We start from the raw sequence: 115,708 nt of genomic DNA, 5'->3' as shown, positions 1-115,708 counted from the left end.
TAATTCAGACATGGTGTTATGTTTCCTGTGTGTGGTAATTCAGCCATGGTGCTATGTTTCCTGTGTGTGGTAATTCAGCCATGGTCCTATGTTTCCTGTGGGTGGTAATTCAGCCATAGTATTATGTTTCCTGTGTGTGGTAATTCAGCCATGGTGTTATGTTTCCTGTGTGTGGTAATTCAGCCATAGTGTTATGTTTCCTGTGTGTGGTAATTCAGCCATGGTGTTTTGCTTCCTGTGTGTGGTAATTCAGCCATGGTATTATGTTTCCTGTGTGTGGTAATTCAGCCATGGTATTATGCTTCCTGTGTGTGGTAATTAAGCCATGGTGTTATGTTTCCTGTGTGTGGTAATTCAGCCATGGTGTTATGTTTCCTGTGTGTGTGGTAATTAAGCCATGGTGTTATGTTTCCTGTGTGTGGTAATTCAGCCATAGTGTTATGTTTCCTGTGTGTGGTAATTCAGCCATGGTGTTATGTTTCCTGTGTGTGGTAATTCAGACATAGTGTTATGTTTCCTGTGTGTGGTAATTCAGCCATGGTGTTATGTTTCCTGTGTGTGGTAATTCAGCCATGGTCCTATGTTTCCTGTGTGTGTGGTAATTCAGCCATAGTATTATGTTTTCTGTGTGTGGTAATTCAGCCATGGTGTTATGTTTCCTGTGTGTGGTAATTCAGACATAGTGTTATGTTTCCTGTGTGTGGTAATTGAGCCATGGTGTTATGTTTCCTGTGTGTGGTAATTAAGCCATGGTCCTATGTTTCCTGTGTGTGGTAATTCAGCCATAGTATTATGTTTCCTGTGTGTGGTAATTCAGCCATGGTGTTATGTTTCCTGTGTGTGGTAATTCAGACATAGTGTTATGTTTCCTGTGTGTGGTAATTCAGCCATGGTGTTTTGCTTCCTGTGTGTGGTAATTTAGCCATGGTGTTATGTTTCCTGTGTGGTGGTAATTCAGCCATGGTGTTATGCTTCCTGTGTAAGTGTAATTCAGCCATGGTGTTATGTTTCCTGTGTGTGGTAATTCAGCCATGGTGTTATGTTTCCTGTGTGTGGTAATTAAGCCATGGTGTTATGTTTCCTGTGTGTGGTAATTCAGCCATAGTGTTATGTTTCCTGTGTGTGGTAATTCAGACATGGTGTTATGTTTCCTGTGTGTGGTAATTCAGCCATAGTGCTATGTTTCCTGTGTGTGGTAATTCAGACATGGTGCTTTTTCCTATTATTGGTAATTCAGCCATGGTGCTATGTTTCCTGTGTGTGGTAATTCAGACATGGTGCTTTTTTCCCTGTGTGTGGTAATTCAGCCATGGTGCTATGTTTCCTGTGTGTGGTAATTCAGCCATGGTGCTATGTTTCCTGTGTGTGGTAATTAAGCCATGGTGTTATGTTTCCTGTGTGTGGTAATTCAGCCATGGTGCTATGTTTCCTGTGTTTGGTAATTCAGACATAGTGTTATGTTTCCTGTGTGTGGTAATTCAGCCATGGTGCTATGTTTCCTGTGTGTGGTAATTCAGCCATGGTGCTATGTTTCCTGTGTGTGGTAATTAAGCCATGGTGTTATGTTTCCTGTGTGTGGTAATTCAGCCATGGTATTATGTTTCCTGTGTTTGGTAATTCAGACATAGTGTTATGTTTCCTGTGTGTGGTAATTCAGCCATGGTGCTATGTTTCCTGTGTGTGGTAATTCAGCCATGGTCCTATGTTTCCTGTGGGTGGTAATTCAGCCATAGTATTATGTTTCCTGTGTGTGGTAATTCAGCCATGGTGTTATGTTTCCTGTGTGTGGTAATTCAGCCATAGTGTTATGTTTCCTGTGTGTGGTAATTCAGCCATGGTGTTTTGCTTCCTGTGTGTGGTAATTCAGCCATGGTATTATGTTTCCTGTGTGTGGTAATTCAGCCATGGTATTATGCTTCCTGTGTGTGGTAATTAAGCCATGGTGTTATGTTTCCTGTGTGTGGTAATTCAGCCATGGTGTTATGTTTCCTGTGTGTGTGGTAATTAAGCCATGGTGTTATGTTTCCTGTGTGTGGTAATTCAGCCATAGTGTTATGTTTCCTGTGTGTGGTAATTCAGACATGGTGTTATGTTTCCTGTGTGTGGTAATTCAGCCATAGTGCTATGTTTCCTGTGAGTGGTAATTCAGACATGGTGCTTTTTTCCCTGTGTGTGGTAATTCAGCCATGGTGCTATGTTTCCTGTGTGTGGTAATTCAGCCATGGTGCTATGTTTCCTGTGTGTGGTAATTAAGCCATGGTGTTATGTTTCCTGTGTGTGGTAATTCAGCCATAGTGCTATGTTTCCTGTGTGTGGTAATTCAGACTTGGTGCTATGTTTCCTGTGTGTGGTAATTCAGCCATGGTGCTATGTTTCCTGTGTGTGACCTTCCCAGTGCTGTGTTGACCTGTCTACTTTCGTTATGTACAGGGAACCGACTACCCTCATCTCACACAAGTTCGTGTGTGGACTTACCGATGCACTGACGTCAGTAAATTACTATGCCTATCATATCTACACATAATACAGTTTTGAGAAAGTATGGGTGTATAGTGTCAAGTGGCACTGCATTTGTTGGGCAATCTCTTACAGCCTACTTTCGTTATAGAAATGAGTTTTGCAATCTAGGTTAGTCCATTGTATACGCGATAATAAACGGAAATGCACCTGTTGATAGCGCCTCTGGTGATACATGAAAGACCTTTATGAGAGACTAACTAGAAATCTAAGCTTGCTTCAATTCTGGCTTTAGCACTGCAGGGAAGGCTAGGCTGTAGGGAAAATAATGTGGTTCAGGGACTGTGAGACAGACTAGAAAAAATATATGTCAAATTAGTTTCAAAAGTCGTACATTGGGAGGAAATGACTGAGCGATAAATGCACGTAAGCAATGGCAGAAGTATATGTGCTTTATCGTGTTGTATACTTGACACGCGAACCCTGACCCCCTCATGTCTTCTCGGAGGGTGTATTTACGTCGTGTTGTGTGTCGTTGCTGACCAGTAGCCGTTTATTATGGGGCTCAACCTCACCCTTCACCGACTGGCTGGAACGAGGAAATGAAGTTGAGTAAACGTGCAGACGGTATTTGCCAGACTTCACGTACACTACAGTTCTAACAATGACCAGGTATAGCGACGTAATTACGCGGTGATCAAACGACAAGGTGTGAAGAAATATGGTGATAATGGTCTTAGAATTCAAGTCCTTCCCTCTGTGCTCCGTGGTCTACTCTCACTATATACAGATATATCGATATGTACAGCCTAATCTCAGGTGACTCGGTCTGTGGACATAACGGTACATTGACTCAAGATGGAAAACTATTAGGGCTGTCATTTCTACATTTAATAAAATATTTAGACAGTAAATATTCACAGCTGGAGTCGCGTTTGTTGGCGCAAGCAGTTGACACCAGCCTAGCTACTTTCGTTATGGAAATGAGCGCTGATATCGACGTCAGCGCTTTATGTGCCAAGTGCACGAGTCATTGTTGCTTCTAGGTGTAGATGGCGGGTGTGTTGTCGTCTTCATTAACGTTTTGCATCAAACGAAAGCTGGACGTCCACGTAGTTGGCCGAAGCAGTGTGATTGTTTGGACGCCAAGTTTACACATTGGCAGAAACAAATGTGTTTCATCTTCGTCACTTCATCACAGTACCGAGATCAAACAAGCTGAAAACAAACCTGTCAACCATCCAAGGACTCTCTGTGTACAACATTGCTTAACTGGTGTCCCGTATAATACCTTATTCATTCGTTAAATATTCATTTATTACCCATCCAACATTAGCACAAAAATATATCAGAATTCAACTTACAGAACGAGTGCATTACGCCGTCATAACAGGGGTCAAGGGTATGAATACATTTCATAAATGATTGTCAACAATAGTCTGTTTAATTTGATTTTTTTAAATGAACAAGGGCTTATGAAAAAGGGTTCAAATAACTTCAACCACATTTATTTTGTATAAATGCTATTACACGCAACCGTTACTTTGGCCATATTGCCTAGTGCAAATAGTCCCGTTAGCATGCAATGCGTAATAACATTGTAGATTTAATGCATCTTCATTTTGCAGATGGCGACGTCTCAGAAACTGCAAGAATATTTTCTCACATGCACCATATGTACAGAAGTTTTTGACAATCCATGCACCCTTGTCTGTTATCACACATTCTGTCGGAAATGTGTCGTCAACTACACCAAAACCAAACCGGAAGCCATCAGTGCCAAGTCTCTGCTGTGTCCTTTCTGCAGCAAGATGACGAAAGTGACCTCCCCTGAGAGACCAATAGATGTGTGGGCGGATGACGTCAAACCGAGCTTTGTCATCCAGGGACTGCTAGACTCATTTGGTCCCGGATGTAAAGGTAAGGATCAATGGTAAACCGGTACTGCAGTGCACGATGGTCTTTTGGATGTGTCTTGCATCACTCTCAAAAGAAAGAAAGGATAGACACGTGTAAAATCTGTGAAATATTCGTCTGTGGTCATCGTATAAAGTTTGTAGCCGCCCCATGTTCGACTCTTAACCTTTGCGAAGGCAACACACTCCCTTACTCAATGTGAAAATGACTGATCTAAATCTACATGTAATTGTAAATACATTCATTATGTACTGATACAAATTTCAATTTTCATTATGTCAAACTAGTCATTCAAGTTCCCGAAATCTGAAGTCAGTCTTGCGGATATCTTTGTTTAATATATCGTGTTGTGAGGTAGCTTACACTAAAATTACTAGTAACAATAATTCATAAACCACAACAAATTGTGCAATTACGTATACAGATAGAGTGAGTGAGTTTAGTTCTATGCCGCCTTTGGCAATATTACAGCAATATCATGGCGGGGAAACCAGAAATAGGTGTCACACATTGTGCCCATCTGGGAAATCGAACCCGGATTTTTGGCATGACGATCGAACGCTTTGACTACAAGGCTAGCCTACCGCCCTTAAATAGCTACACGTGAGAACAAACACTCGATGATACGATGCTGAATGATTTTCATTCAACCTTGTTTTTTTTGTCCAGATACAAAGAACTGCACGTTCTGTCATCGCGAAGGGGGGACAACTCCAGCGACTGTGTGGTGCTCTGTTTGTGATGACGCTCTGTGTGATGAATGTGCTAGGGCGCACAGTCGCATCTCATCCACTCGTCATCACGATACAACTGACCTGACTAGTGAGGCCATTATCCCCAGGAAACGAAACATTAAGTGTAAAGAACACAAGGATGAAAACATCAAATTCCTGTGCAAAGATTGCAAGAAAGTCACCTGTCACACCTGTTGTGTTATCTATCACAGGAAATGTGAGTCAGTTGTCACACTGGAGTCGGAGTTACCTGCATTAAAGTCCCAGCTGTTGAATAAGAAGGAAACCATTGCGAAGAAGCAAATCCAAATGGAAGCAAAAGTTGATGCTGTTAAAGTGAACGTCGTTTCTGAGAAAGATCGATATGCAAGAATGGAACATGACATCAAGTCTTTTGGTAACAACGCGAGAGAAAAGATAACTCTCATGGAAAATAAACTTCTAGATGAACTGAAAGAAGTTTCTGAAATGCACATTGAACAACTGACAGCCAACCTAAAGTCGAGTGAAATATCAGTACACATGTACCGACAACAGACTGAGCTGATAGACCAGATTCTACAATCTGAGTGTGACATGGACGTGTATGAGATGTATCAGGGGTGTGAGGCCGGTAATGTGGAGGCTGTCGAAGACGTAGACGTGAAGAAGAGGGGTAGAATAGCCAGGATCATGTTCAGACAGAACGAAGACATGCTGAGTAGAGCTCTGGACGATCTACAGCTGGGGGAGATAGATGTCCAGTATGACGGTATGGTGAACTTGGAGGCAACACCTGTATCTCAAGACACCAGTAACGTGCTGGACCTGAAGGCTGCTCCTGTGTTACAGAACATCATTAGCGTTAAGGTAGCTGGAGATAAGAATAATGTATACCTTGGTGACTTAACAGAATTGCCGGTGAATGGTACAGACACAGTGGTTGTAACAGACTACAACAACCACAGTGTGAAGTCCTTCTACACCAGGAACAAACAACGACGTCACAGCAAGCTCAGCCTGGGAGGTAAACCGTGGGGTATAACAAGGCTGAAAGATAACCAGGTGGCTGTCACTGTGATGCTTAGGAGGCAGATTGTAACAGTTGAAGTCAACCCTGACCTGGTGCTGCTGTCGACCATCACAACCAGCAAACAGTACAGGGGTATAACGTCTGTGACACCGTCAACACTAGCAGCAGGTTCTAATAGTGATAACTGTGTGGATATTCTGGACATGAGAGGAAACGTCCTGAAGTCAATTAAACCTATAGTTCGTGGGAAGGAAATTATACATATTCCTGAGTTTCTTTGTACAACAAGAACAGGAAACATCCTTGTGTCGGATAGCGGTTCGAAGCGTGTCCTGTGCCTGCCAGCTGAAGGGGACGTTGTGTTCACCTACCCTACACCAGGACACACAACACTAGGATGTCCACGTGGTATCACAAGTACCAGCACTGGTGACATCCTGGTTGCTGACAGGTATCAACACACTGTTGTTCATCTGACTGAGTCAGGACAGTTTGTCAGAAACATTCTCACTAAAGATGATGGCGTCTTGTGGCCGCTCGGAGTTTGTGTAGATGGACGTGGCCGTGTGTATGTTTGTAATTATATGTCAGGTGAAATCAGAGTATTCAGTTTCTGTAAAAACAGTACAGACCTTTGATTCATTGTCATTTGATCATTACATCTGAACATACTATAATCAACCACGTTTACCACGACCTCCTGACTGCAGATTGACAGAGCTGGTAATGTACAGTGTTACAAGGTTTAACTACTGAATAGTGTGATTGGGTGTGAGTAAGATACAGTGTGACTGGGTACAATTACTGTACAGTGCAACTGGGTACAATTACTGTACAGTGCGACTGGGTACAATTACTGTACAGTGCGACTGGGTACAATTACTGTACAGTGTGACTGGGTACAATTACTGTACAGTGTGACTGGGTACAATTACTGTACAGTGTGACTGGGTACAATTACTGTACAGTGTGACTGGGTACAATTACTGTACAGTGTGACTGGGGAAAATTACTGTACAGTGTGACTGGGGACAATTACTGTACAGTGTGACTGGGTACAATTACTGTACAGTGCGACTGGGTACAATTACTGTACAGTGTGACTGAGTACAATTACTGTACAGTGCGACTTGTGTGAATGGTGACAATCACTGAATTGTAAGGTCCAGACTCAGTTTGTTTGCCATCAACATCGTGCATCTGTTATACTGCTCAAAGAAATATATGCTTGTGATATAGTCACAATTGTACACTCGACTCAGCGTTTAACAGAGATTTCCTATGAATGGGGAAACGGTTTTGTCGCTTTTGTTAGTATGTCAAACAAAATGTGTGACTGAGGTAATCTGTCAGTGAGCATCTCCTGAATGTCCTTTGAACTTCTTGTAACGTATGCAAGTCAGAATAAGTTTAATGTTGTATTGTCTACGCAGCACGGCTAAACCAATGAAGACACGATTATTGGTATGGCATTACATTACATACTGAATAGTGCGGCGGTACACAACAAACCAAACATCCAAGCGTTTGGTGTGACATCACTATTTCTATAGCATTAAAGAACCACTAAACTTTGTTTTTTGTTACTCTTTTAACCATTGCATATGAAAGATTTGTGGTAAGTCTTATGCGGAACACCAAATTTATTCTTTAAAAACTTGTGGTTAATTAATACCGAGCGATTAAAAGTGGCCAAAAAGTCGCCTGCTTCCCTCTCGCCCGCCAACCAAACCACAGACATGTTACGTAACTCTGTCGCCAGAGCACTGCAGTGACGTCATATGAGGAACGATTTTCAGTTAGTTGTATAGAAAGTGTGTAGCACGCTCATCATTTTGATGATTTCTCGACATCAACGACGACATGCCGAATCGTTGCTTTGTCGTCAATTGCTCCTAGGGGTCGGGTGATGGTGTCACCATGCACAGATTTCCACAGGACCCCGCAGTTCGTGCTAAATGGGTTATGTTTGTGAGTGCGAAGCGAGCGTTGTGGAAGCCTGAAATGATATCTTACTTGTGTTCAGATCGCTTCACGGAAGTTAAAGAATCAAAACTACTTACTAGTTATAGTAAAATATGTATATGATTGATGACCATAAAGATTTTCCATGACACAACTTGTAACATAACGATTTCTTCCTCGGAAGTGAGGTTGTGGTCGAAGTAACAATAATATTGTAAGTAGTATTATATTGACACCCACCTCGCTGCCAGGAGAGAAATTGTTATGTTATACGCTATGTCATGCAAAATCCTATTGGCCATCTATAAAATACATATTTTACTACCAGTAGAAAGTAGTTTTGATTTTGTAACTCGGTGAAAACAAACCTAAATAGCATTTATCCACAGACTGGCGGATGTTCCCGACAGGGCGCCGCCATTTTTGAAAATCGTAAAGTCTGTTAGAATTAATGAGATTATAGTTTGTTTTCATCAAGTTAGAAAAATCAAAACTACTTTCTACTCGTAGTTAAATATGTATTGGAATCATAACCAAAAGGATTTTGCATGACACAACTTATAACATAACGATTTCTTCCACGGAAGCGAGGTGGGGGTCGAAGTCACAATACTGCGCGTTAAATTTCTTGCTACATTCACATGGTTAATGTCCACTCACCAGTATGTAGATACTAGTCAATGTGCGTCTTTATATTTGGTCTTATAATCCTAATTAGTTTATTATCATACTTTTATGCATTTTGAAACTAAATAAAAAGCTGACGATCTGCTGATACTTATAGTGAATTTATAACAGAACTGTAATATCTAGACATTTTATAGTTTGCCAATGTGAATCATAATTCGCACACACACACCCTAGTGCATGTTGTCTGTCTCATTACACTTCACGGCGAAAACAATGATTCTGTTGAATGCTACGACAAATGAATAAAAACAAAATGCAAATATTAAAATTAAAACAGATTAAAGTTATAGGAACAATATCAGGCCATTACCTTGTTTGAGGAATGTATCCATCAATATCCACAAAACTGTTCCAAATGATGTGTCTTTTAACAGTTTAATATACGAAAAAGTGATAAATCTTTTCAGGTATTGGTGTATAGTCTCATTGGTCACCCAAGATAGCACACCTGGCAACTAATTGCATAATGTCCGCCTTTCATTAAAAACAGTAATTAAGTTAGCCAATAATGGGCAATCAATCAATGTATTGCCGGTTAATCCTTTGAAAGAAGGACGTTGTTTTTACGCAGACACCGACACGGCAGAGTGTATTCAGTATAGATTAGTAAATCTACATACATAAACACTACCTTTTGACAATTCCGCTGTGTAAGATAAAAGTAATTAATCAATCAGCGTGTTATCGGTTAATCCTTTGATCGATGTTTATAATGTTGAATATTTACTCCAGACGCAAGAAATGCCAAATGGGAACCTTTGTCGGGTAATCTAAGTGTGTTACCACTAATTATACCTGTTAAAAATTCATTAACTGACCATCAAGTGAATGATGACAAATAACATGTGTAGGTTTATACCACTTAACACGGGTTACAACAAGGGAGTATTAATTGCTGTATTGCATGTGAAAACTTATGGGCCGACACTGTTTTGAGAATACAAACAGATTTTTAAATGACATGATTAAATATCGAGGTAAAAAAACACAGAAATGGGATCAATTTGGATCAGTCATTATACAAATAGGGCCTAACGACACCAATCAATTGTGACAGAAGCGTCTATGAAAACAAGTTGTAACTCGGAAACTAGGCAAGGCAGGAGACAAAATTAAATGCCAGTAGATTGTGAGAACATATAACTTTCATTTTCCACAACAATTGTCACAATTTCAGGTTTATACAAGCCTGTAAACAAGATAATTTACCCCCCTAAAATGTAGATGAATTCTACATCAGCCCTCAAAGCTATTCCTCATATGACGTCAAAGAGTCGCGCCGCTCTGATTGGTTGAAATTTCGTTCGCGGGTGAGAATTGTGCACTGTTGTCAAAAAGGTCGATTTAAGTCAATTAAAGGTCGAAATGAGTAGTTTTAATGACGGGGTTTCATTTATAACGATGCCAGTTAGTGATTTATGTATTTTTTACCCCCTAGGGTTTATGTGACCTTTAACAGTTTCTGTTTATTAGATAAATGTCTTTCCAATAAACAGAGATTACGTATGACCTGTTATGTTGTAAATAGCCAATACCAGACACTGCTGGCATTTCCTGAGTGCAGATATTACTGTAGAGAGTATAAGGTAAACTCTAAAGCACATGAGATGAACCTCCTTTCTTTCACACCTGTGAGTGAGAAGTCCTTGTTACTGTTATCAAACAGGTGACTACTCCAAGATGATGATCTGAGATGTTTTATTCTAATTCCTTTTATAGTTTGCTGCCATAGCAATGAATTCCAAGCGGCTCGAGCAATTACTAGTACCCGTGTAAACAATTATGGAGATATCGCAGGTAAGGTCAAGGAGCTAGTTATCTCCATTGTGGATCCTATTGGAACATACGATGTGTGCAACATTTGTATTTTTACTGGAGAGATGCGTTAAATTTCATGCATCGTATTGCAAATGTACTGATCCATTAACGTCAGGGTCTGTTCATGGTGAGATGGATTTGGCGAGTGGTTAGAGTTTACACGTTATATTTGGGACTATGCTTTCTCAGTAAAGTAGAGATTCTAGTAATTTTGTTGTGTTGAGTCCCTTCCGGAATTCGAACCTGCATTCTCAGAGTCAGGCACCTAATCATCAGCACACACAGTCAGCCATCTAACCCACTCAGCCATCGCAGCTTTCACAAACATGGAAGTCGGACAACTGGTAGTCTAAATCACGGACTTTGTGTGCCCCTCTGACAAGTGTAAATTGGCTCGGCTCAAACGGCCGGAAGCTATGACTACACAATGCCATTTAGAAAGTGGTCAAATTTAACACATGTTATATGTGGGATTACACTTTTTCAGTAAAGTGCAGATTGTAGTCATTTTGTTGGGTTGAGTCCCATCTGGGACTGCAACTGTAACATATATATACATGTATTGAAAATATTGCCGAACATAACAAATTATTGTAATCAGTCATGGCAAGCCTTTTTCACATGTAGCATGAATTAATTTATTTAAATATATCAAACACGTTTAAACATAATTATTTTAAGTAATTGAAGATGTCCTTGATTAATTTCTAATGTTCAAAATACAATTTATATGACATCTTAAACTGTACACTTCTGTGATATGTCTGAGAGTGTGACGTTATAAAAAAAAACAATTTCTACCACACTGTAAATATTCATATAAATCCAGATATCTCGAAAGGTTTTATCCACAAATTCATCACAGATATTATTGCATTTCAGGCGTCTTTAATTGAGTCCATGATTTCATATCAAAAGTGAAATTAAAGATATAATTATTCTGAGGATTATTTGCATCAATTGTTGAAATAAATTAGAGCTTACACTCGAGGTGACTTCAACACATCTTGAAATGCTATCTCAAATACAAATGATTTCAGATATCTGCAATTTCATTCGTGATATCACAAATGATTTTAGGATATGGTGAAGCAAATTATTATTTTTTCCATATTTACATTGGTACATAGACTCCAGTGATGTTTAAATACATATTGTAAATTTTAATTAGAAAACATTTTACCGAATACATCATGCAGAAGTTAAAACATCATTCAGAAAGCAGAATGTGGCAGATCGACCAGAATTTGAAATTGAATGATTTATTCTTGAACATACCATAGCAGAAGATTTTGTCAGTTCATAATATTTTTTTAAGCTCCTGTTGTAACAACTGAAAGGTTGGCATATGTTTAGATATTTTACAGTTAAAGATGATATTTTTGAAAAGGATAAGAATCATGTTCATTGGATCATTATTTTTATGGCCGATTCAGAGTAAACTTTGTTCTTTCGTGAACTTTAAATTTACATCCAGAATTCAAGATTTTGCCAAATAGGAGTAACCTTGCTACAATCATAAAATAGGTGTGTTATGGTCTCTAAAGAACCAGAAGAATAGCTGCACAAGTCATTATCGATTGCATCTTAAAAAGTCTACTATTTGTTGGCAAAAGATAGAGTTTGTAATGAAACCATTGCAGATTGGTGTCTTTGGAACAACGGAACGGGATATGGTTATATTGTTGCCAATAGCTTGTATCGATTTCATTCTCTAGTATCCTATTCCATTTTTCACAATGCTGATTTTATATTGATTTTGTTTCAAGTAAAGCCCTGTAAAATATTTGACTTTCGTGCTTTTGTCTAGTCAACAAGTTTAACATATATGGTTGCTAAGTTGACATTACTTCTTTTGAGGGATGCTCTAACTGAGTTAATGACTCCTGAATATATTAGAAAGTTTGTTTTAACATACACGTAAAATAGTTTTCCTATCGATTAAGATGTTTTGATTATGCCAGATAAATTGAGAGGTGATATTTTGTGAATCTGCTTCCCCATGTCTTGATGGCAAGTCCCACCAGGCATTCAGAGGATCACAGTAGAAATTGTTGCGAACAAGTGGAATGATAACTTTTCTTAGATTGGACAATTATATTCACACATAGTGAAGGAAATAATGATATCTTGAAAATATTTGTCTATTTCTTAAATTGGATTAATGACATAGTAAGAGAATTTTAAAATGTTGAATCATGTTTTTCTAGTGATATCCGTAATTTAATTCCTGATATCCTGTCATTAAATATAGATATGAAACATTTATACCCGACATCTTGAATTGATACGTTTCTTATAGGCATCTTCAAATAATGAAGTACTCTGGGTAATGTTTTAAATCATGGCGTTAAGCAGACACGCCATGATATAACTTGGCGGTGGGGTAGCCAGGTGGTTAAAGCGTTGGCTCGTCACGCCGAAGATCACTGATTCGACTCCCCACATGGGTGCAATGTGTGGATCCCATTTCTGGTGTAATCAGCAGCGATATTGCTGGAATATTGCTAAAAGCGGCGTAAAACGATACTCACTCACTCATGAAATAACTGGACAGGGGGGTTGCTACCATTGTAAAAAAAAGCCAGGCCTTTCACATAATTGTTGCTAAAAGGTTGCGCAAGCCCTCAATACTATCTAATATAAAGTTTTGCAACCTATCGGGCTTGCACGAAAAAATTGGCTTGCAACGCGCCTGATGGAATACTGTTTGAAGCGGTGTTAAGCCACAATTACTCACTCATTCTCCCTTATCCGGAGGCGTATGCCTTCACTTCGGTGATAATCATAATGATCTGGCCAAGATGGGGTCTGCCCTTGCCATGCTGCAGTCTGAAATTTCTAACTATGATTCTATGAAGTGGAAGACAAAATATCGTTAGCACATAGCTGGGCAGTCAAATGTCCAACCACGATGACCAAGTCAGTTTGCCTGTCATGTGTGATACCTACCCCAACGATGGCACAATGACACTGGCATAAGGCTCCGTTGCAAAAAACATTTTCTGCCATTTGTCAATTGGAGACAAAGTTTTGATTCGTCTGTAAACATGACATAAAGCAATTGAGCCATTGACCGTTCCTGGTGTTGCCAGCCTGGCCCCAAAATTTGCCGCCTGTGGTAAGCCGTTAGGGGCACATCCTTTACAGAACGCCGTGCTTTCCTATCCTTGTGTCATGTAAGTTCGATCACTTAAGAACTGTCGCTGAAGTTTCAAAGTTTTATTCATATAATCTTATTTTCAAATCTCTTACCTCTAAACTTGTTTATTTATGTCAAACATTTCCAAAATCCAGGTATTTTTACTGCTTTTCACAATCGCGGCATGGCCGCCCTCTCACTGTCAACACAAGTGACCCAGAAAGCTACGTCACATAAGTTCGATCATATGATTGGCTGGCTTGTCGCGTAAACAGGATGACTTGTATGGACGATCTCTTGTGTCAAATTCAGAGTTAGAGCAGTTCCAAGTAATTTTATGGTATTTATGTCCATGAAACGTTCATTTTATGTTTCAATACTTCTAAAACGATGAAAAGTCACAAATATTCAGCTTATATACACGTATTATGCAGGGAATTATTCTTCAGGCACATCGTGACGGGCATCAAACCTCAGAATGTCGACAAACACCACGAACTGGCTTGCAGAGACGTAAATGTGCTCTGTGCTGACATATAGGGTGGGTACATTGTGCCCAGGTTGCATTTATCAATGAGGCCATAGCTCGAACTTTATCAGGTACAAATTCACGGAAATTCTCAAAAAGCATTAGGTTTTCTATAAGAAATGGCCCTTACTTGTTTCCAAAGTTTTAAATTTTGACAAGGTTATCACGTGTCTGGACATGTCACAATTAGACCAGCAACGTAAACAAACAGAAGACAGGTGTGCTGTCAATTTACAACGTGTGAAAATTATACTGTTTACATCTTATTTGAGCTGATAAAGTTACATTATTGATCTAGGGTTAAAAGTAGTTGTTTGCTGAAAATGAGCTATAACGAACATTTGGTAACTTGACACGAAACATTTTCCGGTCCAAACGAATGAAAGTGGTATCACCAGAAGATCAAAGCTGCAGATATCGTAAGTTATCGCTACATATTGCGACAATTACCTTTCAAAATGGGCGATCGAAGTTACATGACGATCGAACTTGTGTGACTTGACGATACTTAGAGACGCATTTAGGATGGTGTTGAAGTTCGCCTTCCTGTTATATCGTACGGAATTATCTACTGATATGTCTGAATCTGTTTTCTCTTGAGTAGTCACTTAATGTAGTGAGAGGACGTTTGAACGAGCCCGTCCCAAAATTACACTTTTGATTTGCCCAACATACAGTGGTGACATTACACCCGGAATTCGCCATTTTGTCTGTCCACCGCCATTTTGTCTGTCATGGAGGTGTTATCAAGTGTATGATAAACTCAGTTGCACATGTACAAGTGCAGTCAAAATAGTTTTAAAAACTTTGTGATAATCTAGTTGTAATACTGTCCTCCTCCGACTGATCATTGATGTATAGTGTTCTCTCGTCACCCTTCTCCATTACGTGCTGTTGATGTGTACTTTGGAACTGTATTGTGATTAGTTGTTGCACTCAGATAGAACCCGCAGTATTGTAATTTACACCTTAACGAGTGCACGATTCGGATGATTAGTCCCCGCGTTTTAACGACATTACATATACATATTATGTCTTGTATATTTATGACTTATAACCTTATCCAAAGTCAAACCTAATTAATTTCAGTGTTATGATATGAAGGAAAAACCCACTACATTACTGGTCTATTTAGAAAACATCAGGCATGCATTAGACACGCTAATAAAGAAATACCCGACACGGTGAGTCAGAGTTTGTCCTAACAATGCTGTTTATGTACGCTAGGGTAGACTTGTGTTTAGAGCGTTCGCTCATCCTGGTTTGGGGTTGATTATAAGTGTACAATGATGAAGCTCAACTCTGGTGTCCTTCGACGTGATATTGCTTAAAGCGGCGAACTCTTCTCTCAATCACTAACTGGTCCACTTGAATTTACCTCTCCAGGTTGCTTCAAGTTATATGTTCAACATAGAACATGTATATGCCACGCATACTTAATATCATTATGTTTATGTTATCGACTCAGCTGTGTCAGCTATAAGTATTACATCAACAACATGTAATCTGAAATTTATAGCCATCATCAAAGGGGCGGTTATGTGCGGTGACGCTTTGTTGATGACCAGCGAATAAAGAATAGGACTGAGGCCACTGCCTTGTTGAACACCGACAATAAGTTTCCAAGAAGTTCACTTGATACGACAGCTTAATGTGACGTCACTCATGCTCAGATCATGTTCATATTTAGTCATATGTGATATAGTCAAATGAACATTCTTTTGTATCATTCGTTTTTAGTAATTAAACACCTGAGCACAGAATGCTTTTCTCTAAGGGCATTTGATACTAGTCCTATGTAATGTTAGAAAAGATATTGTAATTTTCCTACAATGAACTGCGCATGTGCACCGACATGCGTATTTAGTTTTCCGTGGACATGAGTTGGACGGCTGTCATGGTTGTCCAACGAAATCCACATTCCGAAGTTCCACTCCTCAAGCAACATCCCAGATTATGTAAGTACTACTTTTATAACTGGTCCTGTCATGTATCTTTATTTATCTTTATGGACATTCAAACTAATAGATTATTGTTCAGATTTTGAATCTTGTTATATATGTAACTGTGTGTAAGCAATGTCCACCGGACATATTTTTCTTAATGATAAGTGAATTTATTATAGTGTCGGCTGTACAAGTAGAAAAAAGCGTTCTTAAAGAAGTATTTTCCTCCTTAGTTGAAACGTTTCATGTTTGTTTACAACGTAGTATTCAACGGTGATCTCATCATATAATGGACGCCATTTGCAATCCACATGACATAAAACAACAATGAGCAAAGTATTCCTGTATAGAAAAATCGCAATACAAATGTTACAATACAATAGAAGCAACTATTAAGTACATTGATGTTCTGAAAGATACATATTGTGTTCCTATAGAACACTGCTCTCTCGTATGTATTCCAGTGAACTGTAAATGAACTGCTATACTTGGAAAAATGAAAAAGAAAGTAGGAAACCGGTTTTATAATCTAGGTCAATACATGAACAACAACGGGCGAGGCGTTACATGCAGTTGACAGAGGGTTGTGGTTATCTCACTGAAATGTTTGCGTGACTTAACAACATGTGACTGTTTACATGTATAAACCTGTGTAGATGTATTCCTGACGAAGCTGCTACTTTGTCTTTATTTAGGTCTGAAGGAGCCAGAAAGAAAGGTGCATTCAACGTTAACTGGTACACTAGGTAATCAGCAGATGGTTGATCTACAGCAGCGTGAACTGGAATACAACCGACGAATATGTTATAGAGTAATTCTACCCCGAAAGACACTTGATGTACAGCAACGTGGAATACGAAATTGGCTACAAACCAAACACGGTTTGTGGATTGTATCAGAAGAGTCACTTGATGTACAGCAACGTGGAATACGAAACTGTCTACAAAAACAACACGGTGTGTTGATTGTATCAGAAGAGTCACTTGATGTACAGCAACGTGGAATACGAAACTGTCTACAAAAACAACACGGTGTGTTGATTGTATCAGAAGAGTCACTTGATGTACAGCAACGTGGAATACGAAACTGTCTACAAACCAAACATGGTTTGTTGATTGTATCAGAAGAGTCACTTGATGTACAGCAGCGTGGAATACGAAACTGTCTACAAAAACAACACGATGTGTTGATTGTATCAGAAGAGTCACTTGATGTACAGCAACGTGGAATACGAAACTGTCTACAAAAACAACACGGTGTGTTGATTGTATCAGAAGAGTCACTTGATGTACAGCAACGTGGAATACGAAACTGTCTACAAACCAAACATGGTTTGTGGATTGTATCAGAAGAGTCACTTGATGTACAGCAACGTGGAATACGAAACTGTCTACAAACCAAACATGGTTTGTGGATTGTATCAGAAGAGTCACTTGATGTACAGCAACGTGGAATACGAAACTGTTTACAAAAACAACACGATGTGTTGATTGTATCAGAAGAGTCACTTGATGTACAGCAACGTGGAATACGAAACTGTTTACAAAAACAACACGATGTGTTGATTGTATCAGAAGAGTCACTTGATGTACAGCAACGTGGAATACGAAACTGTTTACAAAAACAACACGATGTGTTGATTGTATCAGAAGAGTCACTTGATGTACAGCAACGTGGAATACGAAACTGTTTACAAAAACAACACGATGTGTTGATTGTATCAGAAGAGTCACTTGATGTACAGCAACGTGGAATACGAAACTGTCTACAAACCAAACATGGTTTGTGGATTGTATCAGAAGAGTCACTTGATGTACAGCAACGTGGAATACGAAACTGTTTACAAAAACAACACGATGTGTTGATTGTATCAGAAGAGTCACTTGATGTACAGCAACGTGGAATACGAAACTGTTTACAAAACAAACATGATGTGTTGATTGTATCAGAAGAGTCACTTGATGTACAGCAACGTGGAATACGAAACTGTTTACAAAAACAACACGATGTGTTGATTGTATCAGAAGAGTCACTTACAGAATGTACAGCAACGTGGAAGAGTCACTTGATGTAATGGAATACGAAACTGTTTACAAAACAACACGATGTGTTGATTGTATCAGAAGAGTCACTTGATGTACAGCAACGTGGAATACGAAACTGTTTACAAAAACAACACGATGTGTTGATTGTATCAGAAGAGTCACTTGATGTACAGCAACGTGGAATACGAAACTGTCTACAAAACCAAACATGGTTTGTGGATTGTATCAGAAGAGTCACTTGATGTACAGCAACGTGGAATACGAAACTGTTTACAAAACAACACGGTTTGTGGATTGTATCAGAAGAGTCACTTGATGTACAGCAACGTGGAATACGAAACTGTCTACAAACCAAACATGGTTTGTGGATTGTATCAGAAGAGTCACTTGATGTACAGCAACGTGGAATACGAAACTGTTTACAAACATGTGTTGACAAAGACGATGTGTTGATTGTATCAGAAGAGTCACTTGATGTACAGCAACGTGGAATACGAAACTGTTTACAAAAACAACACGATGTGTTGATTGTATCAGAAGAGTCACTTGATGTACAGCAACGTGGAATACGAAACTGTCTACAAAAAAAACATGGTTTGTGGATTGTATCAGAAGAGTCACTTGATGTACAGCAACGTGGAATACGAAACTGTTTACAAAAACAACACGATGTGTTGATTGTATCAGAAGAGTCACTTGATGTACAGCAACGTGGAATACGAAACTGTTTACAAAAACAACACGATGTGTTGATTGTATCAGAAGAGTCACTTGATGTACAGCAACGTGGAATACGAAACTGTTTACAAAAACAACACGATGTGTTGATTGTATCAGAAGAGTCACTTGATGTACAGCAACGTGGAATACGAAACTGTTTACAAAAAACAACACGATGTGTTGATTGTATCAGAAGAGTCACTTGATGTACAGCAACGTGGAATACGAAACTGTTTACAAAAACAACACGATGTGTTGATTGTATCAGAAGAGTCACTTGATGTACAGCAACGTGGAATACGAAACTGTTTACAAAAACAACACGATGTGTTGATTGTATCAGAAGAGTCACTTGATGTACAGCAACGTGGAATACGAAACTGTTTACAAAAACAACACGATGTGTTGATTGTATCAGAAGAGTCACTTGATGTACAGCAACGTGGAATACGAAACTGTTTACAAAAACAACACGATGTGTTGATTGTATCAGAAGAGTCACTTGATGTACAGCAACGTGGAATACGAAAACTGTTTACAAAAACAACACGATGTGTTGATTGTATCAGAAGAGTCACTTGATGTACAGCAACGTGGAATACGAAACTGTTTACAAAACAACACGATGTGTTGATTGTATCAGAAGAGTCACTTGATGTACAGCAACGTGGAATACGAAACTGTTTACAAAAACAACACGATGTGTTGATTGTATCAGAAGAGTCACTTGATGTACAGCAACGTGGAATACGAAACTGTTTACAAAAACAACACGATGTGTTGATTGTATCAGAAGAGTCACTTGATGTACAGCAACGTGGAATACGAAACTGTTTACAAAAACAACACGATGTGTTGATTGTATCAGAAGAGTCACTTGATGTACAGCAACGTGGAATACGAAACTGTTTACAAAAACAACACGATGTGTTGATTGTATCAGAAGAGTCACTTGATGTACAGCAACGTGGAATACGAAACTGTCTACAAACCAAACATGGTTTGTGGATTGTATCAGAAGAGTCACTTGATGTACAGCAACGTGGAATACGAAACTGTTTACAAAAAAACATGAACATTGTATCAGAAGAGTCACTTGATTGTATCAGAAGAGTCACTTGATGTACAGCAACGTGGAATACGAAACTGTTTACAAAAACAACACGATGTGTTGATTGTATCAGAAGAGTCACTTGATGTACAGCAACGTGGAATACGAAACTGTTTACAAAAACAACACGATGTGTTGATTGTATCAGAAGAGTCACTTGATGTACAGCAACGTGGAATACGAAACTGTTTACAAAAACAACACGATGTGTTGATTGTATCAGAAGAGTCACTTGATGTACAGCAACGTGGAATACGAAACTGTTTACAAAACAACACGATGTGTTGATTGTATCAGAAGAGTCACTTGATGTACAGCAACGTGGAATACGAAACTGTTTACAAAAACAAACATGGTTTGTTGATTGTATCAGAAGAGTCACTTGATGTACAGCAACGTGGAATACGAAACTGTCTACAAAAACAACATGGTTTGTTGATTGTATCAGAAGAGTCACTTGATGTACAGCAACGTGGAATACGAAACTGTCAAAACAAACCAAACATGGTACAGCAACGTGGAATGTGTCTACAAACCAAACATGGTTGTGGATTGTATCAGAAGAGTCACTTGATGTACAGCAACGTGGAATACGAAAACTGTTTACAAAAACAACACGATGTGTTGATTGTATCAGAAGAGTCACTTGATGTACAGCAACGTGGAATACGAAACTGTCTACAAACCAAACATGGTTTGTGGATTGTATCAGAAGAGTCACTTGATGTACAGCAACGTGGAATACGAAACTGTCTACAAACCAAACATGGTTTGTGGATTGTATCAGAAGAGTCACTTGATGTACAGCAACGTGGAATACGAAACTGTTTACAAAAACAACACGATGTGTTGATTGTATCAGAAGAGTCACTTGATGTACAGCAACGTGGAATACGAAACTGTTTACAAAAACAACACGATGTGTTGATTGTATCAGAAGAGTCACTTGATGTACAGCAACGTGGAATACGAAACTGTTTACAAAAACAACACGATGTGTTGATTGTATCAGAAGAGTCACTTGATGTACAGCAACGTGGAATACGAAACTGTTTACAAAAACAACACGATGTGTTGATTGTATCAGAAGAGTCACTTGATGTACAGCAACGTGGAATACGAAACTGTCTACGAAAACACCACGATGTGTTGATTGTATCAGAAGAGAAACTGAATATGTTAATGACACATGTTATGAAATTAGGTATACGTGTCAGGGTGTATGATGTTACTTTGTCCATTTTTATGCCTTTCAGATGGTATTATGGTACTATACCAATTTTACGTTCATTTTGTAAAGATGAAAAGAAAATTGCTACAGCTGAATATCTGATGCTTATAATACAGGCTGAAACATGTTCACTACCTGTTGATAAACATGTGGAATGTATGCAGTCATATATTCAAGTATGGCCTGCAAAGAAAAAATGTCAAATATTATTTCCTTGGTTTTGTTTCGACCCTTGGCTGTCCACAAAGGGCACAGAGAGGTTCTTTAACACCAACCCACTGGCAAGGGAAGGGTATCTGTCTCTTAACATAGAAACACTGTGTAAATTTCTGTCTAAAATGAAGCAAGTGTGTTTAGTGTTTGACGAAAATTATAAAAATATTGATAAAAATATTATTAGAATTCGTGAATATCTTGAAGTTATTTTAGGTATCACTGTGATAGACATCTATCATTCATTTGATGATTCTAAAACAGAAATTGAAAATATTGATAAGTGTATTTCGACGTCAGAATATTTTATATTTATACCCACAGGAGGTGAGACGTCACACATTTTAAAATATGCATTAAACTTACTTGTGTCGGAATTGTTTCATTCTTCTGGTCAGAACAATATCCTAACTTTAGCAGATTCAACACAAAATAATTGCTGTATACCGCCGCTCTTGTGGCCATTTCCAATATTCATTTGCAATTTTGACCACAATTGGTGTAGGTGTATTTGCCCAGTTGTTAATGAAACTGATCCAGTGATAAATACTAACTGTAAAATGATTTCACGTGCTCATGGCACAGATGTTAAAATGTCAAATTTTACAAACAGAGTTACTGGTAAATTTAAGACATTAAAAGCAGTTCGCATAATTTCAGACGATATTGAAGAAGGTGAATTGATTAAAAAATCCATTTTATTACAATCTCCCACTACCAAGGTCACAGTCAATGACGACGATGTACCTTGCGGGGCGTTGCTATTTTATGAATATGCGTCGAAGTTATATAAAGATCATTTGTTTGTTGTCGTCCCATCTCGCGAGAGGTCGTGCGAGTCAGAATATGCTTTAAGAGTTATTTTTAGCAGGCTTAACCAAGAACTAGACACCTTACGAATACAATGCGCAGAAACCATTACCGCTATTGACTGTTGTACTCAGTCGTACACCAGATAATTTCATTTCAGATAATGTCTATCAAACATATTGATGTGTGGTTGTCCTTTGGACGTGTTTTTGTGTATAAGACATAAAAAAAATATCCTTATAAATTAGGTGTATTTTTTTCAATAAAAATAAAAATAAAATATGTTGTGGCAGTGTGTGGTCCTATGCATAGAGCTCAGGTCACGAATCAGTTCAAGTTAAGCAACGTTGAGCGCGGGCAGTCCTTGGATGGGTGACTCCTTCGACCTTCTAGTGAAGGTAATCAATGATTAACTAATCATAGTTTAATTAACGATTAAAGCTTTATTAAAGTGTGATACAACCGGGTCCAGGTCACAAATCAGTTTAAGTTAAGCAACGTTGAGCGCGGGCAGTCCTTGGATGGGTGAGCGTGTTTGGCAGCTTGACTCCTGAGACTTTCTAGGATTTCAGACCTGCCCCACAACGAAGCACATGTGATACATGTGGTCTCACCTTAGGCAAGTGACTTTGTTCAAAATTGCCTCTGATCACCCAGCAGAAAATGGGTACCCGGTGGGATAAGTCATGTGGCTATTAACCTTCTAGCGCCTCACAGGCAGCTTGGGTTATCCGGGGTAATAATAATCAGATTATGTAGCGCATTATTAATTCACACTTATTATTATTATTAATTCCTTTTGAAAAGGTTCCATTTTCACAAGGAATGAAAGATTTTTTTTGTCAACAGATATATTGTATTATTATGGGCCTGTGGCCTTAAGATAATGAATAAACTTCTGTCTGTTTGTTTGCCTTATGTTCTAGAAGCTACAAGGCAAAGCCCTAGGCCTTGATGATGGATAGCATCTAGCTTTTCTAAATTACTTTTCCTTGCTCAACAATACACGATGAAGCCGAAATCACTTTTAACTGACAAATGACCCGCATAAATGCAAGATGGTTGTGTGATCACCTCTCTACTTTGAATTATGTCTCCCACCGAAGGGTCGGAAGACATATTGTTTTTGGTTGAATTTCGGCGTCGGCGTCCCATTGTTTCCGGAACATAACTCTAAAACTACGTGAACAATCTTCACCAAATTTGGTATACTGTCTCTCCATATCATGTAGATGTGCCTTTTTGGGGGGGATTGATGATTTTTCAGATTTTATTTTTTTCTGTTTTCATGACAAAAATTTGGACTTTTAGAGGGGTAAAGTTCGTTTCCGGAGCATAATTCTGAAACTAATTGACCCATCTTGAGTTCATGCATTTAGCTTTAAGTTAAATGGTTATCATTAATACTGCCCGAACACTTGGCATCCTTTACACTTTGGTTAGTGGTGCCATTACATATCAATTCTGTTGAGGCAGGTTTGTAACTGCCTCTCTATGGTACGTATATCTGAACCTCAAGAAACAAAACAAAAAGCCCCCACGAATACTCTGATCCTGATTGTTATGTTCAGACAGGTTTAAACCCATTCGGACTTGAACTTGCCTGTCTGAGGTAAATGAGGTAAACGACCAAAATCATGCAAATCCTTTAAAATGCTATGCAAAATCAAAAGAAATTGGTACTGCGTGTTTTTTAGTTACTTTAGCATTTGTAACAAGGGGTCACCTGGCATACTGTTAACTGAAAGTGATTCACTACTTGGTAGTGTCAGTATGACCAATGCAGGGTCACCTATTATAACAATGTGTGTTCCCATGAATAATCTCAGACATGTTTATGTGATTCTCATTTTGATATTGCAATATTTGGACACTGACATGGAATACGTTTGACTTTACTCACATAGTTAGAACACTATCTGTTCGTGTGAGTCAGTCAGTCAGTCAGTCAGTCAGTCAGTCAGTCAGCCAGCCAGTCAGTCAGTCAGTCAGTCAGTCAGTCAGTCAGTCAGTCAGTCAGTCAGTCAGTCTCTAATGTAAACATGAAATAACACATAAATCGTTGGTGGTAACAATGTTTCGTTAGTGTTAGTCTTCGGTTTAGAAAATGTAAACCCCTCAGATGAAGAGGCCCCACAATTAAATTTTGAGAAGAGGGTAGTATCTTCAATCCAAACTACTTTCCATAGGAATATGTCTTTTGATAATAACGTTTATCAAATACGTAGATCTTGGAAGAAAACGTTACTAAACAAACAAAGATCCCATCAGTAAAATTAATCGATACAATATCTTTAAGAAAAGCAGGTTGGTTAGTTGGTTTTATAGTTTTAGGGCGACGTGGGCCAATGAGAGGCCTATTTACACCCAACTCACTGACTTGATTTAATGAACAATTTCATTACAATTTCAAAAGGATTCGTTTAGGTACGATACAAGAAACGACAACACTATTAATATTAAGAAAAGCAGTACGTAGCAACGAGTTACCTCCCGTGGAAAGCTCCTACGACTATTGAGAATGATGGTGAGACATTCCCGTTCTCTGATTTTATTGACCAAGAATCTTTCAACACTGACTAATATATATTTTAGAAGAAGAATTTACAGTATTGGTAGTTTACACTGAAACGTCTCGAAGCCAGGTCCTGATCCTGTTGTAAGGAAAATATCCTACCTGCTCGGATGTTATACTGCCTGTGTACGCGAAGACCTTTTTTTAGACAACTTGGTCATTACTGACTTTAAGTGGTCTGTTCAAATTATTTTTCAAAATATACTCATGCCAATAATGGTTGTCACCCCACCCCCACCCCACCCCAACCCACACACACTCCACACACCTAACACCCCAACCCACACCTCTCAATTAAAAATTGAAGGGGGTGACAATCATTATTGGCATGAGTATATTTTGCCGTTTAAAAGAAGTGAAATCTGTTTCTGTGGATAGTCAGGCCTTGGAAGTCGATATTATGATTATGCTTGCTACACTGCAAAATAAGTTTTTGGTCCGAAGCATTAATACTGTGTTGTAAAATTCGACTTGCAAATCGTTTTTTCCGCTTTTAAACTTTGGAATATCTGCTCTTCACAACAGTAGTCGAATTCAGAATGTACTTGATTTCCCTTACCCGATCACTTAATTATATTGTGTATTTACAAGTTGCTGTCGCCAGGCAGTACTACATATGTCTTATTGCAAACCTGACAGGTCTTGGTTTGATATGGTTAAGGACAAATCTAACGTCAGTATCGGGACATGTGATATGGGCGGGTCAGACTCGAACACCTTATCGGTAACACCACAAAAGGTAGGTGTGGGTTTCAAAGTCATCGGATCGTGTCGAACCACGGTTGTTTTCCTTCCCCACCCCGAGACGAGCCTGTTCGAGCCCGACCGAACTACACTGCATTGAAGGGACTGAGGCACAGTGAAGTTATGCGAGTATAGAACGTCAGGGCACAGCAGGGTAATGCCTTGACGAACCCCGGAACCCAGAACCACGGTCTCCTTGGGAACCCAAATCCAAGTTTCTAGGAGATAGTTGGGCCCAAAATCCAAGTTACACTCTGAGGTAGATGGACCTCAAACCCGAGTTACACTCTTTAGGTAGATGGACTCCAAATCCAACTTACTATCAAACGCAGATGAACCCCAAACGCAACTACCACCCTCTTGCTCCATTGTTAGCTCTGCAACAGTTGAAGAGTACCTTGGAACTGCCTTGTTTCCTATACACGCTACACACAGACACACGCAAATGAGAATCCATTTACTTTAAACCTAAGTTCTACTCTTTATGTGAACGAAACTACACGAGTCTATATTTTAGTCCGACAATGTGAGAACGTGTGCTCTGCCACCAAGGTCAATGTCCTAAGAGCGGGGTAGTGAACGGGGATAGGCATTGGATGTCAACACAGGAACATCTACGTCCGTGAGTCAGTTACAGCGGCCGTGTTGCTGCATCCATTTGCCATCTGTACGCCCGTGAGTCAGTTACAGCGGCCGTGTTGCTGCATCCATTTACCATCTGTATATTGGTTTTTGGCTCATATTGATAAACTACAGCGCAGAGTGTTTAATTCGGGAGGAAATAAAATTATATAAAATTTATTATACTCCTTCGTACTTTGAGACTTTGAATGTCTTTGCCACAAGTAACGTAAACGATCAAGACTTGTCCTCGGTCACAATGGTGAGAGTGGGTAGAAGGAAAAACACTCCAATTAACTGCAAATTCAACATATATATATACGTTAATGTATTTGCAAACCTTTGAGCAACAACACTCCGGTGTCCTGCTACAATTAAATGATTCATGATTGAATACAACCATGGGTAACGGGACGTGGCTACGACCCTCTGTCAACAGCCTACGTGGTGTATGTCATATGAACATGAATATAAAGGTGGGTTTGGTTTGGCGACACTAAACATGCAATCTGTTATTGTGTCTGTAGTGTATCAGTGCAGGTACAAATTGTATAGATTTGTGACAAGCCTGCTATACAGGTTTTACTGTATTCACTGTATGTTTTGCATAAATTGTCAGTACATTTGCAGCAGAGCAGGGTAGGTGTCACATACACATACACATACACACATACATACAGACAGACAGACAGACATACAGACAGACACACATACATAAGACAGACAGACACACATACAGACACACATACATCAGACAGACAGACACACATACAGACACACATACATCAGACAGACAGACATACAGACACACATACATCAGACAGACAGACATACAGACATACAGACACACATACATCAGACAGACAGACACACATACAGACACACATACATCAGACAGACAGACACACATACAGACACACATACATCAGGCAGACACACATACAGACATACATACATCAGACAGACAGACACACATACAGACATACATACATCAGACAGACACACATACAGACACACATACAGACATACATACATCAGACAGACAGACACACATACAGACACACATACAGACATACATACATCAGACAGACAGACACACATACAGACATACATACATCAGACTGACTGACACACATACATCAGACAGACAGACACACATACAGACACACATACATCAGATCAGACAGACACACACACATACAGACACACACATACAGACATACATACATCAGACAGACAGACACACACATACAGACACACATACATCAGACACTACAGACATACACACATACATCAGACACAGACAGACACACATACAAACATACATACAGACACACATACATCAGACAGACCGGCACACATACACACACACATACATCAGACAGACAGACACACATCCAGACACACATACATCAGACAGACAACCATACAGACATACATACAAACACACATACATCAGACAGACAGACACACATACAGACACACATACATCAGACAGACAGACACACATACAGACACACATACATCAGACAGACAGACACACATAAACACACATACATCAGACAGACAGACACACATACAGACATACATACATCAGACAGACACACATACAGACATACATACATCAGACAGACAGACACACATACAGACATACATACATCAGACAGACTGACACATACATCAGACAGACAGACACACATACAGACACACATACAGACATACATACATCAGACAGACAGACACACATACAGACACACATACATCAGACAGACAGACACACATACATCAGACAGACATACACACATACAAACATACATACAGACACACATACATCAGACAGACCGGCACACATACAGACACACATACATCAGACAGACACACATACAGACACACATACATCAGACAGACAGACACACATACAAGACACATACATCAGACAGACAGACACACATACATACATACATACATACATCAGACAGTCAGACACACATACAGACACACATACATCAGACAGACAGACACACATACAGACACACATACATCAGACAGACAGACACACATACAGACACACATACAGACATACATACATCAGACAGACAGACACACATACAGACACACATACATCAGACAGACTGACACACATACAGACACACATACATCAGACAGACATACAGACACACATACATCAGACAGACAGACACACATAAAGACACACATACATCAGACAGACAGACACACATACAGACACATACATCAGACAGACAGACACACATACAGACACACATACATCAGACAGACAGACACACATACAGACACACATACATCAGACAGACACACACACTTACAGACACACATACAGACATACATACATCAGACAGATGGACACACATACAGACACACATACATCAGACAGACTGACACACATACAGACACACATACATCAGACAGACATACAGACACACATACATCAGACAGACAGACAGACAGACTGACATACAGACACACATACATCAGACAGACAGACACACGTACAGACACACATACAGACACACATACATCAGACAGACACACATACAGACATACATGCATACATTGGATTATTGTTATGATCCTCTAAATATACCCCTGTAGCTTACGTTTTTTTCTATGTTATGCTATTAAATGTCACTTTACAATTCAGTATTGAATCACACAGCATCAACATTAAGCGTTGCTATTCATCCCAACTTGACATGTAATTCCCAGCAGTGCAGTCAGTCACACACGTGTATGTGCAGTGAGCCCGTGGTTTCCTCATGACTAACTCTATCATGGCGCATACAGAAAACAAAAACAGAGTTGCCAGTGACATGGACACGTTACAGAACTTTCATATGTGAGGCAAGGTGTTTGAGAAAGTTCTATATGCCAGGTTGAAACAGGCCGTGAAATATAGAACAATCTTCCAGAATGTCAGACAGGCTTTTGAAGGGATATTGTACAGTTGGCAACATCTCCCTTAAGTGGCATTTAGAAGCTGGTATGATGAAGAGGAACACTTGTTATTGATAGACAACTTCTTTGTTGTATATAAATATATACAATACTTCTTTGTTGTATATAAATATATACAATACTTCTTTGTTGTATATAAATATATACAATACTTCTTTGTTGTATATAAATATATACAATACTTCTTTGTTGTATATAAATATATACAATACTTCTTTGTTGTATATAAATATATACAATACTTCTTTGTTGTATTTGTTGTATATACTTCCCCTAGTGCATATGTCGTGTATCATTGCTTGATAACGGTGTTAGGATCTACACCCAAACGTCGCATCCACTGCAATAAAGAAGTTGTCTGTCCATAAAAGGTGTTCTTCTTCAGTTGGCAATATGCTTATACTACAATCTCTAGTTCAGAAATGATAGCGAAGATTGACTGCCTGTTTGTAGATTTCCGGATTCAAAGTTCAAAGTTCTCTCTGCGCTAGGGGCTGACAGGAATGCTGTCTGGTACTCGAACATCTAACTATATCAGATGAGCAACAGTCTCTGATGTTTCTACCGCTTCCAGTATATCTGACATGGAACGTAGATTTGAGACGGTCTCTAATTCTGTGATAGCTGATAATCAAGTGATGGCTTCTTCAAGAGGTATGACAACAGCTGATTACAACAGGATGGAACAAGAGAAATGTTTCGGAAACATAAAAATATTCTTACAAAAGCGGATCCAATAGACATGTTCTTAACTTTGATCTACGAACTAGAGTGTCCATCTCAGAGACTAACGAGACTTAGTGAGTTACAAGAATCTGCCCAGGAACAGATTCAGATGATGGGCTATATTTGTCCGACCCTAGGTCCTCACGTAGTGGAGCTAGTACTGTCTGTGTCCATGTTGTTAAGTAATGACAGAATAGTTTTCGGGATCATTGTGACGTTTAATGTACTAGGATCAAGACAGATTACATGCTTATCTCACTTGTCTATGATAGTGATGTACCGCTTACATTTGCTATGTCTAATCCTATGAGCTCTGTGACATATTACTGTACTACGCTTAGATTCATTGACATGCACAAACAGATAATTTATGCATTCAACTAGACAGCTTGACAATGAAGGAATATTGATTGGCACACACTGTAGAAAAACAGTACATGCTGATGAATTTACTAATAAGCATTCATATTCACATTCAGTGGTCGGATCGATGCATTATAGACTACGGTAGACTCGTAATTAAAAGGATGATCACGCTAGCAATTTCAGTCTCACAGAAAACTATGCTGATCAAGAATGTTTTCTTTGGATTTCTTTTAAATACTTCTGAGTTGTTTTCCATCGTTGGTCTTTCATCATACGCTCAGGACTGGAATGATAATGTTCAACACAATATAACACTGTGAAGCTTCAACCTAGGACACCCACAACACAATATAATACTGTTATGCCCCAACCTAGGACACATACAATTTATATTAAACTAGGAAACTCAAGCCACATTATAAACGCTCAATATGTTAGCGCCTAGAAACACAATATAACCAGGCAATGTTAGAGCCTTTGACACGTACAGCACAGTATGACACGTCAATGTCAGAGCCTTGGACACCCACAGTACAGTATGACACGTCAATGTTAGAGCCTTGGACACCCACAATACAGCATGACTCGTTAATGTTAGAGTCTAGACTAACCACAACACAGTATGACACGTCAATGTTAGAGCCTAGACTAAACACAACACAGTATGACACGTCAACGTTAGAGCCTAGACTAACTACAACACAGTATGACATGTCAATGTTAGAGCCTTGGACACGTATAGCAAAGTAAGACACGTCAATGTTAGAGCCTTGGACACCCACAGCACAGTATGACAAGTCGATATTAGAGCCTACGACAACCACAACACAGTATGACACGTCAATGTTAAAGCCTTGGACACCCACAGCTCAGTATAACACGTCGATGCTAGAGCCTTACACACACACAACACAGTATAACACGTCAATGGTAGAGCCTTGGACACCCACAACAAAGTATAACACGTCAATGGTAAAGCCTTGGACACCCACAACACAGTATGACACGTCAATGTTAGAGCCTTGGACACCCACAAGACAGTATAACAGGTAAAAGTTAGAGCCTAGACTAACTAGAACACAGTCTAACACGTCAATGTTAGAGCCTTGGACACGTATAGCAAAGTAAGACACGTCAATGTTAGAACCTTGGACACCCACAGCACAGTATGACAAGTCGATATTAGAGTCTTCGACAACCACAACACAGTATGACACGTCAATGTTAGAACCTACGACAACCACAACACAGTATGACACGTCAATGTTAGAGCCTTGGACACCCACAGCTCAGTATAACACGTCAATGGTAGAGCCTTGGACACCCACAGCACAGTATGACACTTCAATGTTAGAGTCTAGACTAACCACAACACAGTATAACACGTCAATGTTAGAATCTAGGCTAACCACAACACAGTATAACACGTCAATGTTAGAGCCTAAACTAACAACAAAACAGTATGACACGTCAATGTTAGAGCCTTGGACACCCACAGCACAGAATGACACGTCGATATTAGAGCCTTGGACACCAACAAGACAGTATAACACGTCAATGTTAGAGGCTTATACACCCACAACACAGTATGACACGTCAATGTTAGAGCATTGGACACCCACAGCATAGTTTAACAGGCCTTCAATTGTTGTGTTACTGCTTAACCTCCATGTCAGGACAGATGTTCAAAAAGCAAACAAGCATCAACAGGTTTAATTTATTCATCAGGCAGATGAAATGGGTCATATCAGATAGTGGATTTATGCAATGAATGATCTCACACGAGCAGACCTTTTTCTGAGGGGAAAGTGCCGAGCACAGCTGTAAGGTGGAGTGGCGAACTGATGAATATAAACATGTATCAAGGCGCTCTGTCCAGATGTTATTCACTGACAAGAACATGGGTCCCTATATCCACAAACAGGAACCGATCAGTGGAGTGTTGCATGAGGCAGTACAGAGGTCTGAGCAGTGGGACACTTGACAGGAGAACATACAGCACAGGTGTGTCGTCACTACCCCAGCAGGCGAGGGTGGTGGTGTGTGGCGGAGGCGTGGTGGGGGCCTCCGTCGTCTATCACCTGGCAGAGCGGGGTGTGACGGACGTGGTGTTGCTGGAACAGGGAAGGTGGGTCTCACAGTACATATCTCCCGTCTGTGTTGTGTGACCGTGTCTGTCTTTTGTGCAAGGTTACAGTGAACTTGTATGTATTGCGTGCATTTACTGTGGATGCGTCTGTGTTGTGTGGAAGCTCAGTGTCTCTGTATTTATTGTGTACATGATTAGGTGCCTGATAGGTACAAGAATCTGTATTTTACGGACAAAATGTAATCCCAAATATTACATCTGAGCGTTTTCTAAATGGCATTGTGTATTCATAGCTTCGAAGTCATCATATCCCAGTTGCAAAGATCGATGCTGATGCTGCTGATCACTGGATTGTCTGGTTCCAACTCGATCATTTACAGACCGTCGCCATATAGCTGGAATATTGCTGAGGACGGCGTTAAACAACCAACTAACAAATCGTAGCTTCGACCTTGAGAGCCGTGCCAACTTACACTTGTAAGTTATCACAATGGCACGGACTATCCATTTCCGTGAAAGCCGTTGTGAACTCAGTTAGATCACTGACATTGGGCGTGGGCAGTTTAAGATGGTGGGCTCAACCACAACTCAACTAAAATTGGTACATTACTGAGAGAGTCTTTTCTCAAATTCAAGATATGTTACATCAGAATCATTGTCAGAATGTGGGTGCCAAGATTGCCTGACCACCCGATCCCGTTAGTCGCCTCTTACGACAAACATGGGTTACTGAAGGTCAATTCTAACCCGGACCTTCACGGGTCGGATTTACTTGAAGAAGAGTGACAGGGGTGGTGGGATGGCTGTGGCAGGGTTAGGCAGGGTGTGAGTATTTGGGTGTTGAGTTTTACACTTTTTCTATTTCAAAGTGAGGTAATTCTGACAGTCAGCAGAAATGCAATAGTTATAAGTGAATTATATACCTCCTCTATGCGGTACATACATAATGCCTTGCAGAAAGTAGTCATGATTATACTTTCTCCGTAGGGTCCATGTTCTAGTACCTGGGTGTTGTGTCTCATCCCACACTGTCAGTGTAAGGGATCTAACGACCAGCACACAAAGTCACAGATCTAATACACTCGGCCAACATGGCTTCCACCAACATGGATGTCTGGCAACTGATACGCTGGATCGTTTACTGTGTGTACCCTCTGACAAGTGTTAATTGGCACGGCTCCAATTGACGAAGCTATGATTACACAATGGCTTTTAGAAAGTGGTCAAATCCAAAATGTTATTTGGGAACATCCTTTCTCTGTTAAGTACAGATTCATGTACTTTCGATACTTGTGACGATTCCTACAAGCAGGGAACAAGAATCTGACGTGGTTACTTGAAATCAGCTCGCAAATTAAAGGGAGACCGTAAATAGTGTTCCTCTTTCTTACCAGGATACTACAGTGTGTCTGTGTCTCAGTTGTGTGTCTGTGTCTCAGTTGTGTGTCTGTGTCTCAGTTGTGTGTCTGTGTCTCAGTTGTGTGTCTGTGTCTCAGCTGTGTGTCTGTGTCTCAGTTGTGTGTCTGTGTCTCAGTTGTGTGTCTGTGTCTCATTTGTGTGTCTGTGTCTCAGTTAGGTGTCTCAGTTGTGTCTTGTGTGTGTTTCTCAGTCTGTGTCTCAGTTGTGTGTCTGTGTCTTTGTTGTGTGTCTGTTTCTCAGTGGTGCGTCTGTGTCTCAGTTAGGTGTCTGTGTCTGTGTCTCAGTTGTGTGTCTGTCTGTGTCTGTGTGTGTGTGTCTGTGTCTCAGTTGTGTATCTTTGTCTCACTTGTGTCTGTGTTTTGTTGTGTGTCTGTTTCTCAGGTGTGTGTCTGTGTCTCAGTTGTGTGTCTGTGTCTCAGTTGTGTGTCTGTGTCTCAGTTGTGTGTCTGTGTCTCAGTTGTGTGTCTGTGTCTCAGTTGTGTGTCTGTGTCTCAGTTGTGTGTCTGTGTCTCAGTTGTGTGTCTGTGTCTCAGTTGTGTGTCTGTGTCTCAGTTGTGTGTCTGTGTCTCAGTTGTGTGTCTGTGTCTCAGTTGTGTGTCTGTGTCTCAGTTGTGTGTCTGTGTCTCAGTTGTGTGTCATGTATCTGTTTCTCAGTTGTGTGTCTGTTTCTCAGCTGTGTGTCTGTGTCTTTGTTGTGTGTCTGTGTCTTTGTTGTGTGTCTGTTTCTTCGTTCTTCGTTGTGTGTGGCCTATTTGTGTATCTTTGTCTCTTTGTGTCTGTGGTTTTGTCTGTTTATGTTTGTCTGTGTCTGTGTGTGTTGTTGGGTGAACAATAAGAAAATGTAACCTGTTGAGGTATTTCCATGTATGAATTATGATGGTAAACAGTCAAGTAAACATTACTCTGTCAACAGTCTGACATGTGGAACAACGTGGCACTCTGTGGGAATGATCGGCTGTGTTCGGTCCAGTCTGACGGAAATGAAGCTGATGAACTACAGCAGGAATCTGTACAGGAGGCTGGAGGAAGAGGGACACGGCCTGGGTGAGTGGTCAACATGGTCAGCTTCTGGAACACAGTACAGATCAGTGGAGCCAACAACGAGACTCTGGACAGACGAAAACAATTATTGGTTACTAGATAGGGTATTTGGCAGTAAAGTAAAGTTGAGTTTATAGCGGAAAACAGTGGATTCTCTGAAAAAAGAAAGAACCGATATTGGTTACTGAGCAAGGGATTTGGCATCTCATTGTAAACCGCTTGTGTTTTGTACAGGGTGGAAACAGTGTGGCAGTATTTCCTTGGCTCGGACCAAAGACCGCATGATAGACCTCAGACGGAAACAAGCCATCAGCAGGTTAGACTTATCTGAAGGCGTGTGACCCAGATCCCGTAGAGTAACTGACAACTGTACCTATGAATCTGTGTTTTGTTTTTCATGGACACTTCCAAATTTGATGCATCAGTGTAAATATTATGCTAATTTTTCCTGTGACTTGTACCATGTGTTCCTGTGTTTTATCAGGTTAACAATTGCCTTGCCTTTGGATGTGTTTATGACAGGTACCACGAGTGGGACTAGATACGCCAATCCTGTGCGGGCATCTGGTATCCTCACCATTTAATAATCATTCATAACCACATTAGTCCAGTAGCTAAAAGCAATTTTCAGTCCTAACCTTGCATTTTAGGTCCCACAGTATTTTATTGCTGATTTTATAAGTCTAATATGTGTAGATCATAAAACAGCTGGATGCCAACTTGGCACCCTTGAGGGTTTTGAATACTATGGAGTCAGAATTTACACTAGACTGTGCTTCTAGCATTTGTTCAAAGAGAATTCTTTCGATTATGAAAAGAGTTTCATATGAAATATGGTCAATGTGTTTTGGTATATGAAACACTCAAGGTCTCCCTTCATGTAGACTGTTCAGGGAGAGTTCACTAAGGTTTTATTTGTCCCCAACTTCTGTGGAAAGATTATCAGATGTCCATACAGAGAGGTATTGTGTCGGAGGAGAATCAAACAGGTCACAAATGTCACTCTGAGACTCATCTTCTTCCTGTACAGATATGGTGGTGTGGAATCCCACATTGTGAGTCCGTCAGAGATCGCCGACATCAACCCTCTTGTACGCCATGATGACCTAGTGGTGAGATCTACATTGTATTTAATCTGTCCAAGATAAGGGGTGTTCAGCTCAATGTACACCGTGAAGTGTTAGTACTGGACATCAACCCTCTTGTACGCCATGATGACCTAGTGGTGAAATCTATATTGTATGTAATCTGTCCAAGATTAGGGGTGTTCAGCTCAATGTACACCGTGACGTGTTAGTGCTGATGAAGTTTTTGTAGCAATGATGACCCTTTGTGTGAAGCACCACATCCATGCATATATCCCTAGGTTTGTGATACCGAAAAAACGTCCAGAGACCATTCCAATTTCACTGAGGTTTCTTACATAACTAGTGGAACATCACATAGTCCACATGGTATAGAATGTTTGTCGTCTTATCACTGGCTGGTACTGTGCAGGGGAGGCTTGTGGATTCCAGAAGATGGCGTCACAACCGCCCCAGATGTTGCCATGGTGCTGAGTAGACTGGCAAAACAGAAAGGTTCGTGTTCAAATAAGGCACATTTACATGTCAGAAATGCCTGTTTCTTATTACTTTGTTGGCGAGTCCACAAAATGGATGATGCCGTCGGCTTCAGGGTGAAGGTGGTAATAGTCTAAGGAATGTCATTTGTCCTCAGATTCGGTTGTCTCTGAATATCACATTTATTTTAATTTTGAACTCTGTAATTGTCATGTTTCATCTTTGTTTGGTCATTCAGATTTTCTGAAAGTATCGTGTTTCGTACAACGAACAAAGTGTCAGACATTTTGTTCATATCCAGGCATGCATACATACATACATACATACATACACACACACACACACACACACATACATACATACATACTTACATACATACACACACACATACATACATACATGCATACATGCATACATGCATGCATACATACATACATACATACATACATATATGCACACATACATACATACTACATACAAACATACATACATACATACATACATACATACATACATGCATGCATGCATGCATACATACATACATACACACATACATTTTCCCTCGATCACCGGATGTCAATCTCAACTCCCTTGGTATCATACAACTCTTGAAGCCACTAATGAAAGCGAAACAATATAACCTTGAGTAGCCTGTATAGTTATACAATATTTAATATTAGTGTTTCACACTAAAAGTAGGAACATTCCACCTATGTACTGGCGACTGACATGTAATCGAGACGGGGAAAGTACGTTGTGAATGATACTGTTTGACCAAGTGCAACATCCACTGTCATCAGAGTACAAATACAACAAAGTGACTAAGTCTGACAAGTCTGGGGTTGCTGATTAAGGTAATGAGAATCATTTCTCACCTGGAATCTCTACCATATTTATTTAATACATAAAAGGACTGAACAAATTATACTTCTGTACTTTATGTATAGTCACGCAAGAAGGCGAGCTTCAGTAGCTTGGTGTTGTGTGTTCCAGGAGTGAAGGTGATGGAGGGTGTGCAACTTGACAAAATTCTCACCAAAAACGACCGAGTCTATGCTGTGGAAACTACCTTTGGTACAATCAACTGTGAATACTTCGTGAACTGTGGGGGACAGGTTGGTTTTACCTAGGTATCACAATGTTTGGATGTGTCTTTGCTTGTGAAGATCTACATCTGATGAACTCCTGTCATAGCAGATCTTTCAGGACAGAGATGCTGGGGGAGGAGCGTGTTTGTACAGTGTTGGCTTGTCATGCCGAACACCTTGATTTTCCTGGCCTAGTGTACACTGACTCACTGACTCCTCCATCTCAAACGGGCAGCGTTCAGTCTTTCCACGCCATAACTTATATATATTTTTTGGCCATGGGTGGTCTTGATTCCTCTGCAGGATATGAGTTCAAACTAAACGATGACTGTTGTCTGCTGCAGTGGGCTCATGAGATTGGCAAGAAGTCATCCCCGGAAGTGAAGGTTCCCTTACACTCCTGTGAACACTTCTACATTGTCACCAAGCCTATTGAAGGTGTCCCCAGCAACATGCCAGGTAGGAGAGCTGTAACCAGACACTTTGTTACAGTACGTTACATATTTCACTAGTAAGGTCACTACATTGTCACCAAGCGTATTGAAGGTGTCATTGTTTACTAGATACTTATCTTGGTATGTATATATCGCTGATTCTGCCTGGGTGTACGGGCTGCTTCGAGTGTTTCCTGTTTCAGTTATTCGAGACTTTGATGGCTACACCACCTTCCGGGAATGGAATGGTGGTATTATGGTTGGGGGATTCGAGCCGGTGGGCAAGCCAGTGTTCACGCATGGTATTCCAGATAAGTTTGAGTTCCAATCGCTGCCAGAAGATTGGGACCACTTCCGTGAGTATCTCCTGTGTACAGGACTCTACACAGCGACCCTAAACATGTTTGTATAACAATACAATAGGAAGCAAGATGAAGTTAGAAACGGATTCGGGATTGGAGATTCGGGATTCGAATCCCGAATCTGAATTTTTATTTCACATTCGGGATTCGAAACCGAATATGAATTTTTTGTTCACATTCGGGATTTTTCCTTTGCAGATTGCACTCTTATTATGCATTTCTTTTACACATTTGGAATTTGGAACTTCAGCGTCCTGGTAACTATACTTATCCATCCTCGACGTGTGCCGGGCACCCTCGGAGATAGTCAAACGGTCCTGAAGCTCTTCCCTGCTTGCAAACGTCAACCCTCGAAAAATCAGATCTGTCAAACTTATCCGAGATAGTGAACGGTCCTCAAAGCTCTTCCTCTTCCAGGTTGAACTGATGATGATGATTCGAATCCCCTGGGTATCTTAAGAACATTGTTTTCGATACTCTAAATATGATTTGTTTTAAAACATAATCCCCAAATCGGATCCCAATGTAATGTAACAATCCCCAATCCCCAATCCCCAATCAGTTTCTAACTTCATGTTTCGACAATATCCACCGGTCGCTTACGTTCTCGTAATCATAAGCAGGATCAGTTCTGCTACATTTTCTACACTATAATGACAGTAACACAGTTTACTGGAGCAGCTGTGGGGTCAGGTCAGTGCATGGATTGTCATACTCAGAGCCACAGCTTCGAGCGTGACTTTCCTGTCTATTACAACAGTGTTTCTGTATATTACAACAGTGTTCCTGTATATTACAACAGTGATTCTGTGTTGTTTGTAGAGGTTCTAATGGATGAGATCCTGTTCCGGATGCCTTGCATTGAGAAGGCGGAAGTGAGGCAGCTCTTTAACGGCCCGGAGAGTTTCACACCCGACTCCAACTGGATCCTTGGAGAATCGGCCGAGGTAAATGTATTTTCTCGAGGCTGTGGACGTCAGTAATAACATAACACGTGGATGGGCTTCGGTTCCTTATATTCTTGTTCTGGACAGGCCATGAGTTTTTACACATCGAAGCACATCGAATATACATTATAAATTTTGGATCAATAGCGAAACGAAATAGCATCAATATATTACAGTAAATGACACAGGAACACTTTACCAGTGTGTGCATTAGTAACTTGCTTATTTCACTACAGGGAAAAAGTGATAGGTTATTTTCACCACATAGCATTCGAATTATTTCATTTCATTTTGTCTTTCAGTTTCCATGCAAAGTGTAAGAGTATATGTGCCAATTTCTTCTACAGTTTTAACAAATGTTGAGAGGAGTCTGGTCCAGTGTGTTAACGGGCGTTCCACTGTTGTATCGATACTTGTTATGACCTGAGAGTTGACTGGCAACTGTTTATACGCTGTCTGATTGGTTCACTGGTTTGTTGACTGACATGGTCAACAATATGTTGACTGATTTATTACCTGGAGGTTTGACCGGCATGTATACAAATGTGTTGACTCTCCAGCACATTGGCTGGCATGTTGATCAGCGTGTTGACCAGCCTTTGTTGACTGTCGTGTTGCAGGTGGCAAACTACTTCGTGGCAGCAGGAATGAACTCCCGGGGTATTGTTGGAGCTGGCGCTATTGGCAAGTACCTGACGGAATGGATCTTGGATGGGGAGCCAAGCGTTGACATGTGGGCACACGATGTCCGACGCTTTGCTGGTCTCCATAACAACAGGCGCTTCCTGCGAGATCGAGTCAAGGAGGTCCTAGGTAATCCTTGTTTCATTCTGTGGCACAGCCACTGTCAACAATGAACAAATGACTCACCACGATAAATTACTGGGATCTGGATTTATTCTTCATTCTTGTTAGAGCTCCGAAAGATGAAATTTTAAAATAGGTTTAATTGTTTAGGGAATTGTTTAGGGAAAATAAATGATATCCTTTCACTTCAAGCACCCTTGCAACATGTGTTCTACTTTGTGAGCCAAAACGCTTTGTAAACAGAAATTTGAGGCCAATACATTGTATCTGCCCTGTGCATTTTCCGGATGTGAAAACAAATAAATATCGTAGTAGTATCTGCTCTAAGGGCTTCAAGATCCGATTTCAATACTTAAAATGTTAAATTTCCGTTTCATATGTAAAATGTAGTCCTTAATCCGTCTTGCCAAGTATGAAGAAAGGAGACATATGAAAAACTTTTCAAGAATTGTTGTTGGTGAAAAGAGATCACTGAAATGTGAAAAGAATCCATTTCTACCTCTCAGTATCAATATTCCATACTCCACAAAGCTTTACAATGTTTTTGGGAGTGAGCAATACACTCTACGTACGGAACTTGTGGCTGCATGGTCAGCAAAATGAGTTACCTCCCCTATTTTTCACAACAGTGAGGAACTCCGTACAGATCCCCTTGTTAAGGCCTGAGTCCTGCCAAGTTCACTTATCTACAGATGCATCTCAAAACACACCAAGCTTAGAGTTTCATTAATACCATCATAAAAATGCACAAGACCAAAATATATATATTAAGTTCCAATTTAAAATATGTTCAGTGTTTTAGCACTATGATGATTCTAGCTCTCTTCAAACTTATGTCAGTTAAAGGATGGAAGATACCCATAGTGCTAAGATAACTTTGTGGAAAGAGGCCGATGGTGACGTTGAACAAAACAACCTTAGTACTTGGACTGTCGTAGGTCTATGTTTAGGTATGGAAGACACTTTGTTGATCTTATTGCTTTGACTGGCATAAGCCTGTGTTTAGGTATGTTGAAGTATCGGAGTCACTAAGAAACATATGAAGCCGTGGCTTGGAAGGCAGCAGGATCCTTCACGATGCTGGTATACCTGCACATACACAGGGATGGAGTTGCTGGCGGCTTGTATGCCTGCTTCATGTGGCAAACACAGTTGTCTGGCATCAGTTATATCACTGTCACAAACTTTTGTCCGTCACTGTATGTAATGGTACATAACTGGTGATGGGTTATCATCACTTGGCAGCGGGAACAATGAATAAAGATCTGTACAAGACTGATTAAAATTACCATGGTTACGCAGGTGTCAGAAAACAAATTTGGCATCATTAATATTATGTGATGATAGTGTAAAACTACAAACCTTTTCTTCACCAGATAGCCATGAGGAAGATGATGACGTTGTTGGATAAGTGTCGCGTTGTGTCAATACCAGACGTTCATGTTGACGTTGTATGTCCCCAGGTGCCCAGTTAAAACTCAACTACCCCCGACAGTCCGAGTTTAAGATAGGTCGGCGACTGCGGACATCCCCCCTCCACACGCGGCTGGAGGTGGCCGGGGGGTACTTCACGGAAACCATGGCCTATGAGAGAGCTGTGTGGTTTTCCAGACTCGGACAAGGTAATTAACCCACAACATTACAGAAAGTGACAAAAGATTTTCTTACCGTGTTATGTGAAACATTTGCAGACGTTATGGGCACAATGACAGAACCTGGCGATGCATTTGGAAGATAAAGATTATTCACACATTTGCAGAAACAGTCAGTAATGAAGGAAACTATAAACTACCATCTATATAGAGCATTATGTCTCTGCGTGCTGCATCAGGTCCATGTAGGACACTCACATTGTTTTGTGTTTCCACTCTTCAACCTCAACTAGCAGGACATCAGGCAGGTGAAAACAAATAAAACTACCCACAATATGCTTGACTATATAGGCAGTAGAGAAAAATAATATGATACTTAAGTATATCTGTGTTCCAGATGAGGACATTGACTCCGACACCATCAGTCACCGAGGGACTTTTGGGAAGCCGACATGGTTGGACAGCGTCCAGGATGAGTACTGGGCGTGCAAGGAGAGGGTCTGTCTCATCGACATGTCCTCATTCGCCAAGTTTGTCATCAAGGTAGCTCATTGGATGCACATGCTTTACTTTTCTGAAAGGAATACAGAAACCATCAAAGGGCAGATATTTCCCTGTCTTCGTCTTCTTATGTTGAACAAAAGGGCGATAGATTCTCTAAATTATAGTGTCAGGAACCAGTCTGTGTTACAAACAGGGATACATGAAGTGTTGTATGTGTGTGGAGTTACATCTTCACATGGTTTGGATTGACGTTATGGTCAAGAGAAAGGGTTGGTAAACTACTGGGCTTATCCATCTCCCTATACTGTTGACCTGTGTCCAGTCAGGAGGACTAGTTTGGTACACTACTGGGGTTACACATCTCCCTATACTGTTGACCTGTGTCCAGTCTGGAGGACTAGTTTGGTACACTACTGGGGTTACACATCTCCCTATACTGTTGACCTGTGTCCTGTCAGGAGGACTAGTTTGGTACACTACTGGGGTTACACATCTCTCTATACAGTTGACCTGTGTCCAGTCTGGAGGACTACTTTGGTTCACTACTGGGGTTACACATCTCCCTATACTGTTGACCTGTGTCCAGTCTGGAGGACTAGTTTGGTACACTACTGGGGTTACACATCTCCCTATACTGTTGACCTGTGTCCAGTCAGGAGGACTAGTTTGGTACACTACTGGGGTTACACATCTCTCTATACAGTTGACCTGTGTCCAGTCAGGAGGACTATTTTGGTACACTACTCTGGTTGCACATCTCTCTATACTGTTGACCTGTGTCCAGTCTGGTGGACTAGTTTGGTACACTACTGGGGTTACACATCTCCCTATACTGTTGACCTGTGTCCAGTCTGGTGGACTAGTTTGGTACACTACTCTGGTTGCACATCTCTCTATACTGTTGACCTGTGTCCAGTCTGGTGGACTAGTTTGGTTCACTACTGGGGTTAAACATCTCCCTATACTGTTGACCTGTGTCCAGTCTGGAGGACTAGTTTGGTTTACTACTGGGGTTAAACATCTCCCTATACTGTTGACCTGTGTGTAGTCTGCAGGTGGAGAGGCAGTGGACGTCTTGCAGTATCTGTGTTCCAACGACATCGACCAGGACATCGGCAACATCGTCCACACTGGGATGCAGAATGAGCGAGGAGGCTTCGAGAACGACTGCAGTATAGTCCGGGTGGAGGAAAACAGGTTAGAGGAGGAAAGTGTTCAAGTCAGTGATGGCGATTTACGACCATGAATTTTATGTCAGGGTGTGACACTATAGAGGCTTTCAAGTTGTAAAAATATCAAAATTTGATTGTCTATCTTCAAATACACTCGAAGAACTCAGTCATAGATTGTACATAATTAAGACGATCTAGACTTGCGTTGGAGCTTGTTAAAGGCAATATTATATCACTCCATCACTGTACACTGTGTGACAGTCTCACTTACCCCTTGATGGCTGCCCAACAAACTCTGATTACGTCCTTCACGGTTGTCAGTTTCTTCATGATCTGCCCATCTACACTACAGACCCGGGCGTTGACATGGTTACGTCGCCACCTGCCACCAGATGGCTCTGTGCAGGTGGAGGATGTGACGTCAATGTACTCCGGGATCAACATGATTGGTCCTCACGCCCAGCATCTCCTCGCCGATGTGTCTGACACACCCACTGACAAAAACGAGTTCAAGGCGATGACTAGTAAAGTAGGTATCTTCTGAATACTTGTAATTAGGTCAAAGTGTTGTGAAGTTGTTAGTTTGGCTGGATATTGTTTAATGCCGCAATAATCCATCTGCGTGATTATGGTCTGTCTCCAGTAATTGACATTAACAACAGTGTATGTAATTAGGATAGGATGACACGCATGAATCTTTGAAATGTACTTGATGGTGGAGGGATCATGATTTATCGATCTATTGATCCACTGCGGAATGAACCCAGTGATACGATACATGAGGGGCCCATCCATGCACAGATGTATGTTTCAATTCTGTATTGACTAGGAAAAGTAATATTTTATCAGAAATTTTGCAATATTTGCAAGTTGGCCTTGAACATGACTTAGATTCAGACAAAGTCCATGGTTGATTCAGCTATCCTTTACCGTTCTTACAACTGCTGTCCAGTCTTGCCTCTCAGCCGATACTTGATCCTTGATGTAGCAGTTGTGTATATCGTTAGCTGTTGTTGGCAGGTTATCGACGTCGGCTACGCCAGCGGCATCATCGCCATGAGACTGACACATTCTGGGGAGGATGGATTTATACTCTACATCCCATCCGATGTAAGCTTTGTATCTCTCGTTTTGTAACTTTTGAGCCTAACGAGCCAGAACAACACTCAATATAATAACATGTTCTTTTTTGATGGGTGGATGTTTGTTTTAGCTATAAATAAAGGAAAGTGTAGGTTTAACACTACGATACAGTACTACAGTACTTGCCTTTTACGGTAGTTGGCTCACAAGTCATAACACAAACATCCTGAGATTCTGACCCTGCTAGCTGTCGCTATCCTATTTCTGAAACTATTTTTCCAGTTCGCCATCCACACTTACGACACACTGATGCAGTCTGGGATTGATTACGGAGTGAGGAATGCAGGGTACTACGCCATGCGACACCTACGCATGGAGAAGTTCTTCGCGTACTGGGGCCTGGACCTGAATGCTCTGACAACCCCCATGGAGTGTGGCCGGGAGTTCCGTGTAAACCTTGAGGTGAGCTACAGTGCCTAGGGCTGATTCTGTAATGGGTTTGTGGCTGGTGCTGTGAGTCATGGCAGCCGTGTAGAGGTGAGCTACAGTGCCTACATGTAGAGCTGATTCTGTGATTGGCTTGTGGCTGATGCTGTGAGTCATGGCAGACGTGTAGAGGTGAGCTACAGTACCTACATGTAGAGCTGATTTTGTGATAGGTTTGTGGCTGGTGGTGTGAGTCATGGCAGCTGTGTAGAGGTGAGCTACAGTCCCTACATGTAGAGCTGATTTTGTGATAGGTTTGTGGCTGGTGGTGTGAGTCATGGCAGCTGTGTAGAGGTGAGCTAAGGTCCCTACATGTGGAGCTGAGTCTGGGATAGGTTTGAGGCTGGTGCTGAGTCTTGACTGCCGTGTAGAAGTGAGCTACAGTGCCTACATGTAAGGATGAGTCCGTGATAGATTTGTGGCTGGTGCTGTGAGTCATGGCAGCCGTGTAGAGGTGAGCTACAGTGTCTACATGTAGGGCTGATTCTGTGACAGAAGTTTGTCAGGTGCTGAGTCATGGCAGCCGTGTTGATTGATTCTGTATAGATTTGTGGCTACAGTACTGTCGGAAATAGAAGAGAAAAACACTGTTTTTAGGCTTTTACTCTGCATCACTAAAATTTACACAATTTCAAATAGCATATGTCGAAATAACCCACATCGGCCTAACTGGGCGTTCAGTTGGATGCGTAAAAGGATATCCAGGAAAGCATGTTTACTCGTAAAATCGGGCAAAACTTAGAAAAAATACGAATAGCTGCTGGAAACAATAGATCAGACTATAGATGTAAATTAGGTCGCTCAGCCAGGTATGACGACGGACCGTGAAATGCACGTGCTGCCCACAGGCATAAGGGGTCATCTCAAAGATATTTTATGTTTTTTCATGTGTATTCAATATGTCTCTATTGATTATTTTATCTTAGCTAATATCTCAGTTCCACAGCCCGACCCCAACCAACGTCTGCGACAACCGTCCTGGTTTTGCTTTTGGGCAGATCCAGCATAAGAGTTGTATGTTTTAACCCAAAGCAGGCTTGTCAACGTTCGTATTTCAAGGACTGTGACATTAGCAGGGTGTGGCCTTGACATACCGAACTAAGCATTCAGGGAAGCCCAATATCTACTTTCGGGGGTCTTTACATTAATTAATGAGGACCCTGGCTAATAATGAATTGGGCAGTGTACTGTACTGCAAGCTTACCTGAATTACCTTTATTACCTTAATTACAGACGCGTTCAACTGTTTTATTTATTGTGATGTTTAACCCTGGGTAAGTAAATAATGGCTATTTATGTCAACAGAAAGGCGATTTCATTGGCCGAGAAGCCCTCAAGGAACAGAAGGAGAACGGCATCAAGAAGAAGTTTGTACAGTTCCTGCTGGAAGACTTTGACGTGAACCGTGACCTGTGGCCGTGGGGTGGTGAGCCCGTGTACCGCAATGGGGTGTTTGCAGGGGTCACCACCACCTGCGGATACGGCTTCACGCTGGACCGGATGGTGTGTCTCGGATACGTCAGCGACTTTGACGACGGCGGCAATCCCAAACTGAAGAAAAACATAAACAAATTTGTGATGGAGAAAGACGCACACTATCAGATTGACATTGGTGGGAAGCGGTTCTCTGCTAAGGCTGGTATCTACACCCATAAGTTGGCCATGTCACAGTGAGATTGTCATAGACCGAACGTGATTGTATGTATGTAAACAGGAAAATAGCTTCGGACAATGACAGTGTGAAATACTTATTGATCGCTATCAATGTATTCACACGATTTCTATGGGCGGAACCCCTTAAAAATATAACACCAGACACCATCATTAAGGCTATGAAGAAGATATTTTCTCTTGCTACTCTTCCACAGCTCATAACAAGAAAGTGAGATCATATTTAGCAAACAAGGGTATTACCTACTATGTCACTCAGAATGAAACCAAAGCATCTTATGCCAAGGCGAGTATGTACAGATACTTTACTTACAAACAATCATACCATTATATTGATGTTTTGCAAGACTTGGTGAAAGATTATAACCAGAGACCTCACAGATCGCTGAATGAACATTCACACATTGATATCAACGCAAACAATGAATCTGTCGAAAGCACAGTACATTAACCCACTGATCAAACAAGGCAAATCCAAAGCAGAGAAGATGAATGAAACCAGAAGGAAAGCCTTTAAATTCAAAGTAGGGTGACTGTCACATTTGAGACATGTCTTTCAACTTGACTATCAGGAGATAGACGTAGGACGTAGACGTAGGAAATCTTTATTGTTAGCAGACGATACTACAGGGATGGGATACCAGTCTATAAAGTCAAGGACCTGGCTAAGGATCCAATCACAGGTACTTTTTATGCGAATGAACTTCAGAAAGTCTATAAGACTGCAGACACCATGTGGCGTGTAGAGAAAGTCTTGAAGAAGAGAAAGAGAGCTGGTCGAAAAGAGGTGTATGTTAAATGGATGGGTTATCCTAAGAAATTCAACAGCTGGATCCCAGAGCAGGACCTCCAGGGTGTATAAATAAGGATAGATGTCATCCACTTCTAATTGGATACAGAACAACCATGGAAGCAACATGTCCAGATTGTCAGAGACGGTTTTCAAGAAAAGATGTTATGCTGAGACACAGGAGATATAAACACATTAATGATTATGAAAATCCGCCACCGCCGCCACTGCCGCAGAGGCAATTACAGCCGCTGCCGCAATTACCACCACCGCCGAATAACTCAAATGTATAACCAGCAAAACAACAACCAATTCACTGATAAAGAACATTTCAAGTTTACCATCCCCTCTAATGCAGTTGTTGTGGGCCCTACTGGCAGTGGAAAATCTATGTTTATATGCAACCTTCTCATGAAGGGATGTATACAGCCAGCACCTAATCACATTATCTGGTGCTATACCCAATGGCAGCCCCTGTAACAGGTGATCAGTGAACAGTTACACCATGTGAAGTTTGTGAAAGGAATTCCTTACAATGTACTTGACGATACCTTCTTAGACTGACTGACTGACTGAGTTTGGTTTTATGCCCAGCAACATCACTGCGGGGGGACACCAGAAATGGGCTTCACACATTGTGCCCATGTGGGGATTCGAACCCGGGTCTTCGGCGTGACGAGCCAACGCTTTAACCATTAGGCTACCCCACCGCCCCACCTTCTTAGATGCCAGAAATAACAACATGATTGTGTTGGATGACATGATGTCTGAAGCTAAGGATGTCAAACGCATTTCTCAGCTATTTACTCGAACCTCTCATCATAAGAATGTCATTATCTTCCTACTATTACAAAATCTGTTTCCACGAGGGAAACAGTCACGTGACATAGCTCTGAATTCTCACTATGTGACTCTATTCAATTCACCTGTGGATAGACTACCAGTCCAATTGTTTGCCAAACGTACCTACCCAAACAATGTAGATAGGTTTATGTCAGTCTATGAGACAGCTATGCAAAAGCTCTATGGCAATCTGACTGTTGATCTACGACCTACCACTCTTGAATTAGAGAGATTACAACCTAATATACTAACTAAAGCTGACGTACCCTCGGCCTCAGGGATAATAGAAGACATAGCAAATCCCACACCAGAATCAAAACACAATGAGGCAGGGAGCACATCTATAAAAGGGGAGCAACCTGAACCACCTAATCATTTGACTCCAGACACTGAGAGAGATAACATCTCCAAGCTGGTTGAGAATACTGTGGCCTCAGAAGACGAAAACAACCATGACCTTCATCGTCATGTGATGACCTGGTGCCCGGAAAATGATGTGGAGCCTCTGCAGAAGCGAGCTAAGGTGGATGCAGCTGATGATACTAAGAATGATATCCTGCGTCCAGTAGAGACAGGTACTAAAGTTGATAGAGAGAGAGAAGTGAAAGGCCTTGAATACATGTGGGAATAAACTTTGAAAGCCTGGAAGGAAGGACTTTGAGGATAAAGGAAAGAAGCAAAGATGGATTGAAAAGAAATTGAAGAAATGCTGGCAAACTACTTTTCTTAACAGACTTGCGATAGCCGTTCATTATGCCAGCTATTTTGGATATGGACCCATCTTCAAGCCTATATTGGAGACATCACAGCCCTGGACCCTGACATGGACCCCAAAGAAATGGATGCTAAAATCACTCAGTGGATGAAACCTATCGTTAATGATATTCACTCTCATGTGGACTTGAGCCAGGCTGAAGATTTAGAACTTGTTGACATGTCTGAGCATGATGATACAGATAATGATGAACTGTGAACTCTTCTACACAAATTTGCATCTATGTATTATATAGATATATGATGTCTGTATTGTATTAATTGTATGCACACTGTATTTATGTGTATGTATAACCTTATACCATGTATACTCATGTACATGTGTAATAAAGGATGTAAAATAACAGTATATGGTTGATTTATATGTTCTGTCACCAATCAGCTTCACTTGATACGGAGAAACTTTGCTTCTCAAAGATAAAACAAACTCGCAGAGTTAAGTCAACACCTTTTATTTCATGAATAACACAACATGAGAATCATGACAGGTTCAAAGCCAACCTTCATATGCAATCTATTTACATCATAAATCATAATGGTCAATGGACATGCATTCATACAAGTATTTATTCACATGAAGACGGTTATAACATGAAAACAGATAGAGAGGCATGTTTGGCTTTACACAGTCATTATGCCAGCATTTTAAAACACAAAATATTTTCTATAAAATCAAACTATACATGAGCAAATATGACAATCTTACACTTGTTAATCAAAGCAAACTTGCGTCCCATATTTACATACTCCAGTTCCAGGCAAACATCATAGTTGCTGTATGGGCTAGATGTTATGTAGGTTAGCAATACAGATATCCTTCACGATCTTTTTGTCACTGAATGGATTCTATAGTGCCTAAGGGCTAGTGTATGGATCCCATCCTTTAAAACATAACGCTTGTCATCAAAAGGGGAGAGACTTATTTTATTGATGGAGGTTTTTTTTGTATACAGTTGATGTTCATCGCTCCTGATTTGATTCATGACATGTTGAAATTGTGTTTTGACACTGCTTGTAAAGTTCATGTCTCAGCTGTCTTTTTATGACAGTTTTGGGAACCAGCTTTCTGCTCATCTGCAATAACAAATTTAATTGTATCATTCTCATGTTCTTTTTCATTTTTATCCTTTTTAACTTCTTGTTCAAAAGAGAATGAATACAGTTTGGGCCGGAGCCCAATGAACTCTTCCATTATACAACCTCCTATCTCGTCCTTGAACTTGGCCAAGACTTTGGCATTGCTTTTGGAATAGAGGGGGTGTAGTGGTTTATAATTGCTGGAATCAAACAGATGCATATGTTCTCCTATGTCAGCATACACATCAGGGGTTTCAATTTTGTAACATAAGGAGTCGGTGTCTGTGAAGCATAGCAATGATTTCTCCCCATATTTAGGCTTGATGAAATTGTAGTGAAAGTCATACATCACTAGCTTTGAGAGGTCCAAGATAGAAAAGCCTGCATATACAGGTTGTTTTAGGGTCAGGGTGACTATTTTCAATTGAACTGCTGCCAAGTCTGGGTTAAAAAATTTAAAAGCATCAAAAGTGGGCTTGGCACAAAGCTTTCTGAGACGTTCATCATGGAACGACCAAAACAAGAATTATTTAACAGTTTAAAAAGGCTTTTTCCTTTTCATTTTTAGCTTGTTTTCTCTTCTCTGTATTGAAGTCAATGAACGGTTTGAGCCAGGGAGACTGTTTGAATTGAATAGCTCTGTGGATTTTGGATAGAACCATGCCACGATTCAAATAAAATTGTAAATTCCTATAGCTCATTACATAGTTTTGTTTGTTGAACAAATTGGGAACCAGTTTCCTCACGGGTTTACCCTTCAGTTTTAGTTCCTCTTTCAGTTTCTGAGAGTGTTCAGAAAGCATGTCATGTGTGACTACCATGGGTTCAGGGGCTAAGGGATAGTCATTGTGGAGATCATGCAAATGAGAAGGGTATTCTAAATCCACCTTAAGGATATAGCCGATATCAGCATCAGGGCGTATATTCATAACACCAATTTGGTCTACATTCTCCACCCACTGAAACTCTCGTTCAGGTAGGGCTTGTGACATGGCCCACCCATACAGGTTGTTAGCACCCCAGTACATGAGATAGCTTATGGGATCATCGGGATTAAACGTTCTGGTTTTCATAAGAGGGTTATTACTGGAAACATGTTTTGTTGATATACAAGATATGCTACCCCTCCATCCTCTTTCCAGCACGAGATGTTTTTCTATATCTGTCAAGAGTTCAAGCTCCACTTGATCCATTTTCAACATGGCATCACATCCAAACCCAGGAAGAGTATAATAATGAGCGCTGTCTAGATCATAGTTTTCATGACACATGTCTCTAAAGTCTTCAAATACGTTGGCCAAAAGTAAACCATCAGTTTTCATATACAAATCATGGTACTCTCCCAAGTTTTGTATTTGAAAAGTTGACCAAACTTGTTGGGCATGAGCATAATCCTCATCAGAAATAGAACTCTCGGTCAATCTATTGTAAAAGTCCTCCTGTTTTGGGAGATGATTCATTCTAAATTTGGATTCATCATTCATGAAGTCGTATGGATAAAGCCCCTTTCGTAAGAGTAATTCCTTTGTTCATCATTGCCATATTCCCAGAATCAATGTTTGAATTTAGTGGCACATTTATCCAAGTTTATAACCTTTTTATTTTTAATCTCATCACAACAGTCTTTTACCATATTGCAAACCAAAGAGTCAATAAATCTTAATCTGCCCAATGAGAAAGAAATATATTTCTCCAAATTTTGCGCAATGCACTCCAGTTTTCCTTTGTAGCTTTTGTCTAAATGTTTTAACAAGATATGACTATCAAAATTCTTCAAGTTATGGAAGATTATAGGCATGAAGAATTGCTTGTCTTCACTCCCTTTCTGTCCTTTATTCTTTTTCTCTTGATGTCTTATACTTTTTATTTAATTCAACTGAAGATTGCAGTTTTGAAGAGCAGCACCCCGATAATTATTGGTTTTCTTCAAATGGTCATGATCCCTCGCTTTTATCGACTTTACATCAAATGCTTGCTGACAGATATGACATGTGTCAGCCTCCTGAAATGCTACCTGATCAGCCTCTGTCATATGGATGGGAAAGGTTTCTTTCAACTTTTCTTGAATAGCTTTTTCCTCATTCAACAAACAATCATTGAAATGAGCTATGACATTAGGACCCCTATACACCACGGCAGGTTGATGATAGTCTGGATTAGTAGAGACTACTTTGTAACAAAAGCCAGAGGGTTCATGTTTTTGATAGACCGAGGTAAAGGAGCCTTCTGGATTAGGTTGACACCCAGTCACTTGTTTGGTCATAGATTCAAAATCAGCAGAAATGACAAAAGGCACTCGGAGCTGATTCTGAATGTTTTTGAAAGCTACCCATGCTTTTTCTCCCTCAGGCATTTTTATTTTCTGTATGTTATGATCATAGCAATAGGGTGTATGACTCTCTAACAGATGCCTTTGGGTGAAGCCATGAAGACAGTGTCTGCAATAGAAAGCAGCTCCATCATTATTTGTTCGGTCTCCCATCAGTCTGCTAAAGTTTCTAATCAAACAGAAATGCCTCTTTTCCCCCTGACTCAGTAGTAATAAATCTACTGTCTTATCACGCCTGTGCTTACTGACATGAAGTGGAAATACTCCATCTTTCTCATCATAGCCATAAACATTGACAGAAATATCATTTTGGTTTTCAAATTTGGAAATTTGAGAAAGAGGGAGAGGCATATCAATCCCACACATATTCGATTCTGATTCATATCCTACATATTTTGACACTCTATTGGTATGCTCAGTAAATGGCAATGAGTGCAAGGCCGCAAGAATAGACCAGACAAAACATTTCTGATCATTGTTTTGGATGTTCAAAATAGCTTTTTTATTCTTCAAGTATTTGGGTAAAGGAATGTAACTGGATGCTGACAAAGGGACATATTCAGCTGTATTCACTTCAAGATGAATGATGTGGTCTAAGATCCACCCACTGCCCTCGGCTTGAAACCCTTGAGAAGATGTGTACAGTTTTTGGAAAGCTTCAGCTAACTGCTCATTAATTTCTGATAGGTTACTCACCCAAAAATTGGTACTTCTCAGAACAAGTTCAGCCAAATGACTTTGGTTATTTTCGTCATACTTAATATATTTAAACTTTAGAGTGAGAAACAACTTCATACCTTTCTTTTCTGACATAAAATCTTGAAGGATATCAACAATATTTGTCTCTTCATCCGCTAGAAATTGTAGGATATCCACATTATTAGCTTCCCTAGAGGTGATTGTTGTTTTCATCAGTGAGCCTTCCAGTGCTGACCTTTGACCCCCACCAGTCTGGTTGCCCTGCCTTGGTTCATAAATTTGACGACGTCTCACACAGCCGTCACACTGGTCCACACGCTCACTGTAGAAGCGCTCAGGGAGAGGACGGTGGCAACTCATGCACTCGCGACCTGAGCGCGAACAACTCATGCAGAATAGCTTGTTTGGCAGTAAGCATTTATAATGGCCACACCAATTACAGATAGTATATCTGGCTGGAATGTTGCTGTCACTCTTAGGCTGCAGACAGGGACGTTTCGCCAAGGTTTCTGCAGCTGTTTCACTTCACTTCCTCTTCAGAGTAGCTTCACATTTGTGACTTTGAAGTGCATCCAGGCGGGAATAACATTTTCCACATTGCTCGCAGTAATATCTCTCATTGTTGTGCACTGTCCTAACATGGCGGAGAAGATTTCTCTTCAGTATGACAAGTGTGCTGTGATTGAGAGGGTGTCACATTTTCCCTAAGGCTAATGTTATTTGCAAGCAGTTCAATACGTTTTAAATTCACATCAGCATCATTTATCATTCCATTCTCTGCAGCCCATTTCTCTAAATCAGACAAAGAATCCACACTGTCCAGAAACCTTTGTTTTTCTGACATTCTGTAATACAAGAGGTAGTGTGTTAAATACTGTCGACTCTATATACACGAGGTAGTGTGTTAAATACTGTCGACTCTAACGGTTACCTGCCCCTGAATAGGTAGATACGGCGACGACATCGCGGGAGAAAAAACATACGTTTTCTTTCTTTGTCAAGCCTTTGTAGTGCCTTTTTCTTGGACACAATACGCTTAATGAAGAATGGGGATCGACGTGGACAGTTGGAGGTGTAGAATTGGGTGTTTTAAGATGCCAAGGGGTCACAGACAAATTGAACATGTTCGCAAGTACATGTCGGAGACAACATGGACTCCAGGTATGGATTTCGCCTACAGGCTGTACGCAGTTGGTGTCACGTTAACTGTCATGCTGATGAGTCACAGTCCACTGATATACAGTGTTAATCCCGAACATATTTTCTCTAATTTACCCAGCACAGACAATTTTAATTATTGTCAAGAAATGTCAAGCATGTGCACGTGCGAGATGAGTTGCACGGACTATACAATGTTTACATTTGATGCAAGATGGCAGCTTCTGTTGTCGGGTGACATCGAGTCCAACCCGGGACCAGGCCCCAACACAAGGGGGGAGGGGATCCCAGCCGCACACCGAGGCGGACAACAGCGTGAGTGAGTCTATAAAAGCACTGACTGGCCAATTTGATGCGTTGAATAAGACCATAGCGTCCATGAGTGAAATGCTAACGACCCTGAAAAATACAGTGGACCAAAACAATGCCAAATTAAATAATCAGTTGGAACGAATTCAAACCGAAAATAGAGATCTTAGGAAGATAGTGACGTCTCAGGCAAACACTATCACTGCTTTAGAGGCCAAACTTGATAAAAGTGAGAACTACTCCAGAAGAAATAATTTGATTTGATTTAGAATGGAAATGGAAGGACGGTATGAAGAGTCTAGTTTATTCATTTCTGAAGGATACATTATGTCTACAAAATGGAGATGATATTCTTTTCGACACTGTCCACAGATTGGGTACAAAGCGTGAACAAAGGGGGGAACCCGCCTATCATGATGAAGTTCGTCTCCAGAGACGACAAACTTAGCGTCCTCAACAAGGCTAAAGCAGAGCTGAAAGGTAACACAACATTGAGAATATCTGAGGACTTCTCTCCAAAACAAGACTCAGAAGAAAACAACTCATACCCCACCTCAAACAAGCCAGGGACCAAGGCAAAACAGCATACATCAAAGGTGACTTTCTAGTTATAGATGATGTTAAGTTCATGCCGGATAGTTCCCGGGCTCTAGTCAAATTCGCCGGAGATATACACGGACCACACTCGCTAGGTCATGCTGACCCCAACCACAGTGTTCTGTAGCAGGTTGGCCTTGACCCTGTGACTGATATCGACATTGACATTGACAAGCCTATTGTGTTGGAATGTAAACGGCCTATATAGTAAAGTAATCCATCCAGACTTTAGTGACTTTATCTCTAAATATGATATCATATGTTTGACCGAAACCTGGGCCAAATGTTATGATGACTTTAGTAACTTAATTGCCTGTTATACAGCATTTCAATCAGTTCGCCCTAAGATAAACAACATCGGCCGGTTCAGCGGTGGCGTTGCAATACTTATAGGTGACAGTATTTCATCTCTTTCCCATCGTGTACTCGAGGAGTGGGTGGACGCCGTGTTTCTTGTGTCCATTCGGCGCATACGGTCAGGCAAAAGGCTTATTCTGGGTTGTGTCTATATAACACCGGAAAAACCTAACAGTAACGATGGGGTTGAGCGATTGGAAGGTTACATTGTGGCAATGAAAAACGAATATCCAGATACTGACTTCATTATTTGTGGCGATTTTAATGGCAGAACTGGCGCTGAATTAGACTATATTGTTGATGATAGTGTTGATTTTCTACCTATGGACGAGGATACATACGAGGAACTTGATGCCCCACCTGTGTACCCAAATCGTAAAAATAAAGATCTTGTTGTAAATAACTATGGAAGAGAATTACTAGACTTATGCAAAACATTTGGATGCTACCTGTTAAATGGCAGATTTTCAGATGAGGGGGACTATACATATATTGGTCCTACCAGTTGTAGCACACCGGACACTGCATTGCAGTGTCAGCATCGTTATACCGTTATGTGGAGGACTTCAAGAGTGTCTCTCACACGGAGTCTGATCATCTCCCACTCACAACCACAATCTCATCCCTGTTCGATGTGGACAGGCCAGCCGATGATAAGTATTTTCATTGTAGTAGCAGAAATAAAATTAAATGGAAAAATGAAAAATCACAATTATATCTTGATAACCTGCAAAATGCTGATACAAGTGATTTGTTTCAGGACTTTATAATCAGTCTACATGTCAACACTGACAAAGCATTAAACATACTGCAGCGCATTCTGCAAACCTGGGGGCGAGATATGGAATGTAGACAACCCAAAACCATCAACGCTAAACAACAACCAGAATGGTTTGATCAACAGTGTCAGACTCTTAAACATGAAAAGTATAAACTGCTTAATGTGTTTAGAAAAACAACAACATTTGAGAATCTGAATAGATACAAAGACATTAGATCTCAGTTCAAACAGACTTGTAAAACTAAGAAAGATAGCTATAAACGTTCCATTACTCAAAAAATACATGATGCAGCTTGTTCCAGAGACTGCTCAGCATTTTGGCGACTTGTGAAAAAATATACCACAACTCGCGCCATGGAAGAAAGTGTAACGCCATGAACATGGGCTGAGTACTTTAAGGACTTGTTAAACCCAACGTTGCCAGAAGATGGCAACTTTTCAGAAGATGCCAAATCATATGTTGATAAACATGACTTTAATACATGTGTTGATTGTATCAATGACGATGATATTCTATCATGTGACTTTACAGATCAGGATGTGATAAATGCTGTCAAACATCTAAAATGTAACAAATCCCCAGGCGATGATGGTATTCCCGCAGAGTTTTTCAAAGTTTCTGAACATATAATAGTTCCCTATTTAGTATTACTGTTCAACAAGATACTCTCATCCGGCTTGTGGCCAAATTCCTGGTCAACTGGCATTATTATCCCACTACATAAGAAAGGTAGTAGATCTGACCCGAATAATTATAGGGGGATCTCTCTTCTGAATGTAATGAGCAAAATTTTTGTTTGGTTCTAAACAAAAGATTGGAGTACTTTTTGCAACTTCGTGAGATAATTGGAGAATATCAGGGTGGATTTAAGACAGACCATTCGACTGTGGACAGTATCTTTATTCTCCAGACAATCATTCAGAAGTATTTAACACGTAAAAATGGGAAGATATATATTGCATTCATAGATTTTCGCAAGGCCTTTGACATGGTGAATAGGTTTAAATTACTGTATGTTCTTTTGCAAAATGGGATCCATGGAAATTTTTTCAAGTTGATTAAAAATATGTATACTAATGTCAAGGCCACTGTAACCTATGAGTATGGTAAGAAATTAACTGAATATTTTGATAGCACCTGTGGGGTTCGGCAAGGCTGTGTCCTTAGTCCGGTATTATTTTCTTTATATATTAATGAGCTTGTATTGACCTTAGAAAATAAGTTTGATGATGGTATATTTATCTCCGAAAATATGTTGAATATTATTGCTCTGTTATTTGCAGATGATTTGGTTTTGATAGCTGATACTGTTGTTAGATTACAGCGCCGCCTTGACGCCCTACATATGTATTCCCATAAATGGGGCATGGATATTAATACGGATAAAAGTAAAATAATTGTTTTTAAAATGGGTGGACCCTTGTCCAAACACGAAAAATGGTTCTATAATGGCATTCGAATGGAAACTGTTAATATTTATAAATATCTAGGACTTATGATAACTCCCAAATTGATTTGGACTAGGGCATGTAAAACATTATCTGATCAAGCTAATAAGGCACTGTGGCCGATCAAGTCATTTATAAGACGATATGATATGTCACTCTCAGAAGGATTTTATATTTTTGATAAAAGATTGTACCAATTCTAACATATGGTGCTGAGATATGGGGTTTTAAAAAGAGAGAAAGTATTGAAATTGTCCATCGAAAATTTTGCAAATTTTTACTTCAGATTAGTTACAGATCATCTAATGCTGTTGCATATGGGGAATGTGGGAGGGCACCCTTAAGCAATGTTTATTATGTCAAATGTATTAAATACTGGCTAAGATTATTAAGAATGCATCAAAGTAGATATCCATATCAATGTTATAATTTTTTATTATCTGTTGAATTCAGGAAACGTCCCACATGGGCTCGGCATGTCAGTGATTTGTTATTTTATCTTGGCTTTGGTACAGCTTGGATTTCACAAGATGTCGGTGATACGAAAATGTTTCTATATATGTTTACTGAAAGAATTAACAACTGCTCTATGCAAGAGTGGCATTTGTCCCTAGATGTTCCTTCGCTGTCTTTCTATAAGTCCCATAAATCTCTGTTGACCTGTGAAAAATATTTATCATTGAACATAAGTAATAAGTGCAAGCGTCTGTTCACATTATTTAGATCAGGGTGTAATGCACTAGGTATCAAATATATTAGAAGAGGTACTGCCTCCTGCAATGATGATATTGTATTATGTAAACACTGTAAAAGTATTGAGGATGAAATCCATATTGTCTATATTTGTAAACGCTATGAGGATATGCGTCGGCGTTACATTCCGAAAACGGTCCATGGATATTATTATTCACTCCGCAGCATATGTACATCATCCGACAATAACATCATAAATAATTTTGTCAAGTTCTTAGAACATGTTTATTCTGCTCCTGTTAGCGTTGTATGAAAATGGTAACCAAAATCATTATTGTACCACCTTGTACGGTGGGTCGTATGGCCTTTATACAAAATAAACCCTTCTTCTTCTTCTTCTTCTATATACACGAGGTAGTGTGTTAAATACTGTCGACTCTATATACACGAGGTAGTGTGTTAAATACTGTCGACTCTATATACACGAGGGCGTATTTTATAGTGTAACTTATACAATTACGTATTGTAGCCTACAATATGGGCCAGTGCAAAAGTATTATATTTTAAATAACCCCCATTCACATAAACTTGATTGATATTATTCTGAAAATGTGTTGGTTAGGCAGTGGTACTGCTCACATTAGTTATCGCATTGAAACGAAATAGGAAAGGGAGATAACTGCCTAGATGACAACATCACTCTTCAGTCATGTCTACTCCTGTTTCAACGCATGCTGCTAAAGATAGAATCCCATACATACAGAACTAGATCGCGCATACCGTTACAGAATAGTATATATAATTGCTTTGATTTAAATATTCTTACCCAGTCAACGCGATCTGTAAACCGGTCGATCTGTAAGCCAGCATGAGACCTAACGAGTGTTTGAAACAGTGTCCCCATTTCACCCGCAGTAGTTGAGCGGTCATTACTACATGTATATACCTTGGAGAAAGCTATTGATAAAAGCCACTCTCTTCCTTCCTACTCATGATCTACATATATATAACCTTTCTCACTATCTTTAGGCTAGGTTTTACATTTCTAACAACAACCACCTGACTTTATAAGCATAAGTGTAAGGCAATGAAGCAGTCAGTAGGGTTTGTTTACACAGCCTAAACTTAGTTGACACGACGTCTCGATCTCGCTATCCTCCACTGTATCGCTAAGTGAACTACAGATTTTTTTTACTTGTCGAATTACACTGTTTAAAGGCTGATATCTATGTCTAACCTCTCTGACAGGATGAAACAATTAGAATCACGTCCCATTCATAGCTGGTGCCTTTCTCGCTATCTTTAAACTGGGTGAATTTCATGTCTATTCCGGAAACATCCAAAATATTCATGCGAGAGTGGATCCAATAGATATGTTGTTAACTTTGATCGACGAACCAGAGTGTCCATCTCAGAGACTACCTCTATGGTAGGGATGTAGCGCTTACATTTGCTATGTCTAATCCTATGAGCTCTGTGACATATTACTGTACTACGCTTAGATTCATAGACATGCATAAACAGATAATTTATGCATTCAGCTAGACAGGAAAAACAGTTCATGCTGATGAATTTACTAATTATATATTCCCATTCAGTGGTCGGATCGATGCATTTTTAGGTCGGTAGACTCGTAATTGAAAGGAAGGTCACGCTAGCAATTTCAGTCTCACAGAAAACTATGCTGATCAAGAATGTTTTGTTTGGATTTATTTCAAATACTTCTGAGCTGTTTGCCATCGTGGGTCTTTCAGATCAGCATCGTATGCTCAGGACTGAATTGATAATGTATAACACTGTCAAGCTTCAACCTAGGACACCCACAACACAATATAACACTGTTATGACCCAACCCAGGACACATACAACACAGTATAACACTGTTATGACCCAAACCAGGACACATACAGCACTATATAACACTGTTATGACCCAACCCTGGACACATACAACACAAAATAACACTGTTATGACCCAACCCAGGACACATACAACGCAATATAACACTGTTATGCCCCAACCCAGTACACTTACAGCACAACATAACACTGTGGTGCTTCAGCCTTGGACACTTACAACACAGAATAACACGGCAATGTCAGAGCCTTGAACATCCACAACACAGAATGACACAACAATTTTAGAGCCTTGCACACCCACAACACAGTATAACGCGGCAATGCTAGAGCCTTGGAGACCCACAACACAGAATGACACGGCAATGTTAGAGCCTTGGACAATCACAACACAGATTGACACGACAATGTTAGAGCCTTGGACACCCACAACACAGAATGACACGTCAATGTTAGAGCCTTGGACACCCATAACACAGAATGACACGACCATGTTAGAGCCTTGGACACCCACAACACAGATTGACATGATAGTGTTAGAGCCCTGGACACCCACAACACAGTATGACATGTCAATGTCAGAACATTGGGCGCCCACAACCCACTATGACACGTCAATGTTAGAGCCTTGGGCACACGCAACCCACTATGACACGACAATGTTAGAGCCTTGTACACCCACAACAGTATGACACGTCAATGTTAGAGGCTTGGACACCGACACCACTGTATGACACGTCAATGTTACAGCTTTGAACACCCTCAACACAGTATGACACGTCAATGTTAGAGCCTTGTAAACCCACAGCACAGACACGGCAATGTTAGAGCCTTAGACACCCACAACACAGATTGACACGTCCATATTAGAGCCTTGGACACCCACAACACAGTATGACACGTCAATATTAGGGCATTGAACGCCAAAATAGTATGACACGACAAGTTAGTGCCTTGGACACAGACAACACTGTATGACACGTCAATGTTAGAGCCTTATACACCCACAACACAGAATGACACGTCAATGTTACAGCCTTGGACACCCACAACACAGTAAGACACGTCAATGTTAGAGCCTTATACACCCACAACACAGAATGAGACGTCAATGTTACAGCCTTGGACACCCACAACACAGTCAGACACGTCAATGTTAGAGCCTAGAAAAACCACAACACAGTTTAACAGGCCTTCACATGTTACTGTTTCATATCCATGTCAGGACAGATGTTCAGAAAGCAAACGAGAATAAACCGGATTATGTTATTCGACAGGCAGAGGAAAGGGGCCATAGCAGATAGCGGATTTAAGCAATGAATGATCTCACACGAGCAGACCTTTCTCTGAGGGGATATTGCCGAGCACAGCTGTAAGGTGGAGTGGCGAACTGCTGAATATCAACATGTATAAAGGCGCCCTGTCCAGATGTTATTCACTGACCAGAACATGGATCTCTGTACCCACAAACAGGAACCGGTCAGTGGAGTGTTGCATGAGGCAGTACAGAGGTCTGAGCAGTGGGACACTTGACAGGAGAACATACAGCACAGGTGTGTCGTCACTACCCCAGCAGGCGAGGGTGGTGGTGTGTGGCGGAGGCGTGGTGGGGTCCTCCGTCGTGTATCACCTGGCGGAGCGGGGTGTGACGGACGTGGTGTTGCTGGAACAGGGAAGGTGGGTCTCACAGTACATATCTCCCGTCTGTGTTGTGTGACTACCACTGTGACCATATCTGTCTTTTGTGCATGTTGCAATGACCTTGTATGAATTCGTGCATTTACTGTGTGTTGTGTCTGTGTTGTGTGGAAGCTCAGTGTGTCTGTATTTATTGTGTGCATGATTAGGTGCCTGACTCTTGGAACGTGAGTTGTGAATCCAGATACTAGAATCTGTATTTTACGGAGAAAATGTAATCCCAAATATTACATCTGAGCGTTTTCTAAATGGCATTGTGTATTCATAGCTTCGAAGTCATCTATTCCCAATTGCATCGATAGATGCTCATGCTGCTTATCACTGGATTGCCGCCATATAGCCAGATTAGGTTATTTACAGGCCGCCGCCATATAGCTGGAATAGTGCTGAAAAATGTTGCATCAGAATCATTGTATGGTTCTATGGAAGGGGTTCTGGTGAAAATTGGTGGATAGTGGGTCACTGTTGGGGGTGGGGGATGTGGGATGGGGGTGTTAGATTGGGTCATTTATGTCTGGATGTGAATGCCTGATTTATATGAAGAACAGCGGGAAATAGTGATGGGTGTGGCAGGGTTACGTAGTGTGTGTGTATTTGGGGATATGATGATTTTGTACCTTGTTTTACACTTTTTCTATTTCAAAGCGAGATAATTCTGACAGTCAGCAGAAATGAATTAGTTATAACGGAATTATATACCTCCTCTATGCGGCAAATACACAATGCCTTGCAGAAAGTGGTCATCATTATACTTTCTCCGTAGGGTACATATTTTGGAAAATATGTATACATCTGTTAAAGCTTTTGTTAATGTTGGAAATTGTCAAACACAGCCATTTTCTACCTCCAGTGGTGTTCGTCAAGGCTGTATGCTCAGCCCCATTCTTTTCATTTTCTTTATAAATGAATTAGTACATGAACTGTATGAAAATTGTTCCCAAGGTATATTTGTATCTCAGGATATAATTGATATTATGCTGCTTCTATTTGCCGATGACGTTGTTCTATTCTCCTGTACTGTTGTAAATATGCAAAGGCAATTAAATGTCCTGCATTCGTTTTGTTTAAACTGGGGACTTCAATTAAATTTGGACAAGACAAATATAGTCGTATTCAGAAACGGGGGAATAGTTGCCAAAAATGAACAATGGACATTTGGTAGTGTAAAATTCTTTTTCGACAGCACGTAATATCTTCGATGGTAAAATTGCACCTATTTTGTTGTATGCATCGGAAATATGGGGCCGTAAATATCATGACTGTATTGAAAAGGTGCAAACATCCTATTACCAACGTTTCCTGTGTGTTGGGAAATTCGCATCGAATAAGTCAATATTAGGTGAAATGGTTCGTACCAATATGTTTGTTTTAAGTAGGCAATGCGCTGTTAAATATTGGATGAAATAGGTCAGAATGGTGAAAACAGATATCCACATCAATGTTATAAAGTGTTGAAAGAACTGGGGTAAAATGAACTGGGTTTCAGATATCGGTATTTTGCTGTTTGCTTGTGGGTATTCACAATGCCAAAATATTGGGGATGAAAAATTGTTCTTGTATGTGTTTAAGCAAAGATTAGTGGATATTTTTTTAGTAATTATAGTCTTGTAAAGTTTCAGGATTTTACCCTGAAGCGTATATTGCATACCTGTTTCATGATAAGACGTTACTGAAGGTATTTTGTAAATTCCGGATTTCTCTACATAATTTGAATGTGAATGCAGCCAGACGAAACAAGGATGCTGAGAGACAGCACACTTTATGTAACCACTGTAACAGCGGACAAGTTCAGGATGAATTTCATATTTTACTACAATGTCCAGAATATAATGATTTGAGAAGAAAATATTTAAGATTCCTTGATGGCATCTATGTATGCAAATCCCAAATGATAAATTTGTTGAATTCACAAAACAGATGTACCGTTAAAGCAATAGCCAAATTTCTGAAGTGTGTATTCTCCAAGAATATTTGAAGCAGTGTTTAAATATAGTTTTTCTTACCACGTGACAACTAAAATGTAACAACAATTGTATAATGGGCCAGTTGGCCAATATTACTGAATAAAATCTGTCTGTCTATTCTAGTAGGTTTTGTTTTTTAGTCTCGTCCCATACAATCAGTGTTAGGCATCTAATAACCAGCACTCAAAGCCAGAGATCTAACACACTCAACCACTATGGCTTCCACAAACATGGATGTCTCACAACTGATAGTCTAGATCGTCTACCTTGTGTACCCCTCTGACAAGTGTAAATTGGCACGGCTCCCATTGACGAAGCTATGAATACACAATGGCTTTTAGAAAGTGGTCAAATCCAACATGTTATACATATTTGGGATTATCGAGTACTTTCGATACTTGTGACGAATCCTACACGCAGGATACAAGAATCTGATGTGGTTACTTCACACAAGCTCGCAAAATAAAGGAAAGTTGAACATCATTCTGTTCACAGACTGACATGTGGAACAACGTGGCACTCTGCGGGTCTGATCGGCTGTGTTCGGTCCAGTCTGACGGAAATGAAGCTGATGAACTACAGCAGGAATCTGTACAGGAGGCTGGAGGAAGAGGGACACGGCCTGGGTGAGTGGTCAACATGGTCAGGTTTAGTGGTCAACAAGGTCAGGGTGAGTGGTCAACAAGGTCAGGGTGAGTGGTCAACATGGTCAGGTTTAGTGGTCAACAAGGTCAGGGTGAGTGGTCAACAAGGTCAGGGTGAGTGGTCAACAAGGTCAGGGTGCGTGGACAAAAGGTCAGGTTTAGTGGTCAACAAGGTCAGGGTGAGTGGTCAACAAGGTCAGGGTGAGTGGTCAACAAGGTCAGGGTGAGTGGTCAACAAGGTCTGGGTGAGTGGTCAACATGGTTAGGTTTAGTGGTCAACAAGGAAAGGGTGAGTGGTCAACAAGGTCAGGGTGAGTGGTCAACAAGGTCAGGGTGAGTGGTCAACAAGGTCAGGGTGAGTGGTCAACATGGTCAGGTTTAGTGGTCAACAAGGTCAGGGTGAGTGGTCAACAAGGTCAGGGTGAGTGGTCAACAAGGTCAGGTTGAGTGGTAAACAAGGTCAGGGTGAGTGGTCAACAAGGTCAGGGTGAGTGGTCAACATGGTTAGGTTTAGTGGTCAACAAGGTCAGGGTGAGTGGTCAACAAGGTCAGGGTGAGTGGTCAACAAGGTCAGGGTGCGTGGACAAAAGGTCAGGTTTAGTGGTCAACAAGGTCAGGGTGAGTGGTCAACAAGGTCAGGGTGAGTGGTCAACAAGGTCAGGGTGAGTGGTCAACAAGGTCTGGGTGAGTGGTCAACAAGGTCAGGGTGAGTGGTCAACAAGGTCAGGGTGAGTGGTCAACAAGGTCAGGGTGAGTGGTCAACAAGGTCAGGGTGAGTGGTCAACAAGGTCAGGGTGAGTGGTCAACAAAGTCAGGGTGAGTGGTCAACAAGATCAGGGTGAGTGATCAACAAGGTCAGGGTGAGTGTTCAAGGTCAGGGTGAGTGGTCAACAAGGTCAGGGTGAGTGGTCAACAAGGTCAGAGTGAGTGGTCAACAAGGTCAGGGTGAGTGGTCAACAAGGTCAGAGTGAGTGGTCAACAAGGTCAGGGTGAGTGGTCAACAAGGTCAGGGTGAGTGGTCAACAAGGTCAGGGTGCGTGGACAAAAGGTCAGGTTTAGTGGCCAACAAGGTCAGGGTGAGTGGTCAACAAGGTCAGGGTGAGTGGCTACCAAGGTCAGGGTGAGTGGTCAACAAGGTCAGGGTGAGTGGTCAACAAGGTCAGGGTGAGTGGTCAACAAGGTCAGGGTGAGTGGCCACCAAGGTCAGGTTGAGTGGTCAACAAGGTCAGGGTGAGTGGTCAACAAGGTCAGGGTGAGTGGTCAACAAGGTCAGGGTGAGTGGTCAACAAGATCAGGGTGAGTGGTCAACAAGGTCAGGGTGAGTGGTCAACAAGGTCAGGGTGAGTGGTCAACAAAGTCAGGGTGAGTGGTCAACAAGATCAGGGTGAGTGATCAACAAGGTCAGGGTGAGTGTTCAAGGTCAGGATGAGTGGTCAACAAGGTTAGGGTGAGTGGTGAACAAGGTCAGAGTGAGTGGTCAACAAGGTTAGGGTGAGTGGTCAACAAGGTCAGGGTGAGTGGTCAACAAGGTCAGAGTGAGTGGTCAACAAGGTTAGGGTGAGTGGTCAACATGACCAGGTTCACAGTAAAGTTGAGAGGAGCATCCAGTGGAGGCTCTGAACAGACGAAAACAATTATTGGTTCCTAGGAAGTGTATTTGGCAGTAAAGTAAAGTGGAGTTTATAGCGGAAAACAGTAGAGACTGAATACAAGAAACAATTATTGGTTACGGGGCAGGGGATTTGGCATCACATTGTAAACTGCTTGTGTTTTGTACAGGGTGGAAACAGTGTGGCAGTATTTTACTGGCTCGGACCAAAGACCGAATGACAGACCTGAGGCGGAAACAAGCCATCAGCAGGTTAGATTTACTAATGTGACCATGTCTGAAGGTGACTCACCCAGATCGTGTATAGTAACTGACAGCCGTACCTCTGAATCTGTGTTTTGGGTTTGCGGAACACTTCCAAATTTAATGCATCAGTGGAAAAAAATATGTCTGATGCTATTTTTTCCTGTGACTTGTACCATGTGTTCTTATGTTTTATCAGGTTAACAATTGCCTTGCCTTTGGATGTGTTTATGACAGGTACCACGCTAATCCTTTCGCTGGCACCTGGTATCCTCACCGTTTAATAATCATTCATAGACACATGAATACTATGTCATCAGAATTTACACTAGACTGTGCTTCTAGCATTTGTTCAAAGAGAATTTGATTATGAAAAGAGTTTCTTATGAAATATGGTCAATGTGTTTTGGTATTGGAAAAACTCAAGGTCTCCCTTCATATAGACTGTTCTGGGAGAGTTCACTAAGGTTTCATTTGTCCCTTCTGTGGAGAGTTTATCAGATGCCCATACAGAGAGTATTGTGTCGGAGGGGAATCAAGCAGGTCACAAATGTCACTCTGAGACTCATCTTTTTCCTGTACAGATATGGTGGTGTGGAATCCCACATTGTGAGTCCGTCAGAGATCGCCGACATCAACCCTCTTGTACGCCATGATGACTTAGTGGTGAGATCTACATTGTATTTAATCTGTTTAAGATAAGGGGTGTTCAGCTCAATGTACACCGTGAAGTGTTAGTACTGGACATCAACCCTCTTGTACGTCATGATGACCTAGTGGTAAGATCTACATTGTATTTAATCTGTCCAAGATAAGGGGTGTTCAGCTCAATGTACACAGTGAAGTGTTAGTGCTGATGAAGTTTTTGTAGCAATGATGACCCTTTGTGTGAGGCACCACATCCATGCATATATCCATAGGTTTGTGATACCGAGGAAACTCCAGAGATCATCCTAATTTCACTGAGGTTTCTTTCATAACTGGTGGAACACCACATAGTCCACATGGTATAGAATGTTTGTCGTCTTATCACTGGCTGGTACTGTGCAGGGAGGCTTGTGGATTCCAGAAGATGGCGTCACAACCGCCCCAGATGTTGCCATGGTGCTGAGTAGACTGGCAAAAGAGAAAGGTTCGTGTTTGAAAAAGACACATTTACTTATCAGAAATGTTTTTTTAGATTCTTGGTGAGTCCACAAAACAGATGTTGCCGTCGGCATCAGGGTAAAGATGGTAATATTCTAGGGAATGTCATTTGTCCTGAGATTTGGTTGTGTCTGAACTTTGAACTCTGTAATTGTCATCTTTCATCTCTTTTGGTCATTCAGAAAGTATTGTGTTTCGTTCAACGATCAAAGTGTGAACCATTTTGTTCACATCCAGACATGACCTATTGAGAGCTGAAACAATATAACCTTGAGTCGCCTGTATAGTTTTACATCTTCCAGTTTATTTTTTCACACTAAAAGTAGCAACATGCCACATATGTACTGGCAACTGACATGTAATCGAGACGGAGTTGTGAATGATATTGTTTGATCAAGTGGAACATCTAATGTCATCAGAGTACAAATACAACACGGTGACTAAGTCTGGCAAGTCTCTGGTTGCTGCTTAAGATACTGAGAATCATTTCCTACTTAGAATCTCGACCAGAGTCATTTTATATATTCATGAAAGGACAAAAGAACTGAACAAATTATGCTTCTGTACTTTATCAACTGCCATGCAAGAAGGTGAGCTTCAGTAGCCTGGTGTTGTGTTTTCCAGGAGTGAAGGTGATGGAGGGTGTGCAACTTGACAGAATTCTCACCAAAAATGACCGAGTCTATGCTGTGAAAACTTCCCTTGGTACAATCAACTGTGAATACTTCGTGAACTGTGGGGGACAGGTAGGTGATATCTAGGTGTCACAATGTTTGTGTGCGTCTCCAGAATGATGAACGCATGTCATAACACATCTTTCAGGAGAGAGAGGCTGGAGGAGGAGCTTGTTTGTACAGTGTTGGCTTGTCAAGCTGAACGCCTTGATTTTCCTGGCTTAGTGTTCACTGAAAAAAACCTGGACTCACTGACGCCTGGATCTCAAACGGGTAGAGTTCAGTCTTTCCCCGCCATAACTTATATTATTTTTTCAATTTCTGGCCATGGTATGACCAGATACTGATTTAATTACTGAGAAAAAAAAGACATTTCCTCATTGCAACTGGCAGCATCACCAGGTGCTGTGGACATCCAGTGAAGATGTTAAAGCTGATGCCTCTGCACGTTGTGTGTGAGTACGAACTAACTGATGACTTTTGTCTGCTGCAGTGGGCTCATGAGATTGGCAAGAAGTCATCCCCGGAAGTGAAAGTTCCCTTACACTCCTGTGAACACTTCTACATTGTCACCAAGCCTATTGAAGGCGTCCCAAGCAACATGCCAGGTAGGAGGGGTGCAACCAGACACTTTGTTACAGTACGTTACATATCTCACTAGCAAGGCCACTACATTGTCACCAAGCCTATATTGAAGGTGTCCCCAGCAAAATGCCAGGTACCTATGAGAGGGCTGTTACCAGACACTTTGTTACAGTACGTTACATATCTCACAAGTAAAGTCACTACATTGTCACCAAGCCTATTGAAGGTGTCCCCAGCAACATGCCAGGTAGGAGAGCTGTAACCAGACACTTTGTTACAGTACGTTACATATTTCACTAGTAAGGTCACTACATTGTCACCAAGCGTATTGAAGATGTCATTGTTTACTAGATACTTATCGTGGTATGTATATATCGCTGATTCTGCCTAGGTGTACGGGCTGCTTCGAGTGTTTCCTGTTTCAGTTATTCGAGACTTTGACGGCTACACCACTTTCCGGGAATGGAATGGTGGTATTATGGTTGGGGGATTCGAGCCGGTGGGCAAGCCAGTGTTCACGCATGGTATTCCAGATAAGTTTGAGTTCCAATCGCTGCCAGAAGATTGGGACCACTTCCGTGAGTAGTTCTCGTGTACAGGACTCTACACAGCGACCCTAAACATGTTTGTATAACAATACAATAGGACTGATATACTCTCCAATATCCACCTGTCACTTAATTTCTCGTAATCATTATCAGCTTGCTACATTTTCTACATTATAATGGTAACAAAGTATACTGGAGCAGCTACAGGGGCAGGTCGGTGCATGGATTGTCATACTCAGAGCCCCAGTCTCCTGCGTGACTTTCCTGTGTGCAGCAACATGAGATTGTCAAGTGCCTGAACACTCACAGCAACAGCCGTCTTGAGTGAATGAACAGTGTATCATATGTGTTGTAGCAATAGCCGTCTTGAGTGAATGAACAGTGTATCATACGTGTTGTTCCTGTAAATAGTAACTGCGATTTTGCACAGTTCATAGAGTGAATATCTGTAACATCATCCTTTTACAACTGTGATTCTGCCCATTACAACAGTGATTCTGCACATTACAACAGTGATTCTGCATATTACAACTGTGATTCTGCACATTACAACTGTGATTCTGCATATTACAACAGTGATTCTGCACATTACAACTGTGATTCTGCACATTACAACAATGTTTCTGTCTATTACAACAGCGTCTCTGTCTATTACAATAGTGTTTCTGTATATTACAACAGTGTTTCTGTCTATTACAACAGTGTTTCTGTATATTACTACAGTGAGTCTGTCTATTACAACAGTGTTTCTGTATATTACAACAGTGTTTCTGTATATTACAACAGTGTTCATGTGTATTACAACAGTGATTCTGTGTTGTTTGTAGAGGTTCTAATGGATGAGACCCTGGTACGAATGCCTTGCATTGAGACGGCGGAAGTGAGGCAGCTCTTTAACGGCCCGGAGAGTTTCACACCCGACTCCAACTGGATCCTTGGAGAATCGGCCGAGGTAAATGTATTGTCTCGAGGCTGTGGACGTCAGTAATAACATAACACGTGGATGAGCTTCGGTTCCTTATATTCTTGTTCTGGACACGCCATGAGGTTTTACACATCGAAGCGAGAGGATCAGTCTCACATCGAATATACATTATAAATTTTGGATCAACAGCAAACCGAAATAACTTCAGTATATTACAGTAAATGACACAGGAACACTTTACCAGTGTGTGCATTAGTAACTTGCTTATTTCACCACAGGTGAAAAGTGATAGGTTATTTTCACCACATAGCATTCCAGTTATTTCATTTCATTTTGTCTTTCAGTTTCCATGCAAAGTGAAAGAGTGTACGTGCCAATATCATCAACAGTTTTAACAAATGTTGAGAGGAGTATGATCCAGTGTGTTGACGGGCGTTTCACTGTTGTCTCAATACTTGTGATGACCTGAGAGTTGACTGGCATATTGTCATGCTGCCACACTTGTTGACTGGTGTGGAAATTGCATTGAGTGCAGACAGTGTGATGTCTGGCGCGTAGACCAATGTGTTGACCATCATGTTGTCTGGTGTGCTGAACAACGTGTTGACCGGCGTGTAGCGCGGCGTGGTGACCTGCGTGTTGACTGGCATGTAGTGACAGGCAGTGTTGACTGTTGTATTCACTGGAGTGTTTTGACCGCAATACTGACAGGCATGGTGGCAAGAGTGTTGTACGGAGTGTTGCCTGATGGGTTGACTGGCTTGTTGACTGACGCGGTCAACAGTGTGTTGACTGATTTATTGCCTGGAGGTTTGACCGGCGTGTTTACAAAAGTGTTGACTGTGGCAGGCATATTGGCTGGCTTGCTGATCAGCGTGTTGACCAGCCTGTGTTGACTGTCGTGTTGCAGGTGGCCAACTACTTCGTGGCAGCAGGAATGAACTCCCGGGGTATTGTTGGAGCTGGCGCTATTGGCAAGTACCTGACGGAGTGGATCTTGGATGGGGAGCCAAGCGTTGACATGTGGGCACACGATGTCCGACGCTTTGCTGGTCTCCATAACAACAGGCGCTTCCTGCGAGATCGAGTCAAGGAGGTCCTAGGTAATCCTTGTTTCATCCTGTGGCACAGCTACTGTTAACAATGAACACTTTTTAACATATAATTTAACTGTTTATACCTGTATATCAGTAAAAGTATGCATCACGTTTGGAATAATCTAAGTTATTACTGAATTGTGCCCATCTGTACTTTAATTTATTTCCTCCCCAGCTAATTGTTTTGGGAAAATAAATGATATCCTTTCACTTCAAACACCCTTGCAACATGTGTTCTTCCTTGTGAGCCAAAACGCTTTGTAAACAGAAATTTGAGGCCAATACATTGTATCTGCCCTGTGCATTTTCCGGATGTGAAAACAAATAAATATCGTTGTGGTATCTGCTCTAAGGGCTTCAAGATCCGATTTCAATACTTAATATATTAAATGTTAAATATTAAATGTTCCATTTCATATTGGAAATGTAGTCCTTAATCCGCCTTGCAAAGTATGAAGAAAGGAGACATATGAAAGACTTTTCAAGAATTATTGGTGAAAATAGATCACTGAAATGTGAAAGAATCTATTTCTACCTCTCAGTATCAATACTCCATACTCCATAAAGCTTTACAATGCTTTTGGTAGAGAACAATACGCTCTACGTACGGAACTTGTAGTTGAATGGTCAGTAAAATGAGTTACCTCCCTTAGTTTTCACAACACATTGTATGTTATGCTCCACTGAGGAACTCAGTACAGATCCCCTTGTTAAAGCCTGAGTCGAGCAGTTGCCAAGTTCACTTATCTGCAAATGCATCTCAAAACACACCAAGGTTAGAGTCTCAACATAAAAATACCTCATAACAATGTACCAGAGTAAAATATATATATTAAGTTCCAATTTAAAACTATGTTCAGGGTTTTAACACTATGATGATTCTAGCTCTCTTCAAACTTATGTCAGTTAAAGGATGGAAGATACCCATAGTCCTGAGATAACTCCTGTGGAAAGAGGCCGATGGTGACGTTGAACATAACAACCTTAGTGTTTCGACTGTCATAAGTCTATGTTTAGGTATGGAAGATACCCATAGTGCTAAGATCACTTTGTTGATCTTACTGCTTTGACTGGCATAAGCCTGTGTTAAGGTATGTTGAAGTATCGGAGTCACTACGAAACATATGAAGTCGTGGCTTGGAAGCCAGCAGGATGCTTCACGATGCTTGTATACCTTTATATACACCAGGGTGGAGTTGCTGGCGGCTTGTATACCTTTATATACACCAGGGTGGAGTTGCTGGCGGCTTGTATACCTTTATATACACCAGGGTGAAGTTGCTGGCGGCTTGTATACCTTTATATACACCAGGGTGGAGTTGCTGGCGGCTTGTATACCTTTATATACACCAGGGTGGAGTTGCTGGCGGCTTGTATACCTTTATATACACCAGGGTGGAGTTGCTGGCGGCTTGTATACCTTTATATACACCAGGGTGGAGTTGCTGGCGGCTTGTATGCCTGCTTCATGTGGCAACCACAGTTGTCTTCTGTCCATCCCGGTGTGTACTGGGATATAACTGGTGGTGGGTTATCATCACTTGGCAGCGGGAACAATAAATAAAAGAAAATATTCTAAAGATCTGTACAAGACAGATTTAAGTTACCATGATTACGCAGGTGTCAGAAATTTGGCATCATCAATATTATCTGATGATTGTGTAAAACCTTTAGGATAACCAGTTATGACAGTTCAAATGCGTGTACACTGTCTTCCTGAGCAACTGATAATTAAGCAAAGTTAAGACATTTGGAAATACGAAAACATACTTTCCTCTGCTCGTTACAAAGGTAACCTTAGATTTAATTTTCTCACCAGATAGCCATGAGGAAGATAATGACGTTGTTGGATAAGTATCGTGTTGTGTCTATACCAGACGTTCATATTGACGTAGTATGTCCGCAGGTGCCCAGTTTACCCTCAACTACCCCCGACAGTCCGAGTTTAAGACAGGTCGGCAACTGCGGACATCCCCCCTCCACACGCGGCTGGAAGTTGCTGGGGGGTACTTCGGGGAAACCATGGCCTACGAGAGAGCTGTGTGGTTTGACAAACTCGGACAAGGTAATCACGCCCACAACATTACAGAAAGTGAAAGATTATTCCTTACCCTGTTATGTGAAACATTTGGAGACGTTATGGGCACAATGACAGAACCTGACCAAGCATTTGGAAGTTTAAGATTATTCACGGATTTGCTGAAACAGTCAGTAATGAAGGAGACTAGAAACTACCATCCATTTATAGTCCCATGTTGATGTAGGACCTTCACATTGTTTCCACTCTTGAATCTCAACTAGCAGGAGATCAGACACACACAACAGCTGATGACCCACATGGAAAATATGCTTGACTATATAGGAAACTTATTTCAAGACATACAGTTGAGAACCCAAGAGACACAATATGATGCTTGAGTATATATGGAACATGTCGGACTGTTGAGAACTCAAGAGACACAATATGATGCTCGAGTGTATACGTAACATGTTTCATGACGGAGAGTTGAGAACTCAAGAGACACAATAAGATGCTTGACAATATAGGTAACTTATTTCAAGACGTACAGTTGAGAACTCAAGAGACACAATATGATGCTCGAGTATATATGGAACATGTTTCATGACGGAGAGTTGAGAACCCAAGAGACACAATATGATGCTTGAGTTTATATGTAACATGTTTCATGACGGACAGTTGAGAATCCAAGATACACACTATGTTGCTCGAGTATATATGTAACATCTTTCATGACGGAGAGTTGAGAACCCAAGAGACACAATATGATGCTTGAGTACATACTTAACATGTTTCATGACGTACAGTTGAGAACCCAAGATACACACTATGATGCTCGAGTATATATGTAACATCTTTCATGACGGAGAGTTGAGAACCCAAGAGACACAATATGATGCTTGAGTATATACTTAACATGTTTCATGACGTACAGTTGAGAATCCAAGATACACACTATGATGCTCGAGTATATATGTAACATCTTTCATGACGGAGAGTTGAGAACTCAAGAGACACAATATGATGCTTGAGTATATACTTAACATGTTTCATGACGGACAGTTGAGAACCCAAGATACACACTATGATGCTCGAGTATATATGTAACATCTTTCATGACGGAGAGTTGAGAACCCAAGAGACACAATATGATGCTTGAGTATATACTTAACATGTTTCATGACGTACAGTTGAGAATCCAAGATACACACTATGATGCTCGAGTATATATGTAACATCTTTCATGACGGAGAGTTGAGAACCCAAGAGACACAATATGATGCTTGAGTATATACTTAACATCTTTCATGACGTACAGTTGAGAATCAAAGATACACACTATGATGCTCGAGTATATATGTAACATCTTTCATGACGGAGAGTTGAGAATCCAAGAGACACAATGCGATGCTTGAGTATATGTGTAACATGTTTCATGACGTACAGTTGAGAACTCTAGAGACACAATATGATGCTTGAGTATATACTTAACATGTTTCATGACGGACAGTTGAGAATCCAAGAAACACAATATCATGCTTGAGTATATGTAGATGCTTCATGACGGACTGTTGAGAACTCAAGAGACACAATATCATGCTTGAGTATATGAGTAACATGTTTCATGACGGACAGTTGAGAACTCAAGGGACACAATATGATGCTCGAGTATATGAGTAACATGTTTCATGACGGACAGTTGAGAACTCAAGAGACACAATATGATGCTCGAGTATATGAGTAACATGTTTCATGACGGACAGTTGAGAACCCAAGAGACACAATATGATGCTTGAGTATATGTGTAACATGTTTCATGACGGACAGTTGAGAACTCAAGAAACACAATATGATGCTTGAGTATATACTTAACATGTTTCATGACGGACAGTTGAGAACCCAAGAGACACAATATGATGCTCGAGTATATGTGTAACATGTTTCATGACGTACAGTTGAGAACTCAAGAAACACAATATGATGCTTGAGTATATGAGTAACATGTTTCATGACGGACAGTTGAGAACTCAAGAGACACAATATGATGCTTGAGTATATGTGTAACATGTTTCATGACGGACAGTTGAGAACCCAAGAGACACAATATGATGCTTGAGTATATGTGTAACATGTTTCATGACGTACAGTTGAGAACTCAAGAAACACAACATGATGCTCGAGTATATGAGTAACATGTTTCATGACGGACAGTTGAGAACTCAAGAAACACAATATGATGCTCGAGTATATGAATAACATGTTTCATGACGGACAGTTGAGAACTCAAGAAACACAATATGATGCGTATATGTGTAACATGTTTCATGACGGACAGTTGAGAACTCAAGAAACACAATATGATGCTTGAGTATATACTTAACATGTTTCATGACGGACAGTTGAGAACCCAAGAAACACAATATGATGCTCGAGTATATGAGTAACATGTTTCATGACTTACAGTTGAGAACTCAAGAAACACAATATGATGCTCGAGTATATGTGTAACATGTTTGATGACGGACAGTTGAGAACTCAAGAAAAACAATATGATGCTTGAGTATATACTTAACATGTTTCATGACGTACAGTTGAGAACTCAAGAAACACAATATGATGCTTGAGTATATGTGTAACATGTTTCATGACGGACAGTTGAGAACTCAAGAGACACAATATGATGCTCGAGTATATATGTAACATGTTTCATGACGTACAGTTGAGAACTCAAGAAACACAATATGATGCTCGAGTATATATGTAACATCTTTCATGACGGACTGTTGAGAACTCAAGAAACACAATATGATGCTTGAGTATATGAGTAACATGTATCATGACGTACAGTTGAGAACTCAAGAAACACAATATGATGCTCGAGTATATATGTAACATCTTTCATGACGTACAGTTGAGAACTCAAGAAACACAATATGATGCTTGAGTATATACTTAACATGTTTCATGACGTACAGTTGAGAACTCAAGAGACACAATATGATGCTTGGGTATATGTGTAACATGTTTCATGACGGACAGTTGAGAACTCAAGAAACACAATATGATGCTTGAGTATATGAGTAACATGTTTCATGACGTACAGTTGAGAACTCAAGAAACACAATATGATGCTTGAGTATATACTTAACATGTTTCATGACGTACAGTTGAGAACTCAAGAAACACAATATGATGCTTGAGTATATACTTAACATGTTTCATGACGGACAGTTGAGAACTCAAGAAAAACAATATGATGCTTGAGTATATACTTAACATATTTCATGACTTACAGTTGAGAACTCAAGAAACACAATATGATGCTTGAGTATATACTTAACATGTTTCATGACGTACAGTTGAGAACTCAAGAGACACAATATGATGCTTGGGTATATGTGTAACATGTTTCATGACGTACAGTTGAGAACTCAAGAAACACAATATGATGCTTGAGTATATACTTAACATGTTTCATGACGGACAGTTGAGAACTCAAGAGACACAATATGATGCTTGAGTATATGTGTAACATGTTTCATGACGTACAGTTGAGAACTCAAGAAACACAATATGATGCTTGAGTATATACTTAACATGTTTCATGACGGACTGTTGAGAATCCAAGAGACACAATATGATGCTTGAGTATATGTGTAACATGTTTCATGACTTACAGTTGAGAACTCAAGAGACACAATATGATGCTTGAGTATATACTTAACATGTTTCATGACTTACAGTTGAGAATCCAAGAAACACAATATGATGCTTGAGTATATACGTAACATGTTTCATGACGTACAGTTGAGAACCCAAGAAACACAATGTGATGCTTGAGTATATATGTAATATGTTTCATGACGTACAGTTGAGAACCCACGAGACACAATATGATGCTTGAGTATATACTTAACATGTTAAATGACGGACATTTGAGAACTCAAGAGACACAATATGATGCTTGAGTATATGTATAACATGTTTCATGACTTACAGTTGAGAACCCAGAGACACAATATGATGCTTGATTATACTTGTGTCCCAGATGAGGATGTTGACTCCGACACCATCAGTCACCGCGGAACGTTTGGAAAGCCGACATGTTTCGACAGCGTCCAGGATGAGTACTGGGCGTGCAAGGAGAGGGTCTGTCTCATCGACATGTCCTCATTCACCAAGTTTGTCATCAAGGTAACTCATTGCATGCACATGCTTTACTTTCCTGAGTGGAAAACAGAAACCAACAAAGGGCAGATATTTCCCTGTCTGTGTCTTCTCATGTTGAACAAAAGGGCGATAGATTCATAAAGCATTTAACATATTCTCCTCATGGTAAAAGTGACGCAAGGCAGTTACTGGCAGGAACCAGTATGTTTAATATAAAGAATTAGATGAAGCACACAAACACTCTTGCCTGGATTGATGAAGCATTGTGGTGCAGATTGTGACATGTTGTATGTGTGTGGAGTTACATCTTCACATGTTATGGAATAACGTAACGGTCAGGTTTGGTTCATAACTGGGCTTATCCATCTCCCTATACTATTGACCTGTCTCCAGTGTGGAGGACTAGTTTGGTGCACTACTGGGCTTATCCATCTCCCTATACTATTGACCTGTCTCCAGTGTGGAGGACTTCTTGGTGCACTACTGGGCTTATCCATCTCCATATACTGTTGACCTGTCTGCAGTCTACACTACTGGGGTTACACATCCCTATACTCTTGACCTGTCTCTAGTCTACACTACTGGGGTTACACATCCCTATACTCTTGACCTGTGTCCAGTCTGCAGGTAGAGAGGCAGTGGACTTCTTGCAGTATCTGTGTTCCAACGACATCGACCAGGACATCGGCAACATCGTCCACACTGGGATGCAGAATGAGCGGGGAGGCTTCGAGAACGATTGCAGTATAGTCCGGCTGGAGGAAAACAGGTTAGAGGAGGAAAGTGTTCAAGTCATTGGTGACGGTTAACAACCATAGATGTCTCTGCCTTTGTCACTATAGACGATTTCAGGTTGTGAAAATATCAAAATTTGATTGTCTATCTTCAAATATACCCAAGAAACTCAGTCATAGATTGTACATAAACAAGACGATCTAGACTTGCGTTGGAGCTTGCTAAAGGCAATATTATATCACTCCATCACTGTACAGTGTGTGACTGCTTCAGTTACCTCTTGATGGCTGCCCAACAAACTCTGATTACATCCTTCACTGTTGTCAGTTTCTTTATGATCTGCCCATCCAAACAACAGACCCGGGCGTTGGCATGGTTACGTCGCCACCTGCCACCAGATGGCTCTGTGCAGGTGGAGGATGTGACGTCAATGTACTCCGGGATCAACATGATTGGTCCTCACGCCCAGCATCTCCTGGCCGATGTGTCTGACACGCCCACGGACAAAAACGAGTTCAAAGCGATGACTGGAAAAGTAGGTATCTTCTGAATACCCATAATTAAGTCAAAGTGTTGTGAAGTTATTGTGTTTGTTGGTTATTGTTTAATGCCGCAATAACCCATCTGCAATAACCAATCTATGATCTATAAATAATCAAATCTGGACCAGACAGTATTATCAATGTAAATAATTAGGAAATGATGACACGCATGAATCTTTGAAATGTACGATCTTACACTTGATGATGGGGGGATCATGATTTATCGATCTATTGATCCACTGCGGAATAAACCCAATCATACGATGCATAAGGGCCCCATCCATGCACTGATTCATGTATTAATTCTGTATTGACAAAGGAAAGTAATGTTTTGAAAACAAGTTTGGCAATACGTGCAACTTGGCCTTCAACATGACTAAGATTCAGCCAAAGTCTCTTTGATTCAGCAATCTTTTTACCGCTCTTACAAATACTGTCTAGTCTTGTTCCTCAGCCGATACATGATACTTGATGTAGCTGTTGTGTGTATGTCTACTGCATCATCAGCTGTTGTATGTGTCTGCTGCATCATCAGCTCTTGTGTGTGTCTGCTGTATCATCAGCTGTTCTGTGTATCTTCTGCATCATCAGCTGTTTGTGTGTGTCTACTGAATCATCAGCTGTTGTGTGTGTCTGCTGCATCATCAGCTGTTCTGGGTATCTGCTGCATCATCAGCTGTTGTGAGTATCTGCTGCATCATCAACTGTTGTGTGTATCTGCTGCATCACCAGCTGTTGTGTGTATCTGCTGCATCACCAGCTGTTGTGTGTGTCTACTGCATCATCAGCTGTTGTGTGTGTCTGCTGCATCATCAGCTGTTGTTGGCAGGTTATCGACGTCGGCTACGCCAGCGGAATCATCGCCATGAGACTGACACATTCTGGGGAGGATGGATTTATCCTCTACATCCCCTCTGATGTAAGCTTTGCATCTCTTGTTTTGTATTTGTTTAGTTTATAACGAGCCAGAACAACAATCATGCAAAAACATGAACTAGTTATCAGATTTAATGCATTAGAAAAAAATGCACACATTTTGTGTTTTTTCAAATTCAGTCTAATTATTATACAGCTCATTGCCATGAATTCCTTTCTATTTGTTTTAACTGTAAATAGATGAAACAGCTTTAACATGACCATACAGAACTACGGTACCTGTCTGGAGAGTTGGTTCGCTCACAAGACATGACAGAAACATCCTGAGATTCTGACCCTGCTTGCTGTCGCTATCCTATTTCTGACACTATTTTTCCAGTACGCCATCCACACCTACGACACACTGATGCAATCTGGGATTCATTACGGAGTGAGGAATGCTGGGTACTACGCCATGCGACACCTACGCATGGAGAAGTTCTTCGTTTACTGGGGCCTGGACCTGAATGCCCTGACAACCCCCATGGAGTGTGGCCGGGAGTTCCGTGTAAAGCTGGAGGTGAGCCACAGTGCCTACATGTAGGGCTGATTCTGTGATACGGTTGTGGCTGGTGCTGAGTCTTGTCAGCCGTGTAGAGGTGAGCTACAGTGCCTACTGTAGGGCTGATTCTGTGATATGGTTGTGGCTGGTGCTGTGAGTCATGGCAGCCGTGTAGAGGTAAACTAATGTTCCTACATGTAGGGCTGATTCTGTATACGTTTGTGGCTGGTGCTCTGTCAGAATAGATGTGTCAAGATGGCGTCAGATCAACGAGCCATTCCTGCTAGTTCACTTTCTGTTGCAATCTAATGATTCTTGTTTTCCCCTCGACTTGTGTACCTCCCACTGCTGTCAGTTTACTTCATTTATTCGTGTCTCTGTGTCATGTTTAACCCTTGGAAAATTAAATAATAGCTATTTCTCTCAACAGAAAGGCGATTTCATTGGCCGAGAGGCCCTCAAGGAACAGAAGGAGAACGGCATCAAGAAGAAGTTTGTACAGTTCCTGCTGGACGACTTTGACGTGAACCGTGACCTGTGGCCATGGGGTGGTGAGCCCGTGTACCGCAATGGGGTGTTCGCGGGGGTCACCACCACATGCGGATACGGCTTCACGCTGGACCGGATGGTGTGTCTCGGATACGTCAGCGACTTTGACGACGGCGGCAATCCCAAACTGAAGAAAAACATGAACAAATTCGTGATGGAGAAAGACGCACACTATCAAATTGACATTGGTGGGAAGCGGTACTCTGCTAAGGCTGGTATATACACCCCCAAGTTGGCCATGTCCACGGTAGAACCTTCCTCTATTCCTGTGCCAGAATGACCTGTTTTACCTCAGAGTCAACTCGCGTCACGAGAAGCTCCAGACCTTGTACAAGGTCAAGACAGCCATTGACAGGCTGCCATGTACCAGATAACCAGAAACATGATCTCATTGCTTCAGGCGTCCCAAGGGTTGAATATACACTGTATTTCTCTTCGTTTATTTCCCCATATGAAGTTTGACATGAACATATCGTGTGTGTAATGGGAAAATGGGAAATGCACAAAATATTAACTTTTATATAATTTCAGAGTTGCTGACGACACGTACACGTAATAAAACATATAATAAATGTAGAGAAATATTTCACAAAAGGGATGTATTCATTGACATTCTTGATAATGGACAACAATAAAAATTACAAAACATTCTGGTCAGAACTGAATTTTCACCGTCGGAAGTCGTGTTACACAGTGGAAATACTAATTCAAAACCGTGTAACCAAATATCCGTGATGTTGGGACTGATGTTGGGACTGATGTTGGGACTACCGGTGACCTTCTTGTATATCGCAGACATGTCACTGACGACCATGCTTCTGTTGCTGGTTGCGATATTTTACTTAACCATGATATAATGATTAATGAGATTGTAGGTGCTATTAAAGCACTAAAGGGTGGAAAAGTGCCAGGCACAATATTTGGTTTTGATTTCTCTTTGTCTCCCCTTGTGTGCCTTCAAGGTCTTGATTGATATCATGACAACGTGTTTCTAGTGTCTGGATATTTACAATAAAATATGACCACGTTCCAACCTTGGACCCCCACAACACAGTATATACTACCATGTTCCAACCTTAAACCACCTAACACAGTATATACTGCCATTTTCCAACCTTGGACTCCCACAACACAGTAGACCGCCTCCGTGGTGTAGTGGTTAGAGCGTCCGCCCGGAGAGCGGAAGGTCGCGGGTTCGATCCGCGGCCGCGTCATACCAAAAGACGTTAAAATATGGTACTTGTTGGTCCCTGCCTGGCGCTCGGCATTAATGGGTACAACAAGGACTGGTCGGTTCGGAGTCAGTATAATGTGTCTGAGTGGGGTATTCATGCTTCACTGCGGCATGGTATCTCAGTGGGCTAGCACTATAAAACCAGCTTAAGTCTGGGCTAGTACAAGCAGCCGCACATACACATACACACGCATGCATGTCGTCATATGAGCGAAATATTCTCCAGCGCGACCTTAAACCCAATTTCACCTCACCTCACCTCACCTCACAACACAGTATATACTACCATGTTCCAACCTTGGACCCCCACAACACCGTATATACTACCATGTTCCAACCTTGGACCCCCACAACACCGTATATACTACCATGTTCTATCCTATCACACCGACAACACAACACGGGGACAACACAGGATTGTGTTCAGGGCGCTGTCAAGTTACCAGTATAACACTGCTATGTTCCCTCCTATGACACTCCAACACTGTATAACACTCTCATCTCTCAACACTGTATAACACTCTCATCTCTCAACACTGTATAACACTCTCATCTCTCAACACTGTATCACACTCTCATCTCTCAACACTGTATAACACTCTCATCTCTCAACACTGTATCACACTCTCATCTCTCAACACTGTATAACACTCTCATTTCTCAACACTGTATAACACTCTCATCTTTCAACACTGTATCACACTCTCATCTCTCAACACTGTATAACACTCTCATCTCTCAACACTGTATAACATTCTCATCTCTCAACACTGTATAACACTCTCATCTCTCAACACTGTATAACACTCTCATCTCTCAACACTGTAAAACACTCTCATCTCTCAACACTGTATCACACTCTCATCTCTCAACACTGTATCACACTCTCATCTCATCTCTCAACACTGTATAACACTCTCATCTCTCAACACTGTATAACACTCTCATCTCTCAACACTGTATCACACTCTCATCTCTCAACACTGTATAACACTCTCATCTCTCAACACTGTATCACACTCTCATCTCTCAACACTGTATAACACTCTCATCTCTCAACACTGTATAACACTCTCATCTCTCAACACTGTATAACACTCTCATCTCTCAACACTGTATAACACTCTCATCTCTCAACACTGTATAACACTCTCATCTCTCAACATTTGACCCCCTGCAGTATGACAGTGCCATGTCCATCGGAATATTCCCTCAACACAAACAAATTCTTTATTCGCAGAGTGTATGTAGGCCATCGGCCCATAATCCAAATATTAAATGTTTGCAGCCATATATGATTGGCGGTGCTTTACAGCATAATAAACAAACATTGCTACATTTCTGATGACAAAGGTATTGTTCGAGGTCATCAATATACTGACATTTGACAAAGAAGGGAATGTGTAAAACTTGGCAGGAATATATATAGTGCGCAAAGAACTGTATGCAGTACACACTAAAAGGAAATGATACTCGTTTTCTATATATCCATTGTCGCACATGTTACATAACCTGTGATGTCTGGGCTTATTTGTGTATCTACCTGTCTCAATATTTAATTGATGGGAACCACAGCGAAACTGTGCGAGTGCAAAGCGAAATTTACTAACGTTAATAACACTTAGATATGGTTCCATAGATAGATTACACTTGAAAAGAGAATGTGAATAATTTTTAGAACTTGATGATAACGAGTTATGCCATTCTTGATGGGAAATATGCTGAGCCCTGATCATAAATTCAGACAGGAAGGAATTTAAGCTACTAATATACTGTCTTTCCCATATATATCCAAATCCCATATTGTAAAGTTATAACGTAAGTTTTGATACCCAATTTGTAACACAGTACGAGGCTGTCATGTTCCAACCTTGGACCTCGACAACGCAGTATAACACTATCATGCTTCAACCTCGGACAGACACAATACAGTTCATATTGGTGTGTTGCTGGTCCATATCCATGTCAGGTCAGGTGTTCAGATAGCAAACAAGCATAAACCGGTTAATGTTTATTTAACAGGCTGTGGGCTGAGATCATACCAGGCCATGGGTTAGTCCTTGATGTATGACGCCACACAAGCAGACCTCTATTTGATGGAACATTGCCGTACGCAACTGTGAGGGTGAGGGTGAGTGGAGCACGAGGGCTGTGATGCTGAATATCAACATGTTTAAAGGCGCCCTGTCCAGATGTTATTCACTGACAAGAACATGGGTCCCTATACCCACAAACAGGAACCGGTCAGTGGAGTGTTGCATGAGGCAGTACAGAGGTCTGAGCAGCGGGACACTTGACAGGAGAACATACAGCACAGGTGTGTCGTCACTACCCCAGCAGGCGAGGGTGGTGGTGTGTGGCGGAGGCGTGGTGGGGTCCTCGATTGCGTATCACCTGGCAGAGCGGGGTGTGACGGACGTGGTGTTGCTGGAACAGGGAAGGTAGGTAACACATCTAGGTAGTATTGTGTGCATGCTACAGTGACGGTGTCTGTATTGTGTGCATGCTACTGTGACGGTGTCTGTATTGTGTGCAGGCTACTGTGACTGTATTGTGTGCATGCTACTGTGACTGTGTCTGTATTGTGTGCATGCTACTGTGACTGTGTCTGTATTGTGTGCATGCTACTGTGACTGTGCCTGTATTGTGTGCAGGCTACTGTGCCTGTATTGTGTGCATGCTACTGTGACTGTGACTGTATTATGTGCATGCTACTGTGTCTGTGTCTGTATTGTGTGCATGCTACTGTGACTGTGACTGTATTGTGTGCAGGCTACTGTGACTGTGTGTGTATTGTGTGCATGCTACTGTGACTGTGACTGTATTGTGTGCATGCTACTGTGACTGTGACTGTATTGTGTGCATGCTACTGTGACTGTGACTGTATTGTGTGCATGCTACTGTGACTGTGTCTGTGTTGTGTGCATGCTACTGTGACTGTGTCTGTATTGTGTGCATGCTACTGTGACTGTGTCTGTATTGTGTGCATGCTACTGTGACGGTGTCTGTATTGTGTGCATGCTACTGTGACTGTGTCTGTATTGTGTGCATGCTACTGTGACTGTGACTGTATTGTGTGCATGCTACTGTGACTGTGTCTGTATTGTGTGCATGCTACTGTGACTGTGTCTGTATTATGTGCATGCTACTGTGACTGTGACTGTATTGTGTGCATGCTACTGTGACTGTGCCTGTATTGTGTGCATGCTACTGTGACTGTGTCTGTATTGTGTGCATGCTACTGTGACTGTGACTGTATTGTGTGCATGCTACTGTGACTGTGTCTGTATTGTGTGCATGCTACTGTGACTGTGTCTGTATTGTGTGCAGGCTACTGTGACTGTGACTGTATTATGTGCATGCTACTGTGACTGTGTCTGTATTGTGTGCATGCTACTGTGACTGTGTCTGTATTGTGTGCAGGCTACTGTGACTGTATTGTGTGCATGCTACTGTGACTGTGTCTGTATTGTGTGCATGCTACTGTGACTGTGTCTGTATTGTGTGCAGGCTACTGTGACTGTATTGTGTGCATGCTACTGTGACTGTGACTGTATTATGTGCATGCTACTGTGACTGTGACTGTATTGTGTGCATGCTACTGTGACTGTGTCTGTATTGTGTGCATGCTACTGTGACTGTGTCTGTATTGTGTGCATGCTACTGTGACTGTGTCTGTATTGTGTGCATGCTACTGTGACTGTGTCTGTATTGTGTGCATGCTACTGTGACTGTGTCTGTATTGTGTGCATGCTACTGTGACTGTGTCTGTATTGTGTGCATGCTACTGTGACTGTGTCTGTATTGTGTGCATGCTACTGTGACTGTGTCTGTATTGTGTGCATGCTACTGTGACTGTGTCTGTATTGTGTGTGCATGCTACTGTGACTGTGTCTGTATTGTGTGCATGCTACTGTGACTGTGTCTGTATTGTGTGCATGCTACTGTGTGCCTGTGACTTGTGTGCATGCTACTGTGATGTGTGTCTGCTACCGTGTGCATGCTGCATGACTGTGACTGTGACTGTATTGTGTGCATGCTACTGTGACTGTGACTGTATTATGTGCAGGCTACTGTGACGGTGTCTGTATTGTGTGCATGCCACTGTGACTGTGTCTGTATTGTGTGCATGCCACTGTGACTGTGTCTGTATTGTGTGCATGCTACTGTGACTGTGTCTGTATTGTGTGCATGCTACTGTGACTGTGCCTGTATTGTGTGCATGCTACTGTGACTGTGTCTGTATTGTGTGCATGCCACTGTGACTGTGTCTGTATTGTGTGCATGCTACTGTGACTGTGTCTGTATTGTGTGCATGCTACTGTGACTGTGCCTGTATTGTGTGCATGCTACTGTGACTGTGTCTGTATTGTGTGCATGCTACTGTGACTGTGTCTGTATTGTGTGCATGCTACTGTGACTGTGTCTGTATTGTGTGCATGCTACTGTGACTGTGCCTGTATTGTGTGCATGCTACTGTGACTGTGTCTGTATTGTGTGCATGCCACTGTGACTGTGTCTGTATTGTGTGCATGCTACTGTGACTGTGTCTGTATTGTGTGCATGCTACTGTGACTGTGCCTGTATTATTGTGTGCATGCTACTGTGACTGTGTCTGTATTGTGTGCATGCTACTGTGACTGTGTCTGTATTGTGTGCATGCTACTGTGACTGTGTCTGTATTGTGTGCATGCTACTGTGACTGTGTCTGTATTGTGTGCATGCTACTGTGACTGTGTCTCTGTATTGTGTGCATGCCACTGTGACTGTGTCTGTATTGTGTGCATGCTACTGTGACTGTGTCTGTATTGTGTGCATGCTACTGTGACTGTGTCTGTATTGTGTGCATGCTACTGTGACTGTGTCTGTATTGTGTGCATGCTACTGTGACTGTGTCTGTATTGTGTGCATGCTACTGTGACTGTGTCTGTATTGTGTGCATGCTACTGTGACTGTGTCTGTATTGTGTGCATGCTACAATGACTGTGTCTGTATTGTGTGCATGCCACTGTGACTGTGTCTGTATTGTGTGCATGCTACTGTGACTGTGTCTGTATTGTGTGCATGGACATGTTAGTTCTCATTTCTGAATAAGTGTGTTTTTTACAAACAAGTGAAAAGTCTGTTTCTGTAATGAACCTACTCCCCTTCTATGGGCACTGCAGGAGAAACTTCTCTCATGGAATAAGGCGAGCAGAGTCAGTGGTTATCGGCCACTGTTTACAAACAATGAGCACTTCCGGAGAGTTGACGTTCTGTATTTTGTCTTGTGTGGACTAGATCAGTTTATCATTAGCCCAGATCACTGTGATGCTGCGATGTTCTGACTGGTTGCTTCTGGTTCCAGTGGTTCTTGACACGATGTTCTCTATGACGGCCCAATGGCCGAGTGTGATCAGTTTCCGCTGTACACACCTGCCTGCCTGTTGAACCTACATAATGAACCTGTTGGGGAAATCTCCTCAGTTTCAGAATTAATGGAATTTGTCGTCAATGTGAATAATACGTCCCTGAAACAGTTTTTACTGTCGGGCAAGCAAATTTGTATATCACACTGTACCGGTGTCCAGCTGACTTTCCAATATTAATTATGTTGTTTATTTAAAAAATCAACAAGAAAACGGCCGGTATAGTGGAAAATTGTCAGAGTACACTAAAATTGTCGGAGTACACTAGCAATTTTAAAGTTATTTCCACCCCTGAATGGATACTTGCCGCCACCTGGTGTGTGTTCTGTGTTTTGGGACAACGTGTGGACTTTCAGCAAGTAGCGAGTGTTGACGACTGTGTATGATGCCCGCAGCATCCACACCTTAACGTCATGATCAGCTTGAGAGTTACTGTTTGTTATAGCTATTATGCTGTTTCTATTCCACTTATCCCATTTATGTATGTACTTTATGTTTGTAATATTCAACACTGTTATAACTATTTTATAATAAAGAAAACTGTCTCCTAACAGTAACTTTATATGGTTGCCATCAAGATGGTTGACACTGAAATACAGTTTCCAGTTCAGCATATACGTTCTCATCCAGTGCTGACTGCATATCTAAACATAAAATGAGGTAAATAATTATTGTATCTTTACAAACATATCGATAACTTCAAAAAACAATTCCTTTAATTGGTTGAAGGTGCATTATCATGATTCAAATTCCACAACTAATTCCACATCAATTATTTCTTCAGAAATCTTAGTTTTTATGATATCTTGAAGAGTAAAGGAAGTTTTTATTGACTCACAAACTCCGTTATTGACATACTGTTATTGGCAAACACATCCTTGATGTCATCCGTGAGTTTGAGTTGTGAAGGAATTACGGTTGCGTGAAGAAATTAAACAGACATAATGATGGTTTGCTGTCTGACAAGCAACCTGCTTGAATGGAACCCATGGTGCATTTAGTCCTTTTGGGATAGTTCAGGTTTCCAATATTCTGAAGGGGCGGTGGGGTAGCCTTGTGGTTAAAGCGTCCGCTCGTCACGCCGAAGACCCGGGTTCGATTCCCCACATGTGTGAAGCCCATTTCTGGTGTCCCCCGTCGTGATATTCCTGGAATATTGCTAAAAGCGGCGTAAAACCATATAACTAACTCAATGGGTCTACATGTTTTGGAAGGAATTATGAACACGCCCGTGTCTGTCTGGCTAAATTCAACATCAGTAGAGTTGCATTCTCACCTGCCTGAGATAACCGAAGGACAATCATAACTGTCCACGATTGTAACTGATGGTAGTACGATGAAACGGTTAACAAGCGACACGTACAGATCCTGGGATAACTTGAACGATCAGTGCAATTGACATGAAACCCTGAAATCTGATTCAAATGTGAAGGGCAGAGTTTGGGCAATCTGCAGTGTATAGATCGTGGAGCATGTACCTTAGTTCTAGAGAGATATGGACACATGCAGGGACATGTAGGGACTGTGTGTGGACATACTGAAGCGAGGACAACGGGCTTGGTTTGACCTCATTCTTTGTTTACGTTTATCTCCCAGTACTCGCCCTCTATCTGTTGCATGTGTATCCCAGCAATCCTATCTGTACCCTGTGTGAATGTTAAAACTACATATCAGTTGTCAATATTCTCACATATTGATATGCTGTTGTCAGAAAGTAAAATAAAATTATAACTGTTATATTTTTTCATGTTAAGCGAAAACACTGTTAAAATAATCCAACAACTGATTTAAATTTGTATGTGAATAGTATTGTATTAGTGTCAGCTGCCAGGGAGATCATTCTGACAGTCAGCATAAATAACATTCAATGCATGAGAAAGTAGGAATTGATGGGAAACATTTCAATGTGACCTTTTATGGAATGCTAATGAATTTGTCACCTGGAGTACGATGGTAAATATCTGTATGAACATTTTTCAATCAACAGTCTGACATGTGGAACAACGTGGCACTCTGCGGGTCTGATCGGCTGTATTCGGGCCGGTCTGACGGAAATGAAACTGACAAACTACAGCAGGAGTCTGTACAGGAGGCTGGAGGAAGAGGGACACGGCCTGGGTGAGTGGTCAACATGGTCAGGTGAGGGTGCGTGGCCAACAAGGTCAGGTTTAGTGGTCAACAAGGTCAGGGTGAGTTGTCAACAAGGTCAGGGTGAGTGGTGAGTGGTCAAAAAGGTTAGGGTGAGTGGTCCACAAAGTCAGGGTGAGTGGTCAACAAAGTCAGGGTCATTTGTGAGTGGTCAACAAAGTCAGGGTGAGTGGTCAACAAGGTCAGGATGAGTGGTCAACAAGGTCAGGATGAGTGGTCAACAAAGTCAGGCGAGTGGTCAACAAAGTCAGGCGAGTGGTCAACAAGGTCAGGATGAGTGGTCAACAAAGTCAGGCGAGTTGTCAACAAGGTGTAGGTGAGTGGTAAACAAGGTCAGGGTGATTGGTCAACAAGGTCAGGGTGAGTAGTCAACAAGGTGTAGGTGAGTGGTAAACAAGGTCAGGGTGAGTGGTCAACAAGGTGTAGGTGAGTGGTCAACAAGGTGTAGGTGAGTGGTAAACAAGTTCGGGTGAGTGGTCAACAAGGTCATGGTGAGTGATCAACAAGTTCAGGGTGAGTGGTCAACAAGGTCAGATACACAGTAAAATTAATTTTATAGCGCCAGACAATGCAGACTCCGAATACAAAAAACAATTATTGGTTACTTGGCAGGGGATTTGGCAGTAAAGTAAAGTGGAGTTTATAGCGGAAAACAGTAGAGACTGAATACAAAAAAAATTTATTGGTTACTGGGCAGGGGATTTGGCATCACATTGTAAACTGCTTGTGTTTTGTACAGGGTGGAAACAGTGTGGCAGTATTTCCTTGGCTCGGACCAAAGACCGAATGACAGACCTGAGGCGGAAACAAGCCATCAGCAGGTTAGATTTACTAATGTGACCATGTCTGAAGGCTCTGACCCAGATCGTGTATAGTAACTGACAGCCGTAAGATTCTGATGCATCAGTGACAAAAAATATGTTCAGTGCTCTTCCTTACTGTGACTTGTTCCATATGTTCCGGTGATAATCACGTTTAGATATGTTTATGGCAGGTACCCCCAGTGGGACTAGATACTTCGCGGGCATCTGGTACCATTACCTGTTAGGTAATCATTCCTAAACACATGGGTATTCTACAGCCAGATTTTACAATAGAATGTGATTTTAGCATTTGATTTATATGAAATATGGTCAGTGTGTTTTGGTATCTGGACTCATCTTCTTCCTGTACAGATACGGTGGTGTGGAATCCCACATTGTGAGTCCGTCAGAGATCGCCGACATCAACCCTCTTGTACGCCATGATGACTTAGCGGTGAGATCTACATTGTATTTAATCTGTCCAAGATAAGGGGTGTTCAGCTCACTGTACACCGTGAAGTGTTAGTACTGGACATCAACTCTCTTGTACGCCATGATGACCTAGTGGTAAGATCTACATTGTATTTAATCTGTCCAAGATAAGGGGTGTTCAGCTCAATGTACACCATGGCGTGTTAGTACTGGACATCAACCCTCTTGTACACCATGATGACCTAGTGGTGAGATCTACATTGTATTCAATCTGTCCAAGATAAGGGATGTTCAGCTCAATGTATACCGTGACGTTCTTGCTGATTGGTGCCACTGAGGTGACTATTCCGTCCCCATGAAAATGGCAAGATGTGGTCACACAATGTCTGGATGTTCAAGGTTTAAGCCAGATATCATCCCAATTTCACTGAGTTTGTTTTAATAACTTGTGGAACATTACATACTTCTCATGGTATGCAATGTCGGTAATCAATCGTTTGTTCTGTGCAGGGAGGCCTGTATGTTCCAGAAGATGGCGTCACAACAGCCCCAGATGTTGCCATGGCGTTAAGTAGGCTGGCAAAACAGAAAGGTTGGTGTTTAAAAAAGACATATGCATGTTTATATTCAGTATGCTGGTGAGTCCACAAAAATGATCCGCTACTAAGTTTCGTGGTAAAAGTGGTAATACTCTGGAAAATATCAAATTTATTGTAATTTTCAACCCTGTAATCGTCATGTTCCATCTGTTTTGGTCGCTCAGATTTTGTGAAAGTAATGTGTTTGCATCAACGATCAAGTGTACACCATTGTGTTGCTATTCAGACATGACCAAATGAGAGTTGGTACACTACATCCATGGGTTGCTTGTGTAGTTTTTCAATATTAAAGAACAAAATCCACTTATTTAAGTATTGTTTTACCCTAAACCTAGCAATGTTCCACCCATGTAATTGTAACTGATATGCAATCGATTCGGGATTCGTAAGTAGTGGATGATATTGTTCTGACCAATGGAAATAGTGAACCATTTTGTTAATATTCAGATGTGACCCACTGAAAGCTCGCTACCAAGAGTTTAGCTTCACTATATCAATGAACAAAATCCTCTTTTTGTGTATTGAATTTTACACTACACTTAGCAGTATTCCACCTATGTAATTGCAACTGATATGTAATCGAGTCGGGTAAAGTAAGTTGTGGGTGATATTGTCTTGACGTAGTGCTACACCCATTGCCATCAGGGAACAAAGCCCAACATGGTGACTAAGTCTGTCAACTCTGTCCATGGGGCTGCTGACTGAGATCTTTGAGAGTTGATTCTCATCTGGAATCTGTACCAGAGCCATCATATATATAAACAGGACACTAGGATCAAGTAGGTTGAAGGTGAGCTTCAGTAGCCTGATGTTGTGTGTTCCAGGAGTGAAGGTGATAGAGGGTGTGCAACTTGACAAAATTCTCACCAAAAATGACCGAGTCTATGCTGTGGAAACTTCCCTTGGTACAATCAACTGTGAATACTTCGTGAACTGTGGGGGACAGGTAGGTGATATCTAGGTGTCACAATGTTTGGGTGTGTCTCCCGAAGATCTGCGTATGATCTGCGTCATAGCAGATCTTTCAGGACAGGGATACGTGGGTAGCCTTGTTTAAAAACAAGATTCACTCTTGGATCGCATCCGGGTCCTGCTTGCAACCGGCAGCATCACCAGGTGTTGTGGACATCCAGTGAAAATGTTGAAGCTGATGCCTCTGCACGTTGTGAGTGAGTACGAACTAAATGATGACTGTTGTCTGCTGCAGTGGGCTCATGAGATTGGCAAGAAGTCATCCCCGGAAGTGAAGGTTCCCTTACACTCCTGTGAACACTTCTACATTGTCACCAAGCCTATTGAAGGTGTCCCCAGGAACATGCCAGGTACCAATAGAAGAGCAGTAACCAGACACTTTGCTACAGTACGACATGTCAACACTCCCGTTATCTACATAACCCGGACATATATAGTACATCGATTCCTGATTGGAAAATGTTTACCAAAATAAATATATATACTCTCCCAAAAAAGAAACGCATCATGAAAATAGCAATTTCATGTAGCAATGAATTAAAACGTGATTCATTTTACAAAAGGTTTTGCTCTGTTTATGAGTCCTATGGTGTTTATGTTTTGAAACATCACAACAAAACGCACCATCCGTAAAATACCCGTATTTAACAGCATCATTTTCAATTTCGGCATGTAGTGTCACAGAATACACCATTCACATGCAATTCACGTGAAAGTTGGGGATCAGATAGTCTCAATGATGGGTATAAAAGGTTGATCGATGTCTGTCGATTATTCACTGTATTTGGAATATTGTTGACGAACGCAAAATGCCACGTCTAAGTGAAGCCAACCGTCATATCGCCATTGGTTTGCTTGAAGCTGGCCAGTCTCAACGTGCAGTTGCCCGACGCATGAATTTCACCAAAGCATCATTTGACGGCTCTCGGAGAGATAACGCCGGCAGAATGCGGTAGCAGATGCCTCTCGTAGTGGGCGACCTCGAGCGACCACTGCGGCGCAGGATCGCTACATCCGGGTACATCACCTGCGTCATCGAACAGCTACGGCGACCAGTACCGCTCCACAAATACCCGGATTGAGGAGGCTTTCTGCACAGACCGTCAGGAACAGGTTGAGAGAGGCTGGTTTACGTGCCAGAAGACCTCATTTTGGCCCTGTGATTCGACAACAACATCATCGACATCGAGTTCAATGGTGCACCAACGTTCAGGCCCGGAACCTACCGAATTGGCGTAGAATCTGGTTCAGTGATGAATCACGATTTCTGTTGGAACGACGCGATGGAAGAATGCGGGTGTACAGACGTCGACGTGAACGTTTCGCCGACGTTTGTGTTCCCCAGGTGGACAGATTCGGCTGGGGCAGTGTTATGATGTGGGGAGTGATCACCTGACGTAGGAGAAGTGATTTGGTGATGATCCAGGGCAACCTGACAGCTCAAGGGTACTGTGACGAAATTCTACGCCCACACCTCCTTCCAATCATTGATCGCCAGAGGGAGTTGTTTCAACAGGACAATGCCAGGCCCCACACAGCACGTCACACTAGAGACTTCCTCCAGAATCACAACATCAATGTGCTCGCCTGCCCTCAAGATCACCGGACTTAAACCCGATCGAACATCTGTGGGATGCCCTGGACAGACGGGTGAGACGCCGTAATCCTCAGCCCCAGACACTTCAGCAACTCGCACAGGCACTACAGGCAGAGTGGGCTGCGATTAGGCAACACGAGATTCTGAGACTTATTCGTTCGATGCCGAGGCGATGCCGTGCAGTTCTGGATGCCCACGGTGGTCACACGAGGTATTGACTTCAGCGCCACCACACGTCTCCATGTGACACTCAAACTGACTTTCTTTGAGTTGGTGCCAAGGACGGATACGTCTGCATTCCCAGTGTGCAATTTTGCTATATTTCATTGACTCATAAAGCCTACAAGATGTTTCAAAATAAACATAAAAATACAGCTGAAATTCCTATATGCGTTTCCTTTTGGGGAGAGTATACATTTGTAGTTTGTTTTGGGACTTAGCTGGACAGCGTGATGTTCAGTACTGCTGACTGACGTAGAAAATAAAGCAGTATTCCTTCATAGGATACTAGTGGTCACTGATCCGGCTTGAAAGGACTCTACCCTGTTTCAGTTATTCGAGACAGTGATGGCTACACCTACTTCCGGGAATGGAATGGCGGTGTTCTGGCCGGAGGGTTCGAGCCGGTGGCCAAGCCAGTGTTCACGCATGGTATTCCAGACAAGTTTGAGTTCCAGCTGCTGCCAGAAGATTGGGACCACTTCCGTGAGTAGCTCCCGTGTACAGGAATCTACAGAGCGACCCTAAACTATACAAAGTCTGTATAACTATACAAAGGGACTGTATGATGCACTCTGGTCGCTTATGTTTTTATAGTTATATCTTCTTAAAGTTCTGATACATTTTCCACATTATGTAGGATTCACACTCGAGCAGTTGCAGGGGTCGGCGTGTGCCTGAACAGTCGTACATAAAACCCATGTCTCGTGCGTGACTTTCCTGTGTGTTACAGCAGAGTTCATGTCCAAAGATTCCCCTGTGAATGAAATGTATCGTACACGTTGCTCCTGTATACTGCTGTCACAGTATAACCACGTTCCTTTGTTTAACCACAGTCTCCGTATATTACAACAGTGTTTCTGTGTATTACAACAGTGGTATTGTATATTACAACAGTGTTTCTGTGTATTACAACAGTGTTTCTGTGTATTACAACAGTGTTTCTGTGTATTACAACAGTGGTATTGTACATTACAACAGTATTTCTGTGTATTACAACAGCGGTATTGTATATTACAACAGTGTTTCTGTGTATTACAACAGTGGTATTGTATATTACAACAGTGTTTCTGTGTATTACAACAGTGATATTGTATATTACAGCAGTGTTTCTGTGTATTACAACAGTGGTATTGTTATATTACAACAGTTTTACTTTGATTTGAAACAGTGAGTTTCAGAGTTTAACAACAGTGTGTTTGTTTCTTACAATAGTAATTATGTCGGTACATTACAACAGTGTTTCTGTTTATTTTAACAGTTTCTGTGTGTCGCAGCAGTGTTCCTTAGTTTAACAACAGTGTTCCTGTGCACTACAACAGTGTTCATGTCCATTACAACAGTGATTCTGTGTTCTGTAGAGGTTCTACTGGATGAAATCATGCTCCGGATGCACTGTTTTGAGACGGCGGAAGTTAGGCAGCTCATCAACGGTCCGGAGAGTTTCACCCCCGACAATAACTGGATCCTTGGGGAATCACCTGAGGTAAATGACACAGGAACATTTTACCAGTGTATGCACATAGAATTGCAGTTTCAATTTGAATGTTTGTACTATTTGTTTAATAACTTCAGCAAATGTTGTGAGGGATCTGGTCCAGCGTGTTGATGGGTGTGCCTACTGGTGTCTCGATGATGACCGAGTGTTGACTGGCAAATTGACGAGCATATTGTCACACATGCTGGCTGGTGTGCTCATTGGTGTTCGCATTGAATGCAGACTACTGTGTTGTCTGGCGCGTTGACCAACGTGTTCATCATTAAGTTGACTGGTGTGCTGAACAATATGTTGACCGGCATTTAGCGTGGCGTCTTGATCAGCGTGTTGACCAGCATGTAGCGTGGCATGGTGGTCCTCGTGTTGACCGTCATATAGCGTGGCATTGTGATCCGCGTGTTGATTGGCATGTAGCATGGCATGGTGATCCATGTGTTGACCAGCATGTAGCGTGGCATGGTGATCCATGTGTTGACCAGCATGTAGCATGGCATGGTGATCCGCATGTTGACAGGCATGTAGCGTGGCATGGTGATCCACGTGTTGACCAGCATGTAGCGTGGCATGTTGATCCACGTGTTGACCAGCATGTAGCGTGGCATGGTGATCCATGTGTTGACCAGCATGTAGCGTGGCATGGTGATCCATGTGTTGACCAGCATGTAGCGTGGCATGGTGATCCATGTGTTGACCAGCATGTAGCGTGGCATGGTGATCCACGTGTTGACCAGCATGTAGCGTGGCATGGTGATCCATGTGTTGACCAGCATGTAGCGTGGCATGGTGATCCACGTGTTGACCAGCATGTAGCGTGGCATGGTGATCCATGTGTTGACCAGCATGTAGCGTGGAATGGTGATCCATGTGTTGACCAGCATGTAGCATGGCATGGTGATCCGCATGTTGACAGGCATGTAGCGTGGCATGGTGATCCACGTGTTGACCAGCATGTAGCGTGGCATGTTGATCCACGTGTTGACCAGCATGTAGCGTGGCATGGTGATCCATGTGTTGACCAGCATGTAGCGTGGCATGGTGATCCATGTGTTGACCAGCATGTAGCGTGGCATGGTGATCCATGTGTTGACCAGCATGTAGCGTGGCATGGTGATCCACGTGTTGACCAGCATGTAGCGTGGCATGGTGATCCATGTGTTGACCAGCATGTAGCGTGGCATGGTGATCCACGTGTTGACCAGCATGTAGCGTGGCATGGTGATCCATGTGTTGACCAGCATGTAGCGTGGAATGGTGATCCACGTGTTGACCAGCATGTAGCGTGGCATGGTGATCCATGTGTTGACCAGCATGTAGCGTGGCATGGTGATCCATCTGTTGACCAGCATGTAGTATAGCATGGTCATCCGCATGTTGACAGGCATGTAGCGTGGTGTGGTGATCCTCGTGTTTACCAGCATATAGAGTGGCGTGGTGATCCGCATGTTGACTCGCATGTTGTGACGGCATATGTTGGCTGGTGTATTTACCCGTGTTTTCACTGGCATGGTAACAAGATTGTATTCCATCGTGATGATCGACCTGCTGACCAGTGTCTTGACTGGGGCATTGTCTGGCTGTGGCCGGTTTTGACAGGCATGTTTGCAATCATGTTGACTGGAGTAGTTATATAATGGGGGTTCTATTACAGGGTACCTTATAGGCTTATTTCTACGTAATTCCGCTTCCAGCGACTAGTATAAAATAGTGATTTTCGAGCAGAGACATTATTCGATGTACAGATGAGATCGCCAGCCTAGACCCATTTTCGCTAGGGCTAACCATTTTTTCAGCAACTACTGACTAGACCTCAACATGCCGAGTGGAGTTTCCTTATTGGGGGTCTCGGAAACTCCCAACCCGTCGAGGTCTGATCAGTGGTTTATGCGCGTGTGTCCATACGCGTTATCGAGAGCACAAAAATGGTCAGGACTACTAGGATTGGTACTACTTTTTCGGATTTTTTTCCCACACAAAAGTAGCAGAAAAATTTCCAATTAGAGATTTGGTAGTTCCAATGTATAGCACTACATATAGTAGAAGATGGCAACTGAAACGACTTTCCAACAAATGGGCCTGTGGCTCGAAAAGTCTGTAGGAGCACATCTACTCCTAGGAAAAACTGTAGACAGCAATCTTGTGTTGGATATCGCCTGTGTCGACTGTCTTGCTGGCCATCTTGGTAAAACAAATCTACAACCTTTGGAAGGTCTACCTACATTCGTAGACGATATATACGTGTTCGGCTACCTGCAACGCAAAGACTTCGTTTGCAAGAACGCCAAAGTATCCTGTACGACTGGAAGGGAAGGTTCCAACAAACTCGTCGTTTGCAGAATCTCCATCGCAGTAAATGAGTTTTTGGCGAACCCCAAACATGTGCAAACAAATATCCTACACACGATAAGAATACAAGAAGACTATGTGGAGCAATACGGAGCACCATCGCTAGAATAGAGAGAGAGACCGGAAAGAAAGCGAAAGACAAGTGGCAAGAACTATATCTGGAAGAGAAGGCATACGCTCTATTCGTAGCAAAGATAGACGTTTCCGAAATACCCATCGGCGAGCTACAAACGTCAATTCCAAAACTAGAATGCCAACTACTAGCACACAAATCAGCGGACATCTGGCAGACTATGTGGATTGCCCAAACCAACACTTGCGGAAAACGTTCCTGCATCCAGACATGCAAACCCGTGGTTGTACTCGCATAGAAGTTTCGCTCTATGCACATCCACACAACTCGGAAGAATAGCAAACGATTTGGTAGAACAAACTCTAGAGATGGTATCTCCTCCAGACACCAACTTGTTCGTAGTACAACCACCAGCAAAACAATGGGAAAACCTATCGAAATGTCTAGACCGCTGTCTCGTTCTGGCAGATCGCCCACAGGGCACCATATTCGTAGCTTGGTATGCACATTCGGAGACGGGTAGAATTTCTGGGGTCCGTATTGCTCCTACAAGAGCAGACGAAGATGCTACGTGGGAGAAAGTGATAGAATGAGCTGCAGCAGATTTTGGTTTCCGAGCATGTCCAATATTTCGGATATCTCTCCGCTACAGATACTGGTGTGGAGCTAGGCCCACTACGTTGCTATACAAAGGATCCCGATGCCAAAACGATACTGTCTGTGAGTAGAAGACCAACCCAGCTACATCCAAATGGAGCCGATCCAAGTATTCTATTGCCTTCTTGCAAGACAGTAGAGTGGGAATGGAGAACAGCCAAATGTAGCACCATAGGCAAGGCTTCTTCCAAATTCCAACTGCAGGAAGTACCAGAGATTGCAAAGGACAGAGAAGTATATTCTGGATCTGCTAGGAATCGAGGAAAAAGAAGCAGCATGTGTGGAAGAATGGAGAAGAAAGCATGGGCTATCCTAGAAGGCAGGTAGACAGCACGGCAGGTAGAACAAGAGCAGCGTAGAGAAAAAGAACTGGAGCGACTAGGAGAAATAGTACTGGAGAAAAAGGAATACACAAAGCGATCGGAAGAAGCTCGCAAAGAGGTAGAAACAGCTCTACGAAATACACAAACGAAACAAACGTTGCAAATACTACATGGTCAATTCTAGGATACCGCAAACAACCAGAAGGACAAACAGCCAGCAGAGTAGTCTTGTTGCAAAAAGGCGTAGCAATGCCAATTGTGGTTTGGGCAAACAAAAGATTGGAGCGTGTGCTGGAAGAGAACCACGACTTTGTGGAGACCACTACGGACAAATACGGACGAAAAACGTGTTGGATACCAAGAGGCTTGGCCAGCAACGAAGAATACCCTGTTGGCCTGCACATAAACATAGAACCCACCAGAATTTTCCAGAAGATGGAAGGACCACATTCTGGAATCCTATTGCCGTAGTAGTTGCCCCAGATCCTAGAAAGCTATCTTCTATAGAAACCGAAGAGATAGAGCAAGACTACAACGACCTGCTAGACGAAAAAATGCAAACCATTGTGGTAGAGACTGCAATAGCCCCACTTCCAAAGGATACAACTAAACTTCTAGATGTCGAGCCTGGAAAATACATGTGCAGAAAGTTTGCCGCTTGGGGGAGATGGGAACCCAACCACAGACATCAAAATACCGACATATGGATACTTTCTGGAGAAGGAAATAGAAAAACTTGGCGGAGTAGAAGCCCTGCAGAAAGCAGACAGCTTGCTTCTCTGTAGAGTAGATCCAGAAAAGACAACACCACGAAAAAACAAAGGGAGACTGGTGTCTGTAGTATACAGCTAGAAACAAATAGTCCCACCAGGGATACGGAATAGAATACCTCTTGCGTACCCAACGATATACATTCTGCTACGAATTGCAAACCGTTTTGCTGTATGTTTGCCAAAGTGGCCTAGTATACGAGCTGGCTGGTCTACTGGGCCTTCGACAGCCATTTCTCGTAGTTTTTCGTCCACAGAAGAATACTCCATAGGGTCCTCTTTCCAGTATGCAGCCTCTGCTTTGTCGAATGTCTCGAATGGGAAGCAGGGTGGATTTCCTCTCTTGTACACGATATGGATTGCTGCAAAAATATGTAGTTCTATATACTATATTTCCAATTGTGTACACATATATTGTTTTTCTACAGCATGTGGTGGGGGTCCATATGTTTTGGCATCTCGTAGACATGTTTGTGGACCAGTGTTGCGTGGTGGGCGGCGGCCGGCGGTGTGCTGGCATGCTTCTATGTCTTGTGGACGACATTCCATACAAACAAGGCGGCTAGCAAAAGGTAGGTCCACTTTGGGGTCGATTCTACCGCCTGCAGCACCTTCTCGATATCCGACCGTGTATCCTCCTCCTCGTCGATGCTTTCTATTTCCTCCCGGAGTTCGTTGTCGTCCTTGTCCAGCCTCGACAATATGTCGACCAACAAATTCGCTGTTCGCTGCACGACAGCCAACAACGTATTCGCGGTTTGCTCCGCACAAGCCTCGAGCCTCCCCAGACGATAGTAGAAGTCCTGGCCTGTCGACGACTTTGGAGCTGTCTCGCTAGTGGACAAGATGTCCGCCGGTTCTGCGACAGGCAATACGGTCGTGCTGGAGTGCGTCGTTGTCGGAGCTATCTCTTCGGCGGGCGATAGGGTCGAAGGTTCTACAGCAGGCTCTTGCCATAGTTCGTAAAGCCTTGTGGACCCAATACTGAAGCACCTTTTGACCTCGCTTGCTGGGAGCACACCACGAAGGGAGCGTATTTCTTGGATCTGGTATGAAGACATTTTTCCCTGGGAGAGGATTGGGATAGGATTGGGATTTTCATATAGACATATTGGAAGGATGGGATATATCTACACAGGAAAAAATACCCATGCCACCAAAAAGAGGTTTGTCTTCGGACCAGATCCAAGAAATACGCTCCCTTCGCGGTGTGCTCCTAGCAAGCGAGGTTAAAAAGCACTTCGGTATTGGGTCCATTTGGTATGTCGAGGTCTAGTCAGTAGTTGCTGAAAAAATGGGTAGCCCTAGCGAAAATTGGTCTAGGCTGGCGAGCTGTACATCGAATGATATCTCTGCTCGAAAATCACTATTTTATACTAGGCGCTGGGAGCAGAATTACGTAGAAATAAGCCTATAATGTACCCTGTAATAGAACCCCCATTATATAACTACTATTGGCGTCCTGGCCAGCATGTTGGCTGACTTGGTGACCAGCGTGTTGACCAGCCGGTGTTGACTGTCGTGTTGCAGGTGGCAAACTACTTCGTGGCGGCAGGAATGAACTCCCGGGGGATTGCTGGAGCTGGGGGTGTTGGCAAGTACCTGACGGAGTGGATCTTGGATGGGGAGCCAAGCATTGACCTGTGGGCACACGATGTCCGACGCTTCGCTGGTCTCCATAACAACAAGCGCTTCCTGCGAGATCGAGTCAAGGAGGTCCTAGGTAATCCATCCATGTTCGATATTGTGACACATTACTGGCATCTGGATGAATGCTAAAATTGAAAATAAGTAGACAGCAGGACAGAGTATTATGAAATAATCTAAATTCACTTCTAGCAACACGTGTGCTACCTTGCTTTCTGTCAATCTAAAGGTTTGTGAACTGAAACAGATTTATCTGCTCTGTGCATGTTCTGGATGCGAAAATCGTAAGGTTGAAAGTATTGTCTGTTCTTAAGGCTGTTCTAGGCTTAAGTAGTCTTTATATCTGCCTTATAGACTTTGGAGAAAGCAGACATGTGAAAGACGTTTCAAGAATTGTTATTAGTGAAAATAGATCACTGAATTGTGAAATAAAATACTTTCTACCTCTCGCTACTAGTACCCTACAAAGCCCTATGAAGTGCTCTTGGTAGAGAACAGCATTACACTCTGATTAGAACAAAACAACCTTAGTGTCGTAAGTCTATGTTAAGGTGTGGAAGATAACAAAAGTGCTGAGATTACTTTGTGGAAAGAGGCCGATGGTGACGTTGAACAAAACAACCTTAGAACTTCGACTGTCGTAAGTCTATGTTACGGTTTGTAAAATACCTTCTGATATCCGCGGTGGTTCAGACATGAACATGGATATCGTTTGTCAGCAGATTTGGTGTTCAATGAGACATTTCTAATTTTCTGGAAAGTGGACATGGGAACGGAAATGGGAACTTTGTAAATGTCTGTAAAAGACCAATTCAAGTTAAACATAAAAAATGTCGACACGTTGTCATGGTTACTCAGGTGCCAGAAAACTTATTTGACACCATTAATACTTTTTTGTGATAACCATTATGATTAAAAGCTATAATCCTTTTGTTTTGAAATTTCAATTTATTACAATTCGAGTGTTCTGTACTTTTTTCCTGAGCAAACTATCCATTTAGCTTGACAGAGTTGAAATTATATTAATAGGAGAAGCGAAAACCCCGTTCCATATCTATAACAAATCTCTACTAAAAGCAAAGTCGATTGTACAATTGTGACTATATCATGAGTATGTATTTGTTTCAGCAGTATTACACTTGTACCATGTTGTTTGTAAACAATCGTGTCTGGACCAGGCAATCCAGTGATACGATGACAGAGCATGTGTTTATGAATCACTCTTTATGAATCAAAACACTCTCTTCCCTGCCCATTACCAAGGTAACCTTAGCTTTAGTTTTCTTCCTCTGACAGTCATGAGGAAGATGATGATATTGTTGGTAGAACATCGTGCTGTGTCTGCAGATGACGTTCATGTTGCTGCTATGGTGTGTGTCTGCAGGTGCCACGTTCACCCTCAACTACCCCCAACAGTCCGAGTTTAAGACAGGCCGGCGACTGCGGACATCCCCCCTCCACACGAGGCTGGAGGTGGCCGGGGGGTACTTCGGGGAAACCATGGCCTACGAGAGAGCTGTGTGGTTTGACAGACTCGGACAAGGTATTAACCCACAACATTACAGAAAGTGAAAGATTATTCCTTACCCTGTTATGTGAAACATTTGCAGATCATGTGGGCACAATGACAGAACCTGACCAAGCATGTAAAAGTTTAAGATTATTCACTGATATGCAGAAACAATCAATAATGAAGGAGACTAGAAACTACCATCCATATAGAGCATTATGTCTCAGTGTGCTGCATCAGGTCCATGTAGGACACTCACGTTGTTTTGTGTTTCCACTCTTCAACCTCAACTAGCAGGACATCAGGCAGGTGAAAATAAATAAAATAACCCACAAGAAATAAGAAAACTATTTTGCTTAACTACTAAGAGACACAATATGATGCTCGAGTATATATGTAACATGTTTCATGACGGACAGTTGAGAACCCAAGAGACACAATATGATGCTCGAGTATATGTGTAACATGTTTCATGACGTACAGTTGAGAACCCAAGAGACACAACATGATGCTTGAGTATATGTGTAACATGTTTCATGACGTACAGTTGAGAACCCAAGAGACACAACATGATGCTTGAGTATATGTGTAACATGTTTCATGACGTACAGTTGAGAACCCAAGGGACACAATATGATGCTTGAGTATATGTGTAACATGTTTCATGACGGACACTTGAGAACCCAAGAGACACAATATCATGCTTGAGTAAATGTGTAACATGTTTCATGACGGACACTTGAGAACCCAAGAGACACAATATCATGCTTGAGTAAATATGTAACATGTTTCATGACGGACAGTTGAGAACCCAAGAGACACAATATGATGCTCGAGTATATATGTAACATATTTCATGACGTACAGTTGAGAACCCAAGAGACACAATATGATGCTCGAGTATATATGTAACATATTTCATGACGTACAGTTGAGAACCCAAGAGACACAATATGATGCTTGATTATATTTGTGTACCAGATGAGGACATTGACTCCGACACCATCAGTCACCGCGGAACGTTTGGGAAGCCGACATGGTTCGACAGCGTCCAGGATGAGTACTGGGCGTGCAAGGAGAGAGTCTGTCTCATCGACATGTCCTCATTCGCCAAGTTTGTCATCAAGGTAACTCATTGGATACACATGCTATACCTTTCTGAATACAGAAACCAACAAAGGGCAGATATTTCCCTGTCTTTGTCCTCTCATGTTGAACAAAAGGGCGGTAGATTCACAAAATAATAAATTATTATAAAGCATATATCATGTTCTCCTCATAGGAAAAGTGATGCAATGCAGTTACTGTCAGGAACCAGTCTGTGTTGTTAACGGGAATACATGAAGCACACGACACTCTTGCCTGTATTGCATGTATGTGTATGGAGTTCCATCTTCACATAGTATAGAATGACAAGAGGACACGTTTGGTTCACTACTGGGGTGCACCTTTACAGCTTTGCAGATTCAGATTAGTTTGGTATACTGCTGGGGTGCACCTTTACAGCTTTGCAGATTCAGATTAGTTTGGTGTACTGCTGGGGTGCACCTTTACAGCATTGCAGATTGAGATTAGTTTGGTTCACTACTGGGGTGCACCTTTACAATCTTGCAGATTCAGATTAGTTTGGTTCAGCACTGGGGTGCACCTTTACAGCATTGTAGATTCAGATTAGTTTGGTTCACTACTGGGGTGCACCTTTACAGCATGCAGATTGAGATTAGATTGATTCACCACTGGGATGCACCTTTAGAGCTTTGCAGATTCAGATTAGTTTGGTTCACTACTGGGGTGCACCTTTACAGCATGCAGATTGAGATTAGATTGGTTCACTACTGGGGTGCACCTTTACAGCTTTGCAGATTCAGATTAGATTGGTTCACTACTGGGGTGCACCTTTAGAGCTTTGCAGATTCAGATTAGTTTGGTTCACTACTGGGGTGCACCTTTACAGCATGCAGATTCAGATTAGATTGGTTCACTACTGGGGTGCACCTTTACAGCATGCAGATTCAGATTAGTTTGGTTCACTACTGGGGTAGCACCTTTACAGCTTTGCAGATTCAGATTAGTTTGGTTCACTACTGGGGTGCACCTTTACAGCATTGCAGATTGAGATTAGTTTGGTATACTACTCGGATGCACCTTTACAGCATTGTAGATTGAGATTAGTTTGGTTCACTACTGGGGTGCACCTTTACAGCATGCAGATTGAGATTAGATTGGTTCACTACTGGGGTGCACCTTTACAGCTTTGCAGATTCAGATTAGATTGGTTCACTACTGGGGTGCACCTTTACAGCATGCAGATTGAGATTAGATTGGTGCACTACTGGGGTGCACCTTTACAGCTTTGCAGATTCAGATTAGTTTGGTTCACTACTGGGATGCACCTTTACAGCATGCAGATTGAGATTAGTTTGGTACACTACTCCCTATACTGTTGACCTGTGTCCAGTCAGGAGGACTAGTTTGGTGCACTACTGGGGTGCACCTTTACAGCTTTGCAGATTCAGATTAGATTGGTTCACTACTGGGGTGCACCTTTACAGCATGCAGATTGAGATTAGATTGGTGCACTACTGGGGTGCACCTTTACAGCTTTGCAGATTCAGATTAGTTTGGTTCACTACTGGGGTGCACCTTTACAGCATGCAGATTCAGATTAGATTGGTTCACTACTGGGGTGCACCTTTACAGCTTTGCAGATTCAGATTAGTTTGGTTCACTACTGGGGTAGCACCTTTACAGCTTTGCAGATTCAGATTAGTTTGGTTCACTACTGGGGTGCACCTTTACAGCTTTGCAGATTCAGATTAGTTTGGTTCACTACTGGGGTGCACCTTTACAGCATGCAGATTGAGATTAGATTGGTTCACTACTGGGGTGCACCTTTACAGCATTGCAGATTGAGATTAGTCTGGTTCACTACTGGGGTGCACCTTTACAGCTTTGCAGATTCAGATTAGTTTGGTTCAGCACTGGGGTGCACCTTTACAGCTTTGCAGATTCAGATTAGTTTGGTTCAGCACTGGGGTGCACCTTTACAGCATGCAGATTCAGATTAGATTGGTTCACTACTGGGGTGCACCTTTACAGCTTTGCAGATTCAGATTAGTTTGGTTCACTACTGGGGTAGCACCTAACAGCTTTGCAGATTCAGATTAGTCTGGTTCACTACTGGGGTGCACCTTTACAGCATGCAGATTCAGATTAGATTGGTTCACTACTGGGGTGCACCTTTACAGCTTTGCAGATTCAGATTAGTTTGGTTCACTACTGGGGTAGCACCTAACAGCTTTGCAGATGGAGATTAGTCTGGTTCACTACTGGGGTGCACCTTTACAGCTTTGCAGATTCAGATTAGTTTGGTTCACTACTGGGGTAGCACCTAACAGCTTTGCAGATGGAGATTAGTCTGGTTCACTACTGGGGTGCACCTTTACAGCATTGCAGATTCAGATTAGTTTGGTTCACTACTGGGGTGCACCTTTACAGCATGCAGATTCAGATTAGATTGGTTCACTACTGGGGTAGCACCTAACAGCTTTGCAGATGGAGATTAGTCTGGTTCACTACTGGGGTGCACCTTTACAGCTTTGCAGATTCAGATTAGTTTGGTTCACTACTGGGGTAGCACCTAACAGCTTTGCAGATGGAGATTAGTCTGGTTCACTACTGGGGTGCACCTTTACAGCATTGCAGATTGAGATTAGTTTGGTATACTACTCGGATGCACCTTTACAGCTTTGCAGATTGAGATTAGTTTGGTACACTACTCCCTATACTGTTGACCTGTGTCCAGTCAGGAGGACTAGTTTGGTTCACTACTGGGGTTACACATCTCCCTATACTGTTGACCTGTGTCCAGTCTGGAGGACTAGTTTGGTTCACTACTTGGGTTACACATCTCCCTATACTGTTGACCTGTGTCCAGTCTGGAGGACTAGTTTGTACACTACTGGGGTTACACATCTCCCTTTACTGTTGACCTGTGTCCTGTCAGGAGGACTAGTTTGGTACACTACTGGGGTTACACATCTCCCTATACTGTTGACCTGTGTCCTGTCAGGAGGACTAGTTTGGTACACTACTGGGGTTACACATCTCTCTATACTGTTGACCTGTGTCCAGTCTGGAGGACTAGTTTGGTACAATACTGGGGTTACACATCTCCCTATACTGTTGACCTGTGTCAAGTCAGGAGGACTAGTTTGGTTCACTACTTGAGTTACACATCTCCCTATACTGTTGACCTGTGTCCAGTCAGGAGGACTAGTTTGGTTCACTACTTTGGTTACACATCTCCCTATACTGTTGACCTGTGTCCAGTCTGGAGGACTAGTTTGGTTCACTACTTTGGTTACACATCTCCCTATACTGTTGACCTGTGTCAAGTCAGGAGGACTAGTTTGGTTCACTACTTGAGTTACACATCTCCCTATACTGTTGACCTGTGTCCAGTCTGGAGGACTAGTTTGGTTCACTACTGGGGTTACACATCTCCCTATACTGTTGACCTGTGTCCAGTCTGGAGGACTAGTTTGGTTCACTACTTTGGTTACACATCTCCCTATACTGTTGACCTGTGTCAAGTCAGGAGGACTAGTTTGGTTCACTACTTGAGTTACACATCTCCCTATACTGTTGACCTGTGTCCAGTCTGGAGGACTAGTTTGGTTCACTACTGGGGTTACACATCTCCCTATACTGTTGACCTGTGTCCAGTCTGGAGGACTAGTTTGGTTCACTACTTTGGTTACACATCTCCCTATACTGTTGACCTGTGTCAAGTCAGGAGGACTAGTTTGGTTCACTACTGGGGTTACACATCTCCCTATACTGTTGACCTGTGTCCAGTCTGGAGGACTAGTTTGGTTCACTACTTTGGTTACACATCTCCCTATACTGTTGACCTGTGTCAAGTCAGGAGGACTAGTTTGGTTCACTACTTGAGTTACACATCTCCCTATACTGTTGACCTGTGTCCAGTCAGGAGGACTAGTTTGGTTCACTACTGGAGTTACACATCTCCATATACTGTTGACCTGTGTCCAGTCTGCAGGTGGAGAGGCAGTGGACTTCTTGCAGTATCTGTGCTCCAACGACATCGACCAGGACATCGGCAGCATCGTCCACACTGGGATGCAGAATGAGCGGGGAGGCTTCGAGAACGACTGCAGTATAGTCCGGATGGAGGAAAACAGGTTAGAGGAGGAAAGTGTTCAAGTCAGAGGTGACTGTTTGAGACCATGGATGTCTCTGTGTTAGAGGAGGAAAGTGTTCAAGTCAGTGCTGACGGTTTACGACCATGGATGTTTCTGTGTTAGAGGAGGAAAGTGTTCAAGTCAGTGCTGACGGTTTACGACGATGGATTTTTCTGTGTTAGAGGAAGAAAGTGTTCAAGTCAGTGGTGACGGCTTACGACCATAGATGTGTCTGTGTTTGTCACCATAGAGGTTTTCAATTTGTTACAAATATCACAATTTGATTGTCTGTCTTCAAATATACACTGAAACGCCAGTCTTTGTAAATAAATAAGACGATCTAGACTTGTGTTGGAGCTTGTTGAAGGCAACACTACATGGTATCTCTATCACTGTGCAGTGTGCAGTGTGCCTCACTTACCTCTTGATACCTGCCCAACAAACTCTGATTACGTCCTTCACTGTTGTCAGTTTCTTCATGATCTGCCCATCCACGCAACAGACCCGGGCGTTGGCATGGTTACGTCGCCACCTGCCACCAGATGGCTCTGTGCAGGTGGAGGATGTGACGTCAATGTACTCCGGGATCAACATGATTGGTCCTCACGCCCAGCATCTCCTCGCCGATGTGTCTGACACGCCCACTGACAAAAACGAGTTCAAGGCGATGACTAGTAAAGTAGGTATCTTCTGAATAATCTTAGTTAGGTCAATGTGTGGTGAAGTTATTATGTTGGATGGTTGTTTAATGCCGCATCCAGCAACAATCTAGTTATATGACTTCGCTCTGTAAATAATCAAGTTTGAAAGTCACTGTCCGGTATTTTACATGAACATCAATCATCTTTAACATTTACTGTCTAACACTTATCACCAATCCCCGATCAAATCAAACTAAAGATAAGATACATGAGGGGCCTACCCATGCACTGATTCATGCTTTAATTCTGTATTGAATACGAAATGTAGCATTTATGAAGTTTTGCAATGCTGTTGCCATAGTGTCTTTGATTCAACTATCGTTTACCGTTCTTACAACTGCTGTCTAGTCCTGTCCCTCAGCCGATACAGGATACTGGACGTAGCTGTTGTGTGTATCTGCTCTCTAGTCCTGTCCCACAGCCGATACAGGATACTGGACGTAGCTGTTGTGTGTATCTGCTCTCTAGTCCTGTCTCTCAGCCGATACAGGATACTGGATGTAGCTGTTGTGTGTGTCTGCTCTCTAGTCCTGTCCCTCAGCCGATACAGGATACTGGATGTAGCTGTTGTGTGTGTCTGCTGTGTAGCCCTGTCCCTCAGCCGATACAGGATACTGGACGTAGCTGTTGTGTGTATCTGCTCTCTAGTCCTGTCCCTCAGCCGATACAGGATACTGGACGTAGCTGTTGTGTGTATCTGCTCTCTAGTCCTGTCTCTCAGCCGATACAGGATACTGGATGTAGCTGTTGTGTGTGTCTGCTCTCTAGTCCTGTCCCTCAGCCGATACAGGATACTGGATGTAGCTGTTGTGTGTGTCTGCTCTCTAGTCCTGTCCCTCAGCCGATACAGGATACTGGATGTAGCTGTTGTGTGTGTCTGCTGTCTAGTCCTATCCCTCAGCCGGTACAGGATACTGGATGTAGCTGTTGTGTGTGTCTGCTCTCTAGTCCTGTCTCTCAGCCGATACAGGATACTGGATGTAGCTGTTGTGTGTGTCTGCTGTCTAGTCCTATCCCTCAGCCGGTACAGGATACTGGATGTAGCTGTTGTGTGTGTCTGCTCTCTAGTCCTGTCCCTCAGCCGGTACAGGATACTGGATGTAGCTGTTGTGTGTGTCTGCTGTCTAGTCCTGTCCCACAGCCGATACAGGATACTGGATGTAGCTGTTGTGTGTGTCTGCTCTCTAGTCCTGTCCCTCAGCCGGTACAGGATACTGGATGTAGCTGTTGTGTGTGTCTGCTCTCTAGTCCTGTCTCTCAGCCGATACAGGATACTGGATGTAGCTGTTGTGTGTATCTGCTGTCTAGTCCTGTCCCTCAGCCGATACAGGATCCTGGACGTAGCTGTTGTGTGTATCTGCTGTGTAGCCCTGTCCCTCAGCCGATACAGGATACTGGACGTAGCTGTTGTGTGTGTCTGCTGTGTAGCCCTGTCCCTCAGCCGATACAGGATACTGGACGTAGCTGTTGTGTGTATCTGCTCTCTAGTCCTGTCCCTCAGCCGATACAGGATACTGGATGTAGCTGTTGTGTGTGTCTGCTGTGTAGCCCTGTCCCTCAGCCGATACAGGATACTGGATGTAGCTGTTGTGTGTGTCTGCTCTCTAGTCCTGTCCCTCAGCCGATACAGGATACTGGATGTAGCTGTGTGTGTCTGCTCTCTAGTCCTGCCCCTCAGCCGATACAGGATACTGGATGTAGCTGTTGTGTGTGTCTGCTGTGTAGCCCTGTCCCTCAGCCGATACAGGATACTGGATGTAGCTGTTGTGTGTATCTGCTGTCTAGTCCTGTCCCACAGCCGATACAGGATACTGGATCTAGCTGTTGTGTGTATCTGCTGTCTAGCCCTGTCCCTCAGCCGATACAGAATACTGGATGTAGCTGTTGTGTGTGTCTGCTGTGTAGCCCTGTCCCTCAGCCGATACAGGATACTGGATGTAGCTGTTGTGTGTATCTGCTGTCTAGTCCTGTCCCTCAGCCGATACAGGATACTGGATCTAGATGTTGTGTGTATCTGCTGTCTAGCCCTGTCCCTCAGCCGATACAGAATACTGGATGTAGCTGTTGTGTGTGTCTGCTGTGTAGCCCTGTCCCTCAGCCGATACAGGATACTGGATGTAGCTGTTGTGTGTGTCTGCTCTCTAGTCCTGTCCCTCAGCCGGTACAGGATACTGGATGTAGCTGTTGTGTGTGTCTGCTCTCTAGTCCTGTCCCTCAGCCGATACAGGATACTGGATGTAGCTGTTGTGTGTGTCTGCTGTGTAGCCCTGTCCCTCAGCCGATACAGGATACTGGATGTAGCTGTTGTGTGTGTCTGCTCTCTAGTCCTGTCCCTCAGCCGGTACAGGATACTGGATGTAGCTGTTGTGTATATCTGCTGTCTAGTCCTGTCCCTCAGCCGTAATGATACTGGAGGTACTGCATCAACAGCTCTTGTGTGTGCCTGCTGCATCATCAGCTGTTGTGTGTGACTGCTGCATCATTCAGCTGTTTTGTGTGCCTGCTGCCTCATAAGCTGTTATGTGTGTCTGCGGCATCATCAACTGTTTTGTATCTCTGCTTCATCATCAGCTGTTGTGTGTATCTACTGTATCACCAGCTCCTGTGTGTGTCTGCTGCATCGTCACCTCTTGTGTGTGCCTGCTGCATCATCAGCTCTTGTGTGTGTGTTCTGCATCATCAGCTGTTGTGTGTGTCTGCTGCATTACCAGCTCCTGTGTGTGTCTGCTGCATCATCAGCTCTTGTGTGTGCCTGATGCATCCTCAGCTCTTGTGTGTGTGTGCTGCTGCATCATCAGCTTATGTTTGTGTACTGCATCATCAGCTCTTGTGTGTGTCTGCTGCATCATCAGCTGTTGTGTGTGTTCCTGCTGCATCATTCAGCTGTTGTGTGCGCCTGCTGCCTCATCAGCTGTTATGTGTGTCTGTGGAATCATCAGCTGTTGTGTGTGCCTGCTACATCATCAGCTGTCGTGTGTGTCTGCTGCATCATTAGCTCTTGTGTGTGTCTGCTGCATCATCAGCTTATGTTTGTGTACTGCATCATCAGCTGTTGTGTGTGCCTGCTGCATGATTAGCTGTTGTGTGTGCCTGCTGCATCATTCAGCTGTTGTGTGCGCCTGCTGCCTCATCAGCTGTTTTGTGTGCCTGCTACATCATCAGCTGTTGTGTGCCTGCTGCCTCATCAGCTGTTATGTGTGTCTGCGGCATCATCAACTGTTTTGTATCTCTGCTTCATCATCAGCTGTTGTGTGTATCTACTGTATCATAAGCTGTTGTGTGTGTCTGCTGAATCATCAGCTGTTGTGTGTGCCTGCTGCATCATCAGCTGTTGTGTGTGTCTGCTGCATCATCAGCTGTTGTGTGAGCCTCATGCCTCATCAGCTGTTGTGTGTGTCTGCTGCATTACAAGCTCCTGTGTGTCTGCTACATCATAACCTCTTGTGTGTGCCTGCTGCATCATCAGCTCTTGTGTGTGTGGTGCTGCATCATCAGCTGTTGTGTAAATGCTGCATCATAAGCTGTTGTCCGTGTCTGCTCTATTATCAGCTGTTGTGTGTGTTTGCTGCATCATCAGCTGTTGTGTATATCTGCTGTATCATCAGCTCTTGTGTGTATCTGCTGTATCATCAGCTCTTGTGTGTATCTGCTGTATCATCAGATGATGTTTGTGTCTGCTGCAGCATTAGCTGTTTTGTGTGTCTGCTGCGTCATAAACTCCTGTGTGTCTCCTTCATCATCAGCTGCTGTGTGTATCTTCTGCATCATCAGATGTTATGTGTTTGCTGCATCATCAACTGTTGTGTGTATCTGCTTCATCATCAGCTGTTGTGTGTGTCTGCTGCATAAACTGTTGTGTGTGTCTGCTGCATCATTAGCTGTTATGTGTGTCTGCTGCGTCATAAACTCCTGTGTGTCTCCTTCATCATCAGCTGCTGTGTGTATCTTCTGTATCATCAGCTGTTGTGTGTGTCTTCTGCATCATCAACTGTTGTGTGTATCTGCTGTATCATCAGCTGTTGTGTGTGTCTGCTGTATCATCAGCTGTTGGGTGTGTCTGCTGTATCATCAACTGTTGTGTGTGTCTGCTGTATCATCAGCTGTTGTGTGTATCTGCTTCATCATCAGCTGTTGTGTGTGTACTACATCATCGGCTGTTGTGTGTCTGCTGTATCATCAGCTGTTGTGTGTGTCTGCTGTATCATCAGCTCTTGTGTGTATCTGCTGTATCATCAGCTCTTGTGTGTATCTGCTGTATCATCAGATGATGTTTGTGTCTGCTGCAGCATTAGCTGTTTTGTGTGTCTGCTGCGTCATAAACTCCTGTGTGTCTCCTTCATCATCAGCTGCTGTGTGTATCTTCTGCATCATCAGATGTTATGTGTTTGCTGCATCATCAACTGTTGTGTGTATCTGCTGCATCATCAGCTGTTATTTGTATCTGCTGCATCATCAGCTGTTTTGTGTATCTACTGCATCATCAGCTGTTTTGTGTATCTACTGCATCATCAGCTGTTATGTGTAACTGCTGCATGATCAGCTGTTCTGTGTGTGTCTGCTGCATCATCAGCTGTTATGTGTGTCTACTGCATCATCAGCTGTTGTTGTCAGGTTATCGACGTCGGATACGCCAGCGGAATCATCGCCATGAGACTGACACATTCTGGGGAGGATGGATTTATCCTCTACATTCCCTCTGATGTAAGTTTTGTATCTCTTGGGCAATTTTTTCCTAAGTTTACATTTTAAGGGTCGTAACGAACAGAGTCAAAACAACAATCGTACAATAACATGAAAAAGTTTTATTTCTATTTTGTCACATTTGATGTATTAGAATTTGATGATACATGAATTGTACAGCTCTTGTCACCTCCAGTGAAAATAAATATTTTCTAGTACGCCAACCACACCTACGACACACTGATGCAGTCTGGGGTTGATTACGGAGTGAGGAATGCTGGGTACTACGCCATGCGACACCTACGCATGGAGAAGTTCTTCGCGTACTGGGGCCTGGACCTGAATGCCCTGACAACCCCCATGGAGTGTGGCCGGGAGTTCCGTGTAAAGCTGGAGGTGAGCTACAGTGCCTACATGTAGGGCTAATTCTGTGATAGGTTTGTGGCCGGTGCTCTGATTCATGGTAGCCGTGTAGAGGTGGGCTAATGTTTCTACATGTAGGGCTGATTCTGTGATAGGTTTGTGGCTGGTGCTGTGAGTGATGTCAGCTGTGTAGAGGTGAGCTACAGTGCCTACATGTAGGGCTGATTCTGTGATAGGTTTGTGGCTGGTGCTGTGAGTCATGGCAGCCGTGTAGAGGTGAGCTACAGTGCCTACATGTAGGGCTGATTCTGTGATAGGTTTGTGACTGGTGCTGTGAGTCATGGCAGCCGTGTAGAGGTGAGCTACAGTGCCTACATGTAGGGCTGATTCTGTATAGGGTTGTGGCTGGTGCTCTGTCCCTCTGTCAAAAGAGAAGTGTTCTGATCAAGATCAACGCGCCATTCCTGTTAGGTCACTTTCTGTTGTAATCATACGATTCTTGTTTCCCCCTCAACTTGGGCACCTCCAACTAAGTTTACTTGTGTCAATGAGGGAAACCTTTAAATAAAACCCTAGGCTAGGTAATTATATAATGACAATTTTTCTCAACAGAAAGGCGATTTCATTGGCCGAGAGGCCCTCAAGGAACAGAAGGAGAACGGCATCAAGAAGAAGTTTGTACAGTTCCTGCTGGAAGACTTTGACGTAAACCGTGACCTGTGGCCGTGGGGTGGTGAGCCCGTGTACCGCAATGGGGTGTTCGCGGGGGTCACCACCACCTGCGGATACGGCTTCACCCTGGACCGGATGGTGTGTCTCGGATACGTCAGCGACTTTGACGATGACGGCAATCCCAAACTGAAGAAGAACATGAACAAATTCGTGATGGAGAAAGACGCACACTATCAGATTGACATTGGTGGGAAGCGGTACTCTGCTAAGGCTGGTATCTACACCCCCAAGCTGGCCATGTCCACGGTGGAACCGTCCTCTATTCCTGTGCCAGAGTGATGTGATCTACCTCAGAGTCAACTCTCGTCACCAGAAGCTCCAAACAATGGTGACCTTGTACAAGGTCCAGACAGCCATTGACAGAGTGTTGTGTTCCAGATAACCAGAAACATGATCTCATTGCTTCAGGCGTCCCAAGAGATGAATATACATTGTATCTCTCTTCGTTTAATTCTCAATTTAAATCCATGATTCTGGCCGTGTTAGTCAGGGTGTGTACCTGTTTTCGCGTTACTCAGGATGTGTACCTGTGTCCGGGTTAGTCAGGATGTGTACCTGTGTCCGGGTTAGTCAGGGTGTGTACCTGTGTCCGGGTTAGTCAGGGTGTGTACCTGTGTCCGGGTTAGTCAGGGTGTGTACCTGTGTCCGGGTTAGTCAGGGTGTGTACCTGTGTCCGGGTTAGTCAGGGTGTGTACCTGTGTCCGGGTTAGTCAGGGTGTGTACCTGTGTCCGGGTTAGTCAGGGTGTACGGGGGTTAGTCAGGGTGTGTACCTGTGTCCGGGTTAGTCAGGGTGTGTACCTGTGTCCGGGTTAGTCAGGGTGTGTACCTGTGTCCGGGTTAGTCAGGGTGTGTACCTGTGTCCGGGTTAGTCAGGGTGTGTACCTGTGTCC

General features: G+C 42.1%; 2 protein-coding genes across 4 annotated transcripts; both read left to right on the top strand.

The window, feature by feature from the left end:
- Positions 1-31,687: 31,687 nt before the first annotated feature.
- Positions 31,688-49,229, top strand: LOC124259699 (pyruvate dehydrogenase phosphatase regulatory subunit, mitochondrial-like). Its single transcript, XM_046693889.1, has 20 exons — positions 31,688-32,494; positions 34,788-34,918; positions 35,150-35,231; positions 35,946-36,041; positions 36,413-36,495; positions 37,471-37,592; positions 37,910-38,024; positions 38,203-38,355; positions 39,184-39,308; positions 39,929-40,121; positions 41,579-41,737; positions 42,105-42,250; positions 43,260-43,408; positions 43,705-43,912; positions 44,404-44,493; positions 44,749-44,928; positions 46,258-46,622; positions 47,242-47,306; positions 48,643-48,831; positions 49,045-49,229. Exons 1-20 carry the CDS (start codon positions 32,211-32,213, stop codon positions 49,227-49,229), a joined length of 3,120 nt encoding a protein of 1,039 aa, XP_046549845.1. The 5' UTR covers positions 31,688-32,210.
- Positions 49,230-61,549: 12,320 nt separating this feature from the next.
- Positions 61,550-115,261, top strand: LOC124259706 (pyruvate dehydrogenase phosphatase regulatory subunit, mitochondrial-like). Of its 3 annotated transcripts, none has more exons than XM_046693897.1 (17): positions 61,550-62,012; positions 89,531-89,661; positions 90,431-90,512; positions 90,867-90,948; positions 91,437-91,518; positions 92,350-92,471; positions 92,733-92,847; positions 94,647-94,799; positions 95,675-95,799; positions 101,508-101,700; positions 103,009-103,167; positions 104,116-104,261; positions 108,193-108,341; positions 108,813-109,020; positions 113,654-113,743; positions 113,939-114,118; positions 114,698-115,261. In XM_046693897.1, the coding sequence occupies exons 1-17, from the start codon at positions 61,741-61,743 to the stop codon at positions 115,094-115,096; spliced, it is 2,688 nt and encodes an 895-aa protein (XP_046549853.1). In that variant the 5' UTR covers positions 61,550-61,740; the 3' UTR covers positions 115,097-115,261. The 3 variants fall into 3 exon arrangements, with proteins under 3 accessions (XP_046549853.1, XP_046549852.1, XP_046549851.1); XM_046693896.1 differs by lacking the exons at positions 89,531-89,661; positions 90,431-90,512; positions 90,867-90,948; ... (11 more) ...; positions 113,939-114,118; positions 114,698-115,261 and adding exons at positions 64,493-64,623; positions 66,421-66,502; positions 67,078-67,159; ... (11 more) ...; positions 80,191-80,370; positions 80,783-81,934 and having other exon boundaries at positions 61,551-62,012; XM_046693895.1 differs by lacking the exon at positions 61,550-62,012 and adding an exon at positions 84,119-84,576.
- The last annotated feature ends 447 nt before the right edge of the window (positions 115,262-115,708 follow it).

This window comes from Haliotis rubra, unplaced genomic scaffold (assembly GCF_003918875.1).
Source record: "Haliotis rubra isolate DU_JTF1 unplaced genomic scaffold, ASM391887v1 Scf733, whole genome shotgun sequence".
NCBI lineage: Eukaryota > Metazoa > Mollusca > Gastropoda > Lepetellida > Haliotidae > Haliotis > Haliotis rubra.
The sequence above is the reverse complement of the archived record's forward strand: the minus strand, read 5'-3'. Positions and strand labels throughout refer to the sequence as shown.

Bases quoted from the DNA above. Each gene is read 5' to 3' on its own strand.
- LOC124259699 (XM_046693889.1), top strand. From the start codon at position 32,211: ATGAATATAAACATGTATCAAGGCGCTCTGTCCAGATGTTATTCACTG. The intron at 38,356-39,183 runs GTGAGTATCTCC...TGTTGTTTGTAG, and splicing joins AGAAGATTGGGACCACTTCC to AGGTTCTAATGGATGAGATC. The intron at 41,738-42,104 runs GTAATTAACCCA...TCTGTGTTCCAG, and splicing joins GTTTTCCAGACTCGGACAAG to ATGAGGACATTGACTCCGAC.
- LOC124259706 (XM_046693895.1), top strand. From the start codon at position 84,290: ATGCTGAATATCAACATGTTTAAAGGCGCCCTGTCCAGATGTTATTCA. The intron at 94,800-95,674 runs GTGAGTAGCTCC...TGTGTTCTGTAG, and splicing joins AGAAGATTGGGACCACTTCC to AGGTTCTACTGGATGAAATC. The intron at 104,262-108,192 runs GTAACTCATTGG...ACCTGTGTCCAG, and splicing joins TCGCCAAGTTTGTCATCAAG to TCTGCAGGTGGAGAGGCAGT.